The 144179-nt window shown below is 44.3% G+C and overlaps 1 protein-coding gene and 1 long non-coding RNA gene across 7 annotated transcripts; one reads left to right on the forward strand and one right to left on the reverse strand.

Moving 5' to 3' along the window:
- The first annotated feature begins 60081 nt into the window (after window positions 1–60081).
- Window positions 60082–99085, forward strand: CD46 (CD46 molecule). Of its 6 annotated transcripts, none has more exons than XM_070384697.1 (13): window positions 60082–60359; window positions 63649–63837; window positions 64183–64285; window positions 73840–73928; window positions 74818–75015; window positions 84348–84530; window positions 84926–84991; window positions 85106–85147; window positions 85257–85298; window positions 88156–88209; window positions 89701–89736; window positions 90452–90512; window positions 96579–99085. In XM_070384697.1, the coding sequence occupies exons 1-13, from the start codon at window positions 60239–60241 to the stop codon at window positions 96640–96642; spliced, it is 1248 nt and encodes a 415-aa protein (XP_070240798.1). In that variant the 5' UTR covers window positions 60082–60238; the 3' UTR covers window positions 96643–99085. The 6 variants fall into 6 exon arrangements, with proteins under 6 accessions (XP_070240798.1, XP_070240797.1, XP_070240801.1 ...); XM_070384696.1 differs by lacking the exon at window positions 85257–85298 and adding an exon at window positions 87450–87497 and having other exon boundaries at window positions 89701–89732; XM_070384700.1 differs by lacking the exons at window positions 84926–84991; window positions 85106–85147; window positions 85257–85298 and adding an exon at window positions 93986–94074.
- Window positions 99086–103111: 4026 nt separating this feature from the next.
- LOC106701616 (uncharacterized) lies at window positions 103112–118088 on the reverse strand. The gene is made up of 2 exons (XR_011467200.1): window positions 106367–118088; window positions 103112–106172 (listed from the first exon to the last, which is right to left on the reverse strand). It is a non-coding gene; the product is annotated as an uncharacterized lncRNA (long non-coding RNA).
- Window positions 118089–144179: the final 26091 nt, after the last annotated feature.

The following is a 144179-nucleotide window of genomic DNA, read 5'->3' on the forward strand; positions in this document are numbered from 1 at the left end:
TACTCCATCATTGTTTAAAACATCAGCAAAATGCTTAAAAGTTCTCAAGCATTAACCAAACTGCCTCTCACTGTAATGAGTTTTTTAAAGCCAAGCAATTATATGAGCATCCTACCACCAGTATCAGTAGCATTAGAGTTCTGAGATCCCATTTCTAAAGAGTTCCCCAGTGAGGCTGCTGCTGGGCCTGAACGATACTGAGAAAAACCAGGGTGTAGACTGTTACTGATGTGCCCATGCTCTTTAACTTTGAAGAAACATCACCAGGCTTACTGGAAAATGTTTCAGTGGTTCAAGGTAATTGTATTTTTTTTTTTTTAAAGACTGCTCAGGACTTCCCTGGTGGCTTAGATGGTAAAGAATCTTCCTACAATGCAGGAGGCCCAGGTTCGATCCCTGGTTTGGGACGATCCCCTTGAGAAGGCAATGGCTACCCACTGCAGTATTCTTTCCTGGAGAATTCCATGGGCAGAGGAGCCCATGGGCTACAGTCCATGGAGTCCCAAAGAGTTGGACACAACTAAGTGACTAACCCACACAGGCAAACACACACACATCTTATTTTTAAGTCTTTGTAATTAACTCTTTGTTCAATTAACTCTTGCTACCTTTACTAGTCTCTCTTTATCTTTAATTTTCCCATTTTAATTGTAACATGGCTTGTTGTAGAATTGTTGGGATTCATCTTGCTTGGGACACTCTGTGCTTTGTATACCAGGATATGCTTCTTTCGATAGGTATGGGAAGTTTTTAGCCATAATTTCTTCAAATATATTTTCTCTCCCCTTTTATTTTTCCTCTTCTGCAATCCCTATTGTGCATAAATTGGCCACTTTATATTATCCTATAGGTCTTTTATATTGCTTTCATTTTGTTTTTCACTTGACTTTGTCTGCTCTTCTGATTGGGTGATTTTCATTTTTCCATCTTTCAGATCACTTATTCATTCTTCTGCATTATTCAATCTTCAATTTACTGGCTTTAGGTCAGTTTTTGTCCCAGGAAATGAGTTTTCTAATTTTTGTGGGCTCCTCTTGTCTGTCTGGGCTCCCTCTGACTCATTATCAGTTATTTCCGGTCAATTCTTTTGCTCTTTTAATTGGGAGTAGTTCCTCTGCTTCCTCATTTTGCTTAAATTCTCCTCCTCTATGAATTTGGTAGAAACAATTATCTACTGTGGCCCTGGAGGACTATTTTTACGTGGGCCCATCCCTGTCTAGCCTGCATGGGTTTAATATTTTTGGTGGAAGGGCTGTTTTTATTATGGATGACTGCTACCTCTTTGCTCAGTGTGTGCTGGCCATTCTCCTCTAGAAAGAGTGTGTGACTGGTATAGTGGTGGCCAGAGCCTCTGCTAGAGACTGAGCAGGACCTTGTCCTTGTTCTGTGGTTGTTACAACCAGAAAGGGGGCAGGGTCTGCTCCTTAGTTGCTGGATCAGAAGGCCCCAGATACGTTTCCGCGCTGTGGTGTGAAGCAGGCGGGACTGGGAGCCCCCTGGGAGATGAGCCGCCCAGTACTCCTCCACTGGTTCTGCCCACAGGCGCGCACACTGTGACGTCACCTGTCACCTGTTGTGCGGGCTCACCAAGTACTGCCCTCAGCCCCACGTCAGTCATGGGTATGATACCAGCAATCAGTCTTGTCGTCCCTCAGGCACGGTTTTCACAAGACCATCAGTGCCGATCGCTAAGTGTCTATGCACTGATATCAGGTATGAGTGCCACTTCTGTGCAAATGGATGCACATTGGGAGCTATGGAAGCAACCCAGACCCTGGCCTGGCCCTGTCTCTATGTGCCCACACCCACTGGAGGCTAAGGCTAGACCTTTCCCCGCTGTGAGAGCACCTGTTGTCCACTCGGAGGTTCCGTGGGTGCTCAGATTACGAAGCAGGTATCAGCGGCTTCAATCAGTGAATAGCACAGCCAAGGGGAGAGGGCTCAGATTTCAGCTCTGTTCTCAAAGAGCATCTTCTACGGATCAGCTCTGATTCCATCCCCCGCCTCTGCCTGAGGGCACCTCCCTGCTGCTTGCATTCTTGCAATCTCCCAGAGATGGTCCAGAGTCCGCTGGGAGCTCGATGGGACAGAGGCTGCTCTGGCAGGCCCTTCCCTTCCCTGTGCTTGTGCTCATGAACAATGGGCTTTCGGGGGTGGCACCACACCCACTCTGAGCACACCAAAAGTCAGGCTGTTGTTTTCAGACCCTGCCCTCCATCCCAGTGACCCTTGACAGCGGCGCTTCACTTCTAGGGGGAGCCCAGGTTTCTTCCATATACACCTGCCGGTGGCCGCCATACTACACTCCAGGCCCTTCGGAACGCCTGCAGCCAGCCCTCGTCCTCTTCTGGGTCAATCCTCCATAGTCTCGGTGCCCTGGCCCCGCTTGCATCAGCGGATGCACGTCGCAGGCTGGGGAGCGCAGGGCGGCGGCACAGACCGTCAGCGCAGGTCTGCTTTGCCTGCGGAAAACTGAATGGCGCGCTCTCCGCTGACTCCTCGAAGCTCTCTTTCTGTCCCAGCCAGTGAAGGGACTTCACAGGGCGCAGGAACCTTCCCTCTTACGGCTCCCTCCCCCCGTGCATGCAAGCAATTTCCTTTCTGCCTCCTTTTTGTTTTGTTTTTTCAAGCCACCCAGTTAGGTGGAGATCTTTTTTGTACTTTTAGGTATCTGAAATTTTCTGTCAGCATTTTAAGAGGCATTCTGTGAGGATTGTATCTGAGGAAGGAGGTGAGCTATAACTCCTATTTCACCATTTTGATTGGAGTCCCTTATTCGTTATAACTTAAAATTATTTTAATGTTATATAAATAATGACTCATCCAGAAACTGTAGTTTTTAAGCTGTCTGCTTAAATGAGCTTTCCTAAAGTTTTTTGGATTCAATAAATCCAATGCAGGCAGTGGGAGTGTAAGCTATGCAGCAAAAACTTGAAGGATCAAATTAATTGGAACTTTTTTCTAGTTGGCTATTCTTCTTGAGCAGTCAAAAAACTTTTCAAAAAAAATTTAAACAGAAACTAATAACAAGGATTTTTTTGATTAGTTGAGAGAGCACATGTACAAAATTTAGATCCATTTCGGGAAAAGGAAAGGTTATATAATAAGCTGTATAGGTGGAAAAAACTGTGGCGCAGGAAGAAACTGTCTTCAACGCAAAAGATCCATCTCAAAATGTGTGGCGTCATAAAAATCGATTTCAGAGACAACATTACATGAAATTAATACTTGCTCTGTGCGTCCCTCAAAATCTAAGGTGTTAGAGGCCAGGACCATTTCTCCTCATCCCGTCTCATTTGGAGAAAATAAGAGTTTACATTAGTCACTTGAGGCTAAGTGGTTTCATGGGCAAACAGATTGTACACAAATTTACAATCCATTTATCTGCTGAATGATCTATAAGACTTTGGAGGTAAAGTGGTTTCTTGCACCAAATTCCTGTTTCAGGCTCCTAATGAGAATCAGGAGAGCCATGATGTATAAACTTAATTGTCAGCTTACTTCCCTTCTCCTCCCTCATTGATTTCGTCCCTTTTTTATGCCACCCTTGCTTCCTTTCTGTGTGACGTCACTATTTCATTCAGCACTCTCCCCTTCTGTTCAGCACATACCTAACTGGTGAGAGCTACAGACAAGGAAATTTTATTTCCCTCTGAGAAGAGATGAGAGAAAGGTTTGCCTTTACCATTGAAAAGTATCTCTTTTCTGTTACATTTTTTTCAGAGATGTTCAATGAATATTTGGCTGTTGACACTAAGCTAATTTGGCAGTGGACATCCAAGGGATACCTGGTTTCCCGTTCCGTTTGCTAGATTATTGATGTTTTCTCCTACCTTCCCTGTTTTTGTGTAAAATAATGTGCACTCACACGTTTTGCTTTGACTTAGGAGACTTGTAGCTCAGTCAGTAAAGAATCTGTGGTGCCGGAGACCCGGGTTACATCCCAGGGTTGGGAAGATCCCCTGGAGAAGGAAATGGCAACCCACTCCAGCATCCTTGCCTGGAAAATCTCATGGACAGAGGAGCCTAGTGGGCTGCAGTGCATGGGGTCGCAAAGAGTCGGGCATGACTGAATGACTAACACTTACTTACTTATTAGAATAACTGTTGACCACGGAGTTAGCCATCAGACTAACTCCTCTACCTTCTAGGAGCTGGGAATCCAAAACATGGGGGAATTTTTTAGCCCAGTGAGAAATAATAACAGAATCTGTTCATTTTATATTCACTTTGGGGTTTTTTTAAAATAGAAATCACTATACATTTTACTTAATTTTGTAAAGAAATTCACTTTCAACTTGTAAATATTAATTCTGCAAAGGCATTCCTTGACCAGGATATTTTTATCATGTAATAAAATCCACCACCAACAAAAATCCATCGGTTTGGGAAAATCATGAAATGTATCGCCTTTAGATGTGTAACCCCCCTCTACTTTCTGTCTCTGAATGAAATGAATTAGAAGTTCTTTTGGGGGGACCAGAACGTGTGTCCACAGAGCCGGGAAGAGAGGAGGTGAATTTTACATAACCTGTGATGTGTGGTGCTACCTTAGGTTACAGTCACAACTTTGGGAGCAGATTCTACAAAGGCCGGTAAGGGGCAACTTCTTAGTAAGAGCACAGTGGTGTCTTTCATCACAGGGTAAAAGGTGAAGACAAAGAATCCCATCTAGAACGGCATGTGGGCCTAGCCAGCCCTATGTTTCCGTGCGGTTCTCTAAGAATTCCTTAGAGGCTAAAGCCAACCAGGAAAGAGTGTTCAGACAGCCCATGAGGTTCAAGTGTCTGTGAACACTTGGAGTAGACTTAAGGAATGCTGAAGGTAATTTAACATAACTGTAATTAGCTCACATTTTAATCATCTTCGTTGTTTTAATCAGGTTCTTTGTTATATCAAATGAGCTGTTTAAGTTTATATTAATACTTATTTATCTTTGTCAAGGGCTTCCCAAGTGGTGCTAGTTGTTAAAGAACCTTCCTGCCAATGCAGGAGACGTAAGAGATGCGGATTCAATCCCTGGGCCAGGAAGATCCCCTGGAGGAGGGCACATGGCAACCCACTCCAGTGTTCTTGCCCAGAGAATCCCCATGGACAGAGGAGCCTGGTGGGCTACAGTCCATGGGGTTGCAAAGAGTTGGACATGAATGAAGCCGCTTAGCATGCACGCATGCATCCTTGCCAAACATTAGATTTCTATTTAAAATTCTACTTAAAGAGAAGCATTTCCTTATAACAGAAAAAAAAAAAAAAGTATTGCTTCAAAAAATAGAAAAATAGTCATCTTCAAGGATTCATTGAGAGGCCTAACTGTTGAATCGCTCTCCACAACAGTCCTGAGGACACGGCCATGTAACAAGTACCGCGCGTGGCAGCGCCGGCTCATAGTGAAGCCTCCCCTCCAGGGGAATAATGAAGTTTCCGGCGTTCACACGGTCAGCTCTTCATGAGGCAGGCACCCGAGGGTTCGCTGGGCGGGCACACTGTCAGTAACCGGCGCGTCCGCGTCGGTTGTAGTCTGTCTGCTGTAGTCCGGTTCCGAAGCAGGAGTGGAACTTCGTTTCCCAGCTCTAGAGCCGGTGGTCCTGCGTGGCTGCTGCGAATGTCTAAACTGGCTCATCCTATGTAAAATGAGCTCGAGTTCACGGGGTTAAGTAAAATATATGAAAACTAATTTTCCTGCTTCTTTTCTTTTTTTTTTTTTTTTTTAATGTGGCTTCTAGAAAATTCAAAATTACCTACGTAACTTGCATTATATTTCTTTGGACAATGCTGGAATTGAATAATAAATTTTAGAAAGCTGTCTGTTGTCACCAAAAAATGTGATGTGAGTTTTGGTTACTTAGGAGACCCTAACCAGAACACATGATTTCCTTCAAGTGAGGGGTAAGCAAGGCATTCCTGAAATTGAACACTCAGAATCATTACCTTTTTAAAGGTTCCCCCTCAGAGCAACATTTTAAATTGCAATGTTAGAAAAATGTGTGTTTTTAAAAGAATCCTTTGTTCAGTGACTTACTGAAAAATGCAGTTGTTTTTTAATTGTCCATTTTCTAACTGGACTGCTGGAATTTAATTTGTGTACTTAATTCTGTTCATCTCTGATGCTGTGTTTTACCTTACCTTGTAGGGAAACAGAGTTTAGCACTCCATCCACCACTTATTAGAAAAATTTGACCACTCCTGTAGTACAGACACACTAAAAGTTTTCCGTAAATCCATGCGTCCCTTTACCCTTTGATTCTTTTAAAATGTTAAGATCTGCAGTAAACTCATACAGATACTGTGAGAAACAGCATGGATTTTCCTCAAAAAATTAAAACAGAACCACTATATGATCCAGCGGTTCTATCTGGATATGTATTTGAAGGAGATGAAACCACCACATGGACGATGTAACTACACCTTTCTGTTTACTTCAGAATTATTTACAATAACAAAGACATGGAAACAATGGAAGTGTCCACTGAGGGACGACAAAGAAGCCACGGTTTACACACACAGAGCAATACGATCCAGCCCCGAGAAGTAAGGAAATCCTGCCCTTTGTGTCAACACAACGACCTTGAAGGAATTATGCTGAGTGAGTAAGTCACACAGAGAGAAGCAAATCCTGTACGATCTCATAAGTATTCGAAATCCAGACATCCGCACTCACAGAAAAAGAAGCCAGATGTTTGGTTGCAAGGAGTGGGGACTGAGAGGTGGTGGGTGAGATGAGTGAAGGGGGTGAAAAGGTACAAAATTCCAGATATAAGATGAACAAGTACAAAGATACAATGTACGTGGCGGCGTTGGTGGTCTGGCCGCTAAGTTGTGTCCAACTCTCGCGACCCCACGGATTGCAGCCTGCAAGGCTCCTGTGTCCGTGGGATTTCCCAGGCAAGAGTACTGAAACGGGTTGCCATTTCCTCCTCCAGGGGATCTTCTCAACTCAGGGATTGAACCCAGGTCTCCTTCATTGCAGGCAGATTCTTCATGGCTGAGTCACCAGGGAAGCCCAGTGTATACAGCAGGGTAACTATAACTAGTAATGCTGTGTTGTATACAGTCCACACTCTGCATCCAATAGTTCTGCATCAGCATCCTTGGATACAGAGGGCCAGCAATGCCATGCTATATTATATGAGTCTGGAGGATTCAGATTTTTAATTGCAGGGGAAGTGGTTGGGGATCTGGAACCAATCCTCTTTGGATATCAAGGGGTGACTACCTTGGCAAGTTGCTAAGGAAGAAGGTCTTGAATGTTCTGATCGCAAGGAAAAGAATTTGGTAACCATGTGAGTTAATAGATGTTAAGAAAACTTACTGTGGCAATCATTTCAGAAATGTCTCATTATCAGATCATGCTGAGCATCTTAAGCCTGTACAGCGTTACACAAGCAAACCTTGTTCACTTGTTCTCTGGTTTGCTGCCCTTTGCAGATATTGCATTTTTGTGTGTGTTCAAATGAAGGTTTGTGGCAACCCTGCATCCAGCAATTCTATCAGTGCCATTTTTCAAACAGCATTTGCTCATTGCCGGTCTCTGTATCACACTGTGGTAACTCTTACGATAATTCAAGCTTTTAAAGCTATGATTCTGTCATGGTGATCTGTGCTCACTTACCTTGGATGTCACTGCTACAACTCACTGACGGCACAGGTGATGCTTAACATTTTTAGCAATAAGGTAATTTTTTTTTTTTTTTATTTTTTTTTTTTTTTTTTTTTTTTTAAAAAAATCACATGCTCCCGATCCTGAACCCTCCTCCTCCCAACCTCCCCATACCATCCCCTGGGCCTTCCCAGCGCACCAGCCCCAAGCATCCAGCATCGCACTGAACCTGGACTGGCATCTCGTTTCATACATGACATTTCACATGTTTCAATGACATTCTCCCAAATCTTCCCACCCTCTCCCACAGAGTCCATAAGACTGTTCTATACATCAGTGTCTCTTTTGCTGTCTCGCATTACACAGGGTTATCGTTACCATCTTTCTAAATTCCATATACATGCGTTAGTATACTGTATTTATGTTTTTCCTTCTGGCTTACTTCACTCTGTATAATAGTCTCCAGTTTCATCCACCTCATTAGAACTGATTCAAATGTATTCTTTTTAATGGCTGAGTAATACTCCATTGTGTATATGTACCATAGCTTTCTTATCCATTCATCTGCTGATGGACATCTAGGTTGCTTCCATGTCCTGGCTATTATAAACAGTGCTGCGATGAACATTGGGGTACACGTGTCTCTTTCCCTTCTGGTTTCCTCAGTGTGTGTATGCCCAGCAGTGGGATTGCTGGATCATAAGGCAGTTCTATTTCCAGTTTTTAAGGAATCTCCACACTGTTCTCCATAGTGGCTGTACTAATTTGCATTCCCACCAACAGTGTAAGAGGGTTCCCTTTTCTCCACACCCTCTCCAGCATTTATTATTTGTAGACTTTTGGATCGCAGCCATTCTGACTGGTGTGAAATGGTACCTCATAGTGGTTTTGATTTGCATTTCTCTGATAAAGAGTGATGTTGAACATCTTTTCAAGTGTTTGTTAGCCATCTGTATGTCTTCTTTGGAGAAATGTCTATTTAGATCTTTGGCCCATTTTTTGATTGGGTCATTTATTTTTCTGGAGTTGAGCTGTAGGAGTTGCTTGTATATTTTTGAGATTAGTTGTTTGTCAGTTTGCTTCATTTGCTATTATTTTCTCCCATTCTGAAGGCTGTCTTTTTCACCTTGCTAATAGTTTCCTTTGATGTGCAGAAGCTTTTAAGTTTAATTAGGTCCCATTTGTTTATTTTTGCTTTTATTTCCAATATTCTGGGAGGTGGGTCATAGAGGATCCTGCTGTGATGTATGTCAGAGAGTGTTTTGCCTATGTTCTCCTCTAGGAGTTTTATAGTTTCTGGTCTTATGTTGAGATCTTTAATCCATTTTGAGTTTATTTTTGTATATGGTGTTAGAAAGTGTTCTAGTTTCATTCTTTTACAAGTGGTTGACCAGATTTCCCAGCACCACTTGTTAAAGAGATTGTCTTTAATCCACTGTATATTCTTGCCTCCTTTGTCAAAGATAAGGTGTCCATATGTGCGTGGATTTATCTCTGGGCTTTCTATTTTGTTCCATTGATCTATATTTCTGTCTTTGTGCCAGTACCATACTGTCTTGATAACTGTGGCTTTGTAGTAGAGCCTGAAGTCAGGTAGGTTGATTCCTCCAGTTCCATTTTTCTTTCTCAAGATCGCTTTGGCTATTCGAGGTTTTTTGTATTTCCATACAAATTGTGGAATTATTTGTTCTAGCTCTGTGAAGAATACTGTTGGTAGCTTGATAGGGATTGCATTGAATCTATAAATTTTGCTTTGGGTAGTATACTCATTTTCACTATATTGATTCTTCCAATCCATGAACATGGTATATTTCTCCATCTATTAGTGTCCTCTTTGATTTCTTTCACCAGTGTTTTATAGTTTTCTATATATAGGTCTTTAGTTTCTTTAGGTAGATATATTCCTAAGTATTTTATTCTCTTCGTTGCAATGGTGAATGGAATTGTTTCCTTAATTTCTCTTTCTGTTTTCTCATTATTAGTGTATAGGAATGCAAGGGATTTCTGTGTGTTGATTTTATATCCTGCAACTTTACTATAATCATTGATTAGTTCTAGTAATTTTCTGGTGGAGTCTTTAGGGTTTTCTATGTAGAGGATCATGTCATCTGCAAATAGTGAGAGTTTTACTTCTTCTTTTCCAATTTGATTCCTTTTATTTCTTTTTCTGCTCTGATTGCTCTAGCCAAAACTTCCAAAACTATGTTGAATAGTAATGGTGAAAGTGGGCACCCTTGTTTTGTTCCTGACTTTAGAGGAAATGCTTTCAATTTTTCACCATTGAGGATAATGTTTGCTGTGGGTTTGTCATATATAGCTTTTATTATGTTGAGGTATGTTCCTTCTATTCCTGCTTTCTGGAGAGTTTTTATCATAAATGGGTGTTGAATTTTGTCAAAGGCTTTCTCTGCATCTATTGAGATAATCATATGGTTTTATTTTTCAATTTGTTAATGTGGTGTATTACATTGATTGATTTGCGGATATTGAAGAATCCTTGCATCCCTGGGATAAAGCCCACTTGGTCATGGTGTATGATCTTTTTAATGTGTTGTTGGATTCTGATTGCTAGGATTTTGTTTAGGATTTTTGCATCTATGTTCATCAGTGATATTGGCCTATAGTTTTTTTTTTGTAGCCTCTTTGTCAGGTTTTGGTATTAGGGTGATGGTGGCCTCATAGAATGAGTTTGGAAGTTTACCTTCCTCTGCAATTTTCTGGAAGAGTTTGAGCAGGATAGGTGTTAGCTCTTCTCTAAATTTTTGGTAGAATTCAGCTGTGAAGCCGTCTGGACCTGGGCTTTTGTTTGCTGGAAGATTTTTGATTACAGTTTCAATTTCCATGCTTGTGATGGGTCTGTTAAGGTTTTCTATTTCTTCCTGGTCGAGTTTTGGAAAGTTGTACTTTTCTAAGAATTTGTCCATTTCTTCCTCGTTGTCCATTTTATTGGCATATAATTGTTGATAATAGTCTCTTATGATCCTTTGTATTTCTATGTTGTCTGTTGTGATCTCTCCACTGTCATTTCTAATTTTATTGATTTGATTTTTTTCTCCTTTGTTTCTTGATGAGTCTGGCTAATGGTTTGTCAATTTTATTTATCCTTTCAAAGAACCAGCTTTTGGCTTTGTTGATTTTTGCTATGGTCTTTTTGTTTCTTTTGCATTTATTTCTGCTCTAATTTTTAAGATTTCTTTCCTTCTACTAACCCTGGGGTTCTTCATTTCTTCCTTTTCTAGTTGTTTGAGGTGTAGAGTTAGGTTATTTATTTGACTTTTTTCTTGTTTCTTGAGGTGTGCCTGTATTGCTATGAACTTTCCCCTTAGGACTGCTTTTACTGTGTCCCACAGGTTTTGGGTTGTTGTGTTTTCATTTTCATTCGTTTCTATGCAAATTTTGATTTCTTTTTTGATTTCTTCTGTGATTTGTTTGTTATTCAGCAGCGTGTTGTTCAGCCTCCATATGTTGGAATTTTTAATAGTTTTTCTCCTGTAATTGAGATCTAATCTTACTGCATTGTGGTCAGAAAAGATGCTTGGAATGATTTCTATTTTTTGAATTTACCAAGGCTAGCTTTATGGCCCAGGATGTGATCTATCCTGGAGAAGGTTCCATGTGCGCTTGAGAAAAAGGTGAAATTCATTGTTTTGGGATGAAATGTCCTATAGATATCAATTAGGTCTAACTGGTCTATTGTATCGTTTTAAAGTTTGTGTTTCCTTATTAATTTTCTGTTTAGTTGATCTATCCATAGGTGTGAGTGGGGTATTAAAGTCTCCCACTATTATTGTGTTATTGTTAATTTCTCCTTTCATACTTGTTAGCATTTGTCTTACATACTGCAATGCTCCCGTGTTGGGTGCATATATATTTATAATTGTTATATCTTCTTCTTGGATTGATCCTTTGATCATTATGTAGTGACCTTCTTTGTCTCTTTTCACAGCCTTTGTTTTAAAATCTATTTTATCTGATATGAGTATTGCTACTCCTGCTTTCTTTTGGTCCCTATTTGCATGGAAAATCTTTTTCCAGCCCTTCACTTTCAGTCTATATGTGTCCCCTGTTTTGAGGTGGGTCTCCTGTAGACAACATATGTAGGGGTCTTGTTTTTGTATCCATTCAGCCAGTCTTTGTCTTTTGGTTGGGGCATTCAACCCATTTACGTTTAAGGTAATTACTGATAAGTATGATCCCGTTGCCATTTACTTTATTGTTTGGGGTTGAATTTATACACCATTTTTGTGTTTCCTGTCTAGAGAATATCCTTTAGTATTTGTTGTAGAGCTGGTTTGGTGGTGCAGAATTCTCTCAGCTTTTGCTTATCTGAGAAGCTTTTGATTTCTCCTTCATACTTGAATGAAATCCTTGCTGGGTACAATAATCTGGGCTGTAGGTTATTTTCTTTCATCATTTTAAGTATGTCTTGCCATTCCCTCCTGGCTTGAAGAGTTTCTATTGAAAGATCAGCTGTTATCCTTATGGGAATTCCCTTGTGTGTTATTTGTTGTTTTTCCCTTGCTGCTTTTAATATTTGTTCTTTGTGTTTGATCTTTGTTAATTTGAGTAATATGTGTCTTGGGGTGTTTCACCTTGGGTTTATCCTGTTTGGGATTCTCTGGGTTTCTTGGACTTGGGTGATTATTTCCTTCCCCAGTTTAGGGAAGTTTTCAACTATTATCTCCTCAAGTATTTTCTCATGGTCTTTCTTTTTGTCTTCTTCTTCTGGAACCCCTATGATTCGAATGTTGTAGCGTTTAATATTGTCCTGGAGGTCTCTGAGATTGTCCTCATTTCTTTTAATTCGTTTTTCTTTTATTCTCTCTGATTCATTTATTTCTACCATTCTATCTTCTAATTCACTAATCCTATCTTCTGCCTCTGTTATTCTACTATTTGTTGCCTCCAGAGTGTTTTTAATTTCATTTGTTGCATTATTCATTGTATATTGACTCTTTTTTATTTCTTCTAGGTCCTTGTTAAACCTTTCTTGCATCTTCTCAATCCTTGTCTCCAAGCTATTTATCTGTGATTCCATTTTAATTTCTAGATTTTGGATCAATTTCACTATCATTATTCGGAATTCTTTATCAGGTAGATTCCCTATCTCTTCCTCTTTTGTTTGGTTTGGTGGGCATTTATCCTGTTCCTTTATCTGCTGGTTATTCCTCTGTCTCTTCATCTTGTTTAAATTGCTGAGTATGGGGTGTCCTTTCTGTATTCTGGCAGTTTGTGGAGTTCTCTTTATTGTGGCTATTCCTCACTGTGTGTGGGTTTGTACAGGTGGCTTGTCAAGGTTTCCTGGTTAGGGAAGCTTGTGTCAGTGTTCTGATGGGTGGAACTGTATTTCTTCTCTTTGTTCAGTCGCGCTGTGGGGAGGGAGGGAGGGATGCTGCAAGCAAATAACACTGGCGTGCGCTCGCAGTGCCTCAGCCACACTGGGTCTGCCCCCGCTCACTGCGCGTGTAGCCTCCCTGCCCACACTACTCGGGCTCTAGGTTGTTCCGCCGGGAACAATCCAAGGCTGGCCCTGGGTTGCATGTACCTCCCAGGTCCAAGCCGCTCAGGTTCAGGCACTCGGATAGTCCTCAGAGGCGCAGACTCAGTTGGGCCTGAGTATTGTGCTCTTCCCAGGTCCGAGCAGCTCAAGTGATGAGGTGTTTGGCAAGCGCCAATGCTGCGACTTATCGCCTCCCCGCCACTCGGTTATCTGGGCGCAAAACCGGCGCACCTTCTTAGGCAGATGTTAACCGTCCAGACCCCCAAGAAGTTTTAGTTAGCAAAGAAGCCAGTTTTATAGATAATGTCTCTCTGGGGCTGCGATTGCCCCCTTCCGCTCTGGCTGCCTATCACCCGGGGGAAGGTCTGCAGCCGGCTATCTCTGTTCAATTCTTTGTTCCGTGCACGGGCCTGGCGGTCTTAGGTTGGGGCTGGCTTTTCGCGTAGTAGATATCCCACAGTCTGGTTTGTTAGCCCAAATTATTTCGCTCAGATAGTGCTCAGGGTATTCAGGCCAGATTCTTACTCTAAGCGATGCAGCCCCGCGCGCCCCCTGCCCAGCCCCGCTTGTTAATGGCGCCTGCAGGCGTCTGCGCTGCTTCTCCACTGGGGAGTTACCGTAGGACTCGCAATCTTCGAGTTTTAATTGTTTATTTATTTTTTCTTCCTGTTACGTTTGCCCTCTGTGCTTCCAAAGCTCGGCACAGATTCGCAGTGAGAAGGTTTCTGGTGTTTGAAACTTCTCTCTTTTAAGACTCCCTTCCCGGGACGGAGCTCCGTCCCTCCCTCTTTTGTCTCTTTTTTTGTCTTTTATATTTTTTCCTACCTCCTTTCGAAGAGTTGGATTGCTTTTCTGGGTGCCTGATGTCCTCTGCCGGCATTCAGAAGTTGTTTTGTGGAATTTACTCGACGTTTAAATGCTCTTTTGATGAATTTGTGGGGGAGAAAGTGTTCTCCCTGTCCTACTCCTCCGCCATCTTGGCTCCTCCTCCTAAGGTAATTTTTAGTTCAGCTATGTACATTGTTGTGTAGACACACTGCTCCTGCACTCTTAATAGACCACAGGATAGTGTAAACAGAACTTCTATATCCACTGGAAAAAACGAACAATTCCTGTGACTCAGTTTATTGGGATAAATCACTTTAATGAGCCACTCTAGAATCAAACCCACGGATGTCTCCGAGGTATGCCTGTATATCAATTACGTCTCAGTGAAAACAGAAGGGAAAAAAGCAATCTACAGAAGTTATTCTCTGATTTCTTTCACGCTCATGAATGCAACTACCTCACAGTGCTAACGTTTTACTTTGGGCTCTAATGTGCTCACCATCCTTCACATTTCTCTGAAACATGTAGGAATTTGGAGTTGAACACCTTGCCTGTTTTCACTTCAATAACACTTGTATTTATAGGGCAAGTCAAGACAGTCCCCAGTAGTATCTAGGTGAGAAAATGTGGTTTTTAAATAAAATCTCCAAACTTAGAGAAATATGCTTCAAAATGAAATTAATTAAATTTCATTTGTAAAGAAAGTGATTTTTAAATCATTTCAACGGCACCCCACTCCAGTACTCTTGCCTGGAAAATCCCATGGACGGAGGAGCCTGGTAGGCTGCAGTCCATGGGGTCACGAAGAGTCGGACATGACTGAGCAACTTCACTTTCACTTTTCACTTTCATGCACTGGAGAAGGAAATGGCAACCCACTCCAGTGTTCTTGCCTGGAGAATCCCAGGGACGGGGGAGCCTGGTGGGCTGCCTTCTATGGGGTCACACAGAGTCGGACACGACTGAAGTGACTTAGCAGCAGCATTCAAAGATTAAAGCCAACTCTTAATATTCATTGTTCAATCACTGAAAAATCCTTTTTATATATTGTTTATTTAAAAAGCATTTACAAATATGTGGGCACTACTTCAGACCTTAGACAGTAAAAACACTGAATATTGGGAATTTGAACAAATTTGACTTTCTTAACTAAGAATAATACCAGAAAACACTCTTACAGTTAATAGGTTGAAATATCATTTTAAGAACTTTGTAACCTCATGTTGATTTAGAGAAGCTATGAAGTTTATGGCTGGCATTTGTTTTTCACCCCTTTTAAGAACAATGAGGCAGTCTAACAAATCAAGAATCATTCAGAATCAGGCTTCTGTATGAGGTGAGGCTCCTCACCTCATCTGTAAAGGGCAGAGTAAAAATGAAGCCCTGTATTTCAGAAAAGCAAACTCAACTCCGTGGATTAGCTGTAGATCACGCAAAGGGAAGGAAAGAGGAAACAGCTCAGGTGGCTCTGGACACTCGGGCAGGACAGACCCCAGCCCGCTTCTCTGTCCTCACACCAGTGGCCACAGAGGAGGGACTCTGCTCTAACTCAAATTATGTTTTCACAGGTTTTATCGTACACCTTTGAAAAAAAATTTTTTTTTTAATTTTTTGATTGCACCTCAGCATGCAGAACTTCCCAGACTGGGATCAAACCCATGCCCCCTGAGGCGGAAGCATGGAAACCCAACCACTGGGCCACCAGGAAAGTCCTCAAACTTCACAGTTAGTAGCACAATTGGGCCAAAGAAACATGGCCTTGAGAAGGATGTGAGAGAGGAATCAAAAGTGCACCCGTGTAAATATTATTTTTACTCCCAAAGGACATGTTGATAAGGCTCTGTAAATGGTTCTTCCCTTGGTAATCCCTAGTGAGGCACTTCAGGAGTATAAGCTTGAACAGAATAAATTCAGGAATTCTTAAAAAATTATACATTGACGTTTTACTGTCCCTACTTTCACATGCTTTTCAAGACTGTAGCTCTTTCTTAGAAGCAAGGGGGTGGCCCTAAGTACTTAGACTTTAAAAGCCCTCAGGAGGTGTTTTTTCAACCAAAGAATTTTATGCTTACTAAAATAAATTTACTTTCATAGTAGTTTCCACTTAAAATTTAGTTTTTCCAATTTTATATATTTATAAGTGATTGAAATATATGTGCAAATATAAATTATTTTGTCTAGTAAATAATTTGTCAATTACTTAAATATATGGGGAAACCGTTGTTCTCTAGAAATGCTGTTTGAATGAGAGGGAAAGATGTATTTGAATTTAAACTTAAAACTGCAAGAGTGAATCCCCAGTGGACTGAGAAGTCTCATGTCTGTATTGCTTGTTTTTTGAGAATTGATTGGATCTTTAAAACTATTAAAAAATAAAATGTCATTGTGGAGAAGTTTCATTTGTGATAATGCGTTTATTTCCAGTGTGTTTTATCTCACATGAGAGTGCGCCTCTAATCGGGCCCACCTTCTGGAAGCGTTCCCCTCCCACAGTCACCCCTTCTAGCCCTCCAGCCTCAGAGCCTGAAGTCTGTCCAGGCTTCTCCCCTCCCAGCCTGCCTCGAGCCTCCCCTGCTCACGGCGTTCAGCCCTACCTTGTTACCCACAGCCAGAATACTGGAGTGAGTTGCCATGCACTCCTCGAGGGGATCTCCTCGACCCAGGGATCGAGCCCAAGTCTCTCACATCTCCTGCACTGGCAGGCAGGCTCTTTATCACTGCTGCCACCTGAGAAGCCCTAAAGACCAGAGTCAGTGCTTATATGTTAAGAGAAAATTATTAAAGAAGTCAGAAAATGACCAAGACTCAAATTAAGATATTGAAGTCTGGCTAATCAAAGGAAGCCATCTGTAGTTTAAGAAAAAAAAAAAAAGCAAGCTTTCTAACACCAACACCAGGTGAAAATTAGCTTGGCTATAAAGAAAGAAAACATTTTGTCAAATTTTACTTTCCTATAACCTGAGACTACTGTATCTTTTTTAATTGTCATAAAATATACAGAGATAGCTTTTAATGTGATCATAAAAGTCTTCTGTAAGAATGCTGAAGAGACCTGAGGTAGGTAGGAAGTTGAATTTTGATTGATAAAGTACATTGTAGGATTTAAGAAAATAGGCAAATCTGGCGCTGCATTCTAAAAGTCGTAATGCCTGACAGCATTTTATCCAAAAATTAACTTTTATGCCTATTTTTTAAAACGTGCATATTTGTATTAAAGAACAACATTTAACATAGTCTACAGACTTTCAGAAATGAGTCAAACGTGATAGTCACAGAAAGATGTAGCGGTTCTGTTTTTCTTCCTAAGCTGCATTGCTTTCATCATTTCCAGGCTGTTCTAGAAAATATCACCCTGGAATGTAGTGGGCAGACTTTACAGAATCATAGCACCGCTGCTTTCCTGTAGACCATGAGGGTATTTGACAAGCCCCTTGCTTAGTTGGGTTGGATGACATCACCAACTCGATGGACAGGAGTTTAACCAAGCTCCAGGAGTTGCTGATGGACAGGGAAGCCTGGCATGCTGCAGGCCATTGGGTCAAAAAGAGTAGGACATGACTGAGCGACTGAACTGAACTTGCTTAGTTGTTCAAACTTTGCATTATTTAGAGGTTTCAGTCACTGCTGTGATACCTAGAAGCCATTTTCAATTTTATTTTAATTAACTACCTCTTTTCTATTTACCTCTAAGAAATTAACTTCTTAAAAGAGACAAACTTCTTTCCCTTTCGGCTTATGTATGAGTTAAGTAGGATATAGGGGTCTGTGGTCAATAAACTATTTTCTTTCTCTCTGGTGTACATACCAGCAGAAGGTGACCAAATCCCTTTAAGAATGGATCACACTGAGAAAGTTACTCACCCTAATTTGTTATTTGCTAGGCCGAGAAAACCTGTATCAGATGATAAACGTGTGGTCAAACTTAGATAAGGAGGACCATGCCTGGCAAAGAATTTTCTATGTAAATGGAAAGCATGGTCACAAAAGAACAAACTCAAGATGTCTCCAAAAGATACATTCTGCTTAGCATTTTTTTTTTTTTAGCAGAAACCAATTAGGAATGCCAATTTTAGGTAATGAGCCCAACGTCCAGATGAATAAAGAAAAATACTCCTCCAGGAGTGGCCCCTCAGTTAGAAGGAACAGGTTTCTCACACACTTTGCTTCTCATGACACAGCCATGAGCACTGTTTAAAATTAAGTTTTCATGGGAACACCAGAAACTACTTTTACAGAAAAGATGTTCCAAGTCATTGCAATTTTGCTTTCGTATTAACATCAATCATCCTCATTTGAGAACCCAAAGGCCAGCAACTTGCTGGCAGAATCCGTGAGTTACTTGTTTGATTTGGAATACACAGGCTGGAGCTAATGACACAGTAGGTGAATCAGAAGCTGTCTAGTTTGTTACAATTGACCCAAAGCTTTTACCCCCATAGATCTATTGTAGCTACCTCAGCAGAGAAGTGAAGAAAACAATCCAGGGTCTTAACTGTTCCCATCACATCCTGGGAACCAGAACCTGAATTTTCCAGTCAACAGCCCCACACAGCCCTGCAGCTACAGTGGGAGGTGCCCCCAATTCCCAGGGAAGTTTTCCCAACAGATGCTTCACCCTCTTCATCCCACCCCACCAGGCAGGGCAGCCAGCTGGGGGGGAAACTGGCAGGAACTGGACCTCAAAAGGCTTCCCAGGTGGTTGAAGTGCCACCACGTATGGAGAACAGGTATGAAGTCAAAGTCCTGCAGGTGGTCAGGGCTGGCCTTGCAGTTTCTGCTCAAAAAGTTCAATAAAGGGGACACAGCTCTCCAACCTGAAGACCCCCCCCCAAGTGAAACCCCCTGTGAAGTCAAATCTGGCTCATCTCTGAGCACCTTTACAGAACTGATTCACTCTGTCTTCAAGGGTTGATAGAAAGGAAGAAAAAAAGTAGAGAACGCCTGCATCTCTCCTAACATCGCTGAATTCATTGGCGCACCTCCCTCTAGGGGCCACGTGAGTACAGGCTCCGTTAAGCAAACGTTTCTGCCTGAAGGCTGACTGTAAAGGCTCCCGGGCTGCTGCCCAGCAGGAAGCAAGGTTAGTTTCCCCTTCAAGCAATAGCATCCTTCATTCCAGGCCTGCAACACTTCTCTCTTCTGTGATCTTTTTCTCATTTTATTTCTTGCCTCAGAGAATTTTATTCTTGTCTTAATGGACATTTTAAATATCTTTCTGATTTAACAGACTTCAAATTCTTTATGAAGAAGGTAAGATCTGCACATAAAATTAACTTTTTGGGGACCCCATTCTCATCACCATAGAATTATGAGTGGAAAATAAAAGATGGGAAACAAAGATATGATAAATTAAATGTACCAAAACATCTATTAATGTTTCAGGATGCATTTACAGATTCCTCTTAACAGAAAGGTAATTTAACAGCAAGAAATTTATAGAGTATGGCATCTGTTCCCATCACTTCATGGGAAATAGATCGGGAAACAGTGGAAACAGTGTCAGACTTTATTTTTCTGGGCTCCAAAATCACTGCAGATGGTGACTGCAGCCATGAAATTAAAAGACACTTACTCCTTGGAAGGAAAGTTATGACCAACCTAGATAGCATATTCAAAAGCAGAGACATTACCAACAAAGGTCCGTCTAGTCAAGGCTATGGTTTTTCCAGTAGTCATGTATGGATGTGAGAGTTGGACTGTGAAGAAAGCTGAGCGCTGAAGAATTGATGCTTTTGAACTGTGGTGTTGGAGAAGACTCTTGAGAGTCCCTTGGACAGCAAGGAGATCCAACCAGTCCATTCTAAAGGAGATCAGCCTTGGGTGTTCTTTGGAATGAATCATGCTAAAGCTGAAACTCCACTACTTTGGCCACCTCATGCGAAGAGTTGACTCATTGGAAAATACTCTGATGCTGGGAGGGATTGGGGGTAGGAGGAGAAGGGGACGACAGAGGATGAGATGGTTGGATGGCACCACCGACTCGATGGACGTGAGTTTGAGTGAACTCCGGGAGTTGGTGCTGGACAGGGAGGCCTGGTGTGCTGAGATTCATGGGGATGCAAAGAGTCCGACACAGCTGAGCGAGTGAACTGAACTGAACAGCATTACCACATTTCAGCAAACTGAGAACACTGGATACATTGTAATGATATGTTTTAAAAAATACATTAAATGCAACAATGTGCATAAAGTATTGTAGATGTAGTTAAGGAAGTCAGTAGGAAAAGGTGTAACCTCCCTCCCCCTCTCTCTGCCCATCCATCTTCCAGGAAGCCACAGGCTGCTGCTGACCAGACTTGGCACGAGACCTCGAGGCTGCTGCTTTTCCCCCTACATCATAACCGATTTCAAATGGTGCTAGACAAAAACAGACTCTGAACACCAGGAGAAATCGGTCAGCCTGTGTAAGAGATGGGTCCGGTGGTGCTCAGTGGGGTCCACACCTTGATGGTACAGGTGGCAAGTCTGATTTCACCTACTCAGCAACTGCAGCTGAATGTTCCACGGCGCGTAGGAGCAGGTGGACAGTGCTGGTGTGATGAGAGAGTCCTTCCGGTCCACGGCCCTCCCGCTGCCGACTGCGATCACGTACCCAACCCAGTGCTGCCCAGTCACACACTGAAAGGCCCCACCAACAGGTTCCTGCTGGTGGCTGCTGCTACCTGTCCATAGGAAGACCATCACAAACCCTGGCTCTGCTCAAGCCTCTGAGTTTCTACTGAACACAGCCCCATCCCTGCACTGTCCCCCTTTCCCAACCCAACATGTTCAAGAATATACTTTTCTTCTCCAATTCTTCTTTTCTTGAACCAGCTCAGTTGGCAGGAGAGGGGAGCTGGTCCCAGGGCAGCAGCTCCTCTGAAGGTGGCCTTTGGCTGTGCTGCAATTCTTACTCCTAAAACACTGATTTCAAATGGTGCTAGATACAAAGATGGAAAAATCTAAGCCACCATGTGAAACCAGCTTCCAGAAGAAGAGGATCTCACTGAAGAAAGGAGGGAGATGCGATCAGAAGACCCAGCCTTTGCCTGAGCAAAAGATGTCTTATTGCAGTAATACTTGTGACAGGACATAACATAAGGGTCCCTTCAAAAGGCACAGAGAAGAGTTACAAAGTGATGCTCAAAGGACATGAAAGTCAAAGCTGATAATTTACAATCACAATTCACAAGTCATGAATTCTAGGCTAGTTTATTTAGTTCCACAACCAGTCCCTACATAATATATGACAAAATAAAATAGCCAAAGCTGTTATTAAACTGTGTTAATAGTTAAGTTAGCATTTCTCTGCTTTGTAAACTATCTCACAGTATGTAAAGCATTTTCTGATATTATTTCACTTCTTCAGGGAACAAACAGCCTATTTGCCTGGGAGGATCTAGCCACTACACACAGGCAAGTGTCATCTGAGCCAGGTGTGCAACTCTTCCAAGTGTCCTAGGCAGGAAAAGCACAGGCTCCTCCTCTGTAGCCACAGATGAGTGTTCAGATCATTCAAATAAGACCCCGATAAGTGCCAATCTTATCTATCTCTAATGTGCCAGAAAAAATGTTAGTGTTCTGTAACTGCATTAAGTAGATGATCCTCCAATACAAGAATGGAGTTTTCTTTTGTCCTGTTTTCGAATTCTGCCTGTAAATAAGATTCCAAACAGTGTTCAAATGAGATTCTCCATTTCCTAATTGTACTGTCCTATGTGGTTGTTTGAAGCTGAGAAAATATGACTGTACTTCCTCTGATACCATAACCAAAAAAAAGAAGAGACGCAAAATTTTTTATCAATTATTCAGGACTCTAGATAAAGTCTCATGCTTTTTCTGCCTCCTGGAAATAACATTACATGCTGTTCTAGGGACAAGAAGGAAATAAAATGCAAACATCAAGTTGTGCTCTTCAATTCTCACCACAGTCTGGCGAAGCAGGGATTATTCCCGTTTTTGCAGAAGAAACTGATCCTCACTGTAGTTCAAAAGCTTGTCCACAATCACATGACTAGTGAATTGTGTCGATCCCAGGTCTGACTCCAAAGTCTGTGCTCCTGCCCCCTGCCCACTGCTGCCTGCTTTGTAGTCTGACTATTGTCTAATTCTGTTCTTGAACTTAATTATGAGCAAGATTTAGGGTGGGGGACAGTCCTAGGCAACACTTCTGCAAGGAAGGGGGCTGTTACTGACTGGACAACACGTTAAACTTGGGTGGAGATGGGAGCGTGCCTGGTTCTGCAAGGGACTGGGTTCTTTGATACTTGCTCTTTTCTCCAGCACACTGGGGCCTCCGTGGTCTCCCCTGCAGGGCTGCGGGAGCGGGAAGATGCCGGGGATGAACTGCCCTGCAGCATCCGTGCTGGACGCCCGAGCACTTCTGATATCAGCTCCAGACTCTGCACCCCATGGGAGGAGAGAACACTTCTTCCATCAGGGATGACTTTTACTGGGAGACGCAGTACAGTCTTTCTCAAAGTGTGCTCTCTATCTGCTTGATTCTAAGGTTGTACAGTGTTTGCTCAAAGGGGTCCATTCTGTGGAACAATCAGAAGCATACAGGCCACTCAGTACGTTACACTCCAGGCTGAATCTTAAATACAAAAGGGTTTTAAATTCTACACTTGGTCTTGAATTCTGCTTGTTTCATAAGAAAAGTGAAAGTGAAAGTTGCTCAGTCATGTCCAGCTCTTTGCGACCCCATGGACTGTGCAGTCCATAGAATTCTTCAGGCCAGGATACTAGAGTGGGTAGCCTTTCCCTTCTCCAGGGGATCTTCCCAAACCAGGAATTGAACCCAGGTCTCCTGCATTGTAGGCAGATTCTTTACCAGCTGAGCTACACAGGAAGAAAATCATGTGCAAAACCTCCAGAACTTTTCTGTGAAATGGTACAAATAAACACAGATGCCCAGCTCGAATTAGTAGCTTCGAATTAGTGCTTCAAATGAAGCACGAATTGGGAGCACTGTCTTTGGAATGGGAGTTCCAGAACACCAATGCCAACCTCTGATCCAGTCCTAGATATGGAAACCAGACTAATGGCATCTGTACTTCAAAAAGTAAGCAAGAGGACTTCTGGGTTGAGACAGTAGCTTGAGCATAAAGCATATGACCAAGGAATATAACATGAAGGAGCAGTCTATACCTGGATAATAAACTACAGGAGGGCACCAGGCTCCTGCTGAAGGCAGTACGTGAGAAACCTAGCAAGATGTTCACTGGATAAAAGGAGCAGCCTGCCAAATAAATGAAAGGAAGAATGCTGGTTAAACCAGGCAAGCATCTTTGAGGTCAGTGGGTACATAGCTGACTAGAGGCCCTGGAACAGGACTTGGGAGGGTAATCTTAAATGTTGCAGCACCTCTGTGGAATATAAGTGTTAAAGCACACACAGAGTGGGAGCCTTCACAGAGTTCCTGCTACTAACGTTGCCCTGAGACCCGCAACCATGCTCAGAGCCATTACCTCAACTTAGAAAGAACAATTAAAGAATGCGTATTAATTTGCAGCTGTTGCAAATCAATTTCAGAGGTAAAACTATATCAAAACTTCCTGCAAAAATTAGTCACGGGTCTTATCTTATTCTATCCAAGTTATTGTACCTGTAATCAGGCGAGTTTAAACTAATATAAATCAATATTAGCCCCTTCTCACTTTTCCTGAGCCTGGGGGGTTGACGCATTATCTTATCACCAATCCCTTCCCACCTCCTATTGTGAATAAGCCTTTAGGCTTAGTAGCTCTAAGTTTGTTTGGGGCAAACAAAACATTACCAAACACAAAGGAAGATACAGCAATTGAAAATAAGAGAGACTAATCAAAAAAATCCGACATGGTACTTTTCTACAAATCAATGTACTAAAATACACAAGGGGACAACAAGTCCAAAACAGAATATTAGAAACTGCTCATATTTTTTTAACACAAAATTCATGAAAAAATAGGAGCCATTTGCAAGATTTAATGACTTGACATCAAAAATTTTACACATGAATAAAACATGAGGAAGTCTAAAAAGCAACAATAATCAGGAGATTGAATCCAGAAAAAGAAACACCAAAGAGATCATGAGAAAATAAGCTTAAATTCTCCATAATTACCTATGGTGCTGTGCTTAGCTGCTCAGCCATGTCCGACTCTTTGTGACCCTCTGCACTTGCCAGGCTCCTCGGTTCATGGAATTCTCCAGGGAAGAATACTGGAATGGGTAGCCTATCCCTTCTCCAGGGAATCTTCGGGATCCAGGAATCAAACTGGGTCTCCTGCCTTGGGGGCGGATTCTTTACCAGCTGAGCCACCAGGGAAGCCCCAACTAACTATGCACTGAATGTATGTGTAACTATAAATTACACATACATTCAGACACTTGAGCTCACATGTGTGTACACACATCTAGATATGAGAAAATAAAAGAAAGCAGGAAGAGGTGAAGTATGAATTAACAAATAAGTATGATTAATTTCCCAGATCAAGAGGAGAAAGACTCCATTAGTTGACTCATTCAGTTCAGTTGCTCAGTTGTGTCCGACTCTTTGTGACCCCATGAATCACAGTACGCCAGGCCCCTGTCCATCACCAACTCCCGGAGTTCACCCAAACCCATGTCCATCGAGTGGATGATGCCATCCAACCATCTCATCCTCTGTCGTCCCCTTCTCCTCCTCCCCCCAATCCCTCCCAGAATCAGTCTTTTCCAATGAGTCAACTCTTCACATGAGGTGGCCACAGTATTGGAGTTTCAGCTTTAGCATCATTTCTGCCAAAGAAATACCAAGACTTATCTCCTTCAGAATGGACTGGTTGGATCCCCCAAGGGACTCTCAAGAGTCTTCTCCAACACCACAGTTCAAAAGCATCAATTCTTTGGCGCTCAGCCTTCTTCACAGTCCAACTCTCACATCCATACATGACCACAGGAAAAACCATAGCCTTGACTAGATGGACCTTTGTTGGCAAAGTAATGTCTCTGCTTTTGAATATGCTATCTAGGTTGACTCATTAAGGCTAACTAAACACATGCCAGTTTAATGACAAGTGACCCTGCCCTACATGGAGAAAATTGATAAAATTCATATATTGGAAAAATACTATAACTATCTGCTGCTGCTGCTGCTAAGTCGCTTCAGTCGTGTCCGATTCTGTGCGACCCCATAGATGGCAGCCCAACAGGCTCCCCCGTCCCTGGGATTCTCCAGGCAAGAACACTGGAGTGGGTTGCCATTTCCTTCTCCAATGCATGAAAGTGGAAAGTGAAAATGAAAAGTGAAAGTGAAGTCGCTCAGTTGTGTCCGACTCCTAGCGACCCCATGGACTGCAGCCTACCAAGCTCTTCCGTCCATGGGACCCTCCAGGCAAGAGTACTAGACTGGGGTGCCATTGCCTTCTCCACTATAAATATCTAGGGATAAAATAAACAGAAAAAGAGAAAGTACATATCAGTATCAAATGTGTCTTTTGTAACTAAACACCAGAAATTAGTGTTTTGAGAGAAAATGTGGCATAAAATTTCTGTACTCACCCAAGCTATCAGTTATCTACAAGGCACAGATAAATAGTCTTACATAGGCAAGAACCCAAAACACACACCAATTATTAGTAGATAGTCTTCCCATGAAAAGAAAAACTCTCACACACCCAGGGGGAATTTTAAGGAAGAAATCAATAAAATAGTAATGAGGCACAGACTAGTTAAACAGTGTAACCAAATTTTTTTTTAAATACGGATCTGAAACTAGATTTAATGGTATGACAAATCTTAAAAGAGAACTCATGGGCAATGAAAACACAAATAATAAGCTTGATATAAAGTAGTAGATTTTGTCAATACAACTAGGAAGTTGAGGATGAAGTAAGGGAAAAGAAAACTGTACTTAACTTATAATACATATGGAATAAGTAAAATAGGAAAAACCTATTTTGACATGATAAAGAGAAAACGATATTCAACACTAATATAAAATGGAAAAATGCAACTTTAAAAACACAAAGATAATCAAAACAGCAAAACCACTTGGTCCATGTAACAAAAGAGGAATGAGGAAATGAAGAATGGGGACGCTTTCTACATCTCTTGCTGAAAACAGCATCAGCAGACCAAGAGCAAAGTTGGTCTTGTACAGTGCTGAGTTCAGTCCTTGGGACTGTTAAATAAATAAAAAGGAAAGAACTCTACAAGCAAGATCAAACACAAAAACATATCAGGTATGAAAGTATACGCAAATGGCTTACATTTCCCTTTTGAAGGACTATACTTTCTAACTATACTAAATAAAAAACTTCAAACTACATGATATTTGAAGACACATTCCTAAACTAAAATGACATAGGAAAATTCCATTTATAATACTACCAAAAAGAATAACACTGTAGACATCTATTTGACCAAGGAAACACAGACATACACTGAAAACTATAAATCGTCATTGAAAGAAATGAAAAATATGGACATAAATATAAAAACATCCACATTCAGGGATTGGAAGGCAATATGTTTAAGACGAAAACACTGCCTATATACAATATACAGCCTTGATGTACTCCTTTCCCAATTTTGAACTAGTCCATTTTCCATGTCTGGTTCTAACTATTGCTTCTTGACTTGTATACGGGTTTCTCAGGATACAGGTAAGGAGGTCTGGTAGATTCCCATCTCCTTAAGAATTTTCCACAGTTTGTTGTGATCCAAATAGTCAAAGGCTTTAGCTTAGTCAGTGAAACAGAAGTAGATATTTTTCTGGAATTCCCTTGCTTTTTCTATGATCCAGTGGCTGGCAGCAATTTGGTCTCTGGTTCCTCTGCCTTTTCTAAATCCAGCAGCTTGGTTCATGTACTGCTGAAGCCTACCTTGAAGGATTTTGAGTATTATCTTGCTAACATATGAAATGAATGTAATTGTATGGCAGTTTGAACATTCTTTGGCATTACACTACTTTGAGATGAGAAAGAAAACTGACTTTTTCCAGTCTTGTGGCCAGTACTGAGTTTTCCAAAATTGCTGGCATATTGAGTGCAGCACTTTAACAGCATCATCTTTTTAAGATTTGAAAATAGCTCATCTGGAATTTCATCACCTCCACTAGCTTTGTTCATAGTAATGCTTCCTAAGGCCCACTTGACTTCACACTCCAGGATGTCTGGCTCTAGATGAGTGATCACACCATCATTGTTATCCAAGTCCTTAAGACCTTTTTTGAATAGTTGTGATTTCTTGCCATTTCTTAATCTCTTTTGCCTCTGTTAAGTCCCTGCAGTTTCTGTCCTTTATTGTGCCCATCTTTGCATGAAATGTTTCCTTGGTATCTCCAATTTTCTTGAAGAGATCTCTAGTCTTTCCCATTCAATTGTTTTCCTCTGTTTCTTTGAAATCGTTTACTTAAGGCTTTCTTATCTATCCTTGCTATTCTGGAACTCTGCATTCAGTTGGATATGTCTTTCCTTTTCTCTTTTGCCTTTTGTTTCTCTTCTTTTCTCAGCCATTTGTAAGGCCTACTCAGATGACTACTTTGCCTTCTTGTATTTCTTTTTCTTTGCAATGGTTTTGGTCACTGCCTCCTATACAGTGTCATGAACCTCCGTCCATAGTTCTTCAGGCACTCTATCAGATCTAATCCCTTGAATCTATTTGTCACTTCCACTGTATATTCATAAGGAATTTGATTTAGGTCATACCTGAACGATCTAGTGGTTTTCCCTTTCTTCAATTTAAGTCTGAATTTGGCAATAAGGAGTTCATGATGTGAGCCACAGTCAGCTCCCAGTCTTGTTTTTGCTGACTGTATAGAGCTTCTCCATCTTTGGCAGCAAAGAATATAATCAATATAATCAAAAAAAAAATCAAAGAATATAATCAATCAAAGAATATAATCAATTTCCGTATTGACCATCTGGTGATGTTCGTGTGTAGAGTCGTCTCTTGTGTGGTTGGAAAAGGGTCTTTGCTATGACCAGTGTGTTTTCTTGACAAAACTCTATTGGCCGTTGTCCTGCTTCATTTTGTATTCCAAGGCCAACTTTCCTGTTACTCCAAGTATCTCTTGACTTCCTACATCTGCATTCCAATCCCCTACAATGAAAAGGACATTTTTTTTTAAAGTGTTAGTTCTAGAAGGTCTTGTAGGTCTTCAAAGAGCTGTTCAACTTCAGCTTCTTTGGCATCAGTGGTTGGGGCACAGACTTGGATTACCGTGATGTTGAATGGTTTGCCTTGGAAATGGGTCAAGATCATTCTGTCATTTTTGACACTTCACTCAAGTACTGCATTTCAGACTCTTTTGTTGACTATGAGGGCTATTCCATTTCTTCTAAGAGATTCTTGCCCACATAGTAGATAGAATGGTCATCTAAATTAAATTGCCCCTTCCCATCCATTTTTGTTCACTGTTTCTTAAAATGTCAGTGCTCACTCTTGCCATCTCCTGCTTGACCAAAATAGTTATCAGAGTTAATTGGAGATATTAGTTGGTGTCTAGTAAAAAGGTAAATATTCATAAATTAGATACATTCTTTATCTGAGTAACTACCAAGTGAATATAGTGGGGGAAAGTACCATTCACAATAGCAACAAGTCATCTAGAAACAAATTAGAACATTTAAACATTTTGGAAAGGATACAAAAAATGCTTGAAAAAATAAATAATGAAAATTTTATTTAAAAGAGGATTTAATATCATGGAGACGTTAATTATCTCTGAATTTTTGTTTAAAAGATGATTTAATACTGTGGAGATGTTAATTATCTCTGAATTAGAAGGCAAATTTAATGTAATTTCAATCAGAGTTTCAATGGCATTCTTTTTTTAATTTGATGAAATAACTATAAATGTCATAAGACTGATCAACAGAATTTATTGAAGTAGAAAAAGAAGGGTGTTCAGCTCCAGAACAAAATATAAATGATATTAAAAATTATTTTAAAAAAATACTTGATATGATGCAGGGATAAAGACATAGATCCATAAACTAAACACAGATCCATTGAAATAGCACAAGTTTTTGTAAGAATTTGACAGTAATTAACATGGTATTTCAAGACATGGAAAACTGGAATTATTAATAAGGCAACTATCTGAAAATATAAGTTAGATTCCTGCCTCAGGTTATTCACCAGAGCAAAGTCCATATGGATTAAACATTAAATGTTAAAAATAAGACCATAACAGAACTACATGAAAATATAGGCAAATATCTTTCTGATATGAGAGATCTAGAGATGTATCTTAAGGGAAAATTCTACCACAGACAAGATTTTAAAAAATGGATACAAAATAAAACTTTGTACATAGAAACATAAGGTAATAGACAAATGGGAAAATTAGAAACATCCAAGTATAAAAATTTAACAAATTAAAAACAAATAACTTATAAAAGGAAAGTTGAAGTAGTAAAAAAAAAATATGGAAAAGGTTTAGCTTCACTTGTAACATGAGAAATAATGCACTTTAGAAATGGAATACCTTAATTGCCTAAGAGACAGGGAAACTGACAAAAACTAGTAATAAAGGCTCAGAAAAGGAGGCACTGCTTTGACTCGCTAGTAATTGTGGTCAAAACTTTGTGGAGGGTAGTTTGGAAATAGGTACCTAAAATCTTAAAACAAGGCATAGCCTTTCACTCAAATCTATAACTCTTCTCTCTTCAGTGCAGTTCAGTCACTCCAACTCTTTGTGACCCCATGAACCGCAGCACGCCAGGCTTCCCTGTCCATCACCAACTCCTGGAGCTTGCTCAAACTCATGTCCATCGAGTCAGTGAAGCCATCCAGCCTTCTCTCTTAGGTAACCCTTAAGATCTGAATCCTAGAGCTTTCTTTGAAGTCAGTAAAGTTTCCACCTCATTTCTTTCTATATCTACAAGAGTGTGTGTTGTGGTGCTTATTCTAACGATCAAAATTAAAAAGTAGTTCATTTCCAAGAATAGGTAATTAGATAGCTAGATGATGGACCGTCCGAGTAATAACAGTAAACAACCACTACAGACGATGCTGTGGAGTACTATTAACTATGAGGAAAAATTTCACAATATAGCTGATAAAGATAAAGAAGGTTATAAGACTGCATAACGTGTGAGTTCAAACATTTTGGCTTAAATGATAACTATACATAAAGGTTTAAAGAAACTAAAATTATACTCATCATTTTTAGGAAAGGAATTGCATTTATTTAGAAAATACTCAAAGCAAAAGAGGAAACTCAATGTGAGGGCACTGTGAAAGATACGTATGAGATATTTATTATTCTAGAGAAGGAGTCTTAGGAAAAGAGAAGCCAAAAAGATGGATAGAGGTGCTGTTCAAGTGAATATCCTCCAAATTCCCAATAAACATAATAAAGTCATAAAATAATTGAATTTGAGTCACTTTTTTACAAAAGCCTACAGAAGCTTTGGCTTAGCCAGCAGATATGGACACAGAGGTAAAGAAACAGATAAAACACGAGAAAGTAACCCCTAAGGTATCTGAGAACTCGCATTTGGGGGATGGGTGGTAAGGGCAGGTGGGATTCTTTACAGATGTGGTATTGCTGCTTGTGTCCGATTTAACCAGTTCTTGCTGTAAAGGTAGCTGAGCCCAGTTGATATCTGGGTTAACATGTATTTTCAGATAAAGAAGCTAGAACAAGTCACAACAAAATGTTAACTATAACGAGTGGTAGAATTATGGGTGGTGGCTTATTTGATCTTTGGGTTATTCATGACTTCCAAAATGTCTACAATGAATATACATCAGCTTTTATAATCCAATAAAGTTCTAAGTTTCCTTAAAAAAAAAGTCCTGCCACGGATTCATATCTGTGAACTCTCTTTAATAAACTCCTTTAATGTCTTTGTCAATTTCTCCTACTACAAAATATTCCAAGATGCATGAACAAAAGGAAAAGATAAAAATGACTCCATCCTAGCCCTCGATTCTCGAATCTTCCTTAAAGGGCTCTCCAAAGCTTCAGTATGATTCTCTAGTGTGTTACATGTGCAGGTAAAGGAGTCTCATTTCTTAGTGCTCAGTTCCTGCCTTACTCAGCTTACTGTGACTCATATTGAGTGGAATTTGGTCTCCTCCCTTATGCTTCCCCTATCAGAAGAGCTGCTGTCCTCCAGGGAAAAATAAGAGAATGCTGAAGAGCACAGGTATTTCAAAAAAGGACAGTATATAGGCTTCATTGGAACAGAAAAGGGGCTTCCCTGATAGCTCTGTTGATAAAGAATCCACCTGCAATGCAGGAGACCCCAGTTTGATTCCTGGGTCAGGAAGATCCACTGGAGAAGGGATAGGCTACTCACTCCAGTATTCTTGGGCTTCCCTGGTGGCTCAGCTGGTAAAGAATCTGCCTGCAATATGGGAGACCTGGGTTCAATCCCTGGGTTGGGAAGATCCCCTGGAGAAGGGAAAGGCTACCCACTCCAGTGTTCTGGTCTGGAGAATTTTGTGGACTGTATAGCCCATGGGGTCGCAAAGAGTCGGACACAACTGAGAACAGAAATAATAGAAGAGATGGATCAAGCATTCAAAGTTAGACAGATAATCATCCTGAAAGAAATAGGGATGATATTAGCAACTTGAAACAAGATTAAGCAGAGGCTGAGTGAACCAAGCAGAAATAGCTGGCTTAAAACATACAAAAGTTGAAATTAAAAAAAAATAATCATCACATCAGATGGATGAAATAATAGAATGGATACAGTTGAATGAATTAGATTTCTAGACTGAAGAAGTCTCCCAGAACAAAGGAGAAAAAGACAAAGGAAAAAATATATAAATGAAAAACTAAAAGATAAGGAGAATAGATATAGCGGTACTCACATATGAATAATAGGGATCTTCAGTTCAGTTGCTCAGTCGTGTCCAACTCTTTGCGACCCCATGGACAGCAGCATGCCAGGCCTCCCTGTCCATCACCAACTCCCAGAGCTTACTCAAATTCATGTCCATCGAGTCGGTGATGCCATCCAGCCATCTCATCCTCTGTCGTCCCCTTCTACTCCGGCCTTCACTCTTTCAGCGTCGGAGTCTCTGCCAATGAGTCAGTTCTTCACATCAGGTGGCCAAAGGATTGGAGTTTCAGCTTCAGCATCAGTCCTTCCAATGCATATTCAGGACTGACTTTGGGATTGACTGGTTGGATCTCTTTGCAGTCCAAGGGACTCTCAAGAGTCTTCTCCAGCACCATAGAAATAAGAAATGAAAAGGAGGAAGTATTGAAGAAATGATGGATGAAAATAGTTCTCTTTCAGAACTAAAAAGGAAAAAGAAAGCCCCTAGATGGAAAGGTTTCTTGGAGGGTTAAAAATGAGAGGCCCAGAAAACCTCCATTGTTGGGCTTCCTGGGTGGCTCAGTAGGAAGGAACCTGCCTGTAATGCAAGGCATGTGGGTTTAACCCCTGGGTTGGGAAGGTTGCCTGGAGGAGGGCATGGCAACCCACTCCAGTATTCTTACCTGGGAAATCCCATGGACAGAGTGAGTAGCCTGGCGAGCCACAGCCATGGGGTCCTAAAGAGTCGGACACGACTTAGCGAGTAAACAACAGCAACGACAAGAGGAATCTCATGACTCTTCTTGAACAAGTCTAGATTCACAGCTACCCAGATTTCTAATACTCAAGGGAGCTACGTGGGCTCCAATAAAAGTATTTCTCAGAGATGGGAAACCAGGTCGGGAAAAATTACCATATAATCACCGCTATAGTATATTAGTGTTTTACAATACATTACAGTCATACAGAGGCTGGGGCTTGCTTCATATTTTTATTTCAAAGCTCTAGCTTAGTCACAATGAGAACATTAAGAGCAACCTTTAGACATCAAAATTCTGAGGACACCCAGGACCCTGTGCTCCTAAGGCAAGGTTTAACTGTATGACAGGAGGCCGGCAGAGGGAAACACAGAGGAGCGCAAGGATTATTCTTCGTTACTCAAGTGGTTCTCAAAATAACTATTTGCAGAAATTCTGAAGATTAAATATTTGCTTCTGCTGCTAAGTCGCGTCAGTCGTGTCCAACTCTGTGCGACCCCATAGACAGCAGCCCGCCAGGCCCCTCTGTCTCTGGGATTCTCCAGGCAAAAATACTGGAGTGGGTTGCCATTTCCTTCTCCAATGCATGAAAATGAAATTGAAAGTGAAGTCGCTCAGTCGTGTCCAACTCTTAGCGACTCCATGGACTGTAGCCTACCAGGCTCCTCCATCCATGGGATTTTCCAGGCAAGAGTACTGGAGTGAGTTGCCATGCTGGCACGCTTAAAAGATTACAAGATAGCCAATAAAAAAGAAGTTAACACTAAGCAAAATTTAATCACTAACTAAATACAAAATTGACTCACTCTGTCTACAAAAATATTCCCTGTCACGGCTACACTCACATGGCTCCCGTCATCTTTATATGTCACTGTTCCAGGAAGTACTGGTATATCTGTTAAGATTAGAAAAGCTGTAAAAGACAGAGCCGGGGAAAGCCATAAAAGATAGGGGGGAAAAGCTGTAAAAGACAAGGGGAAAAAGATACCAGGTTAAGAACCATCGGCAGCCCAGGGCTCATATGGTGGCTCTAAGAGCCCGAGAAACCTGGGACCTTCCATGACAGCGTCCATCTCAACTCATGGTCCAAACGCACTTTAGCAAAGAGGAAGACTGGAGGGAAGGAGCACTGATCCCTCTAAAGACACTTTCAAAACACCCCACTTGCATCTCTCTAGATGGAACACAGTCACATGGCAATAAGGAAAGCTGAGAAATGAAGCCTTTAGGAAGGTGGCCAAGGATCCAGTGAAAAGTACAGGGTCCTGTTACTAATGAAGAAGAGGAAAGTGAATACAAGAGATTTCAGCAGTCTCTGCCACAAATGGGGACTACCCTGACCCTGTGTCTTGGATAATCAAGAGGCAAAGTTCTCAGCGGTTCCCGTAACTACCTCACAGTTATATAACTTTGCACTGTGCCCCTTACCTTGTATTTTATCGGCTTTAGCTCCATTGTACATTGGAACACATGAAGAGCTTGGCTGAGTATCTTTCCTGACATTTCTCATGGTACTGAGAGACTATCAAAATGATGAAAAATGAAATAATGAAATGTTCCAAATTTGGGGCCTGCTCTAAACGATTTTATGGCACCTTTGCCTTTTATATTGGGCTTTCCCTGATGGCTCAGTGGGTAAAGAGTCTGCCAGCCATACAGGTGACACAGGAAACTCAGCTTTAATCCCTGGTCAGGAAAATCCCCTGGAGGAGAAAATGGCAACCCACTTCAGTATTCTTGCCTGGAAAATCTCATGGACAGAGGAGCCTACAGTCCACATGGGGTTGCAAAGTGTCAGGATGGTTATTTCCTCTGAGTCTTACTCAGTCTTCAGGGCAAAGGCATCATTCTTTCCTTAAACCAACAAATATTTTTTGAGCACCCCAAGCTTAACCGTCTTTAGGCTAGGTATCAGAGTGCACACATTTCAATTAGCCATCTTCCCTGTTATCAAGGAGTTTATAATTCCCCAGATAGAAATACACACAAATAACTTTATGAAGTTCCCTAAGGACAAGTAAAAAAAAGTCTCAAGATGAATCAGGAAACTACTGCATTAAGTTGTGCGGAGACCAGAGTGAAGATGAATTAAAGAGATAAGAATTTAAGCTTGTCCTTAGAAATAAAGGACATATTGCAGGTGGAGATGGGCTTTCTTCTTCTTTGTGGTCTCCCATGCCCAATTAGTCATTTGTAACATCCTGCTGCTATTATTTTTTCATGGTGATTTAAGTGGGAAATATGCGTACAGTGTGATTGTGTCTCATTCTTAGCTTCTGGGTACTGACTCACAGGTTCCCCTTCTGCTGCTTGTCTCATCTCAGGCAGTGAGATCAGCTGGGATAAGAAGGAACCTATTTGTGAGTCAGTAAGTTTTCCCATGACTCCCTCCACGTGATCCTGATTTGTTTCCGGGGTTAGAAAGAAAAATTCTAATTCTTCTTCCACAGAGTAATCTCTCAGATATTTGAAAATTGCTATAATGTACTGCATGGCCCTTCTAGTTTTTTTTTGTTTGTTTGTTTGTTTTTTTTTTTTTTAAGGAGGAAATTTATTAGAAACTGTGGGTTTAAAAAGCTAAAATTGCTCTGCTCTGATAGTAATCCTTTCCAGTATAAATATCATTCTCCTTAGTGATGAAATTAAAAGATATTAGAGAAAATTAATTCTGTTTGTGTTATTTCTTAAAATAGCAATACAAGCCCAGGAATTATGCTACTCACTTCCTCATTATTCTTCTCCAAACAATGAAATAATTTCCGCAAGCCTCTGGTCATTCTTCATTTTTCATCTTCCTTCACATTTTTATTTGGCCTTATAAAGGGTCATTCTCTTAGCTCTTTGTTGTTGACTAGTAGACAGTCCCTCTCTAGCTTTTATTGAAGTATTTTAATTTATGATATTACTGGTTTCAGGTGTACAACATAGCAATTATATTGTACACATTATTTTGATAATTTATGAATTATATACACTATGAAATAATGAACATGTCTCATTACCATGTCATCATACAGATTCAGTACAGTATTATTGACTATGTTCCATATGTCGTGCATCGTATCACCACGACCCACTTGTAAGTGAAAGTGCATACCTCCTAGTCCCCTTCACCTATTTTGCCCATCTCCTCCATTCCCTTCCCTCTGGCAACCCTGGGTTTTTCTCTATATCTCTGAGTCTGTTTCTGTTTTGTTCTGTTTGCTCACTTGTTTTGTTTTTTAGATTCCACACACACATGGAATCAGAGTCTGTCTTTCTGTAATCTTTCACTTCGCATAGGCCCATCCATGTCGTCACAAACAGCAATAGTTCATTTTTTACGGCTGAGTAATATTCCACTGTATACCTATACCAACTCCATTCATCTGTTGATGGACATTCGGGCTTCCCTGAGCTCAGCTGGTAAAGATGTTGCCTGGTTCAACTGGGTCAGGAGGATTCACTGGAGAAGGGATAGGCTACCCACTCTGGTATTCTTGGGATTCCCGTGTGGTTCATCTGGTAAAGAATCTACCTGCAATGCGGGAGACCTGGGTTTGATTCCTGTGTTGGGAAGATCCCCTGGAGAAGGGAAAGGCTACCCACTTCAGCATTCTAGCCTGGAGAATTCCATGGACTAGTCCATGGGGTCACAAAGAGTGGGACACGACTGACTTTCACTTTCGCTTTCTTTCTTTCACCAGGTTGCTTAAAGACTAGATCAAATAATGCTGCAATGAACACAAGGTGCGTATATCTTTTCTAGCATTCTTACCTTTTGTGGTAAATACACAGAAGTGGAATTCCTGGATCATATGGTAGCTCTATTTTTAATTTTCTGAGGAGCACCCCTACTGTTTTCCATGGTAGCTACACCAATTTATAATCCTGTTAACAATGAATGAGGCATCTTTCTTCTTCACATCCTCACCAATCACATGTTTCTGTCTTTTTGATAATGGCCGTTCTGAAGCATGTAAAGTGATATCTCATAGTGGTTTTGATTTGCACTTCCATGATGGTTAGTGATATGGGCCATTTTTCATGCTGGCCGTCTGTTTATTTTCTTTGGAAGGATGCTCAGGTTCTCTGCCATGCTTTAATCGCATTGTTTGTCTTGGATATTAAGTTGTATGCCTTCTTTATATAATCTGGATATTAAGCCCTTATTGAATATACATGATTTACAACTTAGCAACTGAACAACAACAAACATTTAACTGAGTCAATGTTGATTATATACATTTATGGAAACATACATGTAAACAATTATGCCAATATTTTAAATGTATTATGAGAGAACAGTTTTCATTATAATATTATTACCCCTGATTCTGTGATTATAATTTCTCTTGGCTTCTCTTTTATTATATTTTCTTTTCTCTGTTTTCTTCATGAGTAGTATCAAAGGCAGTATATATGTCCTGCTGTTCCTTCAGTAATCAATCACAAAAACAGTCCAGCAGTAAGAAAATAATAATGACAGAGATTATCTACTGAAAATCACAAATCTGTAAACCATAATAGATATTTTTACACAGAATAATTATGTACAGAACTCAGTCACACACAAAATTTCAATGATGTTAACAACATGTCTGAATACTATCAAATATTAGAAGAACCGTACTTTAATTATTTAGGCAGTCATTTGATTCATTTTGTTATTTTAATTCATAGTAAAATCATTCATAATTTTAAAAAATTAATTCTAGAATTTGGAGACAATAAAAGCATCAGTGGTTGCCAGTGCTTGGGTTGGAGGAGGGGCTACAGGCAGAGCACTGAGAAATTTTAGGGAGATACAAATGCCCTGTTTGGCACCGTAGTGACGGAGGCACGTTGCGTGTCTGTCGAAACTGAGAACCTCTGCAAACCAACAGTGAACCTTGATGTAAACAGTAACTTTCGGTGGTTCTGATGTGTCAGTGTAGGTTCATCAATTACAACAAATGTAACCCTGGTAAGGGGTGCTGATAACGAGACTGTGCTTTTATTGGGGTTGTGGGTATACGAGAAATCTCTGAACATTCCCTTCAATTTTGTCCTGAACCTAAAAGGCTCTAAAACAGTTAACTTAAAAAAAAGTCAAACTAAGCTATTGCTTACTACTCTCTCTTATCCCTGGTATGTCTTCTTTTGTGGTTTGATGACTTTCTTTTATGGTATGCTTAAATTTCCTCTCTCTTTATCTTTTGTGTATTTACTATGGGTGTTTGTTTTTTGGATATCTGATGCTTATGTACAGCAGCAACTTACACATAACAGTCTAAGTTGATAACAACTTAAGTTGGATTCCACTGTAAAAATCAGCATTTTTACTCTATCATCTCAAATTTATGTTTTTAATTTGCATATTGCATCTGTTTATTCTGAGTATCCTTTAAGTAATTGTTGTAATCATAGCTGCTTTTACTAATTTTGTCTCTTAAAATTCACACAAGATTTATAAGTGATTAACTCACAGCCTTTACTATATACTTACCTTTCCGGTGAGATGTATCCCTTCACGTATGTTCTTTTTACTAAATTAGCTCCCTTTCTTTCAGCATAAAGAAGTCCCTTTAACATTTCTTTACAAAGCTGATCTAGTGGCTTTGGCTTGCCTGGGAAACTCTTTATCTCTTTTTCATTTCTGAGTGATGACATTGCTGGGTAAAGAGTAGTCTTGGTTGGGAGTTTTTTCGTTTATCACTTTGAATCACTTTACATTGTGCTGTTCCTTTCTGGTCTGCAAAATTTCTGCTGAAAAGCCAGCTTTAGTTTTATGGGGTTCTCTTGTATGTAACGAGGTGTTTTACACCTCTGGACACTATAATATTTTCTTATCTTTAACTTTTGACATTTTAATATGATGTGTATTGGTGTGGGTGTCTTTGGGTTCCCCTTATTTGGAACTCTCCCAGCACCATAGAACTGGATGTTGGTTTCCTTCCCCAGGGTAAGGAAGCTTTCAGTCATTATTTTTCAAATAAGATTTCTGCCCTTTTCTCTTTTTCTTCTCCTCCTGGGATCCCTATGATATGAATGTTAGTCTTCTTGATGTGGTCTATGGATTCCTTAGGTATACTCACTTTTTAATTTTTTTTTTCTTTTTGTTGCTCTGCTTGGGTGAGTTCCACTGCCCAGTCTTCCAACACACTGATTCTTTGTCTCCTTCATCTGGTCTGCTGTTGAGTCCCTCTATTGTATTTTTCAGATCAGTTATTTTGTATTCTTTAGCTCTGTGACTTCTATCTTATTTACTTTCTTCTATTTTCCAAACCTTTGTTGACATTCTCACTACATTCATCCATTCTTCTCCCCAGTTTGGTGAGCATCTTTATGATCATTACTTCGAATTCTTTATCATGTAAATAAATCACCTCAATTTCATTATTTCCTGAGGTTTTATTTTGTTCATTCATTTGAAGATATTCCTTTGTTTCTTCATTTTGTTTGGCTTTCTGTGTTGGTTATTTATAGTAGATGAAATAAACACTTTTCTCAATATTGAAGGAATAGTTTAATGTAGGAAATAAACCTTGTTCAACTCTGCCTCAGCTCCCTCATTTTCTCTCAAACCTCTCTCCTTGTCCAAGCTGCCTATTATATTCTTAATACCTCCTGGTATTTAAGGCTGTGCCTGGACATGCCAGTGACCTAAAAGGAAGGATCTCCTCCCTTTCAACTATTTCATCCTCATCCCTACACCTTGCTCATCAACTGGAGGGTCAAATTCCCAAGTCTAACTGTTGACTTGTTTCACCCAGGTAATTTAAGATCATAAGCTCATATTAGTCATCCACAAACATAAACAAGATTTGATAACCGTTTCATAAAAGCACTTCTTTAGAAATCATTATCTTATAATCTTATTGATCAATCTTAGATCACATACCATTTCTTCGTGTATTCCATCTCTTAAGACCTGCCTGCTGTTTTTTTCAGGTTCTATAAACATGTAACGTCCATGGAGGAGCATTCTCTCTCTGACAAACGGCAACCGAGAGTGTGGCTGGGGAAAAGATCATAGTCCTCTTTGATCTTAAAGGTCAGAGAGCAAACCTCCCAAATGTGTAAACATCTCATAATGAAACCTATTATGTGTAATTCATGAAAATTTCAAAACATTTTAAAACGTTTATTTTTGGCTTGCTTCACTTTTTGGGATAACAAGCAATTCAGAATGAGACCTATTAAATTTTGTTTATGAAAATTTCAAAATGTTAAAAAAATATTTTTTGTTTGATTCACTTCTTGGGGTAACAAAATGTCATTTATTTTCATCTTACAAATAATGCATGACTTAAAGTAGAGAAGGACATTCTAAGCCTAAATAGTCAGAATGCAGAAGTTTCTTCTCTGCCTAGAAGGAGTTTCTGTTCTAGTGGAGGAAGACACTAGAAACAAGACACTTAATTAATGAATTATATTACAGGGGATGCGCGTGTGTGCACACTGAGTTTCTCAGTCATGTCTGACTCTTTGTGAACCCATGGACTCTAGCCTGCCAGGCTCCTCTGTCCATGAGATTATTCTGGTAAGAATACTGGAGAGGGTTGCCATTTCCTTCTCCAGGGGATCTTCCCAACCCAGGGATCGAACCTGGGTCTCTTGTGGCTCCTGCATTGGCAGGTGGATTCTTTACCACTGAGCCACCTGGATCACCCATATCACAGGGGATAAATGCTATGAGTAAATGAGCAGAGGAGGAGACGTCAGGAACACGTGTGTGGGGGACATGCAATCTTTAACACAATGGTTAGAGTAGACCTCACTGAGATCTTTCTGGGTGTGTGTGTGTGTATTTATTTTTTCTCATTTTAATTTCTTAGTAAAACATCTAATTGCTTATTTTTTTTTAAGGAGATACTTTTTCATGCCCAGTTTAGAGAGGATACTAGGAATGAAGCAGCCAGACAGCGATGTTAGCAGGGGAAATACCAGCTACAAACACTGGTCAGTGAGCTCAGGTGTGTTTAGTATCCAGAGGAAAGTGGCGTGGTGATCAGTTAGCAATGCCTTCTAGGGGTTTTGTGCCCTGAGAATGAAGGGTTCTGATGGATGAAACTGCCACTCCTGTCCCTCAGGAAATGCTGCCACAACTTGCTGCCATGTTAAACGGTACACCTCCAACTTGTCCTAAACTCACCCCAGGTTTCACCGTTTTACTCTACGAACACTGAGCTGAGTGAGCAAACTTTGTTTTAGATACATCACATTACTGAGGATTTCACATGACTCCTCAGTCCTCAGCTTTCCCAGATTCGGGATGTCTATTTAGCCTGTGTATCTCCCACCCTCTGCTTTGGGTTTTTCCACACTCATCAAATCCTCTGTCATCTTTTTGGTCACCACCAAACTCCTTACCCCGAGCCCTACCATTCAGGACAATGGTGAAAAAAAATTACTGTTATCAGCATATTTGATATTTTACTCTGTATTTACTACAATACATCAATAATTTGTGACAAGTATTAAACAAGATAAGTTATGCACTGATTACTGAGAAATAATGTTAGACTGCTCCACAGAGCCTGTTAATCTCTGCCACTGTTTCCGCCTTGAATCCACTCTCATTTCTGTACAAAATACTATTTTGTCCACAGTTAGATAAAGCCATAGGTCTTCATTAGTATTACGTGTAGAATTCAAAACTATTAAGGCCGCTCTTTGGAAAGGCTTTCTGCTTTGCCCTATATTCACATTCAGTTCAGTCGTTCAGTTGTGTCCGACTCTTTGCAACCCCATGGACTGCAGCACGCCAGGCCTCCCTGTCCATCACCAACTCCTGGAGCTTGCTCAAACTCATGTCCATCGAGTCGGTGATGCCATCCAACCATTTCATCCTCTGTTGCCCCCTTCTCCTCCCGCCTTCAATCTTTCCCAGAATCAGTGAGTCAGTTCTTCGCATCAGGTGGCCAAAGTATTGGAGCTTCAGCTTCAGCATCAGTCCTTCCAATGAACATCCAGGACTGATCTCCTTTAGGATGGACTGGTTGGATCTCCTTGCAGTCCAAGGGACTCTCAAAAGTCTTCTCCAACACCACAGTTCAAAAACATCAATTCTTCAGTGCTCAGCTTTCTTTATAGTCCAACTCTCATATCCATACATAACTACTGGAAAAAAAAAAATTCACATTAGCCACCATCAATCACCTGCTCAGCCATTCTTTGAACACATACTCACTAAGGTTGTATTTTCTCACACCCTGTGTACCTCCCAGCACCCACGACCACTTTCGTGCCGTTACTCACCTAAGCACTTAGTCACTGCTCCTTGGAAGCCCACTGTCCAGCCGTCTGTGCTCCCTCACACCTAATGTCAAGTTGACCTTCCTTATCCTGTGGAAACTTTGCTCCTGACTCACAGTCTCCGCTTCCATCTCAAGTGATGCCATCATCTAACCTCCACAGGAGGGAGAGAGTAACTAGGAGTGAGGACGTATCTGGAAGCGGTGGGGTGAGGGACCTTCTTGTGCTTCTATTCTTAAATCTCTAACGCCAACCCAGACTTGAAGTCGAAAGGTACTGGTATTGCATGATTCATCATTTCACTTATGTAAAATGAAGTGCTTATTAAACGGCCCACAAAGAGGCAGAGGAGTATTAGGTAAGACGCTGGGCTCTGCAATCGCTAAGACCCGTGTTCACACCCACTGACTAGCTATGAGACCATCCAGATACTTATCCTACCTGAATTCTAATTTCCTTGCTTATAAAATACGGAAAATTGAAGTTTCTACTTCATTTAACACAGGGTCTCAGATGGATGTCAGGAAAAATTACTGACATTTAAGAGTGCGATTAAATACAATACTTCTATTTGCTGTTTACCTTCTATTCTCGTATACCTTCAGGACAACTACTGCCGCTCTCCTAACTGTGGGTGTTAACTGCACAGAAAACAGAATGTGTATCTTCACTACAGGGGAAGAAGGAAGCCTTGTAAGATTGCAGCGCAATGACATTCACATTGTGAAGCCTACATGTCACAATGTTGTGGTGAATAATATTTAGTAATCACATTACTTTGGTAATAGTGAAAGGTATTGTTTAAGGCATGGGCCCTGGTCTAATAGGCAATTTAGATTCTTCTAACACAGTGGATTGCTGTTCTTTAGTACTAAGTCACGTCCGACTGTTTCAAGACCCCGTGGACCACCAGGCTCCGCGGTCCATACGATTTCAAAGGCAAGAGTACCAGAGTGGGTTGCCATTTCCTTTTCTAGGGGATCTTCCCGACCCAGGGATCCAGCCCATGTCTTCTGCATTGGCAGGTGGATTCTTTACTACTGAGCCAGCAGGGAAGCCCAGACACAGTGGGTATGGTTTTATTATTATTTCCTAATAAGTATTTAGCCTTGAAAGCTGGGATTTAGTCATGTTTTTCCTTTTAGACACTGCAAATACTTCAAAAACTCAAGGCAAATTATGCTCTAAATTAAAAAATGAAAGCTACTATCTAATTTCTTTTAAGTTGTTAGTTCACTCAGTCGCATCTGACTCTTTGTAACCCCATGGACTGTAGCCTACAGTCTGAAGCTCCTCTGTCCGTGGGATTCTCCAGGCAAGAACACTGGAGTAGCATGCCATTTCCTTCTTTAATAATTTCTTTTAAGGAATTATAAGAAACATATAATTGATAAACTTTTCTTATTTTTTTATCCATCGCCAGTCAGCAATAACAGATGAAAAAATGTAAAAAAGTGATTATCCAATTACATTTCAAAGAAAGCAGTAGTGTCCATCCTCAAACTCTGCAAATCAAGAAAATATCAAGCACCTAATACACACACTGAACTCAAATGTTTTTCAACGATTTAAATGTTGGAAATGAAAACAGGATTTGAATATGAATCGTCATTAGTCGGACAAGTGGTAACAAAGTGTTGTTGTTGTTTTCTTGGGTTCTTGTTTTTCCAGTGATTAAGGGTGATAACTGTCAGGGCTGTGCACAGGCACTGTGCTTTTGATTGTTTTTTTTTTCCCAAAACATTCCTATACTTTGCATTTATGCTATAAACTTGGAGAAATAGTAAGCTTTTCTTTCTCGTGGGGAATCTAAGCATTGACTCCTTGGGTGAGTTCCCAAGCCCTCCAACTCCCTTAAACGTGCAGAACCTCTTAAGGGTCCTGTGGAGACTCTGGCCTTACCTCCTCCCCTGCTCTGACGTCCACTGAATTCTTGGCCTCTCCTGGCCTCCGGTGACTGCTTTCTCCTTTCTGTCCTCCTCCACTTGGGCTTATACCAGACCTTATCCATCATCCCACCTACTGAAAGTAGCCTTACCAGAAGCGGTTGTAATACACATGTCCCTGTTTGCTTAGGGTTTGGAGTGGAAAGGGAAATTAGGCTACAACCAAAAGGGGCACACACCTGAGACTGAATAGCAGAAACACTGAACTAAACACCACTGTTTGCAAATATCTATCCTGAAACACAGGCACATACATTCCTTACTCAACGTCTACGGCTCGTTCACATCACAACAGCAGACCTGAGAGCATGCCACAGAGACTGCATGACACACAAAGCCAAATATTGACTTATGGCCCATAAAAGGACAAGTTTGTCAACCCTTGAACTATATCATATCAGCCTATCAAGATTTTTCTCAAGGAAAAATTTTTCTCCTTTAAGCCGTGGCTTTACACCCTTTTCTCAAGAAGGTCTTTCTCCCAACAGACACTCATCCTTTCAAATCTTTTCTGTAATCACAGGGTATCTCATTTCAATTCTTGGTTTTCTTGTAAATGCAAAACTTCAGTTGCCTTTATTATAGAGTAATTCACCAGCTATGGCCAGGAGTCCTAAAATTTCCTATCCATAAAATCCTTAGGGCATTTTCAGGAACCATACCGAAAGCGCTAGAAAGGGATTAGGCCATTGCTGTAGAAGCAGAAACAAAATCATCACGTTTTAAAGTAAATTTCCTTTCTTTATGACCTACCCTTTTCCCCTATCAGTGTGCATTAATCCAAATCTGGATTTTATATCTACATACATGTTTGAAGTTATAAATTTAACAGAGAACAATAGAAGGGGCCACAGGAAAAGATAAGGAAATGGGAGAGACATTTTACAGTTAAGTTACATGCAATTCAAATTTTTCTAAACAATAATGTACAGGATGAGGTCAATTTTCTCCTAAATAGAAATGAATTTGGAAAGGCCTATGTAACACCTACTTCTGCTTCATCAGCTATGCTAAAGCCTTTGGATGTGTGGATCACAACAAACTGTGGAAAACTCTTCAAGAGATGGGAATAGCAGATCACCTTACCTGCTCCTGAGAAACCTATATGCAGGTCAAGAAGCAATAGTTAGAACTGGACATTGAACAACAGACTGGTTCCAAATTGGGAAAGGAGAATGTCAAGGCTGTATATTGGCACCCTGCTTATTTAACTTATATGCAGAGTATATCATGTGAAATGCCAGGCTGAAGCACAAGCTGGAATCAAGACTGCCAGGAGAAATATCAATAACCTCAGATATGCAGGTAACACCACCCTTATGGCAAAAAGCAAAGAGGAACTAAAGAGCCTCTTGATGAAAATGAAAGAGGAGAGTGACAAAGTTGGCTTAAAACTCAACATTCAGAAAATGAAAATCATGGCATCTGGTTCCATCACTTCATGGCAAATAGATGAGGAAACAACGGAAACAGTAACAGACTTTATTTTCTTGGGCTCCAAATTCACTGCAGATGGTGACTGCAGCCATGAAGGTAAAAGACACTTGCTCTTTGGAAGAAAAGCTATGACCAACTTGGACAGCATATTAAAAAGCAGAGACATTACTTTGCCACCTAAGGTCCATTTAGTCAAAGCTATGGTTTTTCCAGTAGTCAGGTATGGATGTGAGAGTTGGACCATAAAGAAAGCAGAGAACCAAAGAATTGATACTTTTGAACTGTGGTGTTGGAGAAGACTCTTGAACTGCAAGGAGATCAAACCAGTCAATCCTAAAGGACATCAACCCTGAATATTCATTGGAAATACTGATGCTGAAGCTTTGGCCACCTGATGCGAAAAGCCGACTCACTAGAAAAGACTGATGGTGGAAAAGATTGAAGGCAGGAGGAGAAGGGGACAACAGAGGATGAGATGGTTGGATGGCATCACTGACTTAATGGACATGAGTTTGATCAAGCTATGAGAGATGTTGATAGACAGGGAACCCTTGCGTGCTACAATCCATGGGGTCACAAAGAGTCGGACACAACTGAGTGACTGAACAACATGTTTACTTTCTGGTTGCTAGTCAGTTTGTTTCTGTCAAGCAGCTTGTTTTTCATGACTGTTAATGGAAAAAATGAAATATGCCTTGTTTTTTAAAAATTCCGAATTGGTAATTTATTTTTTGAAGCTTTAACAATGCTTTTCTAAGGGTGTTTGCATATGTCCTGGGAGTGCTTGGCTGCTATACAAATAGGATATAGAAATAATGCAATAAACATGGCAAGGCTTCCTGGGAGAATATTTTTTCTAATGTTATTTCAGTAGTTTAAATGGAAAACAGCATTATTTCTATATTAAAACAAATATATAATAAGGGAGCAGAAGACAAATAAGCCAGGATATTCTAAGATGAATAAGAGAGAGAATACTGTGCTTCAAGAGATGCTTTGGGCCTCTAAGGCTCAGGGGTGATGTATTCCTCTCTTTGCTGTTGGGATCAGTTCAGTTCAGTCACTCAGTTGTGGTCTGGTGGTCTGGTATTCCCATCTCTTTCAGAATTTTCCACAGTCTGCTGTGATCCACACAGTCAAAGGCTTTGGCATAGTCAATAAAGCAGAAGTAGATGTTTTTCTGGAACTCTCTTGCTTTTTCAATGACCCAACAGATGTTCGCAATTTGATCTCTGGTTCCTCCGACTTTTCTAAATCCAGTTTGAATATCTGTAAGTTCACGGTTCACATACAGTTGAAGCGTGGCTTGGAGAATTTTGAGCATTACTTTGCTAGCATGTGAGATGAGTGCAATTGTGCGGTACTTTGAACATTCTTTGGCATTGCCTTTCTTTGGGATTGAAATGAAAACTGACCTTTTCCAGTCCTGTGGCCACTGCTGAGTTTTCCAGATTTTCTGCCATATTGAGTGCAGCACTTTCACAGCATCATCTTTTAGGATTTGAAATAGCTCAACTGGAATTCCATCCCCTCCTCTAGCTTTGTTCATAGTGATGCTTCCTAAGGCCCAGTTGACTTCCCATTCCAGGATGTCTGGCTCTAGGCGAGTGATCACTCCATCGTGATTATCTGGGTCATGAAGATCTTTTTTGTGTAGTTCTTCTGTGTATTCTCACCACCTCTTCTTAATATATTCTGCTTCTGTAAGGTCCATACTATTTCTGTCCTTTATTGAGCCCATCTTTGCATGAAATGGTCCCTTGGTATCTCTAATTTTCTTGAAGAGATCTCTAGTCTTTCCCATTCTGTTGTTTTCCTCTATTTCTTTGCATTGATCATTGAGGAAGGCTTTCTTATCTCTCCTTGCTATTCTTTGGAACTCTGCTTTCAGATGGGTATATCTTTTCATTCCTCCTTTGCCTTTCACTTCTCTTCTTTTCTCAGCTTTTTGTAAGGCCTCCTCAGACAGCCATTTTGCCTTTTTGCATTTCTTTTTCTTGGGGATGGTCTTGATCCCTGCCTCCTGTATGATGTCATGAACCTCCATCCATAGTTCTTCAGGCACTCTTGTCTATCAGATCTGATCCCTTGAATCTATTTTTCACTTCCACTGTATAATCATAAGCAATTTTATTTAGGTCATACCTGAATTGTCTAGTGGTTTTCCCTACTTTCTTCAATATAAGTCTGAATTTTACAATGAGGAGTTCATGATCTGAGCCACAGTCAGTTCCTGGTCTTGTTTTTGCTGACTGTATAGAGTTTCTCCGTCTTTAGCTGCAAAGAATATAATCAATCTGATTTCAGTATTGACCATCTGGTGATGCCCATGTGTAGAGTCTTCTCTTGTGTTGCTGGAAGACAATGTTTGCCATGACCAGCGCATTCTCTTGACAGAACTCTATTAGCTTTTGCCCTGCTTCATTTTGTACTCCAAGGCCAAACATGCCTGTTATTCCAGGTATCTCTTCCTACTTTTGCATTCCAGTCTCCTATAGTGACAATGACATCTTTTTTGGGTGTTAGTTCTAGAAGGTCCTGTAGGTCTCCACAGACTTCATTGAAGTCTTCAACTTCAGCTTCTTCAGCATTAGTGGTTGGGGCATAGATTCTGATATTGAATGGTTTGCCTTGGAAATAAACAGAGATCATTCTGTCATTTTTGAGATTGCACCCAAGTACTGCATTTCAGACTCTTGTTGACTATGAGGGCTACTCCATTTCTTCTGAGGGATTCTTGATATTGGGATGCTAGGATGGAAAAGTTGTGCAAATCTGTTCCATAGGCAGCCATGTTGTCACCAAATATAAACAGAACAGACCCAGAAGCAATATTGTCTTTCCAAGAGTTCAATGAAAAAATATTTCATAGGCGATCTGAAAACATCATTGGATTTGGTCTCATTCCTGCCAGGCTGCCTGTCTAAAACACATTTCACCTTTCTTCTATCTAAATTGCATAACCAGCTCAGAATTCACTTACCCTCCCAAATAACTCCAGTGCAAAGTGATATCATTCTTTGGAACTCAACGCACTTACTTTCTATACCATTTTAAAATAACTTATTTTAAAAATAATATGGGCTCATTATCGAAAGCACAGAAATACAGAAAAATATGAAGAATATTAAAATTGCCTATAAAAGCCTCTACCCAGTAATTAGTATTTTTAAGCTTCTTTTTTATTTTACATTTGCAAGGTTATAACTTGAGATTATATTGACTGTATATTTTTAACCAAATGAAAAACATTCCCCTATCATTTCCCCTAACATTTATCTAGACACATCTCATAGAATTTGATATTTCATGGCTTTTTTACCTAGTAATGGTATTACATTCATTTGCTTGCTCATGATTCATTCTTTACTCAGTAGTTAACTAGAATGTACCAAATTTTGTGCTTATGTATTTCCTTTCCCATACTAAATTAACTTATGAGGAAGGATCACTTTTTTCACTGTCCCCACATTTCTGAGTATAGACTTAATCAAACAAGAAGTATATGGTAAGTACTTGAAAATGAACTTACCAAAATTTTACTTATCCTCAACATTTTGAAATCATTCTTTTATACCAAGGTGCATCTCAAATTGTGCATGTTGATGACTTTTAATAATAATTTTCTCAAAATGTTTTCTTTTAAGCTTGCAGTCTTGGCCACAGTCTTCCAAAGGAGCAAGGTTAACTATTTGTGGTAACACATCATAGACACGAAGTCAGAGTCTGTACCAAGCTTAACACCTGTGCACCCAGGGCAGGCAGAGGGGCAGAGATGGCAATGCATTGAAGAAGCAGACTCCAAATACACAGCTGTGTTTTGAAGGCCATGAGAATATTCAGTGATGATGCAGGTAACACATGATGCTGGAAAGCCTTATGAAGTAGAAGTAGAACAATGATGAGCAATCAGTAGTAACTGGGAGTGTCAGATCAACTGACAGGCCTCATCATGAGTGTGTTGGTGGACAGTGTTCCTGGTCTTACAAAACCAGAGCCAGGCACCAGCACGGCCAAGAGAACATTCTGATATCTCAGATTATACAATAACTTCTTTCAGTCCTGACTGTGAGCGGGAAAAGAGGACATGCTCTCGGAAGCTGACCCTCCTGCACACTACCAGTTCCTGTTCATTTCCTCTAACAAAACCATCATTCAGAGAAAGAAACAAGAAAATATATTCTGTGTTAATAGGGACCTGTATGTGTTCTAGAATGAGGCTGTTTTTAGTTACTCAACTTGGAGGACACTTTGTTTTGACAAAAGAACCAAGAGGAAAGGTCAAGTTACTCTTTACTCTCACTTATCTTCTCAGTATTAGGCAATACTTTCTAGTTCCCAACATAGCAACCATAGAAGGCAATAAACACTTCCTTTGAACTTGTTATTTATGTTGCTTGCATCATGATTATCAGCATATAAATTCTGGGGTAGGCCAGTTGTCAACCATGCTGTCATCTAAATAAAGGGACTTGGGATTTCAGTGTCCTTCTTTGACAAAGCACTATAAAGTTGGGAACATCTCGAAATAAAACACTGACAAGGAGCTGGTTATTCTCAACAGAATAAGATCTGAGATCCCTAAAACCTTAAAAGTGACCACACAGAGATACAAACACGGGAACCTGAGGATGCAGAAGCTCTCCCAGCACGTCCTGAAGCTCCCTCCTCTCGTTTGGTCTCCGATCACTCCTCCGCTCTCTTCTCTTGTGTTGAAAGCACACATTATCTAGTCAGGGGAAACTACGCTCTGGATGTATAAGCAGTCTCAATTAGTTAAAGAAAGGAGCTGTCACTGAGGATTTCTGTTTACACATTTGTCCTTTTTCTTTCTTATATTTAAATGTTTATAACATGGAATGGGCTCATGGAAGAGAATTTGGAAAACACAGGAGGAAGATATGAAAATCTGATTAGTTACCTATAAATATATTACCTAGTGATAACCACTTTAATATTTTAATTCATTTTCTGCTAATCTTTCTTCAGATATATTTCTTTATAAACACAGGTATCCTCCTTTTTAAATACCTTCTTTTTCTTTTATAGAGGAGAACCCAATCCATACAGATAGATTGGAGTAAGGTTTATGCTATGCCAGTTTTCACTTTCTCTTGGAAAAAATTAATTTCTGTTTAGTAAAAAGGCATTAAATGATTACAGAGAGTGGGTTAAGGGAAATATCTGAAAGAAAATGAGGAAATTAACATTTCCTAAACTGTAGCTCAAAAGTACTTTGTATTATGTTCTATATAAAAAACACTAATATTTGAATAAAAGAATAATTTTTATCATAAAATTAGCTAGCTTACTTTTAAAGGATTCAGAATAAACTAAATTAACTAAGAAAGCATGACTTTTAAGAATTTATCAAATTAATAAACATGTATTGATACTTTCTAAATAAGTGGCCCTGGAGTCTTTTTTTTTGTAATCCAAATTGTTATTATTTTTTTAATATAGATTTATTTATTTTAATTGGAGGCTAATTACTTTACAGTATTATAGTGGTTTTTGCCATACATTGACATGAATCAGCCATGGGTGTACATGTGTCCCCCATCCTGAACCCTCCTCCCACCTCCCTCCCCATACTATCCCTCTGGGTCATCCCAGTGCACCAGCCCTAAGCATTCTGTATCCTGCATCAAACCTGGACTGGCGATTCATTTCATATATGATATTATACATGTTTCAATGCCATTCTGCCAAATCATCCCCCTCTCTCCCTCTCCCACAGAGTCCAAAAGACTGTTCTATGCATCTGTGTCTCTTTTGCTGTCTCACATACAGGGTTATCATTACCATCTTTCTAAATTCCATATATATGCATTAGTATACTGTATTGGTGTTTTTCTTTCTGGCTTACTTCACTCTGTATAATAGGCTCCAGTTTCATCCACCTCTAAGAACTGATTCAAATGTATTCTTTTTAATGGCTGAGTAATACTCCATTGTGTATATGTACCACAGCTTTCTTATCCATTCATCTGCTGATGGACATCTAGGTTGCTTCCATTTCTTGGCTATTATAAACAGTGCTGTGATGAACACTGGGGTACACGTGTCTCTTTCAATTCTGGTTTCTTCGGTGTGTGTGCCCAGTAGTGGGATTGCTAAGTCATAAGGCAGTTCTATTTCTATGGTCCACATTTTTCTAGATCTAAAATTTATATGGAATGATATTGTGAGACTTGCTAATGACCTCTAGAAAACGTCAGTATATTTCTGAATATTTAACAATAGATCCATGTATGACTACTGCTAACTTCTGTGTAATTCTGGACTTTAACAGTTACTTTTAGAATATACTTCTGCCATATTTACCTTGATAAATATAAAGAATGAACTGGACACCAACTTGAATTTCAATTTGAAATTATGCAACATAGGAAAAAAACTAGCATAAGCAAAGTCAATGGACAAACAGTGACCAAAAAAATTGAAATTATATTACAGATAAAGGGTAACTGGCTTCTCTAAAGAATCAACTATTCAAAGACTAACCCTCCCCCAACCTCCTAAAGTACGGGTAAATGACATGCAAGCAGGTAACTCAAAAAAGAAAGGCAGGTAGCCCATAAATATAGGAAAAGATGCTCAAACATTCTACTTAGTTGAAATTTAGTAATCTCTGTTTATTCTTGGTTTTCTGAAGAAGTAACATTTAAAGGACCTAGAAATTAAATGCACAGAAATGCAACTTCCTTAGAATGAAAATTCTCTATCACAAGAAAAAAATGTTCTGTTTCCCACCCCCAAAAATGGAGTAGGTTGGTGAGCAATTAGATTAACAAATATCTGATACCTGAGACTTTGTAACTGCAGGAATCTGTGTGATTTTTTTCTATTACATCAGCTATCTCTGGGAAATACTGTATATATAAAAGATACATATAAAAGTCTAAAATATTATATAGCCTAACTTGCATTATTGAGCAAGTCTTTTCAACCCTGGCCTTACATTTTTCATCTGAAAAGCAGGGTCTGGAATAACTGGTCTTGAAAGCTATTCCTAATGTTAGCATTCTAATTTTGTTTTGTTTTGCTTGACTTTTTGTACAGTTAAGTGTGAGTTGTAAGTTAGTTTAAGTCTATGATGTTGAAATGTACTGTCTCCACTATTATAATGAGAAAGGAATAAAAGATTTTATCTTTGCAAACCTACTTGTGGAATATGGTTTGTAATGTTTACAGTGCGAAGCTTCTGAAAACCAAGAGGAAACAAAGTGAGTGCATGGTCCTTCTGAGAAATGCCCTCCTCTCTGTGCCTGGCGGGGTTCCAGATCCCTGTGTCTGGTGTGGCTCCACAGTAAAGCTCTTGAGGTCACAGACAAGTAAGAAGGTCAACTGACTGGCAGGTGCCTACCAGGTACAAGCAGAGATGGCAGAGCTCCCAGGACCAACATCAGAAAAGGTGGTTTAATTATTAACTCCTAATGCACTCAATATGCCAGCAAATTTGGAAAACTCAGCAGTGGCCACAGGACTGGAAAAGGTCAGTTTTCATTCCAATCCCAAAGAAAGGCAATGCCAAAGAATGCTCAAACTACTGCACAATTGCACTCATCTCATACGCTAGCAAATTAATGCTCAAAATTCTCCAAGCCAGGCTTCAGCAATATGTGAACTGTGAACTTCCAGATGTTCAAGCTGGTTTTAGAAAAGGCAGAGGAACCAGAGATCAAATTGCCAACATCTGTGGATCATGGAAAAAGCAAGAGAGTTCCAGAAAAAATCTATTTCTGCTTTATTGACTATGCCAAAGCCTTTGACTGTGTGGATCACAATAAACTGTGGAAAATTCTGAAAGAGATGGGCATACCAGACCACCTGACCTGTCTCTTGAGAAACCTATATGCAGGTCAGGAAGCAACAGTAAGAACTGGACATGAAACAACAGACTAGTTCCAAATAGGAAAAGGAGTACGTCAAGGCTGTATATTGTCACCCTGCTTATTTAACTTATATGCAGAGTACATCATGAGAAACGCTGGGCTGGAAGAAGCACAAGCTGGAATCAAGATTGCCGGGAGAAATATCAATAACCTCAGATATGCACATGACACCACCCTTATGGCAGAAAGTGAAGAGGAACTAAAAAGCCTCTTGATGAAAGTGAAAGACGAGAGTGAAAAAGTTGGCTTAAAGCTCAACATTCAGAAAACGGAGATCATGGCATCTGGTCCCATCACTTCATGGGAAATAGATGGGGAAAAAATGGAAACAGCAACAGACTTTATTTTGGGGGGCTCCAAAATCACTGCAGATGGTGACTGCAGCCATGAAATTAAAAGATGCTTGCTCCTTGAAAGTAAACTTATGACAAACTTAGACAGCCTATTAAAAAGAAGAGATATCACTTTGCTAACAGAGGTCCATATAGTCAAAGCTATGGTTTTTCCTACAGTCACGTACAGATGTGAGAGTTGGACCGTAAAGAAGGCTGAACACCAAAGAATCAATGCTTTTGAACTGTGGTGCTGGAGAAGACTCTTCAGAGCCCCTTGGACATCAAGGAGATCAAAGCAGTCAAGTCCTAAAGAAAATCAACCCTGACTAGTTATTGAAAGGAGTGATGCTGAAGCTGAAGCTCCAATACTTTGGCCACCTAATGGGACGAGCCAACTCACTGGAAAGATTGAAGGCAAAACGAGAATAGTGCATCAGAGGATGAGCTGGTTACATAGTATCACTCACTGTGTCAACTACAAATCGGCACTTGCCAAGAACATTTGCCAGCGACTGAGCAACAAGGGCATTTTCCATCTGCCTCTGCAGAGACTGAGCCCTCTGTTGCTGCAGCTGCAGACCTTCAACTCTCCCTGAGGGGAATTCAGGGTGGAGAGTGAGGCACCCTGTGCTCCAGGAAACTGGGGGAACATTGCTTCTGGTAGCTAGATATTTTCAGGAACTGATTTCATGATCCCAATCCTTGCATTTCTTCATGGCTAGAAAATCACTAAATCCCTTCACGGTGACATCAGCTCCTCGTGACTAGCAGAAAACCTTTTGTAAAGTAAGAGTTCCATTTCATTGAACTCCCCCTTCACCAAAATCATACACTGACCTTCTCCCACTGCCTCTTCGGAGCAGTCTCTCAGAGCTATCTGAGGTACTGTCTCCTGGGCTGAAGTTTTCATTTTGCCCCAAATAAAATTTAACTCAGCTCTCATGTTGTGTATCTTTTTAGTCGATGGACACGAATCTGAGCCAACTCTGGCAGATAGTGAAGGACAGGGGAGCCTGGCATACTGCAGTCCATGGGTTTGCAAAGAGAAGAGGATAGGACTTAGTGACTGAACACCAACAACAACAACGAAAAAAGAGGGGAAAGCCTCTTCCGAGAGCATTTACAGGCCCCTTCATACTGCTACCCCACCTCTGAAAAACAAAATGTAAATAAACCAATTTAGGAGGAAAAGGATATCTAACACTGTTTTATGTACTGACATCCCCAGACACCTCCCTCCATGTTACCGCCATTCCTAAAGCTTACAGGAGAGCTACTACAGAGCTCAAAATCTGGTCTACAAACAATCATACTCTCCATTCTCTCCTCATTTTCTTGCTGGCAGTTTGACAAAGTCTTTGGGAAATTTGGAGGAACCACTAGTGTTTAAGCTCCTACTTCACTCAAAGCCTGACTCTGAAGTTCTATGCCTCTCAGAACCTTAGGAAGTTGACAGTCAATACTCTCCCTTTGAACTCTCACTAAAATGATCTCTTCAAGGCTAAGTGTTAAACAGTGGACCCACTTCAGAGGTCAGCTTGCCATTCCTGATTCAGGAAAGTTTCCTGTATAGACATTCCTTTCATTCCTTTCAGAGACAAATCCAGCTTTGCTCCCAGTACCTAACATTATTAAAATAAAAATTTCTCAGAATTTTTCCAGCATTTGGTAAATCCTCACTAGGGGAGAAACAGCAGTAATATGTTAGAAGCACTTGACAGCAACATCCATTTATTTCATTCAGTATTTAATGCGTATTTGTTAAGCACTTAGTATCAGTCTAGAACTGCCTCAACACTGGAGATACAGCAAGAAAACAATCTCTGCCCCATGGCACTTGTTCAGAAAAATAGGGAACAAGGCTCAAAAACCTTTCAAATGTAGCATCCCTTGAGTCAAATCAAAATAAGTTAAGAAATCTATGTAAAACTCTTCATTTATATTAAGAATGACTTGATGAACCCCAGAAATATCACTGACCGAAACAAAATTCCAGCAAAGCCCAATTCTTGGATCTAATATAGCACTTGTAACTAGGAAACCAAACAGTAGTCATTTTTTCTCCTTTTAAATTTTCTCATGAGAAAAGAACTTACTTCTAAGACTAGAAATAGGTTGGAAGTGTTTTTCAATTTTATTCAGCTATAACTGACATATAACATTATATACTGATAGCTGCAGAGAACAATGAATAGATCTGTTTTCTTAAGTGCCAACACTGAGCCACAAAACATTTCTGTTGTATCACTGTTTTACAACTATAAGAAATAACAAAGACGACAATTACCCTTCATTGAGTTTCCTATTCCCTGTCTCCTTAATTATACCTCCTTTAATTGTCATCATGGAGTATCTGAATTTTATAACCCAAGATGCTAAGGTGTTCATTTTATACATCACCTTCACAATTAGCATCTTGTATGTTCTCCCAAGAATCCAAACATGTGTTGATCTGGGAGGAAGCAGAAATTCCAAAGTTTGCTGAGCCCAGAAAATCTTTAATACAAACTGTTTAAAATATATACAAAGTTCTATAATTACAGAAGATACATTTGAGGTTTACATGAAGAGCTTTCTTTCCTTACCATCCTCTCATACATTAACCTTATGTGATACAGGTTTTTTTTCCACCATCCTGTGAACAAAAGAGTAGTTGATATACAGGTTGGATTTAAAAAGAAGATTTTTTTTTTTACCTGATTCCAAATGTAATAAAGGGTCAATGCAGAAAACTAAAAAATACACAAAAATGAAATATACAGAAGCCTATCAACTGTTAATTTTGATTTATTTTCAAGTAACTTCTTTTTAAAAGTGTGTCAATATACTATTTTAATAAAAGGAATGCCAAAAAGCACACACTGATTTGAAGTTTGCTTTTTCAACTTATTAATATGTCATAGTTTCTCTTTTTGTACACTTCTTGCTGTACAAAATTTCATTTCAAAAAGATACCTATCAAAAAGTCTTATACTTCTGCCAAATATTTAAGAGTTTATATTTTCTCCAAAAGTATACATCTTTGTTTACAACTCTGATGATTTCCTTGGGGTAAATATCAATAACCTCAGATATGCAGATGACACCACCCTTATGGAAGAAAGTGAAGAGGAACTAAAAAGCCTCTTAATGAAAGTAAAAGAGGAGAGTGAAAAGTTGACTTAAAGCTCAACATTCAGAAAACGAAGATCATAGCATCTGATCCCATCACTTCATGGGAAATAGATGGGGAAACAGTGGAAACAGTGTCAGACTTTATTTTGGGGGGCTCCAAAATCACTGCAGATGGTGACTGCAGCCATTAAAAGACACTTACTCCTTGGAAGGAAAGTTATGACCAACCTAGATAGCGTATTGAAAAGCAGAGACATTACTTTGCCAACAAAGGTCCGTCTAGTCAAGGCTATGGTTTTTCCTGTGGTCATGTATGGATGTGAGAGTTGGACTGTGAAGAAAGCTGAGTGCCGAAGAGTTGATGCTTTTGAACTGTGGTGTTGGAGAAGACTCTTGAGTCCCTTGGACTGCAAGGAGATCCAACCAGTCCATTCTGAAGGAGATCAGCCCTGGGTGTTCTTTGGAAGGAATGATGCTAAAGCTGAAACTCCAGTACTTTGGCCACCTCATGCGAAAAGTTGACTCGTTGGAAAAGTGCCAGGAGCCAGCGTGAGGAACTCCGCCCGTGGCAAAGGTCATGAGGAAGGAGGCTCGGCATATGCAAAGGCAGGATCAAGCCTCAGGAGTCCCCCTGGATATTCTCGAGCATCTACCCCCAAAACCAGAGTCTGCCTACTTTACTGCTTTGTGCTCTAACCTCTGACTTTACGGGGGGCTGTCCCCCACCACCATCTTGCTCTCTCTGAAAAGGAGTTAACCTACAGCTCCAGTTAATAAAGTTCCTGGGCATAATAGGAGTGTTTAAATCCAAACCCCTCAGATGGCTCTCTAACTTGCCTGACAAGTTTACCCGGACTCCTACAGCTATGCATACGATTGTTTACAGTCTCCCAGCTGCGAGAGGCACAGGAAGCTTAAGATATTCAAATAGCTTAGAGCCTCTCGGAGAGTTAGAAACTGTCAGAATGAAACTAGTAGATTTCATTGATGAGCCAATGCTTGCTGCCAAGTTTCCACATCCCCTGTATGGTATCTTTGAATATGTATTAATTAATATAGTTGGTGTGTAGAAAAAATAAGTAGTGGCCTTGGTGTTAGTAACTTTAGACCTTTAAGGTAATAAATTCTTTCCTTTGTTGTAAACCCACTGCACCTCTGCCCTCTAGGAATGCAACTTTATCTAACATCTTCAGAGGATGGCGCCAAACTTTAAAATAATTACTCGTAGAGAAAATAAGTCTTATGGTTGACAAACCTTTGTCAAAGTCATAAAATGTTAATAGGCCTTCTGGCCAGAAGATGATGTAAATCACCTAAACCATTTGTATATGATACCCTGGTTTCGATGAAGATCAAAGACTGCTGACTTTGCATGATTTCACATCCCCTATTATCGTCTATGTGCAACTTAGGGTATAAAAGCCCCTGTTGCAAATAAAGCTACGGGCCTAGCTCACCGAAGCTTGGTCTCCCCATGTCATTCTTTCTTTCACATTCTGGCTGAATACTCATCTGGAGTGCAGAGGTCCTCTGCGACCACTTATTTGCCTGGGCTTCTAAGACCCACTCGAGAAGGTGTCTAAGGTGCGGCACCTTCCACTATTCCAGAGGGCACCTGCGGCCTCGGTGGTCAGAGCTAACCTGATGTCACAGGTTATATTGATTTTCCGCGTAAACCAAGTTATTCAGCCTCTTTTCTCCACTGAATTTTCCTGCTGAGCTATCCTCATTCTATGACTCTTTATATCTTTGATTAATATTTAATTAAAGCTATTGTATCCAGTTCGCCGAAGCCATCTCCCCTTCAAATTCCCTGGATCAGCCGGGGCTGGACCCCGGCAGAAAAGACTCTGATGCTGGGAGGGATTGGGGGCAGGCGGAGAAGGGGACGACAGAGGATGAGATGGCTGGATGGCATCACCGACTCGATGGACGTGAGTTTGAGTGAACTCTGGGAGTTGGTGATGGACAGGGAGGCCTGGCGTGCTATGATTCATGAGGTCGCCAAGAGTCGGACACGACTGAGTGACTGAACTGAACTGAAACTCTAAATGGATCTAGTGGTTTCAAAGTCATGTCCATTTAAATTTTTAAACCAAGCAAAAGTGATGTTAAAAACTAAAAGTTTGAGGGTACTGGTTCCCCCAGCCCGCAATGTTTACACATTGGTTGACATTTTTATTCTTTACCAACTATTACCAAGAAAATGTCAACTCCTTTGTCTGCTGTTTAATAACGGTCACATTACTTTTCTTTCCTATTACTAGTCATACAGGTTTACTCACAACTCTACAAATAAATTTTACTCATTCTTCATTTTCCAGCATTGAGAGATTGGTTCATCAGAAAAGTTGTCACTCATTAATTCCTACCCATTCCAACTCTTATGACATTCATTGCTTCCAGAAATATGGCGCTTAAGGCACCCTTTATCCTTGGTTTTTTCATGCATGTGTATTTCATCTTCAATAAAACATTTAGTTAATTCAAAGGCAAGGCCATAGAGTTGAGGCCTCATATGCTAACGGCCTGGTGTTATTTAATAATTTACCTTCCCAGGGTCCTCTCCTGGGAATTACAGGGGAGACTAATCAACTTTTGGCAAGCTGCAGTCCATGGGGTAGCAAAGGATCAGACATGACTGAGCAACTGAACTGAACTGACTTTAGCAGTTGGGAGAGCAATGGCCAAACCTTTTGTGATTTTGATATCTATCAGGCCAGGAGAAACTTTCAGTAGCAGACGTTCAGCCATGGAAATCTCAATTATTGTCCCAAAGTATGACTGATGTCGACTAAAAAAAGATGTACAACTTAAGAGTCGTGAGTTAAGTTTTATTTGGGGCAACATGAGGACTGCAGCCTGGAAGGCAGCACCTCAGCTCTGAGAGACTGCTCCAAAGCGGCAGTGGGGGAAAGTCAATATATAAAGTTTTGGTGAAGGGGGAGCTCAATGCCATGAAGCAGTTATTTTACAAAAGTTAGTAAAATGAGGATCTGATGTCACCATGAAGGGATTCAGTGTTTCTCTAGCCACGAGGAGACGCAAGGATTGAGATCATAGAACCTGTTCCTAAAAACATTCAACTACCCAAAGACCTGTCCCACCAGATTCCCTGGAGAACAGAGAGCCTCACTCCACCCTGAACTGCCTCAGGGGTTGCTGAAGGTCAACAGTTCTAGGAGCATGGGTTTCAATCTCCCTAGAGGCAGGTGGCAAATGCCTTTGTTGTTCAGTCGTCAGCAGGGCTCTTGGTAAGTGCCGATTTATAGTTGACACTGACACATGCCAAAGTCTGAGCAAGGGCAGAGGTGTCCTGACACTCTGGATCCCAGGGTCGAACTGGAGTCTTGAGGGGGTGTCTGCTCCCCTTGCCCCGAGCTCTAGGGTTCTATTTTTAGGTCTCTGTCCTTTATTCTTTAATCCAGCCTTCCGGAAAACAGACACCGATGACAACGCTACCTCGAGTTTCCGCTCCACCCTTCCTGCACAGGGCGTTAACAGTCCCTTTAACAAAGCTAGGCCCGGGGGAACCAGCTATTTCCCGCAAGCCGCAGCAGCTTCCGGGTAGGTCCGCAAGAGGGCGGAGCTAGAGGCAGTCAGGGGGCGGAGCTAGAGGCTGTCAGGGTCCCCCGGACGCGCGGCACTCCCCGCTCATGGGCGGGGCCTGCAGGCCTGTGGGAGGGGGGCCGCCTGTCCATCGGCCCCGCCCCCTTCTCCGGAGTCACTTCCGCCCTGGGTGCGCCGCGAGGCTCTGGGTGCGCCGCGGGCTCAGGCTGCCCGCGCCGCCGGTGCGTCCGGGTCCTGTATCGCGGGGAGCTGGACTCAGCAAGGTCTCTGCGGAGCAGTCTTGGGTGTCCCGCTGGTCTCCCCGAAAATGAGGGCGTCTTGCACCCCGCTGAAGGCGCCGCTCCGCCGCCCCGAAAGACTGGCTTCTTCTGGGCGCTTCGCCTGGGTGCTTCTGCTGGCGCCGCTGCTCCTGCTGCCCACGTCCTCCGGTAGTGTGTGCGCCCTGGCCGGGGAGGGGGACTGGAGCGGGCCCGGGGAGCGTGGGGGCCGGCCGGCTGGACGCTGCTTGGGAGCCTTCGTGGCTCGGGCCGCAGGCGCGGGGCCGGGTCCCCCCGCGATCGTCAGGGGTTGGGGTGGAAGGTGTACCGAGGGGTGGGTGGGCTGGAAGGTGTACCGAGGGGTGGGTGGGGTGGGCACCACGGAGACGGCTTTCCTTGGTGGTGTGGCTGGCGGGTTTAGCTGGGGCCGGGTTGGGACCCCCGCCGAAGCTTCCAGAGTGGTTCTGGGACTGATCCAGTCGGTAAGGCGAGAGCCGACGTGCAGGGTGGTGACGGTGTCCGGGGTTGTTGCTAGGCTGCTGCTGTGTCTCCTGGGAGAGTTGGCCCTGTGTTTTTTTTCCGGGGCGGGGTGATGCCTGGTGCCCCGCGGAGCTTGTCTAGGATTAGGGGAGTCCGGGCCAGGTGTGCCCAGGTATGTGCTTTGAGGAAGTGGCCAGTCCAGCTGGGCCGAATGCGGAACAGGAAAGCTTCCTGCCTTTAAAGTGGGGGCCTGCGGAGTCCATGTGGTGCCCGTTGTCTATGCTGAGAGCAGGCCCTGGCTAGGGTTAGAAGGTTTGCAAGGGGAAAAGGGCGCTTTTTGTAATTCAGGTTAACAGGCAACTTGGTACCCAGTTAATATAGGTAGCAAGGAAAGAGAGCTTTTCAGGCATGAGGGAGCTAAGAGAATGATCAGTAGCTCCAGATGGTACAGGCAGGTTAACTCTCAATTACTGAGGGACAGAGAATGAGGCTGAATTTACCTAGAAGGAGGCTGGCTATTTGCTTGAACCTGGTAGATGTTTTGTTTGTTTGTTTGTTTGTTTTTTTAAGGTCTAGAAATGAGTAGAATGTGAGATAAAATGGATAGGTATAGATGTTAAAGCCTCAGTTTTGAGGAAGCAAAGGAAAGTTAAAAATAGGTTGTGTAGACAGAAAAGGGAGTCTTCGGTTTCACTGAAGTTCTGGTTTTGGTTAGAGACGGTGATTATCCAAAGGTACCATCTGGGCAGGGATGTGGGCCTATGCTAGACTCAGAGAGTTATTTTTATAACTTTGGCAAGCAAGTAGGGAGTGTTTACACAACTTTTGTAAGTGTACGGAAGTGGGCAGTTCTCTTGACCCATAGTAGAGACTATTTCACCTTTCTTGAAACTCATCTGGAAAACTGGAGAATTTTCTGAATGCAGCCTCTCGAATTATATAATGGCACCTGTTAAAGTATAGCATTGTGTGTGTGTACTCAGTGTTCTCCAGCTCTTTTGTGACCCCATGGACTATAACTCATCAGGCAAAGCATAGCACTGCAGCCTGGTAATGTTTACATTGTAAATTCTCTAGGAAAAATTGAGTCAAGATACGATTTTTTGATGCTGGCAGCGTTTGAAAATCCTTATAGGAAAAAGAATTCAGTATTCTGAGAAAGAGAGGAAAATTTGATTTATAAAACAAATACGATATCGGACTCAGTCATCACAGTGTATGAACCTTATAATCCACTGATTTCCGAAGCAAACGTTCTAAACTGCGTATTGTTGAAAGCATGTTTTTCATGATGCATGTTATTGGGAAGAGATACTTGAAGTTAGTTGAATGGTTTAAAAAAACCAATTGACATTTGTTTTTCCATACACTGTATGTGAGAGTCATATCAGAAATTCTCCCTTCTTTTTATGCTTTCAGGATAGTTACTGAAATTGAATGCATAAAGCAAAGAACACATATAATTTAATCATATGCATGGTCACTTGAGTTCTTCCTTGGTGCTTCCAGGATATTCTTGAATGATGATGTGTGTTTTTATCTAAAATGGAATTATATAACATTTCTAGCTCATATTCTTTTCTGTTATAAAAAATAGAATGTGTGCCTCAGTATTCAGTAAATTTAATGTTAATATCTGTGACTTTTTGATTTTGGTTTGTTATGGGCAGTTAATTGAAGAAAATTCATGTATCATGATCAGCAAAGTAGAAATGTTGAAAACATTTGATAAATGTTGAAACAATTCACTTGACATGATATAAGACATGTTATAAGTGAAATGTTGGATGAGTATTGAGAGAGAAGTTTAGAATTTAGAATATGATGGAAAAGAATTTAGAGGGAAAGTGAATATAGAATATGAGGGAAAGAAGGGTGATATTTCACTTGTTTGGAATTCTCTCAATCTGAAGTAAGACCTAGATCCAGGGAGTAAGGAAGTAAATGTTCCTCAGGGATCAAAATAGGTCTGTCTCTTGTTTTCCTTGTAAGCGAGGCCTCTGCTTTCCTTTAGCTCTTTAGGACTTGATGTGTCTCCATCACGTTATTTTATATAATTTTTCTAACAGACCTGTTAGGTTGTCAAGTGCCCAGGTACTTAAAAGGAAGAGGACTTGCTGAAATAGAAATGACATTATTCTAGGGAGAAAAAATTTTCCCCCAACATTCCCCGCAAAAACCCCAGAAGTAAAAAACTCTAAAAGCGTATCAGGATAGTAGCTTTACGTCAGGATATATTGGATAAACAACCCAGCTACCTTAGGGAGCTTCTGAAGGATTGATCTGTGAAGGAAAATGAAATTATATTTAATATCCAGGAGAACACTTTTTTTTTCATGTAATGCTATCCAAATATTGTATTTTGATATTTATAGTGTCTCTATATATCACTTAAAAAATGTTCAGTTCACTAATAGAAAACAAATGAAGTATTTTGAAATACTTTGGTCCCTATTTATTTTGATTTATTAATCCCTCAATGCGTATTTTGTATTCACCTCTTACCACAGCATATCTTGAGTTACAACTGAGTATACAGTTTAGTAGAAAAAGAAGGCATCTGATTCCTGCCCTCTGGGCCCGTGTCTTCTGAGAGAAAACAGCCTGATATGTTTGTGTTTCAAACTCTGGGAGAATAATCTGAGCATAGTGCTATAGGAGACTTCTTAGAAGAGAGGTGAGTTTTGAGATGATGAATTTAGAAAGAAGTGGGGAAGGATACGGACCTATAAACATATTTACATTTCAGAACCAGGCACATTGATGCTGTCTCTTCCATTTACTGCTGAATTAAAATTCATCTTATTCTCCAACAGGCCAGAAGCTCATAGGTTATTTAAAGTAGGCAAGGCATGTATAAAATCTTGCTAAGAACTTTTCCGTTTGTCCTGTACTACCTGTCTGTTGCCAGGCCACAGTCCCTGTCTGGTGAATAAGACAAAACGATTTATTTTCATGCTCTTATTCTCTCTATTCCTAGATGCCTGTGATGATCCACCAAGATTTGTCTCTATGAAGCCCCAGGGTACCCTTAAACCCAGTTATAGTCCTGGGGAGCAGATTCTGCATGAATGTCGTCTGGGTTTCCAGCCAATAACTCCTGGTCAAGTCCTGGCTCTCGTTTGTCAGGATAATAATACATGGTCGTCTCTCCAGGAGGGCTGTAAAAGTAAGTAAAATCTTTTTTTAATTCAAAAAACTTTTTATTGCTCTAGAGATTTTCACACATTTTAGAGTACGTATTTTACTACTGAAATGATCGTTTTCTCATGTGAACGTAGGTTTTTAGATAGCCATGCATTCAGGCTTTGAAAAATCTCCAGGGAATTGTTTTCGTCACAATTGGTTGCCTGGGTAATTAAGAATCTTATGTGGCATTATAATAGTTAAAGCAAGAAAATAATAATAAAAGTAATAATATTTCCATGAGTTCAAACAAGCCATATAGAATTTTGAATTTGATTCAGATCTATTTTGAAATGGGTATAAAACAAGTTTGATCTTTTGCTTTTAGGAAGACGGTGTCCTAACCTAGCTGATCCCACAAATGGCCAAGTTATCCTTGTAAATGGAAGTACTGAGTTTGGCTCAGAGGTTCACTATGTTTGTAATAATGGGTAAGTAGGCTGCTCCTTAGAGGAAATAAGGTTATGTATGACTAAGTCCATTTTCATTTTGCCTCTCTTAAGCATTGCCGTCAGAGAAGGCAGTGGCAACCCACTCCAGTACTCTTGCCTGGAAAATCTCATGGACGGAGGAGCCTGGTAGGCTACAGTCCATGGGGTCACTAAGAGTCAGATATGACTGAAGCGACTTAGCATGCATGCATGCATTGGAGAAGGAAATGGCAACCCACTCCAGTGTTCTTGCCTGGAGAATCCCAGGGACAGAGGAGCCTAGTGGGCTGCCGTCTATGGGGTCGCACAGAGTCGGACACGACTGAAGCGCCTTGGCAGCAGCAGTAGTAGCAGCAAGCATTGCTGTAAAGTTGATTTCAGTTTTGCTTTATATGTAAGTCATACTGTAGCCAAATAACCTTGGGCTTTTTATGAAGATTGAAAAGATGAATAACTAATAGAAATTTAACTTGAAGGAAAGTGAGATAGTATAAAATTTAGTATACAGGTGACTACAGGGGACGTTGCTCAGTCGTGTCTGGCTCTTTGCGACCCCATGGACTGCAGCCTACCAGGCTTCTCTGTCCATGGGATTTTCCAGGCAATAGTACTGGAGTGGGTTGCCATTTCCTGCTCCAGGGGATCTTCCTGACCCAGGGATCAAACCCGGGTCTCCTGCATTGTAGACAGATGCTTTACCGTCTGAGCCACCAGGGAAGTCCACAAAATTTAGTATGTGTATTAAACATTGAAAAATCACGGTGACTGTATCCTTGACAACACAGTGCACTGTCTTTGTCAATAAAATGTCCAAATCTGGGATTTGAAATAGGGTTTATGAAACTGGGAAGTGGAATAGCCAACTATAGTTGTTCTTATATCGAAGTAATCTGTAAGATGTTACCAGACCAAAGCTGACCTGGCTAGCTTAGACAGTAATCTTCATCAGGATCTTTTAGTTGGAAAACCTTATTGTTGAAACTACTACAAAGGAGTGAAGCATCTCAAAGAGGTACCGAGTGTTTAATAACAGCCTTTGTTCTACAGGGCTCTCTTAATAGTATATATTAAGCATACTGAGCCTTTTTTAAAAATGTGAATTTAAAGGATAAATGTGATATCTCTGGAAATGCAACTGTTTTTTTAGTATTGTCTATGTCTCCTGGTACTTTACTGAGTTTATTCAGTCAGTTCAGTTGCTCTGTCGTGTCTGACTCTTTGCGACCCCATGAATCGTAGCACGCCAGGCCTCCCTGTCCATCACCAACTCCCGGAGTTCACTCAAACTCATGTCCATCGAGTCGGTGATGCCATCCAGCCATCTCATCCTCTGTCGTCCCCTTCTCCTCCTGCCCCCAATCCCTCCCAGCATCAGGGTCTTTTCCAGTGAGTCAGCTCTTTGCATGAGGTGGCCAAAGTACTGGAGTTTCAGCTTTAGCATCATTCCTTCCATTGAACACCCAGGACTGATCTTTAGATGGACTGGTTGGACCTCCTTGCAGTCCAAGGGACTCGCAAGAGTCTTCTCCAACACCACAGTTCAAAAGCATCAATTGTCCAGCACTCGGCTTTCTTCACAGTCCAACTCTCATATCCATACATGACCACTAGAAAAACCATAGCCTTCACTAGACGGACCTTTGTTGGCAAAGTAATATCTCTGCTTTTGAATATGCTATCTAGGTTGGTCATAACTTTCCTTCCAAGGAGTTAAGTGTCTTTTAATTTCATGGCTGCAGTCACCATCTGCAGTGTTTTTGGAGCCCAAAAAAACAAAGTCTGATCCTGTTTCCCCATCTGTTTCCCATGAAGTGATGGGACCAGATGCCATGATCTTCGTTTTCTGAATGTTGAGCTTTAAGCCAACTTTTTCACTCTCGTCTTTTACTTTGATCAAGAGGCTTTTTAGTTCCTCTTCACTTTCTGCCATAAGGGTGGTGTCATGTGCATATCTGAGGTTATTGATATTTCTCCCGGCAGTCTTGATTCCAGCTTGTGCTTCGTCCAGCCCGGCGTTTCTCTTGATGTACTCTGCATATAAGTTAAATAAGCAGGGTGACAATATATAGCCTTGATGTACTCCTTTTCCTATTTGGAAGCAGTCTGTTGTTCCATGTCCAGTTCTTACTGTTGCTTCCTGACCTGCATACAGGTTTCTCAAGAGGCAGGTCAGGTGGTCTGGTATGCCCATCTCTTTCAGAATTTTCCACAGTTTATTGTGATCCACACAGTCAAAGGCTTTGGCATAGTCAATAAAGCAGAAATAGATGTTTTTCTGGAACTCTCTTGCTTTTTCCATGGACCAGCGGATGTTGGCAACTTGATCTCTGATTCCTCTGCCTTTTCTAAAACCAGCTTGAACATCTGGAAGTTCACGGTTCACGTATTGCTGAAGCCTGGCTTGGAGAATTTTGAGCATTACTTTACTAGCGTGTGAGATGAGTGCAATTGTGCGGTAGTTTGAGCATTCTTTGGCATTGCCTTTCTTTGGGATTGGAATGAAAACTGACCTTTTCCAGTCCTGTGGCCACTGCTGAGTTTTCCAAATTTGCTGGCATATTGAGTGCAGCACTTTCACAGCATCATCTTTCAGGATTTGAAATAGCTCAACTGGAATTCCATCACCTCCACTAGCTTTGTTCATAGTGATGCTTTCTAAGGCCCACTTGACTTCACATTCCAGGATGTCTGGCTCTAGGTGAGTGATCATACCATTTTGATTATCTGGGTTGTGAAGTTCTTTTTTGTACAGTTCTTCTGTGTATTCTTGCCACCTCTTCTTAATATCCTCTGCTTCTGTTAGGTCCATACCATTTCTGTCCTTTATCGAGCCCAATAAACTCAATAATAAACTGAGTTTATTAGTTCCCACATTTGTATTTTTGTTTCTGTGTGTGTGTGTGTAATCTTTAGGGTTTTCTATGTAGTAGAAATGTATATATATATATTGTTTCTTGCTGAATTTCTCTAGCTAGAGCGTCCAGTACCATGCTGAATAAAGTGCTAACAGTAGCTGTCCCTGCCTGTTCTGATCAAATTCTGTCAAGTTCTTTTCTGCCTCAGTTGAGGTGATCATGTGCTTTTTTTCTCTTTCATTCTTTTGATGTGGTTATTACAATGATTGACTTTTTTATGTGTTGAGCCATCCCTTGCATTCTCGGGATAACTCTCACTTGCTCATGATGTTTAATCCTTTTAAGATGCTGTTGAGTTGTTTACTAGTATTGTGTTGAGGTTAATTGCATCAGTGTTTTTAAAGGCTGTTGATCTAACTTTCATTGTGTCTTTGTCAAATTTTGCTATCATGGTAACGTTCATCTCATAGAATGAGCTCAGAAGACTTCCCTTCGCTTTAGTGTTTTGAAAAAGTTTGGGAAAGATTGGTGTTACTTCTTTAAATGTTTGTTAGATTCACTAGTGAAACCATCAGATCCAGATTTTTTTTTTTATTGAGAGATTTTTGGTTACTGATTCTGTCTCCTTACTGCTGCTCCTGCTGCTAAGTCGCTTCAGTTGTGTCTGAGTCTGTGCAACTCCATAGATGGCAGCCCACCAGGCTCCTCTGTCCCTGAGATTCTCCGGGCAAGAACACTGGAGTGGGTTGCCATTTCCTTCTCCAATGCATGCATGCGTGCTAAGTCGCTTCAGTCATATCTGACTCTGTGCGACCCTGTGGACAGCAGCCCACCAGGCTCCTCTGTCCACGGAATTCTCCAGGCAAGAATGCTGGAGGGGGTTGCCTTTCCTTCTCCCGTCTCCTTACTAGTTAGGGTTTATTCAGCCTATCTGTTTGGGTGATTAAGTCGTGGTAGGTTTTGTGTTTCTAGGAGTTTGTCTGTTTTATCTCGTGCTTCCATTTCTGGCATAAAGTTGTTCATGACACTCAGTATTTTTTATTTCTGTCAAATCAGTAGTGGCGTTACCACTTTTATTTCTGACTTAGTAATTTGAGTCTAATCACTTTTAGTCTATTTAAAGGTTTTTCAGCTCTTGCAGTTTTTGAAGAACCTACTTTTGGTTTCTTCGATTTTTCTCTATTGTTTTGCTCTGTTTTTGTTTGTTTATCTCTGTTCTAATATGGCAACTAAACCATAATAAATGTTTATTATTTACTTCCTTCTGCTAGCCTTGGATTTATTTCTTTTTCTGGTTCCTTAACTTGTAAACTTAGTTTGAACTTTCAGAGGTACCATTTCTTAATGTAAACATTTATAGGTATAAATTTCCCCTTTGGCACTAAATCCCATAAGTTTTGATATGTTATATTTTCATTCCCATTTGTCAAGGTATGTTTTAATCACTCTGATTTCTGCTTTGAACCATTGGTTGATTTAAAACATACTGTTTAACTTTCACAGTTTCATGAATTTTCAGTTTTCCTTTTGGTAATGATTTTTAACTTCTTCCTAGTGTGGTCAAAGAATATACTTTGTGTAATATCTACCTTTTAAAATCTATTACTTTAATTTGTAGCATAAAATAAACATAGTATTATTGTTAAATAATTAATTATGTTTGAATAACATTGTTTCCTTATTTATAGCCTAGCATATTGTCTATCCTGGAGAATGCCCCACGTGCTGCTGGAAAGACTGTAGAGTCTGTTTTTGTTGGCTCGAGTGCTTCGTATGTCTCTGAGATCTGGTGGTTTTCTTATTAAGGTCCTCTGTTTATCTCCTGTGTAGTCGTTCTGTCCATTATTAGGTATTACAGTCTCCAACTAATATTGGAGAAATGCTTATTATGTAGGAATGTTTTTTTGCCCCTTCAGTTCTGTCATTTCTTGCTTCATATATTTTGATGGCAGGTCATTAGGTGCATAAATGTTTATAACTGTTAGGTCTTCTTGCAGTATTGAACCCTTGTTAATATAAAATTTCCTTCTTTGTCTCTTGTAGCCTTTTTTTTTTTATTTAAAGTCTGTTTTGTCAGATTTTAGTGTACCTACTCAACTGTGTTACGGTTACTAATATCTTTTTCCAGGCTCTCATTTTCACTCCATTTATGTCTTGTGTTGTCAAGCGAGTCTCTTGCAGACAGGATTTGGTTGGAGCAAGGAGGGACCTATTGCCGTTATTGTGCTGTTTGGTTTCTGTATACTTTGTAGCTTTTCGCCTAGTCCTTCATTTCCTGCATTACTGTCTTTTTGTGTAGTTGATTTTTGTAGTGAAATGTTTAAATTCCTGTCTCATTTCCTTTTACGTATATATCCTATGGCTGTATTGTTTGTTGTTACCCTTGGAAATTACATTTAATACTGTACATGGAAATTCCCTGGTAGCCCAGGGGTTGGGACTCTTCACCCCCACTTCAGGGGGCACAGGCTCGATCCCTGATTGGGGAGCTAAGATCCAAGCTGTGAGTCCAATAAGATTCACAGCGTGACCAAAACAAAAAAACACTATATAGTTACAACACTCCAGGTTGAGTTTATACCAACTTAAATTCGATAAATTACATAATCAGTCCTTTACCGCCCCATACCCACCCTTTCTGGTTGTTGATATCATACTGCTGTCTACACAGTTAATTGTAATGCTAACTTCTACTTTAATAATCTATTTATTTTATAATTTAGTCTTTTAAATCACATAGAAAACAAAATTTGTAGTTGCAAACCACTGTTTCAGTAATGCTAGCTTTTATAATTGCTTTTATATTTACCTTTGCTGAGTTTCTATGTTTTTTTAATGCTTAAGACTTTGAGACCTTTCATTCCCTTTTCAGTACTCCCTTCACATTTCTTCTTGAGTGTATAGTGGTCACAAACTTCTTAAGTTTTTAATTCTGGGAATGTCTTAAATTGTCCCTCATTTTTGATGCTCAGTTTTGCTGGATAGAGGGGTTTTGGTTGAGTTGGTTTTTTTTAATTGTATCAATAACTTGCTTCTGAACTCTGAATTTCTAATGACAAATCTGCTGATGATCTTATTTACGATGCTTGACATGTGATGTTTCTCTCCTCTCTTGCAGTTTTCAGTATTCTTTGTCTTTGTTTTTGAAAGTTTTATTATGGCTTTATGCAGGTCTCTTTGTATTCATCTTAGGATTTTGAGCTTTTGACATATTCATATTCATGTCTTTTATGGAATTTGGGGAATTCTCAGCCGTTATTTCTATAAGAATTCTCTCTGTCCCTTTTCTGAGAGCCCCATAGTTGGGGGTCCCACAGATTCCTTAGGCTGTATCCATTTTTCTTCAATCTTTTTTCTTTCTCAGAGTCAGTAATTTCTGTTACCCTATATCAGTTCTATTAATTCTTTTTTCTCAAATACGCCTTCAGTTTTTCTAGTGACTTTTTCTTTTCCATTAATGTAAGTTTCAACTCAAGAATTTACTTTTGGGTTCTTTTTAGTTTTCTGTCTCTAATAGATATTTCCACTGGGTTCACTGTTCTCTAGACTTTCTATATTTCTTCCTTTAGTTCTTTGTCCATCTTAACGGCTGTTATTTATTTCTTCCCAGTTTCACTGAGGCTCCAGGTCCACAGAGCCAAAGTAGGGGGCCGCCCTGTGGGGCAGAGATGAGCCAGTGAAGAGGCTGTATTTGACTGGCCTTCTTGGGGCACAGGTTGTTGGTCTGGCCTCGCTTCCTGTGGCAGGTGACAGCGTGTGTGCACAGCGCTTGCGGAGATTGTTTTCTCACAGTCGTACTTCCGGGAAAAGCTGGCAGAGGAAAGGTTTGATGATGCCACCCCACGTGTGGATTCTTTCTGGATATTATAGTCTGAGAGAGCTTGGCCCCCTCAGCTGTCTGTCTGCAAAAGTCAAACTCTGTTGGTGAGGCAGGATGCCCCGTGTCTTTGATTTTGACTTTATAACTTTCTTCATGGTGACACTCGCCTTGACCTCAGGAGTGATGGTCTTGTCCATCAGGGTCTTCACAAAGATCTGCATCTGTGGGTCTACTGTCTGGCTGCTTTGTGGACAAAAAGTGGGGTGGCAGAACCAGCACCCACCTATTTCCAGAGAGAGTGACTTCACAAGACACCCCCTTTAAGGTCTTTGTTTAATTGATCTGTCATAAGGTCTCCTTCAGAAAAAAAGCTCTTTTCATTTATCTTTCCATTATATGAGCCATAGATTCTTTTTCTGTTTCTTTGTATGCCTTGTGACTTTTTGTGGAATCGATATATGAAATCTAACAATGTGGTAACTCTGAAAAATCAGATTCGCCCCTCTTTTGTTTTGATTTTGTTTTTGATTATTGTGTGGCATCTCAGTGCCGATTCAGGTCTTTTCTGAGTCTTTCTCTGGGCGTGCACAGTCGCTTTCTAATTTTTTTTTTTTTTCCCACATGGCAATTATTTTGGAATATCCTAGTATTTAACGTCCAGCTTCTGCTAGTGGCTTCCCTGATAGCTCAGCTGGTAAAGAATCCACCTGCAATGCAGGAAACCCTGGTTCAGTTCCTGGGTTGGGAAGATCTGCTGGAGAAGGGATAGGCTACCCACTCCAGTATTCTTGGGCTTCCCTTGTGGCTCAGCTGGTAAAGAATCTGCCTGCAGTGTGGGAGACCTGGGTTGGAAGATCCCCTGGAGAAGGGAAAGTGTACCTACTCCAGTGTTGAGGCCTGGAGAATTCCATGGACTGTATAGTCCATGGGGTTGCAAAGAGTAGGACATGACTGAGTCACTTTCACTCACACTTCTGCTAATGGGGGGGAAAAAAGTGAAGGAGGCAGCAAGGGGTGCTGGTTTTCAAATCTCTTGGAAATCATTTGGCCAGTGTTGAAGGAGCTTGGAAAAGCTGGCAGAGGTGTGAGACAGTGGCTGCCCGTCTCTTTTTTGCTCCTCTGGGAGTAGAAGCAGCAGTGATAAGAGCAAAATTCCCTGCTCCTTGGAGGGCAGGCCCCTTTTTGCCCACCCTAGCTCCCGCAGGCTACTTACAAGCTGCTCCAGCTGCGTGTGCACAGAGGGCTGCTGAGATCGGGGGTGGGGAGCTGCCGCTGTGCTGAAAGCTGATTGACCGAAATTAAGTTAACTTACCTGTCCAAGTCTTCTCCAAATTGCAAGTCATGAAGAGATTCTAGATTTCCAAAACAGTGGAAATCAGGCAGATTCTATCAGTGAACCTGTCGTCAAGGTGGGGAGACAGATTCCTGTTGCCACCTGTCTTGCCATCATCCCAGAGTCCTTTACTTAACGTGTCATAATGTAGAGTCAGTGCGTTAACCCTTGGGGAAAAGTCATCTGGAAGTGGGCACAGGCAGATACACTGGGTATTTTTTAACTTGATCAAGTGAAAATAGTAGGAGATCAGGTGAATAGATAGAAAGAGGCTGCTAGGTACCAGGAGACTCAAGGAAGTTGTAGACTTCTTGAGAAACACTATATAGAGAGGTGTCAAAACAAAATAGTAAATGAAAAGCACCAAGTAGATCATTTTCATGATCTTTACCATGAGAGTCCAGGAGAAGAGTGTAGTATGAATTTAAACGATCAGAGAAGATTTCATTGAGTAGTGTTGCTAAACCACTTTACTATTAGAAAGATATAGGCATACCTTGGAGATAACTGCAGGTTCACTTCCAGGCCACTGCAGTAAAGCAGATCAAATGAGTTTTTACATGTGTTTACACTACATTATAGTCTGTTAATTGTGCAGTAGCATTATGTATGAAAAAATGTACGTTCCTTAATTTCAGAATACTATGTTACCAAAAAGTGCTAACCATAATCTGAGCCCCAGAGAGTCATAGTAGTAACAAGAAAGACACTAATCATAGGTCACCATAACAAATATAATAATAGTAGTAAAGTTTGAAATCTGTGAGATTTACCAAATGTGACACAGAGACATGAAGTGAGCAAACACTGTTGGAAAATTAACACAAGTAGATTTTTCGGTGCAGGGTTGCCACACATCTTCAGTTTGTTAAAAACTCAATAAAGTGAACAGCAGTGAAATGAGGTATGCCTATATATTGAGTATTAATACTCTAAAGACTATTAATAAGAACTAAAACTTACCTAGTACTCACTGTGCCAGATGCTGATTCAAACAATCCTTAAAACAGTCTCATGAGATACGTACTATTGTCTCCCTTTTCATATATGAGGAAACTGAAGATGTGAACTTTAATGGACTTTGCCAAGCCCAGGTAACAGGTTGATCTTGGGGCTGGAACTTGAACCCAGGCAGGCATCTGTGCACACCCCACTAGAGCAGCTTCTGAGTAGCCTGTGGGGGCCAGGGTGGGCGAAACCCAAGCTCTAGGGCCTCATCTGTCTGTCCAGTTCTTACGGAGTAGAAAGGTGTGAGCAAAAGCGTAGACGTGAATGTGTGATGCATTTGCCAGATATGGCAAAGATGCCAGACAGCATGACAGAGCAATTTAGACATTTTGCTGTGGGCCAATGTGTATTCATTCAGATGCAGAGACTTTTATTTGATTAAGTTGCAGATTTAGTGAGCATTTCCATTATATTTTGTTTAAGGAACTTCTCTCTCCAGTTACTCTAGTGCAGAAAAACAGCCATGTAAAATTGTTTTCATTATTATGTTCACCTTGTAACTACTAAAGAACATAGTAACCTTTCCTTTCTCATTTAGTTATTACTTACTGGGGACAAATATTTCTTATTGTGAAGTTTCTTCTGGAACTGGTGTGAACTGGAGTGATAATCCTCCAACATGTGAAAGTAAGTATGTTGTCGGAATGTAGAGCAGCAATTCTCAAACTTTTGGCCTCAGGATTCCCTTATACTTTCAAATTAACATAGACACCTGTGAGCTTTTGCTTATATGGGTTATGTCTACTGTCATAACAACAATGTGTATAGACATAACCCATATAATGTTATGGGTTATGCTGTGTCAGTTCTATTATATTGAATTAATCCTGAAAATTTTTCAAAATAATTATTTATTAATTCATTTTTAAGAAGAATAAATGTGTACCTATTAGTATATAACACATATTTAATGAAAAAAAATCTAAAATAATGGTTTTGTTTTACATTTTTGCAAATTTCTTCAATGTTTGGCTTTAAGGAAAACATCAGGATTTAGTCCCTTGAGAAATCACACAATTTATAGCCTCTGGAAAATTTCACAATACACTTATAAGGATGAAAGTGAAAATGACAGTAATAATTGGTATTAATGGGAAGAACTGACTTAGCAAACAGATACATTTACAAATTATGAAGCATTTCTCAACTAGCACTGAGTTCTGTTTTTAGTCAGGATCATATTATATCTTTAAATTGTCAGCATCTCTTATGATGAGAACAAAACTTAGTTTGGCCTTACAGGTAAATGTATGTATCTCATGTAGATATTTCATGACTTTAAGAAAATGAGTTTTATTCTAGAAATTCATTTGTAGATTAATAGCTTGAGTTTAGGATAATATATTTTCTCATAAAAAGCTTCTTCTAAATGGATAGTGGATTCACAACTAGCATATAGCAATCATATGGTAATGAATTTATTGAAGGCAATTCATAGGACTTTACTAATCCTGTTTAATCCTTTACCCTTCCCTTTAGCCTTTCATGTTCTCTCTTTTTTTTTTTTCTTTTTAAGAGATTTTGTGTCAACCACCTCCAGAAATTCAAAATGGAAAATACACCAATAGCCACAAGGATGTATTTGAATACAATGAAGTAGTAACTTATAGTTGTGATCCTTCAAATGGACCAGATGAATATTCACTTGTTGGAGAGAGCAAGCTTACTTGTATTGGAAATGGTGAATGGAGTAGTCAACCCCCTCAGTGTAAAGGTAATAATATTTCTATTTATTTCCTTCTTAATTTGTAAGTACTGTAGAAACTGTGTAAATAGTTTTACCTATAAGTAAAAGCAGTCATATATGCTGGAGTCTCCTGTTAAGTTGGTTTCTAATTTGATTTAATATCAGTCAAACCAGATAAAAACTAGTTGTGGAGTTTCCAGCCTCTCACCCGGCAGGCTCTTGGCGTTCCAGCTGATACATGGCTAACTGCTGTGCGTCTGCATGAGTTAGGACTGTTTTCCATGAAAGCATCAAAATTCAACACACTTTCTTAGGTGTTGTCTTGTATTACAAGAAGTATGACAATGTGGCTGCAGGAAATGGTAGTATAAATTGTAAGAGATGTAAATTGTCTCATAGATATGATTGATAAATGCTTGGGAAAATCTTTTTTGTAAAGAATATTTGAGGTGTTAGAGCTTGATCAAAAAGCAGGGAGACACTGGAGGGATTTTTCCTCTTGAAAGAAAGGATCCACTGAATAATAGCAAAATATTTTCTCAAGTGAAGAGAGACTATTCTTATTACCATATTCTAGACAATAAGAAAATTTTTACAAATCTTGAAGAATTGAAATCATTTGGAGTACATTATCTGATCAAAAATGGGGTGAATGTATAAATCAAAACATAATCTAGTATATCCCCAAATATTTGAAAATTATGCAAGACACTTAAAATTAATAAAGACAAAATAACAAAGGAAATCAGAATTTCTTTAAGCATAGTAAAAATAAGCTACAAAATATCAGAACCTGTTGGGTACAACAGAAACATTGCTTCAAAGGATGTTTAAAGCGTGAAGTTACTTATATTGGAAAATGAGAAAGGTCTCAAATCAATAACCTGAACTTCCACATTAAGAAACTGAAAAAGAGCAAATAAAACAAAAATAGGAAATAATGAAGACAGAGAAAAAGCAATGAAATTGAAAAGAGAAATAATATAGAGACAGTCAAGAAATCAACACCTGCTTCTTGTAGAAGATCAGTAGAATTGATAAACCTATATGCAGTTTGACGGAAAACAGAAGATACAGATTACCAGTATCACAAGTGAAAAAGATGTCAAGAAATATACTGTAGACATTTAAATGACAATAAAGGAATAAAACAAACAACTTTATGCCTGTAAATATAACAGGTTAAACCTTTCTCTCATGAAGATTTTGTCTTTTGTTATTATGGTATATCACGTGGACTGATTTGCTTATGTTGAACCATCTTTGTACAGAAAGAAATTTTGTCAAATGAGTCAACGTCCATTCATGATAAAAACTCACCATGTTGAGTACAGCAGGAACATATCTCAACATAATAAAGGTCATTTACAACAAGCCCACAAACAACATAATACTCAAAGGTAAAAAGCTGAAAGCCTTCCTGAAATTCAGGAACAAGACAAGGATGCCCACTCACCATTTCTATTCAACATAGTATTGGAAGTCCCAGCCACAGCAGTCAGAAAAGAAAAAGAAATAAATTTATCCAAAATAGGAAGTAATAAGTAAAACTGTCACTATTTACAGATGACATCATACTCTATATAGAGAATGCTAAAGTCTTCATAAAAGCTCTAGTTCAGTCACTCGGTTATGTTCAACTCTTAGCAACCCCAAGGACTGCAGCATGCCAGTCTTCCCTGTCCGTCACCATCTCCTGGAGCTTGCTCAAGCTCATGTCCATCAAGTTCGTGATGCCTTCCAGCCATCTCATCCTCTGTCATCCCCTTCTCCTCCTGCCTTCAGTCTTGCCCAGCATCAGGGTCTTTTCCAGTGAGTCAGTTCTTTGCATCAGGTGGCCAAAGTATAGAGTTTCAGCTTCAGCATCAGTCCTTGCAATGAATATTCAGGACTGATTTCCTTTAGGATTGACTGGTTTGATCTTGCAGTCCATGGGACTCTCAAGAGTCTTCTCCAATACCACAGTTCAAAAGCATCAATTCTTCAGCACTCAGCTTTCTTTATAGTCTAGCTCTCAAATCCATACATGACTACTGGAAAAACTGTGACTTTGACTAGATGGACCTTTGTCGGCAACAATGTCTCTGCTTTTTCATACGCTGTCTAGGTTAGTCATAAAAGCTACTGGAAGAACTTAATATATGAATTCAGCAAGGTAGGAGGATATAAGATGAACATGGAGAAATCTGTTGTGTTTCTTTACCCAAATAATGAAATGCCACACCAAGTTAAAAAAAAAAGAATTCCATTTAAAATTGTATCCAAAATAAATAAAAAGCACCTAAAATTGACTTAACCAAGGAAGTGGAAGACCTATATACTGAAAACTGTAAAACATCAGTAAAGGAATCTGAACAATTTTTAAAGAAATGGAGAAATACACTGTGTTGTTAGATCTTGGATTGGAAGAATTAATATTGCTAAAATGACCATATTACCCAAAGCAATCTACAGATTTAATGCAATTGCTTTCAAAATACCTATGACATTTTTCATAGAACTAAAACAAATAATCCTAAAATGTATATGGAAAAGATCCAGAATTGCCAAAGCAATCCTGAGAAAAAGGAGCAAAGCTCTAGGTATGTCCTTTCCTTAACTTCAGGTTGTACTGCAGAGCTACAGTAATGAAAGCAGGGTGATACTTGGCACAAAAACCATAGATCAATGAACAGAAGAGAGAGCCCAGAAATAAATCCATACACCTGCGATCAATTAGCCTATGACAAAGAAGGCAAGAAGAGACAATGGAGAAGAGACAGTCTCTTCAACAAGTGGTGCTTCAGAAGCTGGACAGCCACATATAATACAGTGAAATTAGATAGAACCATATACAAAAATAAGTTGCACATATAAAACAAACTCAAATGGTGTAACAACCTAAGTGTAAAACATGACACATAAAACTCTGACAGAATTGTAGCAATATTTTCTTTAAGTCAGTTTGCCAAGGCAAAAAAAAAAGGAGGTGGGGGGGAATAAATGGCACATAATCAAATTTAAAAGCTTTAACACAGCATGGGAAACAATCAACAAAACCAAAAGACAACCTATGGAATGAGAGAAAGTACTTGCAAATGATGCAAATGACAAGAGGTTAATATCCAGAATCCACAAACACCTCGTGTAAGTCAGTATTGGAAAAACAAACAACACAATTAAAAAATGGGCAGACCCGAATCAACATTTCTCCAAAAGAGACATACAGATGGCCTACGTGTACATGAAAAGATGCTCACCATCATAAATTATTAGAGAAATGCAAATCAAAAGCACAGTGACGTGTCACCAGGCTTCAGAGCAGCCATCATCAAAAAGTCTATAAATAATAGATGCTATAGGGGGTGTGGAGAAAAGGGAACCCTCCTAAACTGTTGGTGGGAATGGAAAGTGGTACAGCTAGTAAAGAAAGCAGTCTGGAGGTTCCTTAAAAAACGAAGAATAGAACTATGATCTGCAGACACAGTCCTGAGTATACATGTGAAAAAGCAGTCTCTAATTCAAAAAGGTGCAAGTATCCCAGTGTTCATAACATCGCTGTTTACAATAGCCAAGACAAATAACTCAAGTGCCCATCAGCAGGTGATTGGATTAACAGGTTTTGTGTTTGTGTGTGTATATTGGCATATTACTTGGTTTTTTAAAAAGAATAAAATACATTTCAGCAACATGGATGGACTTAGAGAATATTATACTCAGTGTAATAAGTGAGACAAAACACACACACAATATTATATGTGGGATCAAAAAAAATACAGATGATTTCAGACTCAGATGTAGAAGACAGACTTACAGTTACCAGTGGGAAGAGGGGAGGGAGCAGCGAGTTAGAAGCACGGGATGGTTAACCGATACAAACTGCTATACCTGAAATAAATAAGCAACATGGACGGACTTAGTGAATACTGTGCTTAGTGAATTAAGTCAGACATAGAAAGACAAATACTATGTGATGTCACTTGAATGTGGAATAAAAAAATACAAGTGATGCTACAAAACAAAAACAGACTCAGGTGAAGTAGATGAATACATAGTTACCAAAGGGGTTGGTTAGGGACAACAATGAGGAGTATAGGGGTAACAGATACAAATTACTACACCTAAAATAAAGCAGCAAGGATTCTACCACATAGTACAGGGAATTATCTGGTGTTTCCCTGGTGGCTCAGTGGTAAAGAACCCATCTGCCAGTGCTGGAGACACAGGAGACACGGGTTGGGAAGACCCCCTGAAGGAGGACATGGCAGCCTCCTCCAGTACGCTTGCCTGGGATAATCCCATGGGAGAAGGACACTGGTGGGCAAAGAGTCACACCCGACTGAGCAGCTGAGCATGCACACACAGGGAATGATATCCAATATCTTGTAATAATCTGTAATGGAATATAATCTGGGAAAAAAACAAGTAAATCGCTGTGCTGCACACCTGAAACTAACACAGGATAGCAGATCCACTATATTCAATAAATATTTTTCCAAAACCTCATGAAGTGTAGTAGAGGCCCCAGGTCCTCACTAGGGTATTATTATACCGAACATTTAAGGAAGGAATACATAGCAGCAGCCCTATACAAAGTCGTCAAGAAAATTAAAGAGATGGGAATACTTCTTAACTTATTTCATGAGAACAGTGTTGCTCTGATACCAAAACCAGACAGAAACACTGCAAGACAAGTGTTATACAGTATCCAAAGTGGGCTTAGAACTAAAACTTTTAAACAAAATATTAATAAATCAAATCCTTTCTTACAAAAAATAAGAGTGCATCATACTCAAGTGAAGTTTATTCTATGAATGCATGAATGATTCAAATTTAAAAATCAGTGTAATTTGCCATATCAAGAAACTTTGAAGGAAAAAAAAAAGACCACCTTAATAGACACAGAGAAAAACATGACAAAATTCATCATCTTTTCATTATAAAACTCAGCAAATGAGGAATATAAGGGAACTGCCTGAAGCTGACAAAAGGCAGCTATAAAAATTCCCCAGCTAATATTACAATTAATAGTAAAAGACTGGTTATGTTTAAGGTAGGAACAAGAAAAAAATGTCTTCTGTTAAAACACTACTCAGCTTTGTATTTGGAGTTCTTAGATAGTAGAACTGGAGAAGGCAATGGCACCCCACTCCAGCACTCTTGCCTGGAAAATCCCATGGATGGAGGAGCCTGGTAGGCTGCAGTCCATGGGGCCGCTAAGAGTCGGACACGACTGAGCGACTTCACTTTCACTTTTCACTTTCATGCACTGGAGAAGGAAATGGCAACCCACTCCAGTATTCTTGCCTGGAGAATCTGAGGGACGGGGGAGTCTGGTGGGCTGCCGTCTCTGGGGTCACACAGAGTTGGACACGACTGAAGCGACTTAGCAGCAGCAGCAGCAGATAGTAGAACAAGCCATACATATTGAAGAGTAAAGGAGTAATATAGACTTTATTCAGTTACAACAAGATTGTTTTTGTAGAAAACTTAAAAGACTGAAGTTTTATCAGGATCAGCACAGATATCAACTGTACATCTATACACTAGTAAAACACCAATAGAAATTGAAAATTTTCAAGTACTATTTACACCAACTTGAAAACCCAAAATACTTGTATGTAAATCTAGCAACAATGTGAAATATTTAAATGGTAAAAATAACTAAACCTAAGAAATTAAACAAGACTTTAATAAATAGAGAAAAGTCAGTGATTATGGGTTAGAAAATACAATATAATAAGGATGTCAGTCCTCTATGATTGATCTATAAATTCAGGACAATCCCATAAAATCCCAGCAGAACTTGACAAAAAGATTGTAAAATTTATTTAGAAAAATAAAACAACTAGAATTGTCAATAGAAATTTGGAAGAAAGAAAAAAGTCATCTCGTTCTACCTGCTGTCAAGACTTCTGATAAACACTGCTGTGAGGACTGTAATCAAGACAGTGCAGTGTTGGTGAGAGGTCGGCCATGTAGAGCGTGGAACAGCAGTGTCCAGAACTACAACCTTTCAAAAAAAAACCCAAACAAACCCTCAACACTGTGTTAGCACCATTTGCAAGTATTTACTCACAGTGAACCAAAAACTTAAATGTGAAATCTAAAACCAAAAGGTTTTTGCTTTAGCACATAGGAAATATTTGTGCCTTAGTCAAAGGCACAAATACAACTCTTAAATACAACTCTAAAACCATGATTCTTTAAAGAAGAAATGTTAATATACTGCTGCTGCTGCTAAGTCGCTTCAGTTGTGTCCGACTCCGTGCGACCCCATAGACGGCAGCCCACCAGGCTCCCGTCCCTGGGATTCTCCAGGCAAGAACACTGGAGTGGGTTGCCATGTCCTTCTCCAATGCGTGAAAGTGAAGTCTCTCAGTCGTGTCTGACTCTTAGCGACCCCATGGACTACAGCCCACCAGGCTCCTCCATCCATGGGATTTTCCAGGCAAGAGTACCGGAGTGGGGTGCCATTGCCTTCTCCGGTTAATATACTGGACTTATTAAAACTCAAAACTTCTACTTCAAATACATTATTAAAAGAAGGAATAAAATGAGCCATAAATTGGGAAGAAACATTTACAAAGTACATATCTGCTAATGGACTTGTATCTACAATATAAATAACTTTCAAAACACAATCAGAAAACAACCCAGTTTTTTAAAATGGGCAACATGAATAGACCTATTGCACCAAAGAAAATATATGGATCCCCAAATACATGGAAAGTTGCTCAGTGTCATAGTAAATTACAGAATGGAATTTAAAACTACAATGAGATGTCAGTAAACAGCTATTAGAATAGCTGAACAAATAACCCCAAAACTAAAGACTAACAATATGATTAATAGGCAAGAATATACAGCAGTTGGAACTCAAGGCATTCCTGGTAAGAATACAGAGTGATACGAATATTATGGAAGATAGTTTGGCAATCCCTTATAAGGTTAAATATACACTTACCATACAACTCAGCAATGTAAGGAAAAAGACGTATGTTTATATAGAAACCTGCATGAGAATATTCAAAGCAGCGTTAGTCATAATCATTCCACATTGGAATTAACTCACATGTCCTTCAGCTGGTAATGGATGAACAGCCTAATCTGTATCCATGCAATGGAATAATACTCCGTGATAAAAAGAAATGAGTTCTTGAATCATGCAGCAAAGGAATCTCCAGTGCATTACACTAAAATACCCATACTCAGAGGCTGTGATTCTCTTCGGACATCCTGGGAGAGCAGCACTATCAGGCAGGAGACAGATGAGTGCTGGGCTGGGTGGGGAAGGTGCTTGAGAACTGGAGGGTTGATACAAAGTGACATGAAGTATGTGGAGATAATGGAATTTTTGTTACTGTGTTGGTAATTACATGATTATTTTGGTTTATGAAAACTAATACAGTTGTACACCTTAGAAAAGGGTGAGATTTACTGTCTGCACTTTGTATCTACTAAACCCAACTGACAAGAAAATCATTAGGTGCAATTAGGAGCATATTGGCCCAACAGTGAAAAAAAAATCAGGGAACCTGAAGACAGGGCAATAGAAATCGAGCATGGTTTGAAAAGAAAGATTAAAACAAGAGAGAGAGACAGAAACCTTTGGGAGAAAGAGCAAACAGCCAAACATACATCTAATTGGAGTTTCAGAAGAGAGAACAACACAGGAAATCATTTCAGAAATACTGGCCGAAAATTATGTAAATTTGATCACAAACAACAACCCCACATGTCTGGGAAATTCACTGCCCTTAGCAGAATAAATTTTAAAAATTTACCAAGAAACCCCCAATTAAGCTAAGCACAGCATGTTTGAACTCCTGGAGACGAAAGAGGCAGCAGCCAATGAGAGGGAGAAACAGACGGGAAAGCTTGTCTCCTTTTTCTGCTCACCCCAAGGTGAGAGTGACAGCTGACTTTCATGGAACTATTGAAAGTAAAAGACAATTTCTGCTAATATGCTGAAGGAAAAACAAAACCCCAAAAATAACACTTAATGTAGAATGTTGTGTGAATTTGTCATTGGTCAACTTGGATTATCCTGGAGAAGGGAAAGGCTACTCACTCCAGTATTCTGGCCTGGAGAATTCCATGGACTGTATAGACCATGGGGTCATACTCAACTGAGCAACTTTAACAACCTGGATTATAAGAATTGATAAGGAAGTTCTTCTGGCTGAAGAGAAATGATACCTGACGGAAATTCAGACCCAAAGAAAGAGAAAGAACACTCTTCTGGTTTAAAAGGCTGTATATTATCTGCCCCTTATCTGTCATTCGGATTTAATCTCATAAGATGTTCTCTTGAACTCACTACTCAGGCAAGTGTTTTCTTGATTTTTTTTCCCCCAATTCTGCCAAACCCATTAATGGATACTAAAGTCAACTGAGACCGTCAGGATGAGTACTTTTTATGAGTGGAGTAGAATGGGACAGGAGAAGGCAATGGCACCCCACTCTAGTACTTTTGCCTGGAAAATCCCATGGACGGAGGAGCCTGGTGGGCTACAGTCCATGGGGTCGCTAGAGTCGGACACGACCGAGCGACTTCACTTTCACTTTTCACTTTCATGCATTGGAGAAGGAAATGGCAACCCACTCCAGTGTTCTTGCCTGGAGAATCCCAGGGACGGCGGAGCCTGGTGGGCTGCCGTCTCTGGGGTCGCACAGAGTCGGACACGACTGAAGCGACTTAGCAGCAGCAGCAGCAGCAGAATGGGACATACCATTACTAAGATTATCTCAGGCCTGTTGGTTTATATACTGGTTGACAGCATAAAATGTGTTTCTTGATCTCTGATGTAGCCCAGAGCGTTTGGAAAACACTGCCCTAACCCCACTGCCTTTACATCTTGAACTTCTAGCTTCTGTGTGTTGTTGCCTCCTGAAAACTTTCTTTTTCGTATCTTGGCATGGCTAGCTTCTCTGCAACTTAAATTTGAGCTCAAACGTTACCTTCTCAGAAAAGCTTTTGCTACCTTTCTAAAAGAGCAAGGTATGTAATCAGTGTCAGAATGATCTTAAAAAAAATCCTCAAACTGAAGAAAATTACTTTTGACCTTACCCTGAGTTTGTATCTGGTATCAGACGGTTCTCAAAACTTGTCAGTAATGGAAAGAAAATGTAGAAAAGCAAATGAACTATGACAGTCTGTTCTAGGTTTTAAAAAAAAAAAAAAAAAAAAACATTGCTAGATTTCTCTAGATCTCTTTACCTGGAGTTCAGATGCTCAAAGGTTTCTTTTTTCTTTTTTCCCCAATTAGCATCTTTCATTTCTCTCCTGCTTCTTCCCTGGGATTACTTCACACTAGTCTTTCTGGTCCCGTGTAGAAGCGGCTTTCCATTAATTCTGGAATTTCTCAATTTTTCAGTGGTCAAATGTGTATATCCAGCCATTGAATATGGAACCATAGTCTCAGGATTTGGACCAAAATATTACTACAAAGCGACGGTTGTACTTAAATGCAATGAGGGTTTTAACCTTCATGGCAACAGTGTAGTTGTCTGTGGTGAGAACAGTACTTGGGAGCCTGAGCTACCAAAGTGTATTAAAGGTAAAAATACTATCTTCCTTTTGTTTTTGTTCTTTATTTCTTTCACATTAAATATCAATGATGCAAGAAAAACTGAAGAGAAACAATGTTCATATTTAACTGTGTTATATTCATTTCTATGATAGTTGTATGACTTCAAATTCACAAGAAATCCGCTGCAGCGATTTTCTGTCTTTGTAGGGTCTTAGCATTTCACGTACATAACACAGGTATATAAATGTCTCTTGCTAGGCATTCTTAAATGTAAAAATGGATAGCAGTCATTTTTCAGGGTAAACTGAAGCGTAGGGAGTTTTACCTAAATAAGTCAAGAATGAAAGGCATAATTCATGTGAATGAAAAGACAGTATTAATGCCCAGATTTTTGATTCAGTCTCCATTATTTTGTTTTCTAGTGTCGATTCCTCCCAGCACCCAGTCTCCAATTCCCAGTACCCAACCTCCAGTTCCCAGTGTCTCAGGTTTAGTAACTTCCTACATATATTTTTTTCAAAAATCTTTTAAATTCCTGGTGAAAATGCCAGTAGTAACTCCCAAATGTTTGATCCTATCTGCATTTTTTTTTTTTTTTCCAGTGTCGACTCGCAGCACCCAACATCCAGTTCCCAGTGTCTCAGGTTTAGTAACTTCCTACATATATTTTTTCAAAAATCTTTTAGATTCCTGGTGAAAATGCCAGTAGTAACTCCCAAATGTTTGATCCTATCTGCGTTTTTTTTCCCCCAGTGTCGACTCGCAGCACCCAACATCCAATTCCCAATGTCTCAGGTTTAGTAACTTCCTGCTTATATATTTCAAAATCCTTTACATTCTTTTGATCTTTTTTTCAAAGTCTTTTAAATTCCAATGATTTATACTCATTTATCAATTTTAGTAATGAAATATTCACAGCCTTTTTAGTTCTTAGATTGAGTGATTCTAAAATTATGTGCAGTCTGCAGATACAAGCAGATAGCAAGTTAAGTCAACTTTAATATGTTTACTTATGTGTAAAATGATTTCAAACCTTCCTTACTTGAGTTCAGTTCAGTTCAGTTGCTCAGTTGTGTCCGACTTTTTGCGACCCCATGGACTGTAGCACGCCAGGCCTCCCTGTCCATCACCAGCTCCCGGAGTTTACTCAAACTCATGTCCATTGAGTCGGTGATGCCATCCAGCCATCTCATCCTCTGTCGTCCCCTTCTCCTCCTGCCCCCAATCCCTCCCAGCATCAGTGTCTTTTCCAGTGAGTCAACTCTTTGCATGAGGTGGCCAAAGTATTGGAGTTTCAGCTTTAGCATCAGTCCTTCCAATGAATACCCAGGACTGATCTCCTTTAGGATGGACTGGTTGGAGGTCCTTGCAGTCCAAGGACTCTCAAGAGCCTTCTCCAACACCACAGTTCAAAAGCATCAATTCTTCGGCTTCCTTACTTAGTGACAGTAAATTTAAAGTGGGATTCATTTAAAGCACTTAGCATAGCCCCTGGTATCTATAAAGCTCTTAAAAGGCAGCTTGTACCAGTTACACTCAGATTAATATTAGTGTAGAGGAAGGTCCACAGGTTCTATTTTTTAGCATGTATGTTTTCTGTGTCATCAACACGGATGATTTATTCATTTTAAAAGTGATCTCTCGACACCTGTACAGGGTGTCTTCTGGGTCCAGGACTGTTTCCTTTCCCAGGTTGACCAGCTTGGTTCTTTTTTATAAACTGGGAGACTACCATTGTCTCTAGAATGAGACTAGTATTTCTACCACCTCCGTCACTCTCCCACTCCTAACAATTATTGTTTTTCTCTTTACTGAGCATTTTTTGTTTGTTTTGGATGTTTTTGTTTTTTGAGGGGGAAAGGGGGAATTGGCAACAGAAAGTAAGTGGTATAACAACTAAAAGGCAGAAAAAGCCCTTGTTTATTGGAATGAAATGGAGGAATTCTAGCAGGGGCTGCTGATCAGCTCCTCTGCCTGAGACTTGAATGAGTATTTTGATATGTTGGAGGGAATTGTTTTCCTAAGTTCAGGGCTGCTATCTCTGGCTTGTATTTAGTTGCCGCAGAAGCTAGAGACTAGAGGAAGGGTGGAAAGAGCATCAGTCGGGCAGACTTTTAAAGAGTTGACATAAAGGAAAGTGAAAGTCAAGTCGCTCAGTCGTGTCCGACTCTTTGCGACCCGGTAGACTGTAGCCCACCAGGCTCCTCCGTCCATGGGATTCTCCAGGCAAGAATACTGGAGTGGGTTGCCATTTCCTTCTCCAGGAGATCTTCCCGACCCAGGGATCGAACCCAGGTCTCCTGCACTACAGGCAGACGCTTTAACCTCTGAGCCCCAGGGAAGAGTTGACATAAGCATTTCATAAAGGATTTATAAAGCACTGATACAGTTTAAAAGAAGAGTTCTGAGGACAGATGTACAGTGAAGATAAAACTATGGATTATTTTAAAATATCAAAAAATCAAAATTCCTCATGAGACTGTCAATCATTTTCTGTCATCATTTAGTATGAAAAACATCATTAGCAACATATAACGGTGGTCAAGTAGATCTGATTTTGCAAATATGAAAAACTGTAGGCAAAATACTAACTGGAGAAGGATACAAGTTATGCAACAGGAAACTATATGGACGGTATTTTTTTAAAGAACCATATGTTTATTCTGAGCACGTTTTTTTTATGGTTTGTCATTAGTTAACTTCTAGGATTTCCACTGTATACAAAGGCACAGGGAACATTCCCGTGCAACATTCTTGTGCACTTCGGTAAACATGTGTTTAGGTTAGCTTTACAGAAGTAGAATTGCAAAATTTAGGGAGTACATGTATTTTTCATTTTGAGAAATAATTCATTTTGAGAATCTTTATAAAAAATCAAATACCAGATTTAAATCCATAATTTTGTATGGATAAGGCTGGAGAATTGAATCTAATTTTCCATTCCAGATTCCAAGCCCACTTCTCCAACCATGACTTCAGGACTAAGTCATCCAGGTTCAGTGGCTGAGCTTTTTTTCCATCTACACTTATTTATTCATGTCCTTCTTTAAATTGTTCTACATAGCTTCTGAAATTTTTTCAGTGTTTGTGGGTTGTACCTTCTTTTTTCATTCTGATTTTGTTAATTGGGGCCGACTTTTTCTTGATGATTGTGGCTATGTGGCTGTAAACTTCCCTCTTAAAACTGCTTTTTGCTGCATCCCATAGATTTTGGATTTGTTTTCTTGTTTTCGTTTTCTCCAGATATTTAAAAACTTTCTTCCTTGATTCAATCAGTGATCCATTCTTGTTTAGTAGCATATTGTTTAGCCTCCACAAATGTGCTTTTCTGTTTTAGTTTTAAGTATAATCACATCGAATCCATAGGGTTATTCTGACACCACACTAATGATAAATTTGCTTGCTGTACCACAGAATATTGTCCTAGGAAATGTTACTGGACAAGAAGTAGAATGCTTTGGTATTGAATATAAATTTATAATATTTTGATACTACTTTTAATGACAAACATTAATGTAGTTTATATAAGGAGAATGAAATTATAAGAGTTTTTGTACAAAGTGAAAAAAATCAAAACCTGTGAACTTAGAGGACATTAAGCTCTATTGTTTTTTTTTTTTTTTTTAACTTGCATTTTTTTCCTTTTTTCTAGGACATCCCCCCCGTCCTACTGATGCATCACCCCCTAACGGTGCTGAGGGTTTAGGTATTATTTTGTTACTGATTATAACTCTGTGTCATAAGGCCCTAGTTTTCTATGTGGAAATATTACCATTGTCTATAATTAGAGAAGAAACAACATGTTAAAAATTGGTGATAATTGTTCAGTTTGTAGTTGTAAAATTGCACGTTTTAAGGAATTTTAAAGGTGCAGATCCTATGACATATTTAAGGGGTACTTTTAGACACATGTAGATAATACAGATTTTAGGAGGGTGCTCAACTTAGGATACCTAATAATAAGTTTACTTTTTAAAATAATAATATGGCTATACGTAGTCTAACACATATAACATTTAAGTTATTTTCCATGTAATAGTTTTACTTTATAATGGCAATTTGTAGATGAATTTTCTTTCTGTTGGTACCTTGTGAACAAAAGGCTTGAAGTACTATTGTTGGATTAGTTTTTCTATACAAGGGTGGGGTAGCACACTTAATGTTTGCACACGTAGTTCACACAGTATGTGTTAGAGAACTTGATGGAAGTATAGTTGTGGCAGTTACATGAAGTATAAAGACTTACTGATAAGGAAATGAAGAAAAATAGTTTATTATTTTTAGACTAGTTTAGTTATACTATTTAGTTAGTCCTTTTATAAAATGCACTTTGGGCTTGTTATATTTTCCCTGTGAAAACTGTGGTCACACTGGCACTCTGCCAAGAGAATCCAGTGCCATCTCAGGATGTTTACATTCGATAATGTTTATGGAATAAAAAGCAGAGCTGTACATGACATTGTATGCTGTGTTACCTGCTGTACGTTATAGATAATAAAAGTAATGGCAGTTTAGAAGCAGAGGTGCCAGTGACCAGCGTTTCTAAGAATTAAGATTTGGTGGTATATTCAGTGCCCTCCGGAGAGTCAAAAATGCATGTTTACGCTTCTGTGCCTAGTGTTATCATGTGCCCTGGTGTTCCCTTTACAGTCTTAATTTGCATTACTTTCAGCGAGTCTCCCTAGGGAGTTAGGGCCACGTCTTCATCTGGGGAGAAAGTGGGGTAGGAGCTGTGGTGATATGATGAAGACTCTTGATGGGTTCAGATTTATCCCACAGACTTCAGGGAAAAATAGACGTTAAATGTCTAACTTAAAGTCATAAGTAATGAAAGAACTGAATGTCGAACTAAACCATCCATAGTTGGATACTCACATTTTAAAAATGGTTTGCCTCCGAACTAGTGAATTCTAATTGTTAACCTTCACTAAATAACCTGGCATGGTAGCCAGAGCAAACAGCAGTGAAAAGTGAGATTCCTTATTAAGAGTGTCACAGAGTTAGTGTCCTGACTCTGGAATCTGATCAGAAGGGTTCTGTGGTGCAGATAACCTGGAAGCACGAGCAGTTGTGCTTAAACTAGATTGGCAGGTTTGTTTCTCTGTAGTTACGGATGGTCTGGTGAAATTAAGGTGCAGCCGCTCCTAGGAGATCCCAGATACTCACTTATCTCCCAAACTGTTTTCATTTTTCACAGGTGCAGGATACATCGTGCTCGTCATTGTTGCTGTACGTAAGTGTCAACAAGTTTGATACCAATGGAATCAAAACATTGCTCTGAAGAAGTGTAGTTTTGTGTTTTTTTTTTAGGGTTTTTCAGTATTTATAGCTTTATAGCTTGAAATTAAGTAAAACAGGAAAACCTGACTTTTTACATAATACACTACCTTGTATTAGTATTACTCTATTCCTGTCTATTCTGCCTGTCCACATACTCACAAACTCTAAATAATATATGTTGTTTCAAAGGTGAGTTTTTTTCATATGAGTTTTCATCCCAAATATGTTTTGGGTAATTTTATAAATTAATCAAGAATTTCTCTGACTTACTGTATACTGTTTAATCCAAAGAATACAATATACTGAAGAGTCCAAATGGAATAGAAATGTATATGTGCTTAAATTAGATACCATTTTCTGGCCATGGGTATCTGAAAGCCAAAAATGAAAGCGTTAGTCACTCAGTCATGTCTGATTCTTTGCAACCCCACCAGGCTCCACTGTCTGTTCTAGTCCAGGCAAGAATACTGGAGTGGATTGCCATTCCCTTCTCCAGGGGATGTTCCCAACCCAGGGATTGATCCCAGGTCTCCTGCATTGCAGGCAGATTCTTTAGCATCTGAGCCTCCAGGGAACCTCTGATCAGCATTCATTTTCTTCTGCTAGATTTTGAGTCTTGGCAGCGATTTTTCCTGGTCATGTGACGTTTGTCTCCTGATTTCTCGTAGTTATTGGCGTTGGATTATTGCTCTGCCTGTACTGCTGTTTTTGCAGACAGAGGAAGAAAGGGTAAAGTACAGCATGCTTTTCACCTGTTGCTCCTTCTCACTGTTGACACTCTTTCGTGCAGTTTTCGTTTGTACTCTGTATTACGTGTTTTTTAAAAATTGCTCCTGCTTGAGTGTGCTGTGTGAATTACACATCTTCGCTAAAAATGTTTTCACCTGTTTTTAATATCACTGCCATACGAATAATCTGTGCAGGTCGTGTCAACTAATTATGATGTAAGAAAAATTTCTGTGGGATTTGAGGTATAAGTGCTGAAATGAATCATGGACCGCTTTGGGGTCTTCTCTACTGTAGGCATACCCAACTTCCTAGATTGGACTAATGACCAAGATTACATATAAAATGATTCCCTGTGGAGACTTTGATAGCTGTAGTCACTGCAATTTTGATGGTGAAAGTTTTCAGTTGTCTGTATAATTTAGATAGGTAGTTGTAAGAAGCTACATAGATGTCTCCTTCAGATACCAAATCTGTTTTTTTTCTTTTAGATTTGTTATACAGTTAAACTGGAGAATTTAAAGCAACATCATTTGATTTCCCTCTTATGTTCTCTTAATTTACTAGGTTGAAGTAAAACTGATGGGGTTAAACTAAAAGTTGCTGAGAGGGTAAGATTTACAAGGAACCTCATGAACTTTGTCTTTTTATCTATAAAAATGAAATAAGGGAGAGAGTTAAAATTGCAAAAAGGTACAAATATATAATTTGTACCTTTTAAACGTCATCTTAAATTTTAATGAAGTAATTTAAAATCTAATGAAAGACTTAGAATAAAACTGGAACATAGACCAAGATTAGTGCTTTGATATTTCTCATTTTTCGTGATTTTTTCCCTATTGCTTTGTAAATCAAACTAATAATTAAAAATGAATGGTATTAATGGCTTTATGATATTTATATTCCTTTTATTTTAATCACTGCATTTGGACTATGTAATAAAAGTACATTCTTCACTCATAAAGAGCTAAATATATATTTTTAAATTTCTTGGTAATCTTTTAAAAATAGCCACAGTGCCTTCATTTGAACCTTGAATCTTATATTCATAGAACATATAATATGCACGTTTGATTTCTCTATCAGCAGTGTATTTTAAAACTGCGTATACACAGGCGGTATAACATGGAAGCACCATCAGGGAGATATTTGACAAGTCTAAAATTTGTTAACCAGAAGTAACCTCTAAAGAAAGCAGAACAAAATAGCTTTCTGCTCCTTACTGGCCTTTGTAAAACATCATTACACAAAAATACAGTTTCCTAACAAATATTAGCCAAACTCTGTCTACCAGTGAATGAGTCTTTTAAAGCTAAACAAGTATCTGAGCATCACACCCCCAGGTTAAGGTACCAGGGGCATTAGAGTTCTGAGATCCCATTTCTAAAGAGTTCCCCAGTGAGGCTGCTGCTGCTGGGCCTGGAGGACACTTAGAGAAAGCAGGGTGTAGACTGTTAACGATGTGCCCATGCTCTTTAGCTTTGAAGAAGCACCATCAAGCTTATTGGGAAATGGTTCACCTGTTCAAGACAATCAAGTGGATTGTTTAAAGACTCCACATTTTTGTTGCATGCCTTTTTAAAAGAATGTGAAATAATACCTAACTTTAGTTTGCTTTTCTTTTAAAGAGGTAATTATTTTTATTATTGATACATTTTTTGCACTATTGAATGTCCATTCTCCCCACCCCAAATTGCTTTCATTGCTTTGGAAACTCCCTTACAAGACTTTAAACTATATGCAGTTCCTTCTCTATTTGTAGGGATAAATCTGGAAGCAGGATACCAGGCGCAAGAATTGCTGTTAATGGGAGTTCCCTGGTAGTCCAGTGGTTAGAGCTCAGGCTTTCACTGCCTTGGGCAGGAGTGCAGTTCCTGGTTGGGGAGCTAAGATCCTACAAGCCTCAAAACAAATCAAAAACACAAATTTGCTGTTAAAACTTGATACAAAATGGATTCGATATGAGCTTGTATTTTCGATAATTTGGGAACACAGTTACCCTCCTACAGGATTTATACCAAAGCATGAAAATAAGTAGTTTTTTTTGTGGAGGGGATCTTAGGTCCTTGACCAAGGATCAGACTCAAGCTCCCTGCATAGAAAGAGCAGAGCCTTAACCACCGGGGAAATCCCCTAAGTAGTGTTTTGTTTTGTTTTTTTAAAGATCATTAAATTATGAAAAATGGCCACAAGGTTAAAGCATTTTGCTATAGTTTTCTGTTTCTTAGCTCTCAATGAAGAAGAGGATAGGGTCCCAGGTGAGCTGACAGGCTCCATGTGCACACGCCTTCCTTTTCCTGCACAGCTTCCTTTCCTAACCAGCTCTTCTGCCACACTTTTCAGACTTGGATCCACAGCCCTTCGCTCTCTCCTTTGCTCCTGCCCAAGTCCTGTTTGCATGTCCTGACTATGTGGTTCCAGATGTCTTTTGTTAACATGAATGTTTTCAATTATTTGTGGTGAATATTTTTTTTTCATAAATGGATCATTTTTCTCTGCTTGGGTTAAATCATCACGGGATAAATGAGAGTTTGCTAAGTTCAGTAGAATTATTGAAATAATTTATGTATTTTAGTAATAGTAACTAAATACCTTTTTTCTTTTTTTCCATTAAGTATATTTATTACTTGTGCAATTGTAAACTATGTTATCTTAATAAAGATTGATCGAGAAATGTTGTAACTTTTAAGTTGTCTGCTTAAATGCATCTTACTGAAGCTTTTTTTGGATATACTGTAAATGGTAAATCCAGTTCAGGTGGTGAAGTGTAACGACACGGTCCAAAACTTGAATGGTCAAATTAACTTGAACATTTTTCTGCCTGGTTCTCAAATTCTTAACCATTCAACAAAGGCCTTAAAATTTTTAAGCAAGAACTAGTAAATAAAAAAGATTTTGTAATTAGTTGAGAGAGCATATTTACAAAATTTAGATCCATCCTAGAAAAATGGGAAGTCATGTAATGCTTTATAGAGGTCTTCCCTCAGGTGGAAACAGTTGTGCACAAGAAGAAACTGTCCTTGATGCAAAAGATGCATCTGAAAATGGAGGATGTCATGACATCAGTTTCTGAGACAGTGTTACATGGGATTAATACAGGCCCCATGTATCGCCTCAAAGGCTGTGCTGCTGGAGACCAGGACCGTGTCTCCCCATACACTCTCATTCTGAGAAAACGAGTGTACATTATTCACTTGAGACTAGGCGGTTTCAGAAGTAAACAGATTATATGCAAATTTAGAGTCTGTTTATCTGCTGTATGATCTATAAGACCGCAAGGGTAAAGTTGCTTCTTGCACCAAATTCTTGGTTCAACTTCCTAATGAGAATCAGGAGAGACATAGTGTATGGGCCTAATTGTCAGCTTTACTTCCCTTCTCCCCCCTCATTGATTTTATCCCATTTTTATGCCACTCTTGCTTCCTTTTGGTGTGACCTCACTATTTTATTCAACACTTTCCCCTTCCTCTGTTCAGCATATACGTAACTGGTGAGAGCCACAGACAAGACATTTTATTTCTCTCTGAGAAGAGATGAGAGAAACGTTTGCTTTTATCATTAAAAGGTATCTGCTTTCTGTTGCATTTCTTTTCAGAGATGTCCTTTCTTCTGTAAAATATTTGATGAACATTTAGATATCGATATCCTGAGCTGAGCTAAGTAGACAGTAGACAGCAAGGAGGACATTTGGATTCTGGTTCCCCTTTGTGAGATTATTGATATTTATATTTTCTCCTTCCCTGTTTTAATGTAAAATAATATGCACTGACAGGCTTTTGCTTTGACATAGGCACCAACAGAGAGTAATGACCCCTTGACCTTTGGTCAGACTGTGACAAGTGTTTTATATAGCCATTTCTTCAGGACTGTTGTGGTGAGCAATTCAATAGTTAGGCCTATCAATGAATCCTTGAAGATCACTATATTCTTCTATTTGAAGTGAATAAATACACTTTTTTTTCCCCCTAGTAGTAGTGGAATACTTATTTTCTTAAATAGAAATGCATTATATGAGAAGGATAAATAAGCATTTATATAAACCTAAAGAAACAGCTCTACCTTCTAGCAGCTGTAAATCCAAATCTGGGGGAATTTTTTTAGTCTAATGGGAAATAATCAGATAGTCGGTCCACTTGAAGTTCACTTTTAGGTTTTTTATTGACAGAAACCAAACTACATTTTATGTAATTTTGGTAAAGAATTTCAGTTTCAGCTTGTAAATATTAGTTCTATAAAGGCATTTAACTGTTTCCCTCAGCCACTATATTTTTAGCATATAAAAAATAAACCAGCACCAACAAAAATCCTCAAATTTGATGTGAAATGCATTCCCTTTAGCCATTTAATCCCCTCTATCTCTGGCTCTGAATGAAATGAACTGGAAGTTCTTTTTCTGCCTGAGTGTCTCTGCATAGCTAGGAAGAGAGGAGATAGACTTCCACACTCACGTGCAAGGCACTACCCTAGGTGACAGTCATGAAGTTGAGAGCAGATTCCACAAAGACCAGTAAGATGGACAGTTCCTTAGTAAAAGCAGAGCGATGTCTTTGATCACAGGGGCAGAGGGGAAGACAAAAATATACCAGCTACCCCGCCCTATGTATCTGCTCAGTTCTCTAAGGAGTCCTTTGAGGCTCCAACCAACCAGGAAAGCGGTTTTCAGACAATCTGTGAGCTTCAAATTGTCTGTAAACACTTGAAGTTACCTTAGTGAATGCTAAAGGTAATATGACTTATAACTGTAAGTACTAACTCACTTTCACATTTTAATCATCTTGATGTTATATCCAATGAGTTGTTTCTTTAACTTTATGTAAATGCTTATTTATCCTTCTCATATATTGGATTTCTGTTTAAAATTCTATTTAAGAAAATAAGTGTTCCACTACTATTAGAGAAAAAAAAAAAAATAAGTGTATTCACTTCAACAAATAGCAGAATACAGTGGTGTTGGAGGATTCAGTGAGAGGCCTGACTGTTGAATCGCTCTCCACAGCAGACCTGAGGACACGGCCATGTAACAAGTACCGCGCGTGGCAGCGCCGGCTCATAGTGAAGCCTCCCCTCCAGGGGAATAATGAAGTCTCCGGCGTTCACACGGTCAGCTCTTCATGAGGCAGGCACCCGAGGGTTCGCTGGGCGGGCACACTGTCAGTAACCGGCGCGTCCGCGTTCGGTTGTAGTCTGTCTGCTGTAGTCCGGTTCCGAAGCAGGAGTGGAACTGCGTTTCCCAGCTCCAGAGCTGGTGGTCCTGAGTGGCTGCTGCGAATGTCTAAACTGGTTCCTCCTACGTAAAGTGAGCTCGCGTGCACAGTTACACATCAGAGTCAAAGACTTCATGGGGAAAAAATGTACAACCATGGATGTTGGGTTATGTAAACTATATGAAAGTTAATTTTCTTTTCCCTTTTTTAACATGGCTTCTAGAAAATTCAGAATTCCCTGTCTGACTTGCATTATATTTCTTTGGAAACCGCTGGACTTGAATAACAGGGTTTAGAAAGATGTTCCTTGTTACCAAAAAAAAACAAACACCAAAACTGTGTGATGTGAGTTTTAGTTACTTAGGAGGCTCTAACCAGAATATGTGATTTCCTTGACAGTGAGGTGTAAATGAAGCATTATTGAACGTGAACACTCAGAATCATTACTTTTGTATAATCATCTCAGAGCTGGATTTTAAATTGAATATTACGAAAATGTGCTTCTCTCTATTCTCTCCCGTTGGTCCTAAATTAAGATAGGAGGATATTTACTAAGTATATGTGACTGCCCTGTTTCTTGTCTTGGAGGAAATCCAAGCTACACTACAGAATTAGAAAAAAGAGTTTGTAGAGTGAGCCTGGTTGAACATTGGAATAACTTTAAAAAATCATGTATTTCCTAGTTCAGTGACTCTTACTAGTATGTAGCTTTTTTTTTTTTTTTAATCTTCCCTATTCTAAATGGGCTTCTGGAATTAATGTATGTACTTAATTATTAATTATGTTCATCTCTGATGCTGTCTTCTTAACCTTGCTTCTTAGGAAACCAGAATGTCACAGTACATACTGTTCTATTCCCTTATAGGAAAGCAGAATGTAGCGCTACGTACACCACTTATCAGGATAAAGCAGCCACTGCAACAGAATAGATGAACTGAACCGTTTCCAGGAACGCATGTACCATTCAGCCATGAAAATGAAGGAAACCTTGCCATTTGCCACAATACAGACAGACCTGAGGGGACTTTGCTGGGTAATAAGTCATGTAAAGAAAGACGTGTACTGTCTGATCTCACTTACACATGGAATCGAAAAAAACAAGCTTTCACAGAAGAAAAATGAGATTTGTCGATGTCAGCGGTGGGGGACTGGTGGGGGTGGGTTTGAGTAAAGGTGGTCAGAAAATACAAACCTTCAGTTATAGGGTGAGAAAGTACTGGGGTATAATTACAGCACAGTGGCTACCATGAGTTACTCATACTGTATTTATATTGGCAAGTTGCTAAGAGAGTGGATCTTAAAAAGTTCTAATCACATGGAAGAAAAAAGCTTTTTGTAGTATTGACATTATCAAATCATGCTGTACACCTTAAACTTAACGCAATGCCCTCTCTCAATTTTGTCTCAATACTGAAGGAAAAAAAGTATAAAGATTATTTGCCACTTTCTTACACTGTCAGAAATAAAACTGCTAAGCGATAGCCATAGGAACAGTAAAACATTTTAATGTGGCAGAAGTATAGTCACTATTCTGTAATGCTTCTTTGAAACATGTATGAATTTAGGTTTAAACACCTTGCCTGTTTTTCCTTAAATAGCACTTGATTTATGGGGTAGGTCAACATGGCATTCTAAGGTAGGGAAATGTGTTTGTTTTTTCTTCTATAAGATCTCCAAACTCAGAGAAATATATTGCAAAATGACATTACATTTCATTTGCAAAGAAAGTGATTTTGAAATCTTTTTTTGTTCAGAGGTGATTACCAATTCTTAAGGTTCATTCTTTGAGTTTCTTAACTAAGAATATTACTGGAAAATACTCTTACATTGAATAGATTAAAATGCTATTTTTAAAAATGTGTAACCTCGTGGTAATTTAGAGATGCTATTAAGTTTTTATCTGGCATTTGTTCTTCACCCCTTTTATTTATAATAAGCCAGTCTGAGAAACCAAGAATTCAGCATCAGTTTCAGGCTTCTATACAAAGTTAGAGTACTGTTAGCACCCATGGCAATAATGCCAGCTCAGGACAAAGTGAATGCTGTGGCCTTACAGTTTGCTTAAGAAGAATTCCACTTTGTTATTATTATTATTGTACTATAGTTTTTTTTTTTTTTTAACAATGTTGTGTCTGTTTGTGCTGAAGAATTCTACTCTCTAAGAGAATTAGAATCCACTCTAAAGTCTGGCTCTAGGGGCTTTTCTCTGCCCACTTGGATAAAGATATGTCTGTCTTTACACATGTCATCAGAATGTAAGCAGTTTTGTAGGGAATAAATTCATCAGATAACCTCAGGTTGTATCAGAATCTTAAGTCTTTGTGGGCTCCTCACCTCATCTGTAAAGGGCAGAGTAAAAATGAAGCCCTGTATTTTAGAAAAGCAAACTCAACTCCGTGGATTAGCTGTAGGTCACAGAAAGGGAAGGAAAAAGGAGACAGCTCAGGGGGGGTCTGGACACTCAGGTGGAACAGACCCCAGCCCGCTTCTCTGTCCTCACGCCAACGGCCACAGAGGAGGGACTCTGCTCTGACTCAGATTTTTACAGGTTTTGTTTTACACCTTAAAAAAATTGTTTTTCTTTTTTTTAAAATTTTTTGGCGATACCTTGACACGCAGAGCTATCCAAGCTGAGATCAGACCTGTGCCCCCCACAGTGGAAGCACAGAAACCCAACCACTGGACCACCAAGAAGTGGAAGTCGTCACACTTCATAGTTAGTGGCACACACTGGGCCAAAGAAAAGCTGCCTTACAAAGGTATGAATGAGGACTCGAGGGTGAACAAGAGTAGATGCTGTTTTTCTCCCTGAGGACATGTTTGTAAGGCCCTCTGTAAGTGGTCCTTCCCTTTGTAATCTTGGGTAAGGCACGTGGAAGATGAGTTTGAGCAGAATAAATTCAGGAATTCTGAGACAAATCCAGAGGTGAAGTTTTGCTGCACCCTTTTTATCACATGCTCTTTAAGAATCTAACAGTTTCTCAGAAGCATGGGGGTGGCTGTAGTATGTATTTCTTAAAACCTCAAGGAAATGTTTTCAACCAAAGTTTATTGTGCTTACCAAAATAGGCTTTCACAATAGTTTCCACTTCAGATTTGGTTTTCCAGTGTAACATAGTTATATGTAAGATTGAAATATGTGTACATATAAATAATGTTCTGTCTGCAAATAACTTGTCAATCACTTAAATATATGGAGAAACCATTTTTTTCTAGAAATGTCTGTCTGAATGAGAGGGAAAAGTGTATTTGAATTTAAACTTAAAACTGCAAGAGTGAATCCCCAGTGGAATGAGACGTCTCATGTCTGTATTGTTTTCTGAGAATTGAACCTTTGAGTCTGTTTAAAAAATAATATGTCATTATGGAGAAGTTTCATTTGTGATGGTGCATTTATTTCTGGAGTGTTTTATCTCAGATGAGAGTGCGCCTCTAATCGGGCCCACCTTCTGGAAGCGTTCCCCTCCCACAGTCACCCCTTCTAGCCCTCCAGTCTCAGAGCCTGAAGTCTGTCCAGGCTTCCCCCCTCCCAGCCTGCCTCGCGCCTCCCCTGCTCACGGCGTTCAGTCCCACAGTTAGCCGCAGCATAACGTTACCCGCAGCATAACGTCCATTTCATGAAGCTTGAAAACTTGCTGCACTTAATGCCCAGCTTTTCTCCACCTGCAGCACTTCACATAGCCTGCTCTCAGCCAGCCAGGCCACCCAGGCCACCCATCCTGTGCTCACTGCTGTACTCCTGGCTCACTGTTGCCTGAAGGCCTCTGGTCCTGTCTGATCCTGGGCATCACTCAGGCCCAGTTCACAGAGCCCGTCGTGTGCAGCCCCTCCTGATTCCCGCCTGGCTCTCAGCCTTCATGATTTCCTGGCCTTGAGGGAACACACACGTCTATGTGTGTGGTGGAAGACGTATCTTCCATATCACTTTTATGCACGGGTGTAGCTGAGTAAAAACCCGGGTCCCAACCATGAAAGCACAGCATGTTTCTGAAGCACGGCTGCACTCTGGAATCCCCTGGGGATTTTTACTAATGCCTGGGTGCCCCCCCCGCTCCCCGTCATGCTGTTGACCTGGGGTGTGCCTGGGCATTAGGTATCTGTAAAGCTTCCCAAGTGACTATAATATACAGCTAAGGGAGAACCTCTGCGTTAGTGGTTCTTCAGCCTCAGAGTCCACGTCTGCATGTGAACTTGCACATACAAACTTGTAACGACAGAGGTGTTTATATCTGCAAGAAAAAAATGTGTTTTTGTAATTCAGCCTGTTAAGTCAGAAAATGACCAAGACTTGAATTAAGATCTTGTCACCCAGCTAATCCAAAGAAGCTATCTGGTTAAAAAGAAAGGAAACAATCTTTATAATGCCAACGCTGAGAATTAGCTTGGCTATAAAGAAAACATTTTGCCAAATTTTATTTACCTGTAACCTGAGATCCAACCAGTCCATCCTAAAGGAAATCAGCCCTGAATGTTCATTGAAAGGACTGATGTTGAAGCTGACACTCCGATATTTTGGCCACCTGATGCGAAGAGCTGACTCATTTGAAAAGACCCTGATGCTGAGAAAGATTGAGGCAGGAGGAGAAGTGGACGACAGAGGATGAGATGGTTGGATGGCATCACCGACTCAATGGACATGGGTTTGGGTGGACTCCGGGAGTTGGTGATGGACGGGGAGGCCTGGCATGCTGCGGTCCATGGGGTCACAAAGAGTCGGACACGACTGAGCGACTGAACCGAACCGAACCTGAGACTACTGTAGTATTTTTGGCTGGGCCGGGTCTTCTTGCTGCACAGGGCTCTCTAGTTGGAGGAAGCAGGGCTCCTCTCTGGTTGTGGTGGCAGGCTGCTTCTGTTGGGGCGTGGGCTCCACGGTGCACGGGCAGCATAGCTTCTGCCACGTGGTCTTGGTAGTTGCCCTGCGACGTGGACTCTTAATCAGACCAGGAACCGAACCCTGCACTGGCGGGCAGATTTTTAACCAGTGGTCCTCCAGTTGCTGTATTTTTTTTTTTTTTTCTTTTTCATAAGATATACCGGGAGAGCTTTTACGGTGATAATGAAAAGTCTTCGTCTTCCAGAAATGATACAAAACTGAAAAGTGTTAGTCGTTTATTCCTGTCCGACTCTGCGAGTCCATGGACTGTATACCCTACCAGGTGTCTCTCCGTGGAATTTTCCAGGCAAGAATGCTGGAGTGAGTTACCATTTGATCTTCACACACATTTGTGGATGGGGTGGGGAGGGGACGTTGTTTGCTTTTCCCAGTCTGCATTGCTTTCATCACTTCCAGGCTCATCTAGAAAACCTTACCCTGGCATAGTGCGGACAAACTTTAAAACCACCACACTGCTGCCCTCCTGTGGACTGCGAGGGCATCTGACACGTTCTCTGCGTAGTTCAAACTCAGAGGTTTTAGTCACTGCTGAGATACATAGAAGTCATTTTCAACTTTAATTAACTAGCTCTTTTCTACTTACCTTCTAAAGAATTACCTTTAAAAATGGCTAACCTCAGTCCCTTATGGCTTACATATGGGGGAAGCGTAATATAGGGGTCTGTGGTCAATAAACTTATCTTCCTTTCCTCTGGTGTACATACCACCAGAAGGTGACCACATCGATCCACGTCTGGATGACACTGAGAAAGTTCCCCACCCCGATTCTTCACCTGATGGTTCGAGAAGACCTGTACGGGGTGATAAACAAGTGGTTGTGGCGTAGTCAAGTCGTGTCGGACTCTCGCAACCCTATGGACTACATCCCACCAGGCTCCTCTGCCCACGGGATTGCCCTTTCCTTCTCCAGAGAACTTCTCAACCCAGGGATCAAACCCAGGTCTCCTGCGTTGCCAGCAAATTCTTTACTGACTAAGCCACCCAGAAAGCCATAAACATGTGGTAAAACTTAGGTAGACCCATGCCCGGCAGAGCATTTTCTAAGTTGAAAGCATGGTCACAAAAGCAGACTCAAGATGTCTTCAAAATAAACACTGCTCAGCAATCTATTAGCACAAACCACCTTGGGATGCTAATTTTAGCTAAAAAGCTGTCAACCTTCAGATGAATAAAGAAAAATAATCCTCCATGAGTGGCCCTTCAGTTACAACCAAGGGGCTTTCATTTTGCTTCTCATGACACAGCCATGAGCACTTGTTTAAAATTAAGCATTCATGAGAACTCCAGAAACTACTTTCATGGAAAAGATGTCCCAAGTCATTGTTTTTATCCTTTCGTGTTAAACCCAGATCTTCTGGCACTTTCTCATTTGGGGACTGGAATCATAGCAACCCGCTGGCAGAATCCACGGGTGACTTGCTTTATTGGCAATACCTAGCCCACTCCAGTGTTCTTGCCTGGAGAATCCCAGGGACAGGGGAGCCTGGTGAGCTGCAGTCTATGGGGTTGCACAGTCGGACACGACTGAAGTGACTTGGCAGCAGCAGCCTGGAGCCAGGGACACAGTAGGTGAATCAGAAGCTGTTCAGTTTCTTACAGTTGACCCAAAGCTTTTATGCCCATAGGTCTGTTGTAGCTACCTCAGCAGAGAAGTGAAGAAAACAATCCAGGGTCTTAACTGTTCCCACCACATCCTGGGAACCAGAACCTGAATTCTCCAGTCAACAGCCCCAAACAGCCCTACAGCTACAGTGGGAGGTGCCCCCCATTCCCAGGGAAGTTCTCCCAACAGAGGCTTCACCCACCTCACCCCACCCCACCGGGCAGGGCAGCCAGCTGGGGGGAGACTGGCAGGAACTGGACCTTAAAAAGCTTCCCAAGTGGTTGAGGTGCCACCATGTATGGAGAATAGATGTGAAATCAAAGTCCTGCAGGTAGATTAGGGCTGGCCTTGCACTTTCTGCTCAAAAAGGTCAATCAAGGGGACACAGCTCTCCAACCTGAAGACTCCTCAAGTGAAACCCCCTGTGAAGTCAAATCTGGCTCATCTCTTGAGAACCTTTACAGAACTGGTTCACTCTGTCCTCAAGGGTTGATAGAAAGGAAGAACAAAAGTAGAGAACGTCTGCATCTCTCCTAACATCGCTGAATTCATCAGTGCACCTCCCTCTAGAGGCCACGTGAGTACCGGCTCAGTTAAGCAAACATTTCTGCGGGAATGCTGACTGCAAAGGCTCCAGGGCTGCAGCCTATTTGCGACTGAGGTCAGTTTCCCCTTCAACTCAGGTCTGCAACACTTCTCTATCATTGTTTTTCTCACTTTATTTCTTGGCTCACAGAATTTCATTCTTAACGGGCTACATTTTTAATATCTGTTCGCTTTAACCGACTTTGAACTCTTTATGAAATAGGTAACATTTGCATATAGCAAATTAATTTTTCAGGGCCCCACTTATCATAAAATTATGAATGGAAAATAATCTATGAAAAACAAACACATGGTAAGTTTAATACAGTAAATATTTATTAAGGTCAGGATGCATGAACAGAAAGATAATTTAACAGAAATCAATTTGGAGTTTACAGCACTATCACATTTTAGCAAACTGAGGACATTAGGTACACTATGGTGATTTGTTTCTAAAAATCCACTAAATGATCTATTACCTGTGCATAAAGTATTGTAGATGTAGTTAAGGAAGTCAGTAGGAAAAGGTGTAACCTCCCTCCCCCTCTCTCTGCCCATCCATCTTCCAGGAAGCCACAGGCTGCTGCTGACCAGACTTGGCACGAGACCTCGAGGCTGCTGCTTTTCCCCCTACATCATAACCGATTTCAAATGGTGCTAGACAAAAACAGACTCTGAACACCAGGAGAAATCGGTCAGCCTGTGTAAGAGATGGGTCCGGTGGTGCTCAGTGGGGTCCACACCTTGATGGTACAGGTGGCAAGTCTGATTTCACCTACTCAGCAACTGCAGCTGAATGTTCCATGGCGCGTAGGAGCAGGTGGACAGTGCTGGTGTGATGAGAGAGTCCTTCCGGTCCACGGCCCTCCCGCTGCCGACTGTGATCACGTACCCAACCCAGTGCTGCCCAGTCACACACTGAAAGGCCCCACCAACAGGTTCCTGCTGGTGGCTGCTGCTACCTGTCCATAGGAAGACCATCACAAACCCTGGCTCTGCTCAAGCCTCTGAGTTTCTACTGAACACAGCCCCATCCCTGCACTGTCCCCTTTCCCAACCCAACATGTTCAAGAATATACTTTTCTTCTCCAATTCTTCTTTTCTTGAACCAGCTCAGTTGGCAGGAGAGGGGAGCTGGTCCCAGGGCAGCAGCTCCTCTGAAGGTGGCCTTTGGCTGTGCTGCAATTCTTACTCCTAAAACACTGATTTCAAATGGTGCTAGATACAAAGATGGAAAAATCTAAGCCACCATGTGAAACCAGCTTCCAGAAGAAGAGGATCTCACTGAAGAAAGGAGGGAGATGCGATCAGAAGACCCAGCCTTTGCCTGAGCAAAAAGATGTCTTACTGCAGTTATACTTGCCACGGGACATAAGGGTCCCTTCAAAAGGCACAGAGAAGAGTTACAAAGTGATGCTCAAAGAACATGAAAGTCAAAGCTGGTAAGTCACATAGACAATCGCATTACAAAAGTCATGAATTCTAGGCTAGTTTATTCAATTCCACAACCAGTTCCTTCACATTATTATATATATGATGAAATAAAATAGTGAAAGTTATCATTGAACTGTGTGAACATTTACATTAGTTTTGCCCTGTTTCGTAAACTATTTCACAGTCTGCAAAGCATTTTCTGATCTTATCTCCCTGCATCAGGAAACAAGCACCCTTTCTGCCTGGGAGGCGCTGACGACTACACACAGGTGGGTTTCACCTGGACCAGGGCGACTCGCCCACAGACCCTGGTGAGGAAGACCACGGGCTCGCCCTTCCCCATCACAGATGAGCGGTCAGGACGTTCAAGTATGACCCCGTGAGCCACCAATCTTATTCTCTACTGGGGTCCTAAAATTGTATTAAGTAGACAACTCTCTAATACAAGAATGGACTTTTGTGTTCAAATTCAGCTTGAAAATAAGATGTGCGCACAGGGTTCAAATCAGACTTCCATCTCCTATGGGTGAAGCTAAGAAAGTATGTCTGTATTTCCTGATACCATAACCGAGAGAAAGAAGAGACAAAATCTTTACCTCTCAGGTTCCCTACCAACTCTTCAAGACTCCAGATAAAAACGTTGTTTTTTCTGCCTCCTGGAAATAACGTGACGTGCTGCTCTAGGGAAGAGAAGGAAATAAAATGCGAACACCGAGCTGTGCTCTTCAATTCTCACCACGAACCAGGGATTATTCCTGTTTTTGCAGAAGAAACTGATCCTCAGTGTGGTTCAGAAACCTGTCCACAGTCACATGACTGGTGAGCCGGGTCCAAGCTAGGTCTGACCCCAGCGTCTGCGCTCCTGCCCCTCTGCCCACCGCGCCTGCTTTGTGGTTTGCGACTGTCTCCCTCTGCCCTTGCCCCTGATTATGAGCAAGACTGAGGGCAGGTGGGAATCCTAGGCAGTGCTTCTGCATAGATGGCGGGGTGTTGCTGACTGTCCAGCGTGTTAAACTTGGGTGGAGATGGGAACACACCCGGTGCTTTGACACTGGTTTCGTTCTCCCTCAAGCCGTGCCTGCGTGGTCTCCACTGCGCGGCTGCGGCGGTGAGGAAGACGCTGGGGAGGAAGGCCCTGCAGCACCTTGGTGGACGCCTCTGCAACCTGTGAGGCTCTGCAGGGCCTCAGTCACAGACAGGGAGTCTGGGCCAGGCAGGGGTCGGCACTGCCTGCGGGGAAGGGCTCTAAGTATGGGCACCTGCGGTCAACAGCAGAGGTGGGGTCAGTGGGGTTGGGGTGTGAATCAGGTCATCACTGAGGCTTAAGGTCAAGACTGAGAGTGAGTCATGACTACAGGATACGAATAAAATATAAAAGGAGGGGCTGAAGGAGATCTGCATTTGGCAATTCTCAGCTTTGCTGCTTTCTGCTGCAGCCGAACTCTTCTTCCTTAGTGACATCCAGCTGCCACTATCCACCCCCTTTCCGAAGGTATTACAGGACTCCTTTGGTGACCCAGAATGTCTCCCCCCCTCCAGAAGGCCTCTCTGCACATGCCGCTCCCTCTTGCTGGAATATTCTGCATCTACTGTCCCAAAACTCCCAGCCCTGAACCACCCCAGTCCTCCCGCACAGTAAGCCTGGTGGTCTCAAGCCCTCCTTCAGGTCTCAGCGGGGCTACCCCATCCTCAGGAAAGCACCCCAGTCTAGCCCAGCATTTGGTTAAGCTCCCCTCACACTCCACCTTGCTCTGGTCCTTCAGAACACACTCGGGTCATCAGGTCACGAGGGTGACTAATCCCCAGCTCCCCGGGAAGTGTCAGCTCTTAGTGCGGAGCACGGGCCATGCATGGTGGACAGGCAACTGTCACTGAGGGAGCTCGGGGGCACGAACCCGTGTGTGTGCTCCCAGCTCCGGAGCTGTGAAAGACTCAGTGCCCTGGAGAGAGACAAGAGGTCATCAGCAGCGCACTGCTGTGGCACACTCTAAAAGGGCACAGGGGAGTCACCTTAGGGTCCAAAGCTTTTGCGCTCCCAAGCCCACCAGATAAAAGGGTCTGTTGAAGTCTCAGACCTCCCGACAGAACCAAGCTTCTTTCTCCAAGTCAGTCGGGCAGGGAGCGACTCGCTTACCTGAACCCAGCCGCTGGTTCTGTCCCCAAGTTGCACCCAGCCAGGTGATCCAAGGTGGCTGGAAGCGGCACGCTCTCCCTGGCACCCAGCCCGGAGGCCTCCTGGATCTGGAGGAAGGCGGCCTGGGAAAGCCCCAGCGTGCTGAAGCCTCCAGGTCTTCCCACCGCAACCGAGCAGCCCTGGGCAAGCCAATCAGTGGACAGGGGCTTAGCGGGCTGCCCAGGAGGGAGAGCCAGCCCTGGACGAGTGGGGACATTGGCCCTGGAGGTGCCACCTCACAGGAGGCTTTGGGGGCCTCAGGGCTGCTCCAGGCCACTTCCGTGTCCACGTTCTATTTGGAGGATTTTTCCCCACCCCCCTCATGCCTACGAAAACTCCTCTGCCTGGGCAGGGACCCAAGGGCGGAGGAAAGGTCACCACACAGCGCATCAGAACACAGCGGCAGCTTTAATTTCTGCTCAGCCCAGGTTCTGAGAACGGGGGGCCTGGACTTTTCTGGAACGGGCCTCAGGGTGCTCATCCGAAAAGAGAGGGGCAGGGGCAGACTGGTCACTGCACCTTCAAATGTAAGGAGGGCCAGGCGGAAATAAGACAAGCGAAGCGGGGACAGTGTGCAGCAAAAGTCCAGTGGCCCCGCTCAGTCTAAAGGCACGCAGAGTCAGATGCAGCTAAACAAGAAATAAGACACAAAAACTGCGCAGGCCAAAACCAAACATTTGAGGGTTAAATACAATTCATGGGCCTCTGCGTCCAGAACAGTCCAGAGATGGCAAAGAGAGTGTCTACTGCATTCTGTAAATGATGCTGTCTGCGTCATTTAAAGCCCTAAGAATCCTATGCCCAGTATGGTGACCCCCTACAAAAAAAATAATAAAGGAGGAAAACAGGAAGGAGAAGAACCCTTATTTATGAGATCTGTAAGCAGAGACACAGAACACACAGGAACCAGGGCTACCGGCCATGTCCTGCGCCACCACGGCGTGTTCAGATCCAGAGCCGGGAAGGTTCCTGGGAGGCGGCAGCCTCCCCCTCCCTCCGACCCGCTGGGTGCTGAGTCACAGCTACTTACACGACTGACGCAAGTTCCAGCCGGCGCGGGGGAGGAGAGCCGGAAGTGGAGGCCAGCTCATCCATCTTCCTGCCGCTGGGAATGCTGGTTTCGGGGCTTCGGGTAGTGAGGAAGAGTCATCTTGGGGAGACAAGGGCCCCGAGAAGGCCCTCCTGGAGAACGGGGAGCGGTCTGCCCTCGAGGCGCTCCTGGACCACTGTCCCTGTGAACACGGAGGCCCGGCCCAGCTTCCTGCCACCCTCAGCTCCAGCCCCGGCCCAGTGTCCTGAACATTTTGTCTCCAAGTGATCAGGGTGGGGCCTGTGGCCAACTAGCTTGTGGTTAATGAATCAGGAAAGGGAAATAAAATGACAGGTATAGGGACAGGGGGCCGGGAGCACGAGGGCATGGAGGGCTCAGCGTCGGGAACCACCACACTTCACCAGCCCTGGATCCCAAAGTGGGGGTGGCGCGGACCCACTAACCATCACCCCTCCCCACTGCGCACGCACATCGCCCTTGAGATAATGACGCCAGGAATCACTGCCTTCTCAGCTGGGATGGGCCCAGCACCTGCACTTCTGGTTTCTCCTGGGGCTGGGGTACGGGGGACCTACGTTCTGAGGCTTCCGTCCCTTCCTCGACACCACCACCAAAGACTTGGGTCTGGAAATCTCCCCACGGCCTGGACTCAGGACAGGGCATGGAGGCCCTGGGCCGGGAGGACGCACAAGGCTATCCTGCCCGGGGATGCTGCGGGGCCTGGGGGGGCAGCAAGAGACGGTGGGGTGGGGGGCGTGAAGATGGGGTCAAGGATGACTCCCTGTGGCCCAGAGCGCGGCTCCGCCTGGGTACGGGCGGGCACAGTCCTGGACTGCCTTCACGGAAGCTGGCACTTTCCACAAGCAGGAAAGGGGGTGTGCGGACGGTCCGTCACACGCACGCCGCCCACCACAGTACGCGGCTCCGCGCCAGAGCGGGTCCCCAGGAGAAGCTTTCGCCAACACTCCCCGCGTGTCCCCCCAGCATCATTTACTGACCCGGTGAGGAGGCACTCGGAGGTGAAACTTCAGGCTCAGGTTAAATCTAACCCTGGAAGCTGGGGGAAGAGACACCCAGAGCCCAGCGTCTCTGCCACGGGGAGTGAACAGGAGGCGCAGGCCTGCCTGTGGGGAGGAGCACTGTGTCTGTCAGCAGGAACAGGCCCAGAGGCGTGCCCGGCCTCTGCGGCGTTGCCGGACTCCTCCTGGAAGGAGAGCGGGGCCTCTCCCGGAGGTGGACATCCTCCCGGGAGCGCGGCCCCTGTGGGCACCAGGAGGCCCGGGGAGCATCCACAGACCTCCCAGTGGCAGTTCTACCTGGTACCTGGGCCCACACCTGGCAGAGCACGTGGACCGGGGCACACCCCTGACCTGGTTCCACTTCCTAGGTCGGGGAAGGCAGGCAGGGGGTAGGTCTGCAGTGCCGGGCGGCCCGGAGCACCCTCCTCTCCTGACTCGCCTGCAGCTGGCCCAGCAGGTAGCTGCGCCTGAACTGCTTATGCCAGCCTCGGGACCTGGGTCTGCCAGTCCGGGACCTGCAACAGAGACTAGTGGGAGGGGAGAGGGGGAGGAGGGCAGAGGGAGAGGAGGAGGGCGGGGAGGAGGGCGGGAGGAGAGTTTCACAGTCTAGTGCATTCCCATCAGATCGGAGAGGGGAACAGAGGCTACTTCCCCTTTTCAAGCGCTTCTGGGCCCCCACTTGCGTTTCGGTTCCTCCCCCTCTGGACCGGGGATGGCACGGCTGGTGGGCCAGGCCCAGGCGGGCGCCCAGGTGCCCAGCCAACTGGGCCCTCGCCCGGCTCCATCTCGGGCCTGGCAGGCTCCCTGGCAGTTACCCGGCGTGCCCTTCCCTTGTCAGGGAGGCCTCGCCCTCTTGTTTTCCAAGTTTTATAACAGTATTGTTTGTTGTCCGGCAGATTAAATTCTTCTGGAGGCGGGGGAGGGAGATGAGGGAGAGAGAGGAGGGAAGAGAGAGAGAAGGAGACAAACACAAATAGGGCCGTCAGGGCCAAAAGATTAGACGCGTTCCTTTCTGAACAGAGCTCACCTGGCTTGGAGGGAGCCCCGTGGCCGGGAGCCCATGTTCACTTCCTCTCTGACCCTCTCTGCTGGCACTGTCAACCTAGCAGGGGGACAGGGTCTCAGACTTTCAGGCCGCTACTCAGGGCTCAAGCTGAGAAGCAGCAACCGCTAGGATGGCTGGGGGATTCACGCCTGAGCAACGCCCGCCCCAGACAGGAAGCTTGGCGCGGGGGGCCCCCGAGCTGGCCCCCACGTGGGTACCCTTGATCCCCTCTCCTCAGGGGTCTAGACGACCTCCTCCAGGACCAGGCGGGAAGCCGCCCGTCTCAGAAATGGTTCACCTCTGCAGCAAGCCTACGCTGTGTTCACATGTGAAACGAAGGGAACACCATTTACGATGTCAGAGACGCTGGAAGAACAGGTCCCCAAGGAAACGATACCACGGGCGTGCGGACAGATATTCCTGTATGCCTAAGGAGTGAGCGAGGGTGGGAAACAGGCAAGAAGGGAGGCCGAAAACTGACACAAAAGCAGCAGGAGCTTATAGACGTGGTGGCCGCAGGCAGGGGCTCGGCAGTGGAAGGCTCCTGACTTGTCAGGTCTTTCTGTGTTAAACATGCAGGCGGTTGTAATACTAAAGGATATATGATTCTCTGTATTTAACACAACCCTCATTTAGACATTAACTGGTTGATTTTTGGACTTTAGTCCTTTCTAAATAGTACATTAGGTGTGCTTCAACACACCCCCATGCCTTTAAAAGAGCCAGCAATGCCGGTGGTCCCAGAGCTGTGCACCTGCCCCGAGAGCTCCTCTTCCCTCTCCTGCCTTTCTCCAGCCAACAGATGTATGGCCCTGCCTCACGTGCCACATTAACACACACACACACAGTCTCTCTCTCCCCCCCCCCACACAAAATTCACATATACACACTCTCCCACACACATAGTTCAGTCACACATACACACAATTCACATATACACTCACACACACACAGTCTCTCTCTCTCCCCCACACACAAAATTCACATATACATACTCTCTCTCCCACACACACAGTTCACACTCACTCACACACACACACTCCCTCACACAACGCATCTCTGATCCCTGTCCGCGATCCCTAGAGTGCAGAGAAGCCAGTCGGCAGGATGGCGGCGGTGTTGATACAAATCAGGATCAGAGAGCTCAGAGCTCTCCCGGCAGGGATGAGGGGCGAACGTGCCTTTCTCCCTTTTTATTCGCAAATACAATCAGTCCTACAGGGTCGGTGCCAGAAGTCCTCTCTGCAAAGGGAAACAACGTTCGCGTGTCCCCCATCCCGAGCTTAGGCGTGCCTCAGAGGCAGAAAGGACTAGCGGAGCCCGCCGGGGATCCTAGCACCCACACCTCCTGCTGCTCCCGGCGTCCACAAACACAGGCCCGAAGGACCCTCCCGAGGACCGCCTGGCTCCCCCTCTCAAAGAAGCCTCGTCTCTCCTCGGGAGCCGTCGGGACACCATGGTGGTCCTCCCTGGGGTGTAGCCTAAACCCCCTCCCTGTGCTGGTGCAGACCTCCTCCGCTCCATCCTCCAGACAGCCAGACTCCAGAACAACAAACGTTCACACGTCAAGTCCCTGAAGTCTGCGGCCACCAAAACAGCTCCCAGGTGGCTTGCCCATCACAGGGTTTCTCTACAAGCTGGGGCTGCATTCAGGGGATACGAGGTACAGATGTGTGAAGTGTGCTGCCCCCCCCCCAGCCAACCCCAATCCTTCCCCAAACACCACCCAGATAAAGCTTAAGTCACCCTGGTTAAATATGCTATAAACAAACACTCCTTCCCCCTTCCTAACCAAATACAGATCACACAGAGGGCCACATGGCCGAGGAGTCGTGCAGCCCACGCTCTGCTTCAGAAGCCCTTGTGGAGGGTGGGGGCTGGGCTCAGTACTCAGAACACACGGCTGCCCAAGGATTCTCTGAGCACCTTCTTCTCCACAGGAAAGGCCTACTTCTTCCAATCAGTCATCATGCAAACAACCAGAGCTGAAGCGCATGTTCCCATCGCACATCAGCCGGCTCTTCCAGCAGGTGCTGCACATTAAGCAGCGAGCAAACAGGTAACGAGCAGCTAGGCAGAGCTCCATAAGCAACGCTTGCAAGTCCGATGGGAAAACAGTCTCAGAGACCCCACCGTGAGGCCTCATTTCTGAGAGAGCTACTTGGCAGAAGCAGACCATATGCACAAGCATGAAGTGCTGTACAGACGTGTCAGAATGGTCGGAAGCACAGCATATTCAGAAGCTTCCAAATGCAAGAAACCTCACCAGAAACGCATGGTGCATGGCTGGCTTCCCAGAGACAGAACACATGCCAGTCTTTACGAGAGCTCCGAGAGAGTTGAAAAAACAGAGAACCCAGATATTCTGAGGTTTCCTGCCCCTTCAATATATAGAGAAAAGACCTGAGACCTGGAATGGACAAGTCAACTGCCCAAGACCCACCCCCGTCCCCACCCCACCCCTGGGTCCCCTAGCTAGAACACTCAGAGTCAGGGGACCTGGATGCACGGTGGCCCGAATTACGCAGGTACAAGCAGGATTCTCTCCAGTTCAGGGTCATCAGCCATGGGGCTCATACCACCCACCCGCCCTCACAGGATGTGGAGGTCAGGAGAGCTAGCAAACGTGAACAGAACCGTGAAACATCATGGGGTGCAGGTGAGACCACAGTTACCAAGCAATTCCTCTCCTGCCTGTATCCGAGCCCCAATCCCCATTCCCACCACCATTCGGGAGTCCAGGAGGCCGGATTCATAGTGACGAACCCCAGGTAAAGTGTCCTGGAGACTGGCGAGCAGATAGCATCTTGGGAGAAACGCAGCTATTTTTAAAGCTCTGCATTCTGTCTAGCGGGTTGCACAGCGTGCGCCTCTGCCTCGGGGCTCCTGCCCACACACCCCTGGAGACGCAGTGGACGTCAGAGACCAAGGCCACCATGGAGCAGGGAGGCTGGGGCCCCGCCACGCCTTGTCGCAGCCCGGCTCTGCACACAAGTCCAGAAGGGCTGGGGACCCTGCGCTTTGCCGTACACGTATTTCATTTTTACTGTCTTTTAAGGAGGGGCTCAAGACTAAAAAGCCAAAATGGAACTGGTGGCTCTGAGATATTTCTGTTTTCTTTGCTCCTGTCTTTTTTTTTTTTAATGGAAGGGCTTAAACAATCACATGAGAAAAGAAGGCTAAATATAAAGGGAAACTTTCTGACAGCAACAGGGGCACAGACCCTGAGAAGTTTCAGAGAAGGCAGAGGACACAAGGACCCTGCAGACCTATTTCTTCTCCAGGATTTAGGGCCAAAAGGGGAGGGCATATCTCTCTGGGAGCATGGCGTGTCAGGTCAGCCCCGCAGCCCTGCAGCAGTTCCCACACGGCCGTCTAGGAGTTCTAGACGAGCTCCTGGCAGGAGCTGGAGTCCACGTCCTTGGTCACCTGGAGGCTCCTCAGCAGACACTTTCACGGTCTTCACCTTTCGCATTTACCTCTGGGGTATTTCGAAAAGTGCCTCCACCCGCCCACCCTAATTCACTCCAACCGTGTCCCTTCAGGAAACACGGTTACCGCTGCACTCAAGACACGTCTCTGGTGTCCCTCCCCTCTCCTCGTAACGCAGGTCCCGAGTTTCTGGCTAAGAAATACCTCCATGGGGCTTCCCTGGTGGTCCAGTGGTTAAGAATCTGCCGGCCAATGCGGCGGGGGGGACACAGGTTCGATCTCTGGTCCAGGAGGCTCTCACCCCCCACCCCCCCGGTGCAGCTGCACGCATGTGCTGCAGCTCCTGAAGCCCAGTGCCCCAGAGCCTGTGCCCCGTGGCAGGACAAGCCACCGCAATGAGAAGCCCAAGCAGGGCAGTGACGAGTAGCCCCCACTCTCTGCCATTGCAGACAGCCTGCACGCAGCCACGAAGACCCAGCACAGCCAAAAAGAAATACATAATTAAAAAAAAAAAAGAAATACCTCCACAAACATCCAGGGAGCCCCCGTATCAGAGCTGACGGGAACCTCCAAAAAAATTCTAGTTCAATCCCTCTCGTTTTTATAGACAATGAAACCGAGGCCCACAGAGGTAAGGCGAGGGAGCATGTTTTTACCAACGCAGCCAGAACCCCAGGCTCGCTGACTCGTCTCCGGGTTCTGTGAGCCCCCACAGGCACGCACCACCAAGGCCCACACTTGGTCCCACTGCAACCCCGGCTGCCTGGCAGCAGGTGGCAGCCTCCATGGCCAGGGTGGGCCGGCCGGCGGGACTGTGGTGCCAGAGCAGCGAGTCACGTGGCCTGCCTCACCCTGGGCCCGGCAGCCGCGGCACTCCCACCGTGTCAACAGGCCCCGGGTCCTGGCGCTGCACACAGGAAACACGCCCTCCCCCATCCCCAGCTACCGACCTGCCTCAACCTCTCGGGACACAAAGCTCCTCCAAACATCTGATACCAAGGGACTCCCCTCTCTTCCCTTCCCTATTGTGAGGATCTTGGAACCACGCGTGCTGGCAGAGGAGCAGCTCCACGGAGCTCTGCCTCCTATGGGCACAGGTTCTACCAGTGACTCGGCAAACACTGACCCCGAGTGTCCCCCGGCGCTGCATGGACAAGACAGTGACCAGGCCCTGGGGAAGATGCCAGCTGGCGCCTGGTAAGGGTGGGAGAGACGAGAGGTCAGGAGTAGCCGTGGCTAGTGGGGGAAGGGGAACCCTAGTCTGCCGGTGACCAAAATTTTGACAGCTACAGACACCCTGATTCCTGACCCACTGCAAGCTTCTGTGAGCGTCTGTGGGCTGCGGATGGATTTTCCCAGCTGGTGGGAAACGAGAAGGGTTAGAACGCGTGTTAGTTTTCTCTGGAAGTTCAATCAACATGGCTTCCCTGGGGGCCGAGGTCCTTCAGTCTCCCCAGTTCCCTCCCCGAAAAAACATCTGGATCCCGCTTCTGCAGAAGGAAGAGGGTCCTTCTTTTCCTTCTATGTCTATCTTTAAATCCCATTTACTAGCATTAACAGTATCTTCCCCACGTGAGGATATACACCCCTTCAGGGACAGAAACTTGATTTTGTTGAGCCCAGCAACCCCATGCTGAGCACTGTCCTTGGCACATATACCGCAGAGGCTGAAGACACCGTGTGGAAGGAATGTATCTGCCTGCCCGTGCACGGGGATCACAGAGTATCTGGCCTTGCCCTCTGGGTCATGTCGGCTGCCAGTCCTCTGAGGGTCTCAGCTCGGGCTTCAGCCTAACAACGCGAAGAAAACATGCAGGCTTCGGACTCAGAGATGCCCGAGTTTAAATCTCAGGAGTGCCACCCACCAGGCTTGTGACCTTGCTTAGGTCACTTAACCAAATCACTGTGTCTTCAATCATAAAAGGATTGTTCTGAGCATGAAATCAGATAAGCAAAAGGGGACCTAACAAAGGCCGGCTTCCCTGGACTGCATGCTAAGAACAAGGACTCCAAGGCCCGTCTCAGGCTTTCCAGCCTCGTTACAGACCCCAATCCGGGCTCCACGCACACATGTCCGCTCATCTGATCCTGCGGTCAGATGCTGCACAACTCTTCCCCAACCCCCGTTCCCCCAGCCCCGAGTGGCTCTCTCCATCCCTGCCCCCCTGCTCCTCCCCTGCCCGGGTCTCCACGAGACTGCACCAGCCCAGGGGGGCTGCTGGAGGCGTTCTCTAGCCTCATCTGCCTACGAGCAGCTCCCGTGGAGGGAGCTAGCAAGGAACCAAACCGTGTCTACGCTTCCCTGACAGACACTCCAAGTCCCAGAAAAGAAACACATGATGAAGAGGGCCTCCCACAGACAGCCGGCAAGTGGAAAAGGCGCTCTAGCATATTTCGGAGGTGTGTGGGGGGGGTGGCAACAACATGCCCAATAAAGTGACCAGCACGGAGTACAGATGCTCACTGAAGCCCCGCTGCAGCCCTGGGGGCGCTTGTGCCAGGGAACAGAGCCAAGCTGTGCATTAGACAGTGTGCGGTCCTGAGCAGAACAGGAGTCGATGGACAGGAAGGCGCTGACCAACCAAGCCCCCTGGCAGGGCCCCTCCTGCACACCTCCCGGCCAAGCTGCACCAATGCGGCTCCAGGGCCACCAGCCCTGTTAACCTCGGTCGGACCCCAGCCGGAGAGAGGCCCCCGAGCTGCCTCCCGGGTCCCAGACTGTGGGGACTCAAATGTCAACAGAGAAGCGCCGGATCTGCCTGGCCCCCCTCTCAGCGGGGGATGCCAAAGCTCTGCCAGCCTGGCTCCTGACACAATGCTCCACTGCACGTCTGGAGCAGCCAGGCCGAGGAGCAGGAAGGAAGGAACGCATGAGATGAGGGAGAAAACTGGGCAAGTCGGCAGGGGAGCACCAAGCCCCAATCTGGGTGGATACCAGAGGCCCCAGAGACAACGGGGTCTCAGGGAGCAACACCAGCCTCTGCACCCTGGTGACCCCCCAACGACGAGCCAGGGGCAGGGCTGTGAGCGTGGGCAGTAGGCAGCTGGAGCCAGGCCTGGGGACCCGCTAAGCACAGGGAGCCGCGGCTCCCTAGCACGGCCAGCAGCTCCATCTGGCTCCAGCCCGGCAGCCAGCGCTGGCCAGACTCTAGCCGGCACATCTTGAGGGACTTGGCCGGCTTCCGCTTCATCTCCCCAGCTGCACCAGAGCTGCTCTGTCTGCTTTATTCCTGTTCCAGGTCCAACACCCCTAGCCATCCCTCACTCCATTCCTGCCAGAGGGGCTGAGGCTTCAGATTCCTTGAAGGAAGACACAGCGGACTCTTCCAAATCCGCTCAGCAAGGATTCCAGGCTGCTCATGGCCAACTCAGAGTCTCTTCTCAGATGGGAAGAGGTGAAGATGAAACGCTGGGAGGCAGCAGGCAGCAGACTTCCCGGGGAAAGGGGTGGGCGGGGGAGTGGGGGCAGAAACACCACCCGTGTCCATGAGGCACAAGAGAAGAACTGGGATCCCACAGGGGCCTCGTGATATCATCCGAGAACATCATAGAATTCCCCAGCACCATCCCTTTGGTCTTGAGACCCCAGACGATCGGCTGTCAGCTCACTCCATCCGGCCCTACTGGCCCAGACAGGGCAGGAATCGACTCGACAGGAGAGAGATCTCCTGAGAATGTGCACAGAGCCTCAGTCTGCACCATCTCCATCAAGTGACAGACCTCCCAGTTCCATAGGCCTCATCCTTTTTAATCATCATCGCTATTATTGTGACCAGTATCTAGTGCAGCAGCGAGAAAAACATTCCTACGTCAACTGCCTGGAGATGCTTTGCAATGGCTCACTGGGCCAGGATTATTTTTTTTAAGTAAAGGCAATGAGGGCCTAGAGGAAGAAAGTAACTCACTCAAAACAAAAAAAAACTTAAGGAAAGAACCCCGAAGTTCACTGCCCAGCCCACAGCCCATAAAGTCCAGGCCATGGGCCTAGACTAAGGCCCAGTGAGGCTCAAGATGCCCCGGTGTCCAGGTAAGAGAGGGTATGGGGAAAGGAAGGCCCAGCTCCCAGGCAGGCTCCCAGCCCCTCTGAGGGCTCAGCACCCAGAACCTAGCGCTGGATGCAGGGGCCTGGGGAGGGCAGTTACCGCGGGAGGCCCGACGGTTGTTCTGCCAGGGGCCACTCCCACTGTCGCTGGCGTCCGATCACTTAGGCTGGCCACCCGGCCCCCAAGCCTTCACTAGTTACTAACCCCATTCACAGAAAAGCCAGGAGGAGGAAGATGGAAAGAAGAGAGCAATTGTCTGGGAGATTCTGAATGGAGAAGTCTGAGGCTTCTCCACTAAGGAGAACGCCCTCCGTGGGCAGAGAGGGGCTGGGGGAGGGCCGGACCGCACAGCCCACACCTGACTTACCTGGGAGGCAGGGAGGTGGCGGGATCCTATCTCCCTTCCTGCATCTGGTTTCCCATAAGCAGCCTGGTGGTGGCCCGCTGACAAGCCCAGGGTCACGTCATGTCCATCGGCACTTACAGTCCCAGAACCACACAAACTGTGGGCTCAACAGCATCTCTGAGAGGAACCCAGATCATGCTGCTCTGTTCGTCCCAGCAAGACGCACTCGTTCACCACCCAGCTACTCTGCAGACAACTGACCCCTTCTGCCGGTCAAGCCAGACTTCCAGAAATCCCAAACAAGGGTGAGGGCGGGGTACAGACAAGCTCCCGGATGCCCAGAGCTGGGGCTGCCTCATCGATCCCAAAGAGACTCAGAGGAAGGATGAGGCAGGGCTGGAGGAAGGCAGGGAAGGCAGAAGGTTCCAAAGAAGGAAGGGAGAGGTCAAAAGACATGCTTGGGCAAAGCAGGGCAAACCGGAAGCTGTTAAGACACAGAGGAGGCCACGCAGTGCTCTCAGCCACATTGGGTGCCAGCCTCTCCTCCAAACAAACCCAGGATCCTTCGAGAACCACCAGCCCCTCCCGCCCCTCAGCCTACATCGCCGGCACCCGCAAGGTCCTCAATCTCCTAGCATCTGAAACAGGGGGAAGGAAAGAAAGCTTGGCAGCTCTCAACCAGACAACCAGATGCGGATGCGTGTACACAGACACATAGATGCATGTGCATGCATATGCGCGCACACACACCCCCACACACACCCCCACACACACCCCCACACCCCTTCCCAGAATAAAAGGCCCCGTGGAGGTGGCTTACTCTCTCCAGGTTCTGGTTTTCTGATAGAAGCTCTCCTCCCCGTGGGGGTGACGGGACAGACAGGTCCGATAAGAATTGCTTAGCACAACGCTATATATAGTCTAGGTTCCTAGCGGCCTAGCGATCTGGAGCTAGAACTTGGCAGAGAACCATGCTAGATGCTGGCAAGGCACATCCCCGCCCTCGCCACTCCCCCACCCAGGCAACTGAGAGTCACCTCCCTGCTGGGGGCAGTGAGCACAGGCAGGGCCCTTCCATTCAGCCCGTGAACACTCAGTTCTGGGGGGACCCGGCTTCTTGGCTCCATTTTAGGGAGAATCGACTTCTCCTGAACCCGAGGGGGATGCACGGGGGCGGCACACTGACTGCTAGGCTCTCTGCAGCTCTCCAGCAGCATGGGGAAACGGATCCAGCGCCCGCTTCTGGAGGACCAAGGGCGGGGCTGTGCAGCAAAGAACCAAGAAGGCACAAGAGCCAGCTGAGTTCAGCACCGCGTCCGTCCACTTTCGACATTCGAAGGGATAAAAGAATGCAGACAGATACTTACTGCGGAGAGCCAGGCTGCCAGGCAGCTCCTTTTTCTGTGTGTTCCAAATAAGACACGCAAACAGGCAACACGTTTACCCCAAAGGATGACGAGTGTCTTCTGAACGCCAGCACCGTCAGCAGCGGAGTCTCCAGCAGGCTGTCACCTACTTCTGGAGCTGAACTCCCCTGAGTTCTCTGTGGGGAAGAAGTGAAAGGTGGGCTCAGTTCCCAGGGACCACCAGGTGAGGCACCACGCGCAGGCCCCAGTCATCGGGGTCTCTTCTGAGCCCCCGGACACCGCCCTCCGCTGCGGCGCCCCGTCCACCAACACGAAGCAGGGCCACCGCCGGGCCCAGCGTCCTGGAGAAAGGCCAGTCACAGCGGGTACAGGGGCTCCTTGAGGAGGACCCATCCATCACACTGCTGCAAAAACAGCTGCAAAAACCCAAAGGACAACAGCTCCCTTAAGCACAGAACCTGGGCTCTGGGCACCACGCAGCTTCCGGACAAAGATCCGCAGACGTTCCAACACCCACATAGAGACACGAATTTTTTCAGGTCAAGTTGCTCTCTGCTTAGGCTCAAAAAGACATGACTGCAAAAAAGGGTGGGGGGTGGGGATGGGGCTGCCTTTGCTCTTGGGTGGGGTCGGCCAGCTCCCACCCCCTCGCCTGTCTCTTCAGCTCTCCCCTGTGACCTGGGCCGGGTCCCCCTGCTCCTTCTGGGCGCCCGAGACCCCAGATCCCAACGAGTCACGCGGGGAGGTCCTCAGGGGAAGAGGAGGTGCGCGGCGACAAAAGTCAGAGCAGGCATCGTCCACAGGAGCGTGGGAGGCTGAGAAAAATGGCACCCGGGCTGAGGAGACCAGAGAGCTCGGCCAGGCTATCTGTCCCTCCATCATCCCCTCCCACAAGTTGTTTGCTCCTCTGCCCCAGACGCTGGCCGACAGAGCGGGAGGAGAGAAGGGAAGCCGGATGCTGGGGATGATGGTGGTTTGGCCGAGATTCTGCGGCGAAAGAACGAAGGGCCTGTCTCCTCGCTGGGTCTCAGGGACAGGCCTGGCGGCGGGGCGGGGCCTGGCGGCAGGGCGGGCCTGGTCGGCAGGGCGGGGCCACGGGGGCGTCACGCGCACAAAGCGCATTGCTGCAGACGGGAGAAAAGCCTAGAACCCCGAGCCGCCATGATGACACCACACACACACACACACACACACACGCGGAGGTCAAGGCCCGCCATGGCACCTGAGGAGGAAGTGAGGAAGATGGTGAAGAAGAAGAAAAGCTTGGAATTTGGGATGAGGAAAGGGAAGGCTGAAGAATGGCTGCCCGAGAGAGCTGGTCTTCGGCTTGAGGCCGGTGACGCGGGAGCCACCATCTTCGCATGATGCCGGCAGAGGAGACCCCCAAGACACTACATCCCCACAACGGGCACTAGGGCTGCCAGGCCCCACCCTTGCTCCCCCACAAAAAGAGACTTGCCCTCCATCCAAGGCAATGAGCCACACTGAGAAATCCCCAAGGGGGTTTTCTGGACCCGGAAAGATGTCTCTTTGTCGGGGACGAGTGCGAGGAGCCCAAGAAGCCATCCTGGTTGCCAAGCTCATCTAGTAACACAAACGGCTGCGTTTTCTTTTCAGGTTCTAAAATTCAAGGGTCTACAGAGCCCTGTTAAGTTACCCGGTATCACCCCTGCCAACCCAATACGTGGCGGTCGCCTTTTCTTTGCCAAGCCCTTCCTGAAAATGACCCCAGCCCAGGGTCAGCTCTGAGCTCCGACGAGCTGTTTTTGCTGTTTTCATGTTGACAGAACGTCCTGGCCACTCGGCTGAGTGCTCCATCTCCCGGCTCCCGACACACTGAGTCATCATCCGAAGAGGAAAAAAACAACAAAGCAGCCGTCACCAGGGTCCCCGCTGCCGTCGGCTGACGACTCATGAGCTGTCGTCACTCCCTGCTCTGCAGCCCCGGAACTGGTGACGAGGGGCTTCAGGGTGTCCAACTCCCCTCCCACGGGATGCGATAGCGTCAGGAAGCGGGCAGCCACCGCTGCATTCGGAAAGAAGGGAAAGTAACCTGGCATCAAAAGGATCCCAGGGAGGCTCACTGGTTAACCCTCACTCTGCCACCACATGGCTCATCTACGTTTCCATGGTGCTTTCCTGATTCAGAAGGTTCTAATGCAAGAACGGGTATTTAGCCCGGGGGGGAAAGGCACGACCTGGCAGGCTTCAGGTGCCTACTGGCCGGTTACCTCCTCGCTGCCCCTGCCTATGATACCACTTAAGACACATAAGCTTCCTTCTTCCCTATTTCTTCTCGAGCTACCTCGTATATTCCTTTCTTAAGTCCGCAGCAGACAACTGGGCAAGGGGAACGAAGCTGCATCGCTTTCTCTTAGGATCCTACCTGTTTGACAATATATTAGGCATTTCTGTGTAGTAGGTATAATGGCTTCATTTCACTGACAGGGGACAGTAAGACTTAGGGAAATCAAGTAACACGTCTCAAACCACCCAGATGAGTGAGGCAGAGTCAAGATGTAGACCCAGCTCTGCCCAAGTGCCACATCTCTGCTTCTTTGCTCTCTACGGATCTCTGGATTCTGGGGGTTATTCTGTCTGCCCTGAAGGTAATGCAACCCCTCCACCTCCACCTCCTCTTCCAAGGGGAAAACTGAGGTTTGGCAGTCCATTAATTTCAGCTACAAAAATAAAACAAACTCATCCTCTTGCATGAACCTATCCTCAAAGCAAGAGGAGAAAGTTAACGAGGCCGCAGGGAGGGTGGCACGGAAGAGCTAAGTGACCCAGACCCTGGGTTCAGGAAGATGAGCCACCCAAACTCCCACAAAGCATCAGGGACTCACAGAACTCCTTACATAGACGTGTTTTGGGGATCTACCTCCTAAGAGGCATTTTATAGACACTGAAGAGTGAGAGAAGAAAAATGCAAAGGCTGTGAGACACCAAGGTTCTAATCATGAGCAGAACACTTACCAGCCACTCCTTGCAGGGTTGCAGTGAGGAATAAATGAAATAACCACCGTCAATGAGCTGGATGTGGTACCTGCCAAACAGAAAATGTCATATAGGTACATGTTTCCTTTCTTTGCCCTGGCTTCCTGGGGCTCACAATCTCATAGGTGACATAAGACTTAAACTCAAAGAACCCCAGCACATCTAAAGTAGCATAAGAGATGCATGAAGATATGGGAGTTTGGTTGACGTGAGCAGGGGTGGTGGGAGCATTGCTTCTCGTGAAAGTAATCAGGAAAGGTCCTTGGGAGATGGTGGGACTGCCGCAGGTGGGAGCAGTGGAGGAGGCATGGGAAATATCAGCAGTGAGAACAGAGAGAAAAGGCAAGAAAAAGTAAGTTGCCTGGTTTTCCCGGAATACTTGGTCCACTTAGGCAAACTCGGAAAGGTGAGACTGTCTAGGAGAGCTAAGACGAGACTAGTCATAGGCAACCTCCAGCATCCTGCTAAAGCGAAGGGATCTCACTCTGGAGACGAAGAGAAACCATTTTAAATTTCTGAGCAAGAAAGACAAGATGGCCGCTGCACGCAGAAGGGCCTGGAAAGGAGAGGGACGGGAGGCAGGGAGCCTCACTGGAGAACTACAGCTGGAACCACGGCCCTGGCAGGGGACGTACGGAGGAACACAGAGGGAAAAAAATGGGGAAAGGGCAGGGCCATCCAAACAGATCGTCAAAGCTGCCACGGACCCCACCCCCTGTCCCCATGGAGAGACTGCCAGAGACAGAACCTATTTGGGGAGCACAAACCACAGGTCCAACTCGTCGGAGATGAGCTGCCATATCTCTGCTTTTACCCTCCCCCTCAAAAACCTGGTTTTCCCTCCCCCTGGACTGCTCTAAGCCTCAGGCTGACGAAGGCATGGGAGACCGAGACCTTCAGTGAGCAGTGCCCACGATTGGGCAAAGCCAGGGCCCCAGCTGGTGGAACCCCCACCCAGGGCTGTGTCCGAGAGTGGCACTGGGCAGTCCTGCCCGTGGGGCCATCTTCACTGCGGCAGCCACCACTGTGCCCGCCTCTGCTGCGCTTTTGCCCCCCCTCCCCTCCTCCGTCACAGCCCCCGCCCCCCGCCCACTCTGCGGAACTGGCACAGCAGGACCAGAAAAACCAACGCCACCATGTCCGAGACTAGCAGAAATGCCTCCAAAATGGCAGCCTTATGATCAAAAGGAGTCTCCAAATGCCATCAACCCACCCAGGGAAAGGGAAGCTAGAGACAGGGGGAGGGGAACTGTCAACCACCTCCCAACTGGCCCCCCAAAGTCTTCCTTACTCTCCCAATGGTCACATCTTTCCCTTCAGAAACTTCCTCTCAGAAAGCATGAGAGAAAAAAGGGCACTGCTCCCCCCACACCGTCCTCCCCTTCGCCCCCGAGAGGTCCTGGGGGCCCATAGGTGACATAGGGCATTCAGAAGGACGTTCTGCATTTCATACCCCGAGACAGGGGTGGGCAGTCCATTTCCGTCTGCAAACCCAGCCCCTCTCACTGACTGGACAAGAGCGAGCCCTCCAAGGGAGTCAAGTCTTATCACTTGTCTCCCTCCAGACCCTCCCCAGTTCTGTGGGCCCTGGGGAGCCAGGAGGTGGGGTTGCAAGGAAGGGCCGAGAAAGCACAGCCGTGCCCTCCGTTATGTAATAAGAAGGGCGGTGCTGTCCTAGGCCAGAGACCCGGAGCGCATTGCGCTCCTGGATGCGCAGTCATGGGCGGGGGCCACTGCGCAAGATGTGGGGATCGGAAACCCCCTCCCCACGGACGTAGGGGTTGCAACGAGGGCTGGGTGGGGAGCTGGGACCCTGATTTTCCCAAGCCCTCCTCCCCCAACCAGAGGCGAGCAGCCGGCTGCCCTAGTTTTGCTCACTCTCCTCACTCCCCAGGATGACAAACCCTTCTGACCTGGGACCTCCAAGTCTCTTGTGGCCCCGGGGCTTTCCCTGAAACCCCACTAAATAAATACGCAGTTTCTGAGCCGTGTCCCAGGCTCAGTCCCCATCCTCACCTTTCCAAGCACGAGGGAGCAGCAGCTTCCAGAAGGCAGGTCCTTCCCATAATGGGCTCATCTCTGGACAGCCCGGGACGTCAATGCAAATCTCTCGTCCCCGGGGAGTAGCCCAGAGTCAGCAGGAAGCCCAGGGTGGTAGCAAGAGCAGCAGTAGCAGCTGTGCCCTACCTTGCCCGTGCGTTTCCAGGGGAGCCAAGAATTATTTTGCCGCAACGCTGAGGTGTGGCTGATCGGAAAATTCCCACTAAAGAACAAATATTCTCTTCCAGTTTGGTCAACCCTCTGCGCACCCACCTCCCCAACCCTTGCTCCTCCAAAAAAAAGTTTGGGGGAGCCCTTAGCTCCTCTTCCTTATAGTGCATGAAATTAAAAAGGCACAGGAAGAGGCTTCAACTGGTCAGTCAAAATCAGGCAGAGACACAGGAGCATACGCACACCCCTAAACAGATTTTAGAAAGCTGCTGGGCTTCTCCCCCCTCCCCTTTAAGCAAGTGAAATGCAAATTCAGATTTGATACCCTGCCCTCGGCCAATCAAAAAAAGGTTTTCACCTGCCATTGGCCCACCCACCAATCAGAGGAAGTGTCTGGAGTGAGAGCCCTCCCCTGGCCAATGGAAGGCCAGCTCAGTCACTTAGTTAATGATGCAGCAGTACAAGGAAGGCCATCACATGTGAACTGGAAGGGTGCCAACATGGAGACACAGAGAGCGCAAGGTAAACAACTTTCCAACGCCAAAAGGATGACATTTAATCTCTAAATGCTAGCTTCCCTTCCCAGCTCATCCTCAACCCCTCTCAGCTGGCCCTACAGATCTCGGGAGCCTCACTACCTGTCCCCCCGGAGCCCACAACAAGACCCAACAGTGACTGCGTCACCATTCCCCACTTTCCCCAACTACGCAGTGACAAACGAACCGGCTTTACCCCACTTCTCCCAGCCCGCGCCCCGTCCTGCCCACCTGCTCCCCCACCAGCCCCGGGTTCCCAGGGATGAACATTTCAAACCAGGCAAGCCCTGGAAAGGCTGCCCCTCTCGCCTTCCTCACACTGTTCTTCCTCCTCACTCCTTACCTTTCACCTGAGAACCGTATGGACGGACGGACAGACACTGACACCCAAACAACTTGGAAAACCAGTCTGTCTGTCTGCCAGATAGAAAGAAATGGGGGTAAAGGCTGGGAGGTCAGGTGGGACTCCGGGGACGGCTTGCTACTTTTTCCTTTACCCTGGTCAGGCTTGAGCAGCTGATACTAAGGGAAAAGAAATTAAAGTGGAAAAAAAACCCTCCCTCAGAGAAAAGAAAAAAAAAAAAGCAAAAAGCGAGAAAGAAGGTGAGAAAGACAGAGCACCCACATACGCAGAGACATCGCCCCCGATCCCAGCAAATACGTACGTGGGGGAAAAAGGGGGTTACGCCATCAAGTCCTGAAGCCCGTCGGACCACCCATCGTCGCCTGCGCAGACCCAAATCTCGGCTGGCCGTAAGGTGCCGCAGTCCCGAATGTTCCAGAAACTGGTCCCAGCAAACCTTCCGCCATCGCCCCGAAACCTCTTGCTCCCGACCCTGCCCCCACCGCCACCCCACCTCCTCCCCGCGGAGCCGCCCGTGCCACCTTGCGTGTCACCTCCCTAGCCTAGGCCACCCAGAGGCCTCCGGCCCCCGACAGATTTCTGAACGCTTGGCAAGTGAGCTGGCAGAACCTGGTGCCCGGTGTTGCTATGACTTGTTTCTTGATTTCTCTCTCTCTCTCTGCTGCAGCACGGCTGTTGCTAGCAGACCTATCCACGGAGCGCTCGCTCTCTCTCTCTCCTCTCTCCTCTCTCTCTCTCTCTCTCAGAGCTCTGTGACGCAGATCTAAATTCTCCAGTCTGCTCCTTGTGTTGCAAGAGCAGAACTGCAGCTTTTCCCCTGGAGAGCCGGAGGGCAGTGCCAAGGCTGGTCAAACAAGGCAAAAAAAAAGTTGGGCCTACACTTCGCTTCTCTGGCCGCACTTCTCCGGCCCCTCTTACCCTAGACCTCACTGCTCTGGGGCATAGAGGGCCTAGTGCCCACAGGCTCACGCCTTCTCCGAGGGCTCCCCTGCCATCAGACTAGCTTAACTCTTTGAGTGACAGTGCCCAGAGCCCAGACAGGGCTGTCCCACACTGAATGTGGCGTCATCATTTCTTGAACCGTAGGTGCTTCTCCTGGATCCCCCAAAATAATGGTCCCCACCCTGAGACCACTGTTCTATTAACTCTTTCTGCCACAGACAAGTCTAGTATTACAGCCGGAGCTGATTTTTGTTATATTCTGCTTTTTTTGGCCATAAACCAGGACCTTTTTTCTCCCTGGAATTTCTTAAGGACGAAAATGCATAATTAGAACATTGCCTGCTTACCCCATGAGTTGCGAGTCTTCTATTGGGGCAGGAGTGAGAGAAACTGAACTGAATGGCAGCTTGACGAATCTAGAGGATCTCCACTCTTCCAGGGTTCAGAATTTTAGGGCCTAGGTGGATGCGTCCAATCACTCTCAAGGCAGTTAGGCTACTCAGTCCCAGAGATTCAGGTTGCTGAGTCATTTGTTCCCAAGAAGATCCTCTGACAACATGAAAAGGAGCAAACCAGAGTGGCAGCCAAGCCTGAACCCTGGGCGGCCAATGACTGGCTTTAATGAGACAAGCATCCACCAGCCCACCCCCCACTGCCCCTGCCACGGTAATACATGGGCATTCACACCTGGAACCACTTATAAGGAGGGGGTTTCCCACCAATGCTCTGGAGACTGACCGGACTTGTTTTTGGATCCTGACAGGTCTCCATTGCGGCAGAGCACACAGCTCCAACTCCGAACATTTTCCTGCTCTCCGACCCAGAAATAGTTCCCGAACAGCTCAGATGCTAACTCACTGAACCACACACACCTAGACAGTCTCCGGGTGTCTTGGGTTCCCACATGGCCACATCCAAAGGCAGACCCGCCAAGGTTCCTGACGACCAGTTGTAGCACAAGAGCCTAGTCCTGATGGGAAGTGAGAGATGTATTCAGGCTCATTCAGGTTCAGGGGCAGCTGCCTCAAAGTATATCATATGGAGATCCTTGCAACTTCCAGACAGCTAGAGAATGAGGCGCCAGGCAGACACCTTATCCCATACCTCGACTCCTAAGCAGGCTTCTTCAAGCAACTGCTCTGGGCCAGGGTTTCACCCAGCAGAAAGAAGACCACTTGGAAGACAACCATGGCACTCCACAGCTTTAAAAGAAGTCCAGAGCATCTGTGCCAAGCTCTCAGCAGGGGAGAAAGTGCTTCAAATTCACACCTTCTGGGCTCCAGGGTAGAGCATGCCAATAAAGAAGTCACCTACTGGTCTGATGACCAAAGGAATGTGGCCTTGATGGCACCAAAGCAAGTCCCCCGGAATGGTCCTCTGCCTACTTAAATACCATTTGCCATAGTTTCCTTTTCCATGGAAGAAAAACATGCCTAAGTTCATGTCAGGACATTCCTGATTTATCCAAGAGCCCAGGATCAAATAAACAAAGGGCTTTGAGCTCTGCCAGGGAGCCTCCTGCTTCAGGAGGGAGAACTAGGAGGAAGTAGGGCTCAGCACAGAGTTGGCCCATCACCCCATGAGCTGGTGAATGACGTGGCTGCTCACTGCCATGGCGATGGAGATGTCATGGGTGGGTGGACATGAGAGAGGAGAGGCAAATAAGTCACGAGAGATGGCGCAAGAGCAACTTGGGGTCAGGGGGGCCCTGCGCGGCCACAGAGCCTATAGACGGAGGCCGACTGTGGTTCAACCACAGAACAACACAGCTCAAGCCCATGCAAAGGAAGGTCCCCGCATCGGGCGCTTGGCGGGAATCAGCTCTGACTTGCAAAACCTTATGATCGCACAATGTTTGGGAGGTTTTGTTTCATTTCACTTTTCATCTAAGTCTTCTCTTTTTCTTCCCACGACCCCGTCACTCTCCTTACAGTTTGACTAAGATTGAAACAGTCATTTCAGGTGCCTCTGCCCCATTCTAGGTCTTCCGTCTATTAACCTGATTGTACATGGCATCCAGAACAGAAAAACGCAAATGGGATGACCAGGAATCAGAAAGGGGATTCAGTTCCAAAAACATGGGAGGATGTTTACTTAGCAAGGACACCCGAGCCTACCAGGAAGCAGTTTACAGGGCTGTACTCAGTGTTTGATTTCAGGGGGTAAAGATAACTTTTGGAGGGAGGGGAAGGTGGCACACTCCTTCTGTCTGCCCCGTGAGGTCTGGGGAGGCTGGGACAGGGCACACTTGAAAAGACAGGGCTTCAACTCAAGCCCAGCAGGTCACTAGCTCGCTCCAGCTTCTCTGCAGCTTCAGGCCTTGGGAACTAAACGCTCTCTCCAGACATCGCGAGCTCTCGTGGCCTCTGACTGATCTGGGTCAAAACTCTGAAATGTCAAAGAGGAAGAATTTTTTTTTTTTTCTTTAAAGGGAATGAGCTGAACTTTTACCCAGCCCTTGCCCTGGGTTCGGAACGTAAGCCGTCTGTAATTGCCACAAACTCCAGGTCGGCAGGCACCAGCTGAGAGCAGAGGCCTGACGCAGGCCTCTCTGTGCTCCCATCCCCTTCTGGACACCTCCTGAATGGGGCAGGCTCTTTCACCAAGAAGGAAGTCACTTCTCTCAACGCAGGCAGCTGTGCAGGGGACCCATCCCAACTCTGCACGAGCATCGAGGGCTCGAGTGGGTGTTCTAGATAACAGACCAGGCAGCAGTCTGGTCTTGGGCGGAACTGACAGGTTCAGGTCCTCAGGGAGAAGGAGTTTCTGCTCACCGCCTGGAGAGGGGCAGGCAGAGGGCACTCAGTGATCCCAGGAGGTAAATCATTCATCAGGTACCTTTGTTGTGATTGTTGAGTCGCTAAGTCGTGTCCGACTCTTTGCCAGCCCATGGACTGCAGCCTTCCAGGCTCCTCTGTCTATAGGACTTCCCAGGCGAGAATAATGGAGAGTGGGTTGCCATTTCCTTCTCCAGGGGATCTTCCTGACCCAGGGACTGAACCCAGGTCTCCTGTATTGCAGGTGGATTCTTTACCACTGAGCCACTAGGGATGCCCCCCTCATTAGGACGCCCTCTACTAGCTGCTGAGGCCACATTCGGCATAGGAGAAGTCCAGGACACAGCCCCTCACCGCAGGGAGGGGTTCTAACTGAGGACCCTACAAGCATTCCCGAATTGGCATTTTTTATATTTCTAAAATGCTCTTTAAAAGCTGAATTCATTTTCTCACAATACTAAATGTACTGGTTGGGATCCCAGGCTAGCCCACGAAAGCCTATTTTACTACTTGAGGAAGTCAGGAGGTTCAATGCCTTGTGGGGCTCAGCAGGTAAAGGCTGGGGGAAGTGTGAGGGGAAGGAGCAAGCCCTTCCCCAGGTCTGGGGGTGGAAACCCCCAAGGGCCCAGATGGTCCAGTATTTCAGGAGAAGTTACAAATCTAAATGTATTACATTAAGCTTTTGATTTTTAAACATCGTCCAGACTTTTTAAAAGCCAGAATATACCTGCAGAGCCTCTATTGTGTTTTCTCTGTGGTGATATATCCAATATGCTATAGGAAGCTGCGCTGCCCAAGTGAGGATTTAAAGAAAGAAAGAAGATAAGACTGAAAAGATTCACCACATAGATGCTGTTACTAGAGGGAAAGAATGGCGCAGAAGAAAATAAGGGAAATCCTGCCTTTCGGGTCAATGGTTGTCCAACAGCCCCACGTTGAGGGCTGCAGGCGGAGGGGTGCTTCAGAGTTATTTTTAACTTGACACATGATACCCTGAAAGTGCTAGTATTTGTGCCCCCTCCCAATCCCAGAAGGACAAAAGAATCATTTCAGTTTATGTGCCCTCTCTCCCAGATGAGAGTCGCTGCTCAAGGCATCCTCAGAGGCTCTGTTCGGGGCTGTGTTGATCAGACAGGAAGGGATTATCCTAATCCAGCTGCCCACCCAAGGCATAGAGCCCTCCGTAAACAACACTATGACCAAGGCACTGTCCAGCCTCTGCTTCACTCCATAACCCCCAGCCCACTTTTGGGGAACTCAGACAGTGGAACATCACTTAAGATGACGTCTCTCTCGAGGTAACTAATGACCAGTTTTTCGTTTTCTCTCTGCCTCTGGAGCCCATAGAACAAGCCTCCTCCTTCAAAGGCCTTCAGATATTTTAGGATAACTTTTACAAGTCTTTAGGCTAAACAAGGAGGTACAAAAAGGGAAATGAAAAAGGGGTGGGGGGGGCGGGAGGGATGGTGGGGGAGAAGAAGCCAGAGAGAAATACTCTTAAAATAGCTGGTCAAAAGTTAACAAGCCAACGGAAAAGAGGAAGAGACCTATGTTATGTATTCATGAGAAAGGGGGCGCTAGTGGCAGAAAACCAGCTGAGTGACGCAGGACATGCGGAAGGAAGAGTCCACAGTCCAGACAGAGAAGATACAAGATGGGCCAGGGGCTTAGACAGTTCTCAAGGCCAGCCACCAGGCTGTGCCGATGACCCGGGACAAGCGGGCTACAACCTGAGCTTGGGAGAAGAAAACGTACAACTCCGTTTATAAGCATGGAATATCCTTTTGCCCTTTTTTGGGGGGAGGGGGTTCTTTTTCTTATGTATTTGTTGGTTAGTTACGCATCCTGGGTACAAATCCACGTGCCAGTGGTGGGTATTACATGTATCCTTTCCACTCTGCTTGCCTTTTCTCTCTTTCATTGATGTCTTTTGATAATGAGAAGTTCCTCATTTTAATGTCATCCAGCTTATCAATCCTGTCCTTTATTTTTTTTTGCATTCTCGGTATCTTCTTTAAGAAAATGTATAGCCACCTCAAGATTATGAAAATATGCTAAGTGATTTTGTCGATGAAGTTTTATTTTGTCTTAACTTTCACATTGAGATTGATGACCTCTCTGGAGTTTATTTTTGTGTATGACGTGAGGTAGCAGTCAAGATTCATTTCTTTCCCTGTGGACATCCAACTGACCCAGCGCTGTTTATTATTAAAATGACCGTCCATTCCCTACTGCTCAGCAGTGCCCGCTCCGTCATCAATCAGGTGTCCAGATGTACAGGGGCTTGCCACCAGGCTCTCTGTTCCATTCCTTCAGTCAGATAGAAGATAGACAAATAGTTCTACTATTATAGTATGCAGCACTAATCTTAAATCAGGTGATTTTTAACATTAAGATAGGTTTGCAAGTAAAGTTTAAGAAAATATCAATCCAGGAACTGACTTTGCAAAGTTCAATGTGGACAGACACAGTCTGAGCCCAGCCTGGGACTCTCAGAAAGAATAGGATGAAAAGGAACAGACACAGAAAAAACTCCCCAAGCTAAGGAAGGCAGCAGCAAGAAGAAAGGGACAGAGGAAGACATTAGTCCTGTTTTCATAAACAGTTAATACAGTGATCAAGAGAAGAGACTTATACTGTTCAAGAGATAACTGGCATCGAAATCCCAACTACATACTTTCTGCTGTGTGATCTTGAGCAAGTTAACTCAGTCTTTCTGAGCCTCAGTTTCCTGATCTGCAGATGGGGGAAAGCTTCCTCAATGAGCTGTGCAGATTATGTAGCTTAATCTGGTGTGTATGACTTACATCTCATCATCACAGAGCCTAGGAATCTTAAGTATTAAAAAATATTGGGGACTTTCATCATGAGGAGTGGTATCTCAGAGACGAGCCCGACTGTGGGAGCAATCTTGCCATTCAACAAACCTTTCCCGAGTGTGTATAACTAAACAAAGATAAATCAGATTGTGGTTAAAAAAAATTCAGACTCTAAAATGAGACAGGATTGAATGTGTATCTTTGTACGGTCTCTACTAGTTATAGAGACTTGAATAACTTGTTTGATCTCCCTAAGTTCCTAGTTTGAGCTTCATCTGTACTTCCTATGGATTTTCTTGGTGAGGATGGTATGAGACATTTAGCACAATGCCCAACACAAAGTTAATGTTCAACAGATACCAGTATCGCTATGTTGATGACGATGATGACGGACAATGATGATGTTTTGGTTGGTACCATGCCAAGCACTGGAAGAAAAGGCCTAGTAACACCTCAAAAGACCTATAGCACCTGGCAATCAGGGTCTTCCAACCAAGTACTAACCAGGCATAGCCACAAGACAAGACCGAGTAGACAAGATTGAGTGCGTGCGGGTGGTAGGCCTAAGACAGAGGAGGGGCTTGGAGGAAAAAGGCTGAGATGCCATGTAAAGGCCAAACATGCGGGGACAGTTAAATACCTGGTAAGGAAATTCTAAGGAAAATCTCAAGGAACTTTAAGAACAAATAAAAAGACAGAGTCTATGAATATATATAATTGGAAAAAGCCTGAAAATGTGCTGAATTGAATGGGGGAGGGTGGGTTATGTGTGTCAGAAATGGTAGTTGTAGATCAGAAGTCTGATGGTAGCCAAGGGAAGAAGGTTCCTGAAAGAACAGTGCCATGAACAGTTTCGATTAATAATAATGACCATGATGTGGTCAGCGTCACAGCCTTAAAGACCGAATCTCATCAGTCTCCAGGAACAAGGACCCCAGAACCATGGCGGGGTTTTTCCCATCAAATTCCCCACCCGGGGGAACCATGGCACTTCTGCCCAGACTGCTGAGCTGAAGCAAAACAAGGCCCCAGCAGTGACCACAAACACCTCCAAGGACACAACGCCACACCACGTGCCAAGTGAGAATCTGAGAGACAAGGGCCAGGGACAGCCTGTGCTGGAGGGCAGGTCCTGACAGAGGTGACATGAAGATGCAGACTCAGATGCCAGCGCGGGCGGGCAGCTGGGGCCAGGCAGCAGACGGTCGGTGGCCTGGCAGACGCGGACCCGGGAACACAGGACTCCCCCGACTGCAGGGTGAAAGGAGAGCAGTGTCGGCCAAGTCAGGGCCCTAACAGACAGAAATGAGTCCCAGCACCAACAGAGACGTCCGCGTGAAATACACCAGGGGCAGGAGAGCAATGGGCCACATCTGTTTAGGTGGTCAGTCAGGCCTAGGGTGGCAGGTACTATGACCAGTATGCCCTGTTTGTAAGTAGATGCTTTCTCCTGGGCAGACTGAGCCAGTCTGCCTCTCGGGCCCAAACTCCAGGCTCCAAAGTGTCCTGCCCAAGCTGGCTCCCATCACCTCCTGGGAAAATGAAAGAGGCCAAAATGTCTGTCTTCCCCTAGGCCACCGATCTTTCCAAGCTACTGTCCCCAGAAGGCTCACGGCTCAACCTCAAGCAAAACCCACGCTGGCGACGCGATGGGCGCCTGCTATTCTGACGATGGGCTAGGGGCTCAGTAAACACGGTCATTCCACTAGTCAGAAGCTCTGGACCAGGGGCTTCTAGGGCTGCCCAAAATGCAGGGGGCAAAGTCTTTCCTGGGACTCAGAGAGTAACCTAACTCGACTCTTGGCTGGCTGCTCTTGAAACCCTGGCCCTGTCACCGGATGGAAATAATTTCCAGAGATGGAGTGTGGCCGGTCCACGTGAGCTGGACTGAAGGAAGCTGTACCACCTCGCTTCACGGCGGAACCAGTGGTCTGTGCCATGGACCAGGTGTGGCTGGGAAACGAGGGTGTCCTGGCCAGGTGCCCTCCATACATAGGCTGGGACCCTTAGATGTTACTGCCACTCTTGGGGTTCTTGATTGAAGAGGGAGGCTTTGAGCAGGAGGAGACATCTCCAGGGTACAGAGAATCTGGGCAACTGATGATTCATGAGGCTGGACTGACCTCTGCGTGACCACATGAGCTTAGCACTATGTGTCTCAAAAGTGGAGTTTCTTGCCCCGGAACTACCTATTGCTGCGCTTAGCTGAGTCAGAACCAGACAGAAGTTGTCACAAATTACCAGTAGGATGGGAGTTCCCCAAACAGCTCAGATTTGAGCTTTAGTTTCCATACTGCCTTCTCCCCCATCCAGGGGCATGCCCCTGCCCTCGGCCACAGCCTCAGTAGGAGAGGAAAGACCCCACACCACATCGCGCACACCAGGGCGTGACTCCTGACTTTCAGCAAAACGCTGGCCTTGTCAGGAGCTGGAGCAGGGCCAAGGCTCTCGTCTGATGGGGGAGGCTAAAACATAATCTTGAATGTCATATTCGGGGCCATACTGAGGATGCATTTTATATGATTTTCATAGTATTAAGCCTTAACCAAAGTAAGCTCCTACGAAATGTCTGAGTACGTCTTCTGCATACAGAGCTCAAGAGTCGGGAGGGGCTGATGACCAGAGCTGTTAGGTGCAAGGAGGCCTTGTGGGTGTCTTACTTGCACAGGGATGGTATTGGAACAATGCTGAGAGTTCTGCTCCTTGAAGGCCTCTGGGACTGGCGGGAGGCCGTTATTCTCAGGGTAGGATTCACTCAGGTAAGAAGATCAGGGTTTTCCTCCACAAAACAGAGCAGCAGTGACAGCTTTAAAACACAAAGGATGACTCTGAGAGCTCTCTCCCCGTACTGCCATGTAACGTGGAGCAAGAGGAGCGGTCCACCACCCTCCCTCTAACATCTCCAACCCCCCCGGGGCCCAGCGTGGACACTGAGAAGGCAGGGAGTCCTACATCTTTTCTATCCCCCCGAAAAGTGTCTGGGACCGACCATGGGTCAGGCTTGGTGCTGGGCCCTCTGCAGGTAACCCTGCCCACGGAAGCAGGGTCCCTGCTGGCTGCCAGAGGCTGGAGAACAAGGACATCGGGACAGTAAGAGGACAGCTGGCTTCGTAACCCCACCTGCAGGTACGGCGGGTCGAGGCCCTGGGAGTTGTTGGAGCTCATGGGAGGGACAGAGCTCACTTGGGTGGTGGGATGCCTTCAGGCCGAGTGCGCTGGTGACGCGCTCAGGAAGCTTCTGGGGAAGCCGACCCACAAAAGGACCACTGGTGCTTCCGAGAGACTAGTGTCACCAGAGGGCTAGAGGACGTGGACGGGAGAAGTGGAGATGCCGAGATAAGCCTGGGCCCGCCCCAGCCACTTCCCCGGCAAGGCCGGTTCCTCACAGCCAATGGCACACGCCTGCTGACCCAGTCCCTGTGAAGTCACGGGGAGAGCAGGAATCATCACTTCTGCCCTAGACCCAAGAGAGCCGCCTGACCCCATCCCAATGGCGGGGATGACCCACCCGGCTTAGAAGACTTAGAAATCCGGTATATGAGGCATCCTGTGAGTCATGCAGCCTCACCTTTCACCAATACGTGAAGACTGGTCTTGGGCTGGAGGCCAGGGTGTGGGACCTTGGTGGGTTACTTCAGAGCTCAGGCTAAGTTTCTCATCTTAAAGTAGGGCTAATGAAAACTCACAGCCCTGCCCACAGTGTTGTGGCGATTAAATGAGTTGAAATGAGTCCATGCAGTAGACACTTGTAGCACTGCTTGGCGGCCGCGTCAGTCGTGTCCGACTCTGTGCGACCCCATGGACTGTAGCCTGCCAGGCTCCTCTGTCCCTGGGATTCACCAGGCAAGAATGCTGGAGTGGGCTGCCGTCTCCTTCTCCACCGCCCAGTGCTGTAGGGTCCATAGGTGTGAAACGCTTGGCAGCACTGCTTGGTACAGAGCAAGGTGCAGGAAGTGGCAGCTGGGGTGACTGCTTTATTCTTAGCATCCTCCCGTGGTGGCCATTCAACTTACCTGCAAACGCCAGAACCTGCCCCCCACCGCCACCTGCGCCCCGCTGAAGGAGCTCACTGCCTCAGTCACCCGTCTTCCCTCGCTCACATCCTTCCCAGTCCACGGGATGGACACTAACCCAGTCCCCTGCATCAGCAGTGGCCCCCCGCCCCAGCCACTGTCACCCAGCGGCCCCAGCCTGTCCTCTGGAGCACCCCAGAGTAAGTGAGCCCAGCACCCACATCACGGGACAGTCCTGTCCATGCACACAACTGCGCCCAGCAAACCCGTTCTGCGTGCCTCTCCCCATTTCTGGGGTAAACATGCCCACGCTCTAACCACTCCTTACCAGCCAGCAGCCCTGCTCTGCCCTTCTTCTGCTTTGACATCTCTCCTCGCTGGGCTCAAGACCTGAACAAACGCTCCACAAGCACGAGGGCCAGCAGACCCGTCTCCAGCAGAGCCTTCTTCCAGCAGAATCTCTCACTCCCTCTCGCTTGCCTTCTCCAGCAGGGTGGCTACCGTCCCCCCATGCCCATCCTTGCCCTGCCCCCCAACAACCTGATTAAACCTTGCCGTGGTATCTTCCTTGGGAAACTCTCAGTCATGATCCTAGGAACGTATCAACCAAGTTCTGCTGAGTTATTGCTCCATTGAAAAACACTCAACCAGAGGCTTTCACATATACTATGTCCACGAATCTACTTAACTCCCCTGAGCTGGGAACTGAAGCCTGTTCTCTCACCTAGAGCTCAGTGCCCTGAGCAGCTCCCTGGATGGGTCCTTTCCACTGGCCAAGCTCCTGCAGGGAAAAGGCAGGCTGACACTGCTGATGGGCACGAGGACCAGAGACCCACTGTCTCTCCCAGACGAGGCAAGAGATCGACCTTTGTTCTCCAGCCTTTCCCAGGCAGGAGAGATGGCCACGGCTGCCCTCCCTTCTCCAAGTGCCAGCAGCACGTGGAGCCCTCTGTTACAGTACAGAGCCTCCAACTAGAGCCTGAACTTTTCAAAGACAAGGCCCGGGCCAGGTTTAGAACTCTCATTCCCTCTAATGTGAAGCTCCCAGAGGCACCCCAGTCTCTACTTGTTGATTGATGATTGGCTCATGAGGCTAGATTTGGCCTCTCTGTTAACATCACCACCTCAAGTCCCTGGCAGACACAAAACGGGCTTACTTGGTTCTGAGACCCCTGCTCTCTCCTTCCTGATCTAGACTCATCAAACATGAAGTTAATCCTCGTTACTCCAGCTTCTAGAAAGGATCCCCAAGCATATGTCAAAGGGACACCCAACCTGTGCTTTTACTAACACCCCCTGGCCAGAGGATGAGAAGGGTAGCTTGCTCTGGGCTGAACACAGAACATTGTCACTGACACCTCCTGGCCAGAGGATGCGAAGGGTGGTTTGCTCTGAGCTGAACACAGTGCATCGTCAACTCTAGACCTTGGGATCAGTCATGAGGTTTTCTTTCTGGCGTGGCCCAGCGCAAGGCTGAGGACGGAGAAGACAGCTTATCTTAGAGGTGGGCAGGCACCCTCTGTCAAACCCACACTCTCTCAGAGAAAGACCAGAGACCTTACTAGATCCCCATGGCTACTGACTGTAGATATGAGCCAAGCAAAGAGCCCAACGGCATCCTCACCAGATACAGGAGCAGATGAAGAGAAAGGGGCAAAGAAGCGCTGTCGCAGACCCCGGGGGTAGGCGGAAACACAGAGCCTCACCTACCTTCAGGTGGCCCCGGGGGTGGGCTGCAATTCTTACTGTTACAAACACTCACCAACCAAGGAAAAGGGGGGCAAAGCCTCTCTGCCTTGACCCCCAGTTCTAGGCAGCTCACAAATACTGATGGGCTCCAGATAGCAGCTCAGGGTTCCTCTGAGACATGGAAGTGGTGGCTGCACAAAGAACCGAAGTCCTCGGGAGACTGTTCTAGGCACAGGCTCTAGTTCATTAACATGTTCCTACCAAGGAGCTCTGATTCTTCTAAATATTTCTAACACCTAAGATAACGCCAGGCACACAGTGTTTGTGGACGAGGCTACTGAATCCAGGGCAGGAGGAGAAAGAGAATCAAAATTAAATATAAGATACGGTTCATAACCAAAGGAGTTCCTAAAATAGATTCCAGAGCTAACATGATTTGGGAACAGTTATAAAACAGCCTGCCTGCAAGGAAGCTTCCTGTGGCCCTGGACTGCGTCTCGCAGGCCGTCACGCCACCACGGATGGTGCGCCCGTTTCCGGCGACTGCCTGCTGGCCGGACGAACACGTGAACACAGGAGTGGAAACACAGTACGACTTCTTTGGGGTCTACTTCTAAGACAGTAAAGAGTCTGCCTGCATTGCAGGGGACCTGGATTCACTCCCTGGGTCAGGAAGATTCCCCTGGAGAAGGACATGGCCACCCACTCCAGCATTCTTGCCTGGAGAATCCCATGGACAGAGGAGCCTGACGGGCTACAGTCCATGGGGTCGTAGAGAGTCAAACACGACTGAGCGACTAACACTTTCACTTTTCTAAATATCCTAAATATCAACATTTACCTTTCACTTTTGAAATCATAAAAGGCCCAGATACTGACTGACGGCTGAGTACCTCTAGGCTACACCCAGAGTTTTTGCATCACCTTCATACAAGAAAGAGAGAAAAGGGACCCCATGAGCTACTGCCAACATTAGTCTCCCCCTCCCCCACCACATCTTACCTCCCCATTTGCTCTGGCCCAAGTTGGAACCTGGCACACTGACCTCTTAAGACACAGCCATCTCCCTGCCGCCTGCAGGAGGACTTGCAGCCCTGACCCCCACCGACACCCCTGCCCCGATTTGGAAACAGAGCCTCCATTTGGCTTCGGGTCCTTAATGAGGGTCTGGCCTTCTCCCAAGGTTGCCCTGTGGCCGAGGCCCTCATTCCCAAAAGACACGGATATTTCTGGTCCCCCTTTGAGAAAAACTTCAAATGAGGATGAGCCTCCAGATCAGGATGCCGTTTCCCTCCTACTTGCCCAGTCTTCTCCTCTTCACGAATGTGGACCTCAACATCCACTGAGCCTGGTGCCGCCCCATGCGTGTATCCCAGCTCGGTCCTCACGACAGGGCTCAGAAGCTCACCACCTCCATCCACAGGTTAGGAGCCGAGGAGCCTGTGCGGGGACGTGCAGCTAGGACTAGACTCTCAAACCCTGTGCTAGGCAAGCTAGCAACATCCCGGTCTTAGGAGACCTCCTCCGAACCCCGTCCGTCCCTGATGAACTCCTCCCCATTTTCATGCCTGACAAATGCAGAGACAAAGGTGGGACCAACCACATTTCCTTTTTTTAGGAAAAAAAAAAAGGGAACATCTCCATGTGCCATTTTTGTAATTTTTTAGGATAAGTTTTTACTACTGACTCATTTAAGTGAGGTGTCATGGATGTAAAACTCTTTCTAGTGCACAAAGAAGTTTTATGACACATTATCCCATTTCACCAGCCCCATCCCACGGCTCGAAGCCTTGTGAAGTATACGAAGTTATTCACATTTTACAGATGAACAGATGAGAAAAGCAAGGGAAGCTGGCCGAGACCATCCAGCCAGTAAAGGAACAACCAAGCAATAAACCATCCCCAGGTCTTCCTGGAGATAAGCCCTGAGCTCTGGGTGCCCCCTGCACGGGCATCAGGACTGACTCCGGGGGCTCTGAGTCAGGGAGACTCTCAAGTTACTGGCTGTACGACCCAGGGCAAGTTAACTAACCTCTTCCTGTCTCAGCTTCTTCGTCCATAAAACAGTGCTAACGACAACCGTGACATGTGGTTACCCTGAGGATTAAATGAGATACTGTATGCTCAGCAGTAGCCCACACTCATGAAACGGTGGGGACTGCCCCCGCACCCCATGTCCCGGCAGGCCCACGGGGCAGACCAGGTACCACAGTGTACGCTGCGGGTGCTTATTAACACAGGTGGGCTGTGAGTGCCTTCTTCCACCAGCCAGGCACCTCCCGAGAGTCTGGGGCCCAGATTCAAGGGCGTGGGCAACAAGGAGAAGCCAGTGTCCTCAACGGCGGGGCCCTGTGCCCTCCTGCCAGTCCACCACAGTGGCTCTGAGCAGCAGTGTCTGCCCAGAGGACCAGGCATCAAGGAGGTGCAGGCTCCCATCGCAGGGCCACATGGCCGAACGGTCCAAGGCCCCTGCCCCGCACCCCCAGCCCCCCAAGGCAAGGCCCCTGTGCTCTGCTGACGCCCCGCCCTGTGCCCCAGGTCCTGCTCCTGGGCTTGGGAAACAGGCCTGTCCTGGGCGAGAAGAGCCGATAACAGCGCGTGGCCTGTTTTCCAGCAACCTTGCTGTCTCTCACTTTAAGATGAAAATAATAAACACCGACATCCAGAGGCTGGAGAGGGAGGGGGAAATCAAGCGGCCTCAGAGGAGCCGGGGCGCTAGGACTTGCGCGGCGCGGGCTGCCCTAACCGGGCAACCTGGGCAAGGTGCGTCAGAGCCAGGAGGCTGCAAACACACAGGCGCCAGGGCCGGAGGCGCCAGGCCCGGACGGGGAAGGTCACCGCGGGCTGGCCTGGTTCCTGGTTCCTGGTGGCACCGGGGCCTGAGGGGGCGGGGCGGTGAGCAGGGCGCATGGCTTGTGACTCTCAGCAGTGTGGCCCCAGCACCTGCCAACAGGTCGCTCTGTGAGCTCCAGGCCCTCTCTTCTCCGGGGCAGTCCCGAGTCTTCGACCAGGATCTTCCCTGAAGTCCTGCACCTGCCTGTCCTGCTCTTTCTCTAAAACCTTCTACCATTTGCCGGTGCCTGCCTCCCACAGGCTTTCTCCCAGCTGTTCCAGGCGCCCTCACGCATGGTCCTGATCACCCCCAGAGCTTGATCCACCCCGAGGTCAGGTCACACTGACCCCAGGGTGACCGTGTGTCCCCATTCTCCCACGCGGCACCCACTCTGACGCTGCTGAACCACCCCTCCACGCACCTCCCTCCTAGGCGCCTTCCCGTGTGGGTGCAGGGTCTGCCCCACCCCCTGGCCCAAATCGAGAGGTCGCTGTTCTCCTGACACAGATCTGCTGAGTGCCTACCACATGCCAGGCCCTGGGTGCGCCAGGTATCGATACCACAAGGCCACACAAGATACGTCCTGCCCACGGTGAGCCCATGGTCACAGGGCCGAGCAAACAAGCCCACCACCACTACACGATGTGGTCACCGATCCAGGATCAACAGACAGAGTCCTTACTACGAGCCAGATGCTGTTTCAAGCACGTTACAAGCTCACTGAATCCTTTAAATAAGTCCGTGAGCTAAAGTGAGTGAAGTGAAAGTCACTCAGTCATGTCCAACTCTTTGCAACCCCACGGACTATACAGTCCATGGAATTCTCCAGGCCAGCATACTGGGGTGGGTAGCCTTTCCCTTCTCCAGGGGATCTTCCCAACCCAGGGTTTGAACCCAGGTCTCCTGCATTACAGGCGAATTCTTTCCCAGTTGAGCCACCAGGGAAGCCCAAGAGCAGTGGTTAATATCACAAGTCCCATTTTACAGATGACGAAACGAAAGCCTAGCAAAGGCCAAATAAACTTACTCGGCGTCACCCTGCGGCCAGCAGAGAGGCTGAAGGGAGGCTCTGAGGCCCAGCAGGGCAGCCAGAGGCGGGGAGGCCCACAGCCATGGCCCCCTCTCTGCTCTCCACAGAGGTAACGCTGGAGATGGGCACTCTCCACACAGAAAAGAGATGCGGGGACAAGGCAGGTAAACCATCACCCAAGGCTGCCCTCCCTGATTCTAGACAGAAAGTAGAAAGCAGGAAAGGATGCATGTACGAGCAATAGCCCACGGTCACAGCATGAGGCAAGGAGGAGGCCACATCCACAGCAAATCCACTCCGCATCTCCATTTACCACTGGGCCACCAGTGGGGGAACTTGACCCCGGATCTGTTGGGGGCTCAGTGACGCCAGAGTCCTGCCTCTGGCACAAGCTGGGGGGTGGATCTCTGGGGTCTATCAAATGGTCTCTTCTTTCAGGGGCCCTGTGTGGCCAGGAAGACTCCATGTGCCCCTGCCAGCCAGGCTGCTTCTGCACTGGTGCCAGCCTTCCCCAGCAGTGGTAGGGCTGGGGCGGGGAAGCTGGCACAACTCTGAGGCACAGGTAGGCACGGGGCTCTGGGGCACAGCCCTCAGACCGGGGTACCTCCACCTGGTGCTGCTCTCCTCCCCACAGGGGCTGTGTGTGTGCGGGGCATGCAGCCTCAGGGTTAGGCACAGATGATGCCTGGGGAGGAGAGAGACACGCTGGCCCTCCAGGATTCCCCAGGGGGTCTTTCCTTCTCCTCTTCTCTCACAATGGAAACCCCACCCTGGCAGTCTTGGCGCTCCGTGCAGGCCACCGGGGCTGCCTCTGTCCTGCCACCCAGTCCCACCTAGGCTGGGGTCCAAGCAATCAGAAGGGACCATTTCCTCCTCTTCTCCCAGCAACTCTGGAGGGGTGGGGTGGGCGTGCCTCCTGAAACCTCCTGAAACCAGCTCTATGAGGACGGGGGCTTCTGTCTGCTTTGTAAAGTGCTAAACACCCGGAGTCGAGAAGAGTGCCTGGAAAACAGTAAGCACTCAGTAAATGCTTGTGGAAGGCAAGCGTTCCCATCCCCCATCTTACAAACAGGAAGTCTGAGTATTTCCAAAGATTACTCAGCTGGTCTACGGCAGAAGCAAGACTCACAGCCAGGTGCGACTCAGCAGGTCATGCAATTGTTTCAGACACTAGGATTTACTGAGCCCGTGACATGGGCTGGAGGCTCCAGAGGACACAGAAATGATTCCGACAACAGAAACTATACCGTTGGCTCATCATTCACCAGGTGCCGAGAGGCGTGAAGGCGTGACCTTTCTTTCCAGGCTGCGTGTGTGCAAACACACACGGATATGCGTATATGAAGTGGAAGCCTCAGTCGCTCGGTCCCATCCAACCTTTTGTGACCCCAAGGACTGTAGCCCACCAGGCTCCTCTGTCCATGGGATTCTCCAGGCAAGAATACTGGAGTGGGTTGCCATTTCCTACTCCAGAGGATCTTCTTGATCCCAGGGGTTGGACCTAGGTCTCCCGCATTGCAGGCAGATTCCTTACCATCTGAGCCACGTATATATTTAATATGCGTATATATGTACATGCATGTATGCATATACATATATATATATAAATATGTATCCAACTAAATTGTTTGCATATATAAAATATGCAAATTTATGATACACATAAATTCTTTGAAGCCACTACTAGGCAGTATAGGGGAGCCCAAAGATTAAAACAGCTAAAAATGCAGTGGGAACCTGGAGAGGGCAGGATTCACGGGAGGCAGAGGCTTCACAGGGGAGGTGGGAGCTGAAGGGGGCTCTGAGGAATCCAAACCTTCCAATAACAACGGAAGGAGCAAAGGCCAAGGGGCAAAGAATGGTGTGCAGAACAGTCTGGACATAGAACCAGTCAGGTTCAGGGAACAATCCGCAGAGAATTCGTGGCCTAAGCTGTTTTCCCTGCCTGTTTATTTTTTGAAAATTTACACCTCTGCTTTAAACTGCTTCATCGTCTGCACCTATCCAAAGTTGTTTTATTGGAGGAACATGTTCTTTTGCAATTAAAAAAAAGAAATCACTGCTCAAACCCAGTCTCGTCACACTGCAGATGGAAACTGAGATTGCCACGACCCAGAGCTAGCTCCTGGCAGGACGAGACACCAGCAAATCTCACACGGCATAATGGGAAGCAGAGGAGGAAGGCAGCTGGCGGGCAGTGAGCGCCCAGTGGGGCCGGGGTCTCAGGGCAACAACCCATCAAGCCCGAGGTCTCAGGTCCCCCCAGCACACACCTACAGCTGGGACGCGACCGGGGCGTTTCAGCCTCCACAGCAGAGATCTCCCTCTTACCCGAGAGCCTGCAGAGCTTTTCCTGCTGGAAATCATGTGTTGTTTGTTGATTTTTTTTTTTTTTTCCTGCTTGGCTTATTTTGACACGAGGAAGAGAGAGGCTAATCCGCCCGGCAAACACGGGTAATACAGCAGGGCGGCCGGCCCTTCCCGGAAGCAGCGGGGGCAGCCGCTCCGACGGGGAGAAACCGGATCTCTGCGCCTGACCACTCAGCAGCTGACCTCTCTGCTCCCTCCTTGGGTGGATCCTACACACCCCACGGGGGCCAATTTCCCTGAAGAGTACTGGCTCTGCGGGCAGACGGCTTCAGTTCCCAACTCCACCTGTCACTAGCTGAGTGATTTCAGGAAAGAGACCATGCCTCTCGGTGACTCGGTTTCCTCATCTGTCAAACAGCAATTATCCTGTGGAGTCACCGTAAGGTTTAAACGAGCTAATAACACAGAAACAAGAAGCGGGCATCTGGACACAACAAATGCTTGATAAATTTGGCTGTCGTTATTTTACTCTCTGTATCAGTGTGTGAAAGTGAAAGTGAAGTCGCTCAGTCGTGAAGTTGCTCAGTCGTGTCTGATTCTCTACTACCCCATGGACTGCAGCCCACCAGGCTCCTGCGTCCATGGGATTTTCCAGGCAAGAGTACTGGAGTGGGGTGCCATTGCCTTCTCCAGTATCAATGTATAAGGCTCCCTAAAACCTATGCCAAGCAGACGAGGCTGGATGCTAAGGGAATCTACTGTGGAGTGAACAGTGGTGTCAAGAGCTAACTCAGGCTGAGCCTGCAGAGATTCAAAGCCTCCTGGTAGCGTCTTAGCTTCCCTTTTAGCATCTCAGAGCTAGAGGCAGGCTGTGTGAGGCTTTGCACTTCTCAGCTCTGCCAGGTAAACCCTGGTACTCAGAAACAGGTACCTAAGGACTCTGGCCTCTC

The sequence above is a fragment of the Bos mutus genome, chromosome 16 (genome assembly GCF_027580195.1).
Source record: "Bos mutus isolate GX-2022 chromosome 16, NWIPB_WYAK_1.1, whole genome shotgun sequence".
Classification (NCBI taxonomy): Eukaryota; Metazoa; Chordata; class Mammalia; order Artiodactyla; family Bovidae; genus Bos; species Bos mutus.

Excerpts from the sequence above, each read along its gene's own strand:
- CD46 (XM_070384696.1), top strand. The coding sequence starts at position 60,239 with ATGAGGGCGTCTTGCACCCCGCTGAAGGCGCCGCTCCGCCGCCCCGAA. Across the intron at positions 60,360-63,648 it reads CCTGCTGCCCACGTCCTCCG|ATGCCTGTGATGATCCACCA; the intron begins GTAGTGTGTGCG and ends CTCTATTCCTAG. Across the intron at positions 73,929-74,817 it reads TAATCCTCCAACATGTGAAA|AGATTTTGTGTCAACCACCT; the intron begins GTAAGTATGTTG and ends TTTCTTTTTAAG.